General features: G+C 39.0%; 2 protein-coding genes and 1 long non-coding RNA gene across 8 annotated transcripts; 2 read left to right on the top strand and 1 right to left on the bottom strand.

Annotated features, from left to right (window-relative positions):
* The first annotated feature begins 13,101 nt into the window (after window positions 1-13,101).
* On the top strand, window positions 13,102-57,855 carry CMTM8 (CKLF like MARVEL transmembrane domain containing 8). Its single transcript, XM_026686578.2, has 4 exons — window positions 13,102-14,240; window positions 53,621-53,794; window positions 56,295-56,411; window positions 57,050-57,855. Exons 1-4 carry the CDS (start codon window positions 14,076-14,078, stop codon window positions 57,131-57,133), a joined length of 540 nt encoding a protein of 179 aa, XP_026542363.1. The 5' UTR covers window positions 13,102-14,075; the 3' UTR covers window positions 57,134-57,855.
* LOC148128860 (uncharacterized) lies at window positions 36,231-74,342 on the bottom strand. 2 transcript variants are annotated; one of them, XR_015745834.1, is made up of 5 exons: window positions 74,190-74,342; window positions 66,181-66,306; window positions 46,934-47,055; window positions 37,061-37,202; window positions 36,231-36,483 (listed from the first exon to the last, which is right to left on the bottom strand). It is a non-coding gene; the product is annotated as an uncharacterized LOC148128860 (long non-coding RNA). The 2 variants fall into 2 exon arrangements; XR_015745833.1 differs by lacking the exons at window positions 36,231-36,483; window positions 37,061-37,202; window positions 46,934-47,055 and adding an exon at window positions 59,644-59,956.
* Window positions 74,336-105,124, top strand: CMTM7 (CKLF like MARVEL transmembrane domain containing 7). 5 transcript variants are annotated; one of them, XR_015745832.1, is made up of 5 exons: window positions 74,336-74,799; window positions 82,283-82,456; window positions 86,470-86,651; window positions 95,295-95,393; window positions 104,303-105,124. XR_015745832.1 is itself a non-coding variant. In XM_087946556.1 (5 exons), the coding sequence occupies exons 1-5, from the start codon at window positions 74,656-74,658 to the stop codon at window positions 104,314-104,316; spliced, it is 513 nt and encodes a 170-aa protein (XP_087802682.1). In that variant the 5' UTR covers window positions 74,337-74,655; the 3' UTR covers window positions 104,317-105,124. The 5 variants fall into 5 exon arrangements, 4 of the variants coding, with proteins under 4 accessions (XP_087802681.1, XP_087802684.1, XP_087802682.1 ...); XM_087946556.1 differs by lacking the exon at window positions 86,470-86,651 and adding an exon at window positions 102,898-102,979 and having other exon boundaries at window positions 74,337-74,799; XM_087946555.1 differs by lacking the exon at window positions 86,470-86,651.
* Window positions 105,125-144,179: the final 39,055 nt, after the last annotated feature.

Raw genomic sequence — 144,179 nt, forward strand, 5'->3', positions numbered from 1 at the left:
ATATACCATTTCATATCTTATTTACCATTCTATATTTTCTATATGGCTTCTCCCCTTTTTTCACTCTCTTAATTCTATTTTGTTTATTTCATCTCAATTTAAATCATTATACTTGTATCTTTTGTCCGTTCTTTTTCAATTATCTATTTATCTTTTCTCTTTAACACAAAATTTCTCCTGTAATCACTGATTGAAGTGTGACGCCTTTCTATCTTTCCCCTAAATTTAACACTTAAAATAATATATAATTTCCATTCTGATTCTGCTTAGTACATTCTACGTACTACATTTTAAAACAAGAAAATGATTAGTTTATAATATAGTTAAACAATGATCCATAGCAAATTAAACTCTATCATTAAATCTTAAACATTTTACACATTCCCTTTAATATTTTATTAAATCATATAATATTCCAATTTTCTAACTCTATTTCAAATACAAGTACTACAATACAGTCTTATGTAGTTTTGCAGAATCTCTTTTTTAATTGTATTTTACCCTTTGTCTCTGAAAAAAACCTGTTTTTTTTACATCTTGTTTCAAGCCTTTATAACTTCTCTTCCCTTTTTCCCTTCCTTTCTTGTCGAATCTAGCCTTTTTACCCCCCCATCTCTTAATCTCCGCCCTCTTAGTCTCCCCTCTCTGTTGTATTCCTCTTTTCTGTTGCTTTCTGACATTGTATCGATATTTCACCTTATTTTTCCCTTTTTTGGTTGTTTTTTTAAAATCTTAAATTCTCCATTCTCTTTCCCCTCTTTCCCTTTTCTTCCTCAGCTAAAGTTGCTTGTTCATTAAAGATGGCTTCTTCTTCTTCATCCCAGCCTTCTTGTTGTTGTAATTCCTGATAGGTAGAAATCGCCATTTCTAAAAAGTGAAAAACAGATCCAGAAGAGCCCTTCCCTTCTTGTTCCTCTTCTTTTAACTTTTTGAATTCCATTTTCAATTCTTCAACAGATAATGCCATTGTGAGATTTTTTTAAAACAACCCAAATGTTTTTAGTCTTTCAAAAAATAGTTTCCAAAAGTCCCAAAGTCACCAAGCAATCCAAATCAACACAAGCTGTTTCATTTAGCACTTTCTTCTTTTTATACTTTCTCTTCCTGGGGTAGAATTCAATTGCAAAGTTCCAAAATGTATTTTTTAGAAGTCTTATTACAGTTTATCTCTGATCTTATAAGCTCTAAGCAGTCTCCTCCAGCAAAGTCTTAATATAAATTCTTTACCTCTCCCTTCCCACTTGTAGCAAAAAAAGAATTTTTTAAATTTTTAATTCCAATGTTCAGAAATCTTTAATGTTCCCTTGGCTTTAATTTTCAAATTTAATTACCTTCTGTTGCCAAAACGGGTCCTTCCGATTTCCATCTGCTATCTCCGTAGGGAAGGAGAGTGAGAAAAAACAAACTTTCCCTTTTCACTTTCATCCGCCGCTTTTTACAATCTTCTTAGGGAACAATGTATCTTTAAGAAAGTTGAATTTCCAGGGTATTTAGATGTTACTTGTCCCAGTTCAGCCAAAAACTTTCACTTTCTCAGCTTCCTCCTGCACATTCTTGTCTGGCTGAAAGCTTCTTTGTGGCGGCCATTGCTGACCCCGCTCCACCGCCTTTGGAAAAGGGAGTTAAGCCGGCTGAGGAGGGGGTTGCGATTCCCCCGGACCCCTGCCCAGATCTCCCCTATCTTCAGTTATCTCTACGGGATAACTATAGCCTCCAAATCCAACTGGATCGGGGGCACTCCAGCAGCAAGCGCAGCAGGAACCGCGCACGGTCGCGGATTCCTGCCGCCGCCGAAGCCTTGCAAACCGGAAGTCTCTACTTTCTTGCCACCTGTTTGATTAATACACATGGTATGGCACTCACTATCAAATGCTTGGTTTTGGTTGGCATCAAAGTTGATAATCTTACCTGCACAAACATCTATTTTGCATGCACTGGTATCCTTATTAGTTTTAGGTTGCTGGGGACAGAAATGTTCTGAATCCATTAATTCTCTGTCCCTGCTGTTCAGTTTAAATGTTTATCCAGGAAATCTGTGAATTTAATGTCAAGTAACTCAGTCCCTTTCTTTGATGGATGCAAACCATCTCTTTTGTACAGCTTCTCTTTTTGGCTCTTCTTGTGTGACTGGGGCGTAATACCTGATTCAAATTTTCTCCTTTCCACAGTAAGTTCTTCTTCTAGGACCATGATCCCTGGCTTACTTGAGTTATCATTATCACAACTACTTTGACCTGTCACTTCAGTGTGCCTATTAAGGTCAGCAAGGGCACTGTATCTGTTATGCTGGGACACAGCAAAAGTTTTGCATTTATGGTCCACAGCTCTCACCCTGCCAGATCCCACGATTGTCCATACTGCCCTTTTCCTGTAGGATCTTTGTGGCAGTGGGGGCTGGTAGCACATCAGCTCAATAGATGGCTGGATTGGGCACCTAATTTCTGCTTGGAGAGCACAGATTAGAGATTCTAGATAGGTAATCTGTCCATGTAGACTGGTAATTTTTTTACAAAGAAGACAGTATCCAAGTTTGAAAATAGTACTGAGAAAGACAGCTGTAAAACAAGTATTACAATGAACTAAGCCGGTCATTTTGAAATAAAATAAAATCACAATCTCAAGCGCACTTACCCTAAATATATTATTGGTATTCTTGGTTTATAGTTATATGATTTGTGCAGTTAGGCGCACGGGCCGCAATCTTTCTCCTTTCTACTCACCCTCTGCTTCCTTCACAAGCAGCCAGCAGCTCCTCCCACAACCTCTGGGAATTTGAAATGCAATGGAAGCTATTCCAACTGCCTCTCTTCTTTCTACTCACTTTCTGCTTCCTTCACAAGCAGACAGCAGATCCTCCCACAACCTCTGGGAATTTGAAATGCAATGGAAGCAATTCAAACTGCCTCTTATTTAAATAAAATAACATCAAATTTTATCTGGCAAATGAAAAAACCAAGAGTCAAACTGAAGTTGCTGCAAGATGCCACAGAAAGAGCAGGATTTGGCCTACCCGACTGGGAACTGTATTATAGAGCTGCAATTTTAATTTGGGTGAAGGATTGGATAAACTATAGAAATAAAAGAATATTAACATTAGAGGGTTACAATTTGCAGTTGGGATGGCATACCTTCCTTTGGCAGGATAAATCAAAAGGGCTATAGTTATGTTCAAAGACACAAAGTTAGACAGACTTTTAAATAGATGGAGAAAATTAAAAGAGAGATTTATGTAGAAACATCTATTTGGTTATCAATTTTAGAAGCATTGATGCATCCACATCTATTTAGACAAGGAAAAATTATCACCTATGAAGATAAATGATAAAGGTGTCAGATCCGTGTCATTTCTTCAGTGGAAGAAGAAAGGGGGGGGGGAGACTGATAAAGAAATCCTTTCTTGATGTAACCTGAATATATTTAATCTTATATTGAATTTGTATAACCCACACATGATACAATGGAGGGTAAGAAGCCAGATGGCCGGAACCTATCACCTCTGAGAGGCACAGCCAGGAGATGAGAAGATCATAAAAACTCCACAGTGAGATGTATCCTGGGAATCTCTGGAAAAGTTAGTTCTAAAAAGAGAGTGGGGGAAAATTAAGTATGCCCTGGGAAACTGTGAAAAAGATCGTTTCTACAGAAGGGGTGGAGGGGGAAATTAACTTACTGGCTTTTGTTTCATCAAATACACAGCGAGATAAGGGGAGGGGTTTCTAACCTCCCTTATTTATCCCTGTATGCCTGGGGGACCTCAGGCGCTGCTTTGAACTCCTACAGGAATTGTCTCATCTCAATAAACAATTCCTTTTGATACATTTGGTGTTCAGAAGTTTATTCCTGTTAATTGAATGGGAAAAAGTTCTGTAGCCTGACATAAAGCAGCGTCTACAATAGAGGTCAGCCTGGAGAGGAATTTAAAAAAAAACACCTTCACTCTACCGAGGGTATCCTGAAAGAAAGGAAAATGTCTGAGTACAGCAAGGACCAAGGGGAAGCTGAATGCTGGGGAGAAATGTCGACAGGTACCCAGCCAGATACTGACTTGGTGCACCCCATCGAAGATAGCGAAGCTGCTACGAAACCTCCACAAAGCCCCGGTGGTCTATAGGCATCGGAAAGAGAGACAGCTGGGACGGAAGAACCAGGGGAGTAACCCTCACCCAGGGCACTTGTAAACCCGGATGGAAATTGGAGCTGGAGGCCCTATCGGATCAGGAAGGATGGGACGAGGAGCCACCGGCCGATGACCGACTGAGACGGTACATAAATTGCCTCATGAAGGAAGCCCTTGAGAATCTCAAGGTGAGGGATGCACTAGGACGCCAATGCAGGAGAGCGAGGGAACCAGAAAATGAGAGAACCCGAGCCGCCACCCAGGATTCAGCTGAGAATGATCGGGCAGCAGGAAAAGATGAAGAACGAGCAGCTATACCAGGTACCTGACCCCTAAATGCCCCAGAACAGAGGATTAACCCTGGCCAACCCAGAGACATACAACTGCAGAGGAAGGTCCCACCCCTGGGAGTAAAATTTGATGGGGACCTCCAGAAACTGAGATTTTTCCTGTTGCAAGTCCTCACCTACATGCAAGAATATGGGCAGAATTTCCAAACCCAGGGATCCCGAGTACGAGTCGTCACCCTGGCCCTAGAAGGGGCAGCAGCCAGATGGATGGTGACGCTCCACAATGTCAATGCCCCAGAATTAAGGAACCTTGACCGCTTCATGATGGCTCTACGCCACTGCTTTGAAGACCCTCTCGCCGATAGAAAAGCCCAAGACCGCATCAGAGTTGTAAAGCAAGGCCGTCGCCCGGTAGCTGAACACACCGAGGAATTTCATGACCTGGCTGGCCGAGTCAACTGGCCAGAGGATATCCTAGTCTGTTGGTTCAAAGATGGATTAAATGGCAACCTATACGCTGCCTGCCTGGCCCGTGGGGCCCCAAACCTCCTGCATGAATGGTACATGATGGCAGAGGAGGCAGAGATAGACATGACGGTGTGGCAAGTTTTGGAAAAGATTCCCACCCCTGGGGAAATGGGGAATTTTGAAACCCAAACCACCATGACTCTAACAATGTCTGGTTGTTTTAAGTGTGGAAAGGAGGAACACCGCGCAGCAGAATGCCATTCGAAAACCCCTGCCAGAAAGCCAGACCACCCATCAGAGGGAAACCTGGAACATCCAGCCCTCAAGGAAAGGAGACTACCCTGAGAGGCCGAGTAGCTGTGGGATTCCAATCCCCCCAACCCAGAGGAAGAACCCCCAATGCTCCGAGGGGACCTGAGCTAGTCCCAAAGAGATCCAGAAGACGACCCGCTGGTAAGCAACCCAATTGAACCAATCACTCTACCCCTAAGACTATTTATCCCCAGCTGAGGGAAGGGGGAGGAAGTTACAGCATTGCTGGATTCGGGATCCACCCGATGCCTAATAAATCCCTCCCTTGCAGAGAAATTGGGGATCCAACTGAAAGAAATGGAAAATCCCATCGCTTTCTGCCAATTAAATGGAACTATAGTGGGGTGGGGGGGAGCCAGCTAGGTTTACCACAGAACCATTGAAAATAAGATTAGGGAACCATAGTGAGATTCATTGTAGCCCCAGGAATGGAAGAGCTGCTAGTCCTAGGTCTCACATGGCTGCGGAAATGGAATCCAAAAATAAATTGGAGGAGAGGAACCATACAATTCCAGAGAGACGTAGTATTTGCAAATAGCTCAGAGGAAAGGATAAAGAAATGGACAGAGAACAGAGAGTCAGCCATGACCGGACAGCTGGCTGAACCCATTAACATCCCCAATGAATACCAGGATCTGGCCCAAGTATTTCGCGAGGAAGCTTGTGATGAACTTCCACCCCATCGTGCCACAGACTGCGCTATCGAAATCCTACCAGGGGCTAAACTCCCAAAATCAAAAATGTACTGCTTGTCTCCCAGAGAACTAAAAGAACACAGAGCATTTTATCGACAAAAGTTTAAAAAGGGGGTTCATCGAACCTGTCCGACCAAAAATAGCTGCCCCAGTGTTATTCCGTGAAAAGAAAGATGGCTCCATGCGTCTGTGTGTGGATTACCAAACATTAAACATAGAGCATATGTATCCACTCCCCCTCATGAAGGACATGTTAGCCCACCTCTCAAAAGGAATTTTTTTTTCTAAGTTAGACCTATGAGAGGCATATTACTGCATAAGAATAAAGGAAGGACATGAGTGGAAGACAGCTTTTAGCACACCATTGGGATGCTACCAATTTAAAGTGCTCCCCTTTGGACTGCAAGGAGCGCTTGCCGTGTTTATGCCATTGATCAATGAAACCCTTCATGAATTTTTATATGAAGGGGTTCTAGTGTATCTTGATATTTTAATCTACATGGAAACAATGGAAGAACACATCAATCTACTCCGTGCAGTCTTCACAAAACTCTTAGATGCTAAACTATATGCAAAACTCTCTAAATGCGAATTCCACCAAGAAAAAATTAACTACTTGGGTACAGAATATCCCACAAGGGAATAGAGATGGATGCGCAGAAAGTAAAAGCTGTAATGGACTGGGACCCACCGCACACCCGCAAACAACTGCAAAGTTTCCTGGGGTTTGTGAACTTTTATCGCCAATTCATTCCAGCTTTTGCAAACATCGCCCTCCCTATCACAAACTTGCTAAAAACGAAGGGGGGGGGGGGGAGAAACCCAAACCAAGGCAACCCCTTATCTGGACAATGGAATGCCAAGCGGTATTCGAAAAACTCAAACATCTATTCTCAGCAGAACCGGTCCTTAAGAACCCAGATCCTGAACAACTCATCCAAGCAGATGCTAGTGATGTTGCAGTTAGAGCTATCCTACTCCAAAAGAATGGAAGTGGACAATTACAACCATGCGCCTTATACATCGAAGAAACTGATGGAAACCAAGCAAAGATGGACGATATGGGAGAAAGAGGCATATGCTGTGCGGTGGGCAATGCTTACATGGAGACATTTCCTGGAAGGAAACCAAATCCCTTTTGAAGTATGGACTGATCACAAAAATCTGGAAGCCCTGAGAAATCCACGGAAACTCTCTGAAAAACAAGCAAGGTGCGCTCAATACTTTTAAACGTTTTAATTTCACTCTCAAATATTTTCCTGGGGGAAAGAACTTCATGGCAGATGCCCTGTCCAGAAAACCCCAATACAACAGGAAAAAGATTGAGGTTATAAAACCAATGATCCAACAGACCCAACTAGCAGCCAGAGGAATCACCCGGGCACAAGAGAAAAAAAATCATCACTGACTGAGGATACAATGACGTCAATATTTAAGGAGGAACTACTTAAGGACAATTGGCTCCAGGCTAACAAAAATGCTTGTTTACTCAAAGATGGACTGGCTTGGGTAGAAAACAAATTTTATGTCCCTTCAAGCCAGAGAATCGACCTCATGAAACGTTGCCATAACCCCAAAATAGCAGGACACTTTGGGTTTGTAAAAACCCTGCACCTCATCAAAAGTCAATTTTGGTGGCCGTCCCTCAAACAGGACATTGAAAATTATGTTGCAAGCTGCCCCACCTGTGCTGCTGCAAAGAGAAGACAAGGAAAATATCCTGAACTTTTACAAACAGTAGCAGACCCTTCTGCACCCTGGAAAGAGATCTCTATGGACTTTATAGTGGAGCTTCCCAAAAGTGCTGGAAATACTGCCATTTGGGTTGTAACTGATCTATTTTCCAAACAGGTTCACTTTATTCCATGCCAAAAAATCCCAACTGCCAAAGATGTTTCTAATACACATCTATCACCTTCATGGAGCTCCCCAATGGATTATCTCAGATAGGGGTGTTCAGTTCACATCCAAATTTTGGCAGGAGGTTTTAAACCTATTAGGCTCCACCCAGGATTGTCATCATCAAGTCACCCTGAAACGGATGGCTCGACAGAGTTAACAGCGTATTAGAACAATATTTAAGATGCTTAAATAACTCAGTCCACAGTAGCACGGGGTTTGCCCCATTCCAGGTAGCCACGGGCCAAGAATTCAACCCCATGCCAGAACTACCCACCAAAGATCCTGAAATCCCCTCCCTTAAGGAGTGGATGGATAACTTACAAGCCATGTGGGCAGTGGTAAGATTATCTTTACAGGAAGCTAAAGCAGTTTTCAAAACTCAAGCAGACAAAAAACGTTGCGAACCTAAACCTTTCAAGTTTGGGGACCGTGTGTATTTGTCTATAAAATTCTTAAAATCATTACAACCCTCTATGAAATTAGCACCAAAATTCATTGGCCTATTCCCCATCTCCAGAATTATTAACCCTGTGACGGTAGAGCTTCGACTTCCAAAAACACTTAGGCAGATTCATCCAGTATTTCACTGTAGCTTGCTCAAACCGGAGACCACTTCAAACCTCAAACCCCCCCCCCACACCTCCAACCCCCATCATGGTACATGGGGAACAACATTTTGAAATTAAAGATATCCTTGATTCACGCACTTACTGTGGATCCATACAATATTTAGTAGCTTGGAAACATCTTCCTTCCTCAGAAAATGAGTGGGTAGCCAAACGACACATAATAGCACCCACATTACTATGAAAGTTTCACCTAAAATACCCTGATAAACCATCCTGAATTGCAAATGTAATGCATGATTTTTTGTTTTTTCCAGGTAGACCTATCTGTTTTTTAAGGAGGGCAGGATGTCAGATCCGTGTATCTGTCATTTCTTCAGTGGAAGAAGAAAAGCGGGGGGGAGACTGATAAAGAAATCCTTTCTTGATGTAACCTGAATATAATTAATCTTATATCGAATTTGTATAACCCACACGATACAATGGAGGGAGAAAACCCAGATGGCCGGAACCTATCACCTCTGAGAGGCATAGCCAGGAGATGAGAAGATCATAAAAAATCCACAGTGAGATGTGTCCTGGGAATCTCTGGAAAAGTACATTTTAAAAAGGGGTGGGGAAATTAGGTATGCCCTGGGAAACTGTGAAAAAGATCCTTTCTACAGAAGGGGGGAATTAACTTACTGGCTTTTGTTTCACCAAATACACATCAAGATAAGGGGAGGGGTTTCTAACTTCCCTTATTTATCCCTGTATGCCTGAGGGACCTCAGACGCTGCTTTGAACTCCTACATGAATTGTCTCATCTCAATAAAGGATTCCTTTTGATACATTTGGTGTTCAGAAGTTCATTCTTGTTAATTGAATGGGAAAAGTTCTGTAGCCTGACAAAAGGGGAATTACAATCTAGACAGGATTTGAAGGATCAAGGAATTGATGTGGAATGGTGGGCCTATTTGCAACTCCAATCAAAATATTTAAGGGATAAGAAAGATTGGAGAATTAGTAGAACTAAAACAAAAATAGATGAAGTAATATTAGGAACTGACAAGAAAATATTTTAAAAAATCTATAAAATCGTATTGGAATTTAAATTAGAAGAAGAAAAAGAAAGGAAATGATGGTGGTATGGATGAAAAAGTTTGGTTATAGCATCAATTTAGATGATTGGCAAATATTATGGAAAAGAAACAAAAAATGACATTAGCCATACCCTTAAAAGAAAATTTGTATAAATTATTTTACAGATGGCACATAACCCCATCAAGATTGGCAACAATGTATTCAAAACTCTCCCCCACTTGCTGGAAATGCAATAAAGAAAAAAGAACATATTGCCATCTATGGTGGAACTGCAAAGAGGCCCAAAAATATTGGCAAAAAATACAGAAATGGCTAGAAGAAATATGTAGGATGAAAATAGAATATAGACCGGAGTTCTTTTTGTTTTTGATTAATACGAGAAAATATGATAAAGACAATATATATTTAATAATTCATATAATTACCACAGAGAGATTGGCATACGCACAGCAATGGAAAAGTAAAGACACTCCAAATGAATTTGAAATAATTAGGAAAATCTGGATGTGCACAGAAATGGACAAATTGATAAAGGAATTAAAAATTAAGGATGAATCGGATTATTATAAAATATGGGGCAAGTTTTACAGTTGGTTAGAGAAGTGGAAGGATCAAGAGAATAAGGACTAAATGTATATAGAATAAAAATATGTATTATTATTATTATTGGAATTAGCAATGTAATGAACAAAGATGGATGTTAGAGGATTGTACCATGTTCAATATTTTTAATGTATCTTTTGTTTTTGTTTTTGTTTGTTTGTTTTGCTTAATAAAGAAAAAGAAAGAAAAAGAAAAACCTGCAGTCCGACAACAAGGGTTTGGGCCCTGTAGCAGAAGACTCCAGCTGTTTCTGAACGACCTTCAGAAAAAGCCTAGGAGATGGGACGAGCTCCTTTCTCACCGTAGGTTTGTCGAAGAGAACATCCAACTCCGTGGGAAGCTGAGCAGCGACCTCTTCCTCATCCACATCCTTCAGATTGGCCATGTTTTTGGCTTTGAATAGCAAGGGGGTAAATAATGTATGCTTGAAACAACCTGTGAACACTAGGATCTCAGGGGTAACACCCTCACACTCAGACATATCAGACTCTCTCTTGTCTGGTTCGCCAATCAAAGGAATGAGCAGCAGCCACAGATGGAGCAGAGGCTGATGCAGGAGACACACGTTTCTGAATCAAGAAACCCCTTTCTGACAGTAGAGCCTCTTGATCCCAGGAAAGTGTCACCGAAACCTCAGATGCCACTGAAGAATGCCGGGAAACCTATGGATACTTTCAGAGATACCTTTTCTGATAGCCCTATCAATCAGGAGCTGTAGATTAACCGGGACATCTGGTTCAGAAGGCCCAGCAGGTCTAAGACCAACAGCAGTGGGTGTAAAAGTGGCCTCCATTCCAGGCCTACTGCATTCTCGATCTTGCCAATGAACAGCTCTGAATCCCCCATGAGGATCACCATGACTTCCCTCAGCAGAGGGATGAGGAGAGGCCTCCCTTCCAGCTGCATCAGGGGACCAAGTTTGGGCTATGTTCCTGGAGGAAGGTCCAGGTTCCTGACCTGAAAGTCAACCTCACTGTGATGCAAAGCAAGAGATGTTTTCTTTTCTGGAGATCTTGTCCTAGAGGCCTTTTGCACCTTGGCCTTCTCTGTGGCCTTCTGACACCTGGAAGCATTCTTCTCCTTTGCCCTAGAGGCCTTCTTAGTTGGCTGCTTTCACTGTTTAGTACTTGAAGCAGATGGAGCTGCCCTGTGGGATTTTGCTGCTCTGAAGGTCCTGTTGCCTCTAGGGGTATCTACCATCTTGAAAGCAGGAGGCCTTCTTGGACTAACAGTCCTTTGCAAGGAGAACGCACAAAGGCTTTTTAAAAAAAAAACTAAGGGATATCTTTTTACTCATCCCTAACCTCCAAGAACCACTCTTCTTCAGCCCTATGCAACTTCAATAGGTTTTAACACCTCCTACTGGGACTCATACCCATTGGGGCCTAATAGGGCTATTAAATATGGACCAGGCATGGCCTGAAGCCTGGGGGCCCTGGTCTACCTTGGAGTTAGGGACAGGTCCCCCACCAGAATGAAATAAATTAAACAGCTTCTAACCTTCATTTTCAGCCCAGCAACGGCGAGAGGTTAAGGCCTAGTGCTGGCCAGGCGCTGGAGTGGACTGGAGGATCAGGCTGAGTCTCTTCAAAATGGCCACCTCAGGCCTAGAAGACTTCCAAAATGGCCACCGCCAGCCACAAGGTAATTCAAAATGGCCACCTGTGGCCACAAGGCTTCCTGCTTCACCGAGGAACCCCAATGGAGGTTCCCCGACCTTTGGCTGCTCCCTGGAAAGCAAGGGCAGCTGCTGGGCTGGCCGCTCAAATTGCGACTCTCCTCTTTATTGCGGAGGCTTGGAATTAGCCCCACAGCTCAGGATACTGTGGGCCGATGCTGCCCACACTTCAAAATTGCCGCTTGGTTCCTGCAGCTTCCTCTTTGCTGCAGAGGCCCAGCCGCTCCAGAGTGCCAGAGCAGCTCTCAGCTGTTGCACGGCACCAAGAAACAGCTGAGAGTCAGAGCCGTGTTGTTTTGAATTTTGAGGCTTTTTTCCTGATTTTTGTTGAATTTCTCAATAGAGACTGCCTTTGAAAGTTAAAGGCAGGAGAGGCAGTGTTTTGCGTCCATCCTGGCTGAGGACTGAGTCGAAAGCTGGGAAAAGCCACCTCAATCAGCCTTTTAGACAGACTCAGTCCAAGCAGCTAGGACAAGAGCAACCCACTCCTGACCTGTAGCAGCCTTACAAGGGAGGATGACAATAATTTGTCATTATACATATGGAGGGTATCAGGTTGGAAAAGGACATAACTCTAGAATACTTAATGTGGAATACTTTGTGCTCAGTTTGGTTGTTTGCAGACATTTCATTATCCAACTTTTGGATTAAATGATGTTTGGATTAAATGATGTAGATGTTTTGGATTAAGGCATCAGTCTAGAAAACAGGAGATTGTGAGTTCCAGTGAAAGCTGTCTGAGTGACTTTGGATCAGTCACACTCTCTCAATCCAACTCACCATACATGGTTGTTGTTGTAAGGAAAATAGGAGGAGTATTAGATATGCTATCTGCCCTCAGTTATTTATAAAAATAATAAAGGTTGAATTAAAAAAACCTTTATCCCCCCCACCCAATAATTCCTAATCAGCAGTGGGGAGGGCACCAGGCAGGAAACTGCAAATCCTTGAAGGATTATAACATGTGCTTTTAATTAGTCATGAGATAAGCAACTAGGAACTGCAATTGCTATGATGCAAACACTATAGGCTGGATTCAAGCCAAAATACAGTATGTTTGTTTGTCTAAACCAACAGTTATACGTTCAATAAACTGTTGGGCAAATTTAGTTTATTGTGGGAATTTCATATTTGATTGAAAACCATCCAGTGTGAAAATTGCTACATACTACAAATAATGTTTCTTTTTATTTAAAACCAACTCTTGGTGACTGCATGGGCAGGATCATGTAATTTCTGTGAGAAAAATTAAAGAGATAATTTGCTCTTTCAGGCGTTTATACTTTTTTAACTTCCAAATATAGCTTAATAGCCATGGAATTATAGATTGTTCAAAGAAGATAAGTATATATTTAACTTTGTTAAAGTCTACAATTCTATTGAATATCAGCCTGTTTTATTATCCATGTACTAGGAATGCCACATGATAAATTGGGAGTTGGCATTACATCAGGGGTAATGCATTAGTGTTCATTTTTTATGCGGAGTTTGAACGAGTTTTTGTATGGCTAGTTTGCCAAGCATACAGTACACGCCTGTGTTCAAAAAACAATTAACATACTTCATTCACTACTATTAAAATCTGCAACCTGCCTTAAAAACTATTTAAAACTCAAAATGGCTCACAAAATTTTTTCAAGTGTTATATTGAAAGTCCTGCTTAGGTGGGGCGGTTGTTCTATTAACAAAGCAAACCAAGCGTAGTAAAAATCAAGGAGAACATAAAGTTTTCCTTAACAAGGGAGCCTTTCTATATATCTGCAACTGATTTTGAATTTGTGATTCTCGTCGCTAACAATCATAATGAAGAACAGAAAAAGGTGGAGGAGATACTGATTATGCATTTTCTGATGTAATCCTTCAAGGTCTCTCTGATCGACCCAACCATATCTCTCTTTACCACTCGGAATTCGAACTGACTTCAGAAGCGCTTACCCAGATAAGTGTTCCCAATTAATAGTGAAGTCGGTCAAGATAACGTTTCTTGTTAGCTCGGTAAAATTCCAAACCAAGCCAATTTGGAGCAGACAGCACTACAGGTTAGAACTAGTAGAACTCTCATTTTTCCTTTCCCCCGACCCCTCCCCAAATTGTGCGGTCCCAGGTGACGGAGGCCTCTCCCCTTCCTGCCCGCATGCGTCCCCTTAGTTCTGACCCCAGGAGTCCCGCCGGCGGGGCTTTTCACAAATGACGCTTGCGGATGCTGTGCTAAAACCTGCACTTTCGAAGAACACTGCGCATAATTTGCTTCTCCGGACGCCAGCCTTCGGCCACAAGTCCAGACCTCTGAATTGAAGAGCCTGCCTTTGGCTGCGACAGCTGGTACTCAGACTCTCGACGGTGTCCCTGCTGCCGCTGAAGATGGAACAATTGCCCCGCGAGAGCCACCAGGAGCGCGCTTGTTCCCATATGGTGACCACAACCAGGAGCTCCTTTGCGGCTACTTTCACGTCCAGATCCAACACGCTCGCCTACGACAAAGAATTTCTGAAGACGATTCCTGGAGTCCTTATGGTGGTTGAGATAGTAAGTCTAGCACTCCCAAGGGGCGGTCGTAAGCAATGGAAATTGTTGGGTAGAAACAAGTTTCACAAACTTGGCTTCTGGAATATAAACAAAACGCCAAAAAAAAAAAAAGCCTGTATTCGCACGTTATCTGAAGCACAATTTTGCCTTAGGGGCTTTGCGTACGCAGCCCACGTGCTTAGCTTACTGGTCAGTATGGTTTGCAATTCGGAAACCTGGTTATTTCTTTTAACTTTGTTAACACAGCTACTAGGATTTGAGATGTCCATTTTATTCCCAGCACTCTTCCCTCAAAGCAGACCACAAATACCTTCCGCAGCAAATATAGCCAGCAAGAAAGAGCATTTGGCTAAAAGTCAGGAGGAATCTTTAAATTTAGGCAGCCTTCTCCCTCTTCTAAAACCATTCAAATTATGTCCTTTTGCTATTTTCATTTCTTTCCACATATCCTTTTTAAGTTTTACTACAGGTGAGGCCGTAAAATTCAGAAGGGTGTTTTAAATATCTAAGCAACATAAGTCAACATAATATGATACGTTTTCTGAAAACAGCCATATTTAAAAACTACGAAGGATATCATTTATTCACTTGTGTGATTTGGTCTAACAGTTAAGGTACAAGGACTGGGAGCACCTTAATTGCTAGGAAACCAGCTGGGTGACTTTGGAGCAACTTTGGCAATTAGCCCTAAGATGAAGACAATAGTCCACCCCTTCAAAATGTTGCCAAGAATATTGCAGGAAGTTGTTCATGTAGTCACCAAGACTGATTTGGAGGCAACCCCTCCCCCCAAACATATTCAATTCACATTGTGAATACCCTGAATATGTGCACAACTTTCAGGTTGTTTCAGATATTGAGGACTATTGATGAAACCATTTTATATTGCCAATCCTTGTGCAAATTATATAATCAAGCAACATGTATGATACAATGTTATAAGATACAATATTTTCCCTCAGAAAAATACGGTAGATCTATTTGTCAATTACATCAAAGACAACAAAGAATATAGCAAATTAAGGATTAATAAACTTATTCCCTGAAATTTTATAATAAATAGGTTTCCTATATATTTCTCCCCTGTCCTGCGGAAAAGAAAGATAAAATTATTGCTTTATGGGCCATTACTGAAAAGCTAGAAGAGTTTTCCAGTCTTTCCGTAAGATAAGATCTGTAGGCAGCTACTGTTAAATTGGCTCCTTTTCTGAAGTGTTACATCTCATTTCTTACTCTGCAGTTTAGTTCCATTCTATATATGTAGTTGACACTCTTAGTAGTTGGTTTTCTTCATTTGTTGAGAACTATTCAAATTCAAGACAGTTGAAAGATTGTACAAAGAATATATCAGCTGGCTGGAGCATGTATAAACAGTGCTGGAATGAAAAAATTGGAAAGTTCCTTGCCTTTCACTTCAGCATTTTTATTCAAGGGGGAATATAGGATGCTCAACTGATTGCTATGGATATTGGATTAATAAGGACTGTTTCTGAAACTGAGCATCAGGTGGATCCTGTTGTTCTTAGAGAAGAATGACACTATGCATGCAGGACAGGTTTTATTCCCATAAATACTTTAGTACACCTGGCCATATTTTATTCTGTTAACCTACTGACAGTGAAGAGGTAAAATGATGTTAAGGAGTACAGGCTTCAGCCTAGAAAACCACTCCGATAATGTGTGATGTAGGAGAACAGCTGGGAAGAGAAGGGAATGTGTAGATGTTTAGAGTAATTTATTATGAGAATTACTGTAGAAAGCTTGTACCTTAGCAAAGATGTATGTTATCTACTTACTGGTTTCGTATATATTAAAAATAATGATGGGCCTCCTTAGTCAGAGCTACACATTTTTTAAGGACTTGGGTCCTCACTGTCTGAGAACATGATGCCAAATGAGGCAGCTGCATCAACATGTAGATGGAGCCTGGATTTCATGGCATTTTGTGCTGGGCTGAGGGTTTTTTTTTATCCAGCCCCCCAGCTGTGAAAGTCAATTTAAGACTATAACGTTCACTGAGTTAAAATGAGAGGAAAGAATACCATTTTTTTTTGTCAGCAGTACTACTGAAATATAGTACATTCAGAGGTTAAAGGAAGACAAATGGGAAGTGCAAGGGGAGAAAGGGAATTATAAGATGAAACATGGGACTCACGTTATCCACCCCTGATTTAAATATGTTTTCCCAAAGGGCTTAGTATTTGCAACAGACAACTTAATGAGTAATGTAATTTAAAATAGTTATAATATTCAAGATCAGCAGATAAACATTGCACAGCAGTGTGCTATATTTGTGTTTATAATTAACATATATGTTTGACTTATTCTTTATTTAATTTTTTTATTTTAAAAATGCATTTACTAATATAAAAATGTTGTACAATATATATTGGCAGCAGTATAAAATTAGCAGTAGTAAAAATGATCTGTTAAGGCTCTCAAAATGGAATCTTACGCTTACCCGTGTTTTTGTCTGAAATTTAAATATTATTGTACACTTTCTTATTACTTTTCTGTATTACCTAACAGAAGATACCTTCTTCTCTAGATGGCTTCAAAACAGAATTCATGAATTTCATAAATATATATAATAATTATTCTTCCTGTCCTGTTCTGCACAAAGGCAGATAAACTCCACAGAGCATCAATACAAAGTGTTTTTATTGGTTCATCAGGCATCCTTATCAACTCACATTTATGATGAGGTTCTTCTTAATATCCAATCTTTTGCATATCTGTCTTTATGGGTAAAAAGATGGTTATCTCTTATCCTTTTCATCCCATATCATAGAGGCAGGGGTTAGAGCTGCTACCACGAGGCTGTGTGTTCAGGCAAGAGTGAAGAAACCTCCCCCGACCCACCAAGGGTCAATTCAGTGACCAATCAGGGTTACAGATGTGGCCACATGACATGTACTACATTTCCCAGGATAACTTAACTACATTTACCATAACACATTCCCTTAAGGGGACAGCTCTCAATTCCTAACTAACTATCCCAAATCCCATTAACTATAACTGTCTGGACAGCACAATAATAAATACAACATTCAACAATAGGAATTCAACAATAGGAATTCAACAATAGGAAGAAAAACTAGCAGTAAATGATACTAGAATGTATGGAGCAAAAATATATAAATTGTTAAAAAGAAGGCTGAAGCAAAGATAGTGAAAGTCATTCATACAGAGCCCTGAGAAATTGAGGTCAAGTTTTGTCAGTATAAATCGAGTGGGGGGAACTATGGCCCTTTTATCCCTTGTGGACTTCAATGTTGGCTCAGGAATTCTGGGTGTTGAAGTGCACAAGTCAAAGGGGCCATAATTCCCCACCTCTGGTATAAAAGGAAGTCAATGCACTTTCTCTGAAACCACTTCTACATTCATTCTCACTATCTGAATTTCTGATGGCCAAATGAAGTGAAATCTCCACAAGTGAGCTGACCGATGGGGAAAAATCATATGGAAGCAAGTGATATTTTAAAATAATCTCGAATCCAAGAGTTTTCCCCCTCCCTACATTCAGATGCTTTCCATTAAGAAATATACATAGGATAAAATTGAATTGGTGGACTTATATGCAAATACAAACAAGATACAAAAAAGATAGTGAGGAATTTGGAATAGACAATGGATTACAAAAACTAGATAAAATCTTGATTGGCCTAGATGAGAAATTATAATTAAAGTTAGATAAACATTTATTAGAATTTGAAAGAGCGGAAGAAATTGTGAAAGGAACAATGATTGCATGGGGTAGGAATATTGGACATACTATTGATCTGGAAGAATGGGAAAAGATTTAGAATATGAATTATAAAATAACAAAATCGGTAGCATACAAGAAAAATCAACATAAAATATTCTATCATTGGCATATGGCACCCTCAAAATTGGCTAAGATCTATCCAAATGTAAAACCAAATTGTTGGAAGTGTGGATAACAACAAGATACCTTATTTCATTCTTGGTGGACATGCTCCAAAGCGAAAAAATATTGGAAAGTGATTCAAATGTGGCTAGAAGAGTTAACTAAAAACAAAATTGATTTTGTCCTGGAATTATTCCTTTTAGAAATAAAAAAAAACTATAACAGAAAGATAAAATATCTTATATTACATGTATTAACGGCAGCAAGAATTTCCTATGCCCAGTACTGGAAGAAAAACACCATATCACCTGAAGGCTTAATAATCAAACAAATTTTAGAGTGCGTGGAAATGGACAAATTAACTATGGAACTAAAAGGGAAAGCAGACAGGAAATACAATGCAATATGGGAAACATGGTATATTTGGATTGACAATAGATATAAGAATAGGAAATGTAAATAATGTATATAATAGATATGAGGGTATGAAAGTATTGTGTACTGTAAGTTTAGATAGGATACATAAACGTATATATAATATCACAGCACTGTTTAATAAGTATTGGTATTATGTATAAATGGAAAAAAACTCAAAGCATTTTTTAAAAAAATTATACACAGAATGAATTCAGACATTAAACTTTTTCACATAGTCAGGTGGGATTCAAATTTTTTAACAACCTATTCTGTGGGTGTGGCTTGGTAATCATGTGACTGGGTGGGCATGGCCAACTTGACATCACTCACATCAAGAGGTGCCTGGCCTGGCCTCCTCCTGCCTCAGAGGCCTCAACGAGATACAATTTCCCTGTCTATTTATTTACTATTACTGAACATCCAATGTACACTATTTAATCCTATGCATATATGCCATATGTGTACAGACATATTACATAGTATAGAGAGTGTATAGGCACACAGAAAGATACATTATCTACTATGTTTACTGTATGTGTACACACACACACACACACACACAGAGAGAGAGAGAGAGAGAGAGAGAGAGAGAGAGAGCGCTGTTCTAAAACTATATACGTTCAACCTCACTTACTGCATTTGGAAAAACACCCAGTGTCCACTTTCTGCCACATAACTTCTGTACATTAGAACATTACACACAACTTCAGATTTACTTCCCCAGACTGCACATGACCATTAGACCCAGGAGATGTCATGGATTGAGTAAAATGTGGCAAAACTCACTTAACAATGCTCTTGCTTACCAACCAAAATTTTGGGCTCAATTGTGATCATAAGTGAAGGACTATCTCTGCCTTCCTCTGCATGGTAGCCTTGTAAACTCCTTCCCTTTTCTGGCACTTTCCCTCTCTGTTAGAAGCACCAAAATAATCCAGATGATATAAGGTTTCCTGCTGGAGCAGGGAGTTGGATTAGATGGCTTCCAAGGTCCCTTCAAACCCTGCTATTCTATGATTCTGTAAGGATCTCCTCCTGGAGCAGGGGTTTGGGCTAGAAGATGACCTTCGAGATCTCTTCCAGCCCTAGATTGCTGTGCTGTTTCAAAGAGTCTTCTCTAGGGTTTGTGGTCCTTCCTTCCTCTCCCTTTTCTCTGTCTCCCCCTTCCTCCATATATCTATACATCCATTCGTTCATCCAACTATATCTCATTCACTTTTTCCTCCCTCCCTCTCTTTCCCTTCCATCCCTCCATTTCTTTGTCTATCCCTTCTCTCTCTCTCTCTCCCTACACACACACACATCTTCCCTTCCTCCTTCAAGAATCAGCCTTCAAGAATCTTCCTTCTGCTTGTCTTTTCAGCTGCCTTAGTAATGGGGGGAGGGAGGATAAATTGGGCTTGGGGGCGGGAAGAGTGCTGGAGGCTTGAGTTGGTAAAATATAAAACTTGGGAAAACTTTCTTGTTTATGCTTACTGCGCAGCTGCAACATCTTACCTATCCAGGCCAAGGTCAACAGCCAGATGTCTGAATCACCACCTGAAGGTGCCCCACATGACATTATACATATCTCAGATTGGATAGCCAGTTTGAATTATTGTGGGTGGGAATGTTGCCATAACTTCGTATATATGATTTTCACGCCTAATGCATCAGATCTTGAATTCTTTTGATGCTACCACTTGATTTCCAGTAAAAATCCTTTTCTCCTTGTTCTCATAACAATGGAGTCTAATGGTTTCTTTCTTGGATTTTGAATGGAACTTCACCTGACATTATTTAAGATCTCAGTTTACCAGCCCACCTGGAGATTTAAATTTTTATTTTCTGAGGAAGTCTGAAAAACAATGTCTGACTCAGCCAGTGACCAAGAAGATTTGGGAACTGCTGGAAGGACAACCTCTCTGCTTTTGGATGCTGCAGGAGAGGCCGAGCTGCTAGCAGGGTTGCAAATAGAAGATAAGCCGGTAGTCCTAATAGTCCTTAGGAATCTGATGGAAAGAACCAGAGGAAAAACCCCCAGGGGTGACGACTACCAGACGCCATCAGGGAGAGGAGTCTTGGCAGGAGGAACAAAGAAGGAACCTTCGGCTAGCACAAGTTTTACATCTCTTAAATGAGGCTATGGAAGGAAGCAAACCTGATGAAAGGTATGAATTGCTGATTCGTGAAGAATCTGGGAGAGAGAAGGGGGAGGCAGGAGCACTAGGAACCCAGCCAGCCATAAATTAATCTGAGCCAGTTCAAATGGCGGCTGCCGCCCAAGGCCTCCTCGAGGGGGGAGAAATTGCACGGAGGCATCAAATTCCAAAGATTCCTCCGTTGGAAGTAAAATACTTCCAAAGAGTTAGGATTCTTCCTAGCCCAAGTTTGGAACCATATGGAAGAATATGGGGACGATCTTTCATCAGAAGCAGCTAAAGTGAGATGTGTCACCAGGGCTTTAGAAGGAACTGCTGCAAAGTGGATGGTGACATTGCATAATTATAATGCCCCTCAATTGATGAACTATGACCTGTTCATGGCAGCATTATGCACCCAATTTGAAGATCCACTGGCTGAACATAAGGCTAGGATTAGAATGAAAACAATAAACCAGGGGTGGAGATCTGTGGCTGAATACACCCAGGAATTTAGAAAGCTGGCGTGCCATATTCGAGGGTGGTCCCAAGGAGCCCTGATAGAAGCTTTCAAGGGTGGGCTGAATGAAGATGTTTATCAAAGCTGTATCTCCAGAAGAGAACCTAGGGATCTGCAACTCTGGTACATGTTAGCAGTCGAGGTGGAAATCGATTTGACCAGAAACAGACTCAGGGGTGGTCTTGGTTGGAACAAGCCCTCTCCCACTAACGTTTGAGAAGCCCCAATACCTCAGCAGGGAGGATTGGCTGTGAAACCCAAAACCACAGCATGCTTCCGATGTGGGAAGAAAGATGCTAAGTTGGAGCCAAAGGGGGTGCCGGCAGGAGGAATAAAATTGGAAAAAACCCAGCCAAGCCATGCAAGTGGAGGAGGTTGTAGAGTTCACCCTCTGAAAGGAAAGGAGCTGGGAACTCACATCTTCTGGTAGGAGTGAATCCGACTCCAACGATGATCCTTTGGTAAGTCCAAAAGGGGGCCCCATGACCATCCCAGTTAAATTAAGGGTACCTGCTTCTGGAACCCAAGGGAAAATGTTGGCCTTGCTAGACTCTGGCTGCACTAGATATGTAATCAGCTCAGAAGTCATGGAGAAGTTGGGGCTAAAGCTAAGAACTTTAAAAACTCCCATAGCTTTTTGCCAACTAGATGGATCAATAGCTGGGGTGGCCCTGCACATTTCATAATGGAACCAGTGGAAATGATGATGGGGAAGGCATCAAGCAACTTTATGTTTTACTGTTGCCCCTGGGATAGAGCGCTCCTTCCTACTAGGCTTGCCCTGGGTCCAGAAGTGGAATCCCCAAGTGGACTGGAGGAAGGGGTTACTGGACATACACACTGACCAACCACCAGAAGGGAGGGAGCTGTCTCAAACAAAATCCCAGAATCCCATGGAGTTGGTGTCCATGGGCAGTGAAAGCATTGTGGAGAAGGAAAAAAAATCCCTGAAGAGTATTGGGACTTAAAGGAGGGTTTTAGTGAAAAGGCGTTGGATGAGCTCCCCCCTCATCACCCAACAGATTGCAGTATTGAGATTCTGCCAGGGGTGAAGTTCCCTAAGCCTAAATTGTATTCAATGACACCATGGGATCTAGAAGAACTGTGGCTGTTTATCAATAAGAACATTGAACGAGATTTCATCCAACCTGCTAGGTTTCAAGTGGAGGCCCCAGTGTTGTTCTGAGAAAAGAAAGATGGCTGTCTTCAATTATGTGTTGATTACCAAAATCTGAATTGCATTTGCATAGAAAATGTGTACCCATTCCCCTTAATGAAGGACATGTTGGCTCACCTAGCCAAAGGGAAATTTTTCACTAAATTTGATTTGAGAGAAGTATACTACCAAGTTCAAATTAAGGAGGAAGATGAATGGAAAACTGCCCTCAATTGCCCTTTGGATGTTTCCAATTCAATGTTCTCCCATTTGGCCTGCAGGGGGCTTCTGCCATATTCATGTAGCTGATAAGTGAGATTCTGCATGAGCATTTATACAAGGGGGTGCTGTTTTATCTTGATGATATCCTTATCTATACAAAGACTTTTGAGGAGCATGTGAAACTGGTATCAGTTTTGAAAAAACTTCGAGCAGCTGAACTGTATGCAAAATTGTCCCAAGTGCAAATTTCACCAAGAAAAGATTGACTATTTGGGTTACCGCATATCACATGAAGACATAGAGATGGACCTGGAAAAGTTCCGGGCCATTTTGGAATGGGCTCCTCCTCGCACCAGAAAACAATTGCAGAGTTTTCTGGGATTTGCTAATTTTTACCGTCAGTTTATCCCAGTGTTTGCAAAGGTTGTGTTACCTATTACAAACCTCCTAAAGACTAAGGGAGAGTTGAAACCAAAACCCAGTGACAGTTGGAATGGTCCATGGAATGCCAGGCGGCTTTTGAAAAGCTAAAATGACTCTTTGCAGCTGAACCAGTGCTAAGGCATCCAGAGATGGACGCCCCTCCAAGCCAATGTGAGTGATGTAGCGGGATGGTGCTACTTCAAGCAAATGAGACTGGAACTTTGAAACCTTGTGCTTACACCTCCCGTAAACTAACTGAGACAGAGAGAAGATGGGCCATTTGGGAAAAAGAAACATTTGCTGTCTGATGGGCCTTATTAGCTTGGAGGCATTTTCTTGAAGGAGCAAAACACCCCTTTGAGGTGTGGACAGTTCATAAAAACTTAAGAGGCTCTAGAAATGCCTGAAATTGTCACCTAAGCAAGTCCGTTGGGCACAATACTTTAAGCCATTTAATTTTTTATTGAAGTACCTCCCGGGGAGAAGGAATTTTATGGTGGATGCTTTATCTAGATTATCCCAATATAATAGTGTCTGCCCAGAAATGATCCATCCTACTGTTCCTACAAGGGAACTGGCTGCCCCGACGGTTACCAGAGCCCAGAAAAAGGGAGATGTCAATCTTTCAAGTGACTTGATTGTACAATTAAAAGAAGCTTTAAAACTGGATGATTGGTTCTTGACCCACTCAAATGATTATACTATTAGAGATGGTTTTGCAGGGGTGAGGGCCAAGTTATATGTACCAACTAGCCTAAGGGGACCCATCTTAAAGCAAGCCTATGATTCAAAAGCTGCTGGACATTTTGGGTTCATGAAAACTTTATATTTGGTCAAGCAGCAATTCTCTTCCATGCTGCAGTGAGAGCCCAGGATGGGTAGACTCCTTCTTATGACGTCATTAAGCTGAGTCTGTACTTGTATATAAAAAGCCAGACCCTGGGAGAATCCCCAGCTTTGACTCAGCTTCTTTAAGTCACAAGCTGTGTCTCTGAAAGTGTTAGTGTTTTATTCAGTGGATTTTCTACAGAAGCTACCCTTGCTTCAATCAGCTCCCGGGGATCTGGGCAGCTGCAACTTCAGGAGAGCGGGGCTCCATTCTCCTGCAATGTTGGGATAAACATTTTCCCAAGTGCTGCTAGGCAAGCAGGGAAATGTCTGAGACCTTCTCCATAGCCGCAGTTTGTCTGATCGTAAAACTGATTGGCAAACTGATAACAGAGCCAGCCAGCTGATCACGTGGGAGGCAACTCTTCCTTTTCTGGCTGATCTGATCACTCGGGGCTTGCAATAGCCTAAGGAGTGAAATTAACTTCTCGGAGCCATCAATGAGCAGCGGCCATCTTTGAGTGCAGTCTCTTCAGACATGAGGTGAGCGAACATTTTAAGTGGCCTGGCAGCCATTTTCAGGGCTCCAAAGACCCAATTCTACCCTCTGCCATCCTTAAGCACTTTTGAGAGCCATTCTCTCAACGCTTGAGCCTTGCTTATTTAAAATGGATCAGGTCAGTGCTCATGCAGAGTCCCCCCCCCAGTGGAACAGACCCTCCAACCCACTAAAAGGAAAAGATGCAGACAACGTACTGCTCAGAGGGAAGTGGCTGCAAAAATCAGAGCTAAGGCTCTAGCCCCTAAGAAGACAACTCAGGCTGAGTTGAAGGCAGAGAAATGCAGGCATGCGGCTCTAGAGAGACAATTTAACAAGACTATTCAACAAATGAGAGGGCAACTGCAACAGGTTTTCCAGCCAGCCGAACATCAGGGTTTCCAGAGAAGCCCCCCCAGGGGAGGGGAAGTTGTTCATGGAGCCTTTGGACCCCCCCCATCTGGTCCCCTGAGGCATTTGAGGAACAACCTCAGGATTTCAGCAGGTCTGGGCCATATTTCCAGTAAACTTCTGGGCCCTATGCCCCTCTCTTCCCTCCAGAGTTCAGGCCTCCCAGATCAGGCCGGAAGCCACCTTCACGCCCACTGCAGCTGGCCTTTGGCCCTCCACTACCTTTGATAACAGGCCCAGGGAGATCCAAGATGTTGTTTCCTTAGCCATTAGGCAGGGATTGGCTGAAGGTTTTCAACAGATTCTTCGGCCCCTGGAAAGGGTTCAGGCCCTTCTCCCTTCTCAGTCTATGGCTTCCTTATCTCCACAATGAGATTTCCACAGACCCCAAGACCTCAGGGTCCATTCTTTACAGGCAGAATGGGAGGAGTATGAAGGGGAAGAGGGTGCCTCCCCATCTGAACACAGTTGCTCCTCTCGTTCAGAGCGCGAAGAGGGCGTAATCTGTGATCGCAATCTTTCAGAGGAAGAAGACTCTCATCGAGATCAGCCCTCCTCTGCATTAGTCTTTAAACCAGCCCTCTTTAAACCCCTACTTAGCATGGCCCTGATCACTGCCTAGCTGTAACTTAAGGAAGCAGCACCTGAACCACAAGGGGAACCCTCCGGGCAAGGAGACTCGCTCTTCTCCAAGCCAGTAGTACACACGGAGGTTTTGCCTTCTCCTCTTTTGTTTCTTGACATGGTCAAGGAGCAGTGCTCTTCCCCTTCGGCAGGTCCTCGTCCATCATCTTTGGACAAGTCGTTCTACAATGTTAGCACATCCGTAGCCAACGCCCTTGCAGTGCCCTCAGTAGACACTCTGGTTGTGGCATCATTCTCCTCTTCTGGCACTCCCACAGCCAGAGGATGTCCTTAAACCAGAGGACAACATTCCGAACAGACCCTCAAGCGCAACCACCAAGCGGCTGCGTGGGCTGTTCGGGCTTCAACTGCTGCATTGTTTTTCACGAGGGCATCTCTACGATGGCTGCACCAACTGCAGGATCGATTGCTTGCCTCTGACCTCAGGTCTCATCAGGACCTTAACAAAATTATAGCAGCAGTGGAATTCACTGTGGATGCCACCCTCAATTTTGCCAAATTTGCATCAAGGGCCATGTCATCTTCGGTGGCGGCAAGAAGGCTTCTGGGGCTCTGAAATTGGCAGGCGGAGTCACGCTGCAAATGGAAGCTGGCCTCTACCCCCTTCTCAGGAAACAAGCTTTTCGGCGAGGCTCTAGAGCCATATCATCAAGACCAGAGATAAACGTAAAATTATTTCCTCCTCAGGGAAAAAAGCTATCGCCCAGCTCCTTATCGGCCACCTGCCTTTCGGGCAGAGTCCCCCTCCCGCTTTCCTCGGCCACAGAGGGCGTATTCTTAGCACCAAGACCAACGTCAAGAACCACCTGGCAGACAACAACCATCTGCTGGTAAACAGCCCTTTCGGGGGGAGGGGGTCGTGCCTTCCGTCTAAGTAATACCTCGTTCTCCCCACCCATCAGAGAACATTTAGTCTACTTTGCCTACAAATGGGAGGAGTCAACAACGGATGCCTGGGTGCTGAACACTGTTAGGTCAGGTTTACAATTTGAATTTCTATCGTCACCCCCAGAAATTTTTTTGACTTGTCCTGTTTCACGGGACACTTCAAAGGGAGCCCTTATGAATTCGGCCATTCAACACCTACTCGACATAAGGGCTATTCAACCATTTCCCACCTTACAATGGGGACGTGGATTTTACTCTTGTCTTTTTGTTGATCCCAAAGCCTCGGGGGGGGGGGGTTGGCGAGCCATCCTTGATCTAAAATTTCTCAATCAATTTGTCAAATACAGGCAATTTAAAATGCAGACACTGCATTCTATCTTAGAGAGCATTCAGGAGGGTGACCTCCTCTCTTCCATTGATCTCACGGAGGCTTAGCTCCACATCCCCATCTGGCCTCATCATCATCAGTTTCTCTGTTTCTGTTACCAGAATGCCCACTTCCAGTATCGAGCCCTTCCCTTCAGCCTCTCATAGGCTACAAGGGTCTTCACAAAGATTCTAGCAGCATTGGTGGCTTCACTCCATTCGGTTCCAGTGAGAATCCAATGTTATGTGGATGACATGTTGATACTGTCCTCTTCCATCCACTCGGCCCATCGGGACTTACAAATTACCCTGTCTTGCCTCCAAAGCCACGGGTTTTCCATCAACACCAAGAGCCATCTCTCACCCATGACCAAACTGCTACACTGGGGAGCAGTCATCGACATGACTTTGTGCCAAGTTTTCCTGTCTCCAGATCGTGGAAAAGGCCTTGCAGAGATCATCAGCCAGATCCAAACTACTGGGGAAGATGGTCTCCTGTATTGGTATCATCCCATGGGCATGGCTTCACTCCCAATCGCTCCAATGGTTCCTGCTCCCCTTTCAACAAGCAGGAACCAGCCACTTGTCAATCAAGATCCTGCTCTCTCAAGAGGTCCAGCAGTCCCTCAACTGGTGGCTCTCCCTGTCCCTCTGGAAGGGGCTCCAATTCAAGGAACCAGACAGGCTAGTAATCACCACAGATGCCAGTCTTCTGAGTTGGGGTGCCCATATGGAGGGTCAGATAGCCCAAGGGGTTTGGTCCAGATCAGACAGCACCCATCCCATAAATTGGTTAGAGCTCAGAGCTATCTCTCTGGTTCTCAAGCATTTCAGAGCCTCGGTGACTGGCTCCCATGTTCTCGTGTTGATGGACAATATGGCCGCAAAGGCACACGTCAAGACGGGGGAATGAGATCCAAGGCACTTATGAGGGAGGCAGAATGTTTGGGGTTATGGGCAGAGAAACACCTGCTGTGGATCACATTTCCGGAGTCGACAATTCCCAAGCCGACTGGCTGAGCAGGAGTTTAGTCGACCAGGCAGAATGGTTAATTCCTCTGTCCCTATTCAGGGATCTTTCCCTCAGATTTGGAACTCCGGAGGTGGATCTCTTCTCCACTCCTCAAAATGCCCAAGTCAACAGATTCTTCACCAGGTTTCCTTGCCAGGGAGCGGAGTGGAGCAATGCCCTTCGTTGCAAATGGCCCGCGGGTCTCTTCTATGCCTTTCCCCCTCTTTCCATCATTCCGGCAGTCATACGGAAGCTGTTGGTGGAACGAGCAGAGCTAATTCTCCTGGCATATATTGGCCAAGAAGGCCCTGGTTTGCGGACCTGGTCAACCTGTCTGTGGCTTCCCTTTGGAAGATCCCGGCCCATCTCATCTCCCTGCACCAAGGGGCCCTGATCCATCCAGAGCCCCAGTGGCTCAAGCTGACCGTGTGGCGCTTGAGCGGTAGCAGCTAAGGGAAGCTAATCTCCCAGAGGGGGTTATCCTCACCATCCAGGCGTCTCGCAAACCTTCTACGAGGCACCTCTATGATGCCACCTGGAGGGTTTTCTCCCAATGGTGCCTCAACGAGGGTCTCTCTCCTTCCTCAGCCCAGTTGGCAGAGGTTCTTAGATTCCTTCAGGATGGCTTGGAGAAAGGTTTAGCCCCCAATACCTTACGTCGCCAGGTAGAGGCTCTCTTCTCCATTCTTTCATGGGGTTCGCTTCCTTCCTTGTCCCATCACCTTGGTCAGGAGATTTTTGAAAGGGGCTTCCAACCTACACCCTCCTATGGTGCACAGGTATCCTTCATGGGACCTTCACTTGGCTCTTAATGCCCTTACGAAGCCCCCCTTTGAACCCCTTAGAACAGTGTCTCTCTAATTCCTAACTCTAAAGGTAGTTTTCCTTGTTTCTATCACTTCGGCCAGAAGGATGTCAGAACTGGCCGCCCTTTCTATCAGGCAGGATCTTTACATCTTTCACAATGATAGGGTTGTTCTCTGTCTGGACCCCTCCTTTATCCCAAAGGTTAACACTTGGTTCCACCAGTCCCAAGACATTGTGTTACCTGACTTCTGTCCCCTTCCACACCATGACTTAGAGCACAAGTGGCATACTCTAGATGTCAGAAGGGCTCTTAGAATTTACATCAAGCGCACTTCCCCTTTTAGAAAGACAGAAGCCATGTTTGTCTCCTTTTCACCTTCTCACTTGGGGAGCAAGGCTTCTTCCCCTACTATTAGCAGGTGGGTCAGGATGTGCATCGCACAAGCCTACAAAGCGGTGGTTCTTCCGGTACCCCGTGGTCTAATGGTGCACTCTACCAGAAGTGCGGCCACTTCAGCCGCTTGGGCCACCCAGACATCCTTGGAAGAGATTTGCAGAGCGGCCACGTGGACATCTCCATCTCCCTTCATCAGACACTACCGTCTGGATTCCTTTGCCTTCGCGACGTTGGCCTTCGGCAGATGGGTTCTTCAGCGAGTGGTTCCACCGTCGGAGTGATTGGCCAAATGAGGACCTACCCATGGACATGCAAGCTTTGGTATGTCCCATCCTGGGCTCTCGCTGCAGCATGGAGGAGAATGGGCGTTGGTAAATTTACCTGTGAACGCCCTTTCTATCTATGTTGCGAGAGAGCCCAGCCCCTCCTTTGGTTCGTCCGGAGATGGTAAGGCATGTTAATGTATTGGATTGTTTGCTTTCAGAGACACTTCCTCAGTCTGTCAAGTATCTTCGCCAAAGCTGGGGATTCTCCCGGGGGGGCTGGCTTTTTATATACAAGTACAGACTCAGCTTAATGACATCATAAGAAGGAGTCTACCCATCCTGGGCTCTCTCGCAACATAAATAGAAAGGGCGTTCACAGATAAATTTACCAATGCCCATTCTGGTGTCCTACTTTAAAAAATGACATAGAAGCTTATATAGCTTGTTTTCCTATTTGTGCTTTGGCCAAACGGCCACCTGAAAAACCTGCTGGCTAACTACAACTTGTAGCTAGACTGACAGAAGGAGATTTCCATGGATTTTATAGTGGAATTGCCTGAAAGTGGGGGAGATAAAGTCATTTGGGTGGTTACTAACTTGTTTTCCAAGCAGGTTCATTTAATACCTTGTGTAAAAATCCTGTCTGCAAAAACTTTGGCTAAACTGTTTATTTTACATCTGTATAGGTTACATTGTGTACCTGAGTGGGTAATTTCTAATAGGGGGGTCCAATTTACATCAAACTTCTGGAAGGAATTATTGAAGCTATTGGGCTCCACCCAGGGCCTAAGCTCTGCCACCACCCACAAACCAATGGGGCTTGTGAGAGAACTGCTATTGGAACACTACCTTATAAGATGATTGGTCTGACCTATTGCCTTTTGCAGAGATGGCGTATTATAACTCGGTTCACAGTAGCACTGGCTTTATCCCATTTAAGGTAGCTTCAGGGCAGGATTTTGTGCCCATACCTGAACTTTCATAAAAGAAACCCAATGTTCCACCATTGACCAGGTGGATAATCCAAGTCCACCTTACCTGGCCATAAAGTAAATAAAATAAATAAAACCCATAAAGCCTTAGATGATGCTCATCAAGCTCATAAAAAGAAAGCTGATAAAAAGAGAGCTCCACAAAAACCATACCAAGTGGGGGACAAAGTCTTTTTGTTTACTAAGTATTTGCAAACCACGCAGAAATCTAAAAAATTGAGACCTAAATATGTGGGACCTTTCCCAATTGTACGAGTGGTGAATCCTGTAGCAGTACAATTGCAATTGCCAAAGACCCTTAGATGGATTCACCCTGTCTTTCATGTCAGTTTATTAAAACCTGAGTATACTTCCAAGCTGTGACCTGATCAGGCCCTCTCCTGTTCCTCTTTAGATCAAAAGTGAGCAACAGTTTGAGATTAAAGAAATTCTGGATTCAAGGAAACAAAGAGGTGATTCCAATATCTAGTTGTTTGGAAGCATTTCCCTCCTTCTCAGTCAGAATGGGTGAATGAGATGTTAGAGCCCCTAGGCTTATATAAGCATTTCGTTTGAAATATCCTGACAAACCTTAAATTTTGTTAAAAATATTTGATGTTATCTCTGGAATGTTTATTTTCCTATTGTCTTATTCTTTTTCTTTTACAGGGCTAAATGCCTCTTTTGTAGGAGGGCTGAATGTCAGCCTTCAAGAATTTTTCTTCTGCTTGTCTTTTTGGCTGCCATAGTAACGGGAGGAGGGAGAATAAATTGGGTTTATGGAGGGGAAGAGTGCTGTAGGCTTGAGTAGGTGAAATATAAAACTTGGGAAAACTTTGTTTATGCTTACTTGCTTACTACACAGCTGCAGCATCTTATCTATCCAGGCCAAGGTCAATGGCTAGATGTCTGAATCACCACCAATGGCTAGATGTCTGAAGATGCCCCACATGACATTATACACATCTCAGATTGGATGGCCAGTTTGAACTATTGTGGGTGGGAACATTGCCATAAACGACCTCTGTGATCATATTAAGAGCAATTGCGTTCTCTTCGCTGATGATGTAAAGCTGTTCAATACCACAGACAATACTGCTACCCTACAAAAAGATCTTGACTATGTATCAGAATGGTCAAACAAATGGCAACTTCAAATCTCAACAAATAAATGCTCTGTCTTACATATTGGCAAAAAAAAATCAGAAAATAAAATACAAGCTGAATAGTCAAGATCTTGTTGATGACCCAAGCTCTGTAAAGGACCTTGGAATACTCACCTCTAATGATCTAAGTGCTAGAGCCCACTGCAACTACATAGCCAAAAAGGCATTAAGAGTTGTTAACCTAATCCTACGTAGCTTTTTCTCTGGTAATATCACACTACTAACCAGAGCATACAAATCATTTGCTAGACCAATACTCGAATACAGTTCATCAGTCTGGAACCCTCATTACGTATCTGATATTAGCACAATTGAGAAAGTCCAGAAATATTTCACAAGAAGAGTTCTCCACTCCTCTACTCGTTGTAGAATACCTTATGCCACCAGACTTGAAATTCTAGAACTAGAAAACCTTGAATTACGCCGTCTTCGGTCTGACTTAAGCATGGTATATAAAATCATACATTGCAATGTCCTACCTGTCAATGAATACTTCAGCTTCAACCATAACAACACAAGAGCACACAATAGATACAAACTCAAAGTAAACCGCACCAAACTTGATTGCAGGAAACACGACTTCAGCAATAGAGTGGTCAATGTCTGGAATACTCTACCCGACTCTGTAGTCTCTTCCCCAAACCCCAAAAACTTTAACCTTAGACTGTCTACTATTGACCTCACCCCTTTCCTAAGAGGTCTGTAGGGGCGTGCATAAGCGCACCAACGTGCCTACCGTCCCTGTCCTATTGTTTCTCTTATTCTTTTATTTTTCTTATATGTACCCATTTCATGTATTCACAACTATGTATACACTTATACTTATTATCTTGTAAACAATTGGCAAATCAAATAAATAAATAAATAAATAAATAAAACTTAGTATATGTGATTTTCGAGCCTAATGCCTCAGATCTTGAATTATTTTGATGCTACCACTTGATTTCCAGTAACAATGGAGACTAATGGTTTCTCTATATAACAATGGAGACTAATGGTTTCTTTCTTGGATTTTGAATGGAGCTTCACCTGACAGATTGGTGCGCACTTGGATCAGTGCCTCTTCTGCACAAGCAAGCCTCTCTCCGGAGCAACCATGGGGAGGAGGTGGACTTGGAGGGAGTTGGAAGGGGTGGGGGGGGGTGACTTGTTTACACTGCCAAGCATTGGAATTCCCTGTGGCAGAGAGAAAAGTGACGAGGGTCCTTCCTGGCAGCCGCAGCTGATGCATCGGCCGAGACGTGGAGATCACCACTCGCTTACTCACCCCAATTGTCCTGGAGCGAGACACCTGGGTTCTCACCCTACCACCAGAGCAAGTTGTTTGGAGATGGCATTTGGGGTGAGTTTGCTCATTACTCCTCCACCCCCTTCCCCATTTCTTGGGTCTTTCTTTTGTTTCACACTCCTGCCTGCCCAGGAGGCTTCCGTGGTTGGAAAGAAAAGAAAAAGACAAACAGGAGGAGAGAGAAAGAAAGAAAAAGAGAGTGAGAGTGAGTAATCAGAAGCTTTTTAACATTTGTGCCCAGCCTGAGAGGAGGATATAGAGACCCCCTTACCTGTCTTCTCATCCCCAAGTTTTCTTTTCTCCCATTCATTCTCTTTCTCTCCACCCCAACCTCCTGAGAGTGAGGCAGTGCTGGTTTGAATGGAAGTTTTCTTGACCCTGGAAGGGACAGCAGGTTTGCATGGGTTTGGGCTCGGCTCCAACTTGTTTGGGAGAAGCATCGCTCTGAACTCTGCGCTGCTTTGGCGATGGTTGCGTCGCCCCGTCAGACCAAGCATGTGGGTGGGGTATCCGCTGAATCTCGGAGAGGTGTATTTAACTGGAGGTGCCTCCGGCTCATTGAGAATGTCCCCTTTATTCCCACTTGTGAAGCCTCTGCCCGCTGTCCCCCTGCTCCCATCTCTATTCCTTTTCAGCCTTGTCAAGAGAAGGGGGTTAGCCCCCACCCCTCCAACCTCAGCTAACCAGCTTCGAGGCTGGAAATCCTTTACTTTTGCCTTCTCCCATCCCTGGGGAAGGAGGAGGAGAAGGAAGAGGTGAGGAGAACCACCCTGAAGCAGCAGATACTCTTCCCCTCCAAGGGCTGGACTTGGTCCCACTGGAAATGCAGTAGTGGCAGGGCAGCAATTCAGCTGATGTGGCAGACTGTTTGAGCCGGCAATGGCAGGCCATTCGGAGCAGCAATGCAGTGGCAGTGGTAGGCTGTTTGGGGTGGCAATGCAGTGGTGGTGGTAGGACATTCGGGGTGGCAATGCGGTGGTGATGGTAGGCCATTCAGATTGGCAATGCAGCCAATGGGGCAGGCTGTTTGAGCTGGCAATGGCAGGCCATTTGGGGTGGGAATGCAGCCAATGCAGCAGGCTGTTTGAGTCAGTATTGGCAGGCCTTTCGGGGCAGCCACGTGGTAGTGGTAAGCCTTGCTGTATGTCCCTCCCACAGCCCCTTTGGCCGAGCATGGCAGGGCCCACCCATCCCTGCCATCGGCCTTAACCTTCTCAGATCAAGTGAAGAGTGGCCACATAGGAGGCAGTGGGTGAGTGAGTGAAGGAAGGCTCACCAGGCAGCACGAAAAGAGGTGAGGGGGAGGAGAGGGCCAGTCAGTAGTGTGATTTGCCAGTTATCCAAACTGCGCAAAATCATAACAAGGGATTCACCCGAACTGGCCCAAACCAGAATCCCACCCCTGCACATAGTTAACTATGTTACATTACACTACACGTTGGTTCACATAAAAATCAACTCCAGTCTTTGGGTTGGATTGTAATTCTGGTGGCTGTGTGGTTGTAGCCAAGGATGGCTTTTGCTTATTTAGTTAATGTGATAGTGGATTATCACTGCATTTTTCCAATATTTTTTTTGAATATAGTCTTAACATACTGCCCTGATGGTATCTGATACTGTCCATCCAAGTACTAATCAGGTTAATCCACTTTATTTTACAGGTCCAGACAAGGGGAATCATAGTATAATAATTTGATAAATCACAACTGGCTGGATTAGCACAGCATATTAAGCCATAAATAATAGTTTATGAATAGTTAGAATTCATAATATACTATATATGTCTGGATATGCATTCTAGGAGACAAAATATAGAGAACCTCCTTTATTTCTCACTTTTTTTTACTAAATGACTCGTGATAGTGAATGTATCTAACACTACAAGTAGTCCTTGACTTACATCCACAATTGAGCTCAACATTTCTGGTATTATATTTGCCCCTTTTTACAATCCTTCTTGCCACAGTTAAGTGAATCACTGCAGTTAAGTGATACATTTGTTAAGTAAACCTGCCTTCGCCATTGATTTTGCTGGTCAAAAGGTTCAAAAGGTGTCTCATGACTCTGGACACAGCAATGGTCATAAATATGAACCAGTTGCCAAGCATTTGAATTTTGATTACATGAGCATGGAGATAAAATGGTTGTAAGTGTGAAAAATGGTCATAAGTCACTTATTTCAGTGCTGTTGTAATTTTGTATCTTTTAGGAATCTTGTTAAGGTTTCACTGTAAATTCCTTTTAATTCTAGGCAGTCTCCTCCATTTTTCCAGATCCTGCCCTTTTATTCTTTCTCTCTCCTTTCCTGTTTTTAAAAGCTTTTAAGTATCCAGAAATCTTTATTATCCCTTTGACATTTTATTTTCAGCTTTAATGCCTATTGTTGTCAAAGTGGATTTTTTTTCAATTTCTTGCTTAAGTCTCTTAGCTGTCAGTATAAGAAAGGGAAGAAGAAAAAAACCAAATCCTTTCCCTTCTCTCTCTCCTTCGCTGCTTGAAATACTTCTTTGGGAACAATGTTATTTTGTATAGTTTAAATTCCAGGGTACCTTACATTGTTGCTTTTTCAGTTTTACCCGGTCAACCAAAACTTTCTCTTCTTATCTTCCTCCTGCACATTCTTTTCCAGTCGAGTTCTTCTTAGAGGTGGCCATTTCTGACCACCGCTGCAACCGCCTTTGGGAAAGGGAATAATGGCCAGCTGGGAAGGAGAGATGCCGCTCTCCTCGACCCTGCTGGCAGTCTCCCCCCTCTTCACCACCTCTACGGGGTGGCTTAGCCCCAAAACCAGCCGGCTTGGGGCGCTCCGGCAGCAAGCACGGATTGAAACCGTGCACGATTGCAGATTTCAGTCCATCGCCGAAGGAACTATTGTAATTTTGAATGTTCTCTAAACGAATTGTTGTAAGTCAAGAACTGCCTATACTTTTTGCTCCTATTTTCCTCACAACAACCTGTAGGTGAGGTAGACTAAGAGTGAGTGACAGGCCTCAAATCACCCAGCTGGCTTTCATGGCTAAGGTGGGACTAGAACTCACAGTCTCTGGCTTTCTCCTGATGCTTGAGCCACTAGATCACTGACTCTTTATTGTTCTGGAAATCTGAAACAAGAAGTTGAGGTGAAATCATATCATAAATACAATCCTATTTGGATTTACTAAAGACATACAGAATCAGGTCATATACTGCATCATAACCTAACCTTATTTGTTCATGTGTTAGCCATCATGTAGTTTGTTAACTGTAGTTTATAGATAACAGATAACCAGAGTTGGAAGGGACCTTGTAGGTCATCTAGTCCAACCCCCCACCCAAGCAGGAGACCCTACTCAATTTCTGACAAATGGCACTCCAATCTCTTCTTGAAAGTCTCAAGTGATGGCGCTTCCACAACTTCCAAGGGCTAGTTAATCCAGTATATCTATCCAATCAATTGGAGTATATTCAGCAAAATAACTAAACCAATCTTGAGTTAATGTTATGTGAACTTAGTCATTTGTTGATTGGGTTGTGTGAAGCAGTTTATAATTTCATCTCATATTAAGAAACTGAGCAATGGTGCCCTTTGGATAGCAAGACTGAAAATGAAACATTTGACTCAGCCTTAGTAGAACAAAGGCAGTTTTAAATTCCAACCTTGTATTTATTTATTTAGAATTAACAACTAAATTCGCATTAATTTTCAGTGAGTCCAAAGTGCTTAGATAATGAAAACTGTTCTTTTATGGGAGTTTAATTTGAGTAGTCACACAATCAAGTTGCAACTGTACTGTTCCTGCTTCAGCTGTCTCTGGTGAAGAGGTTCGAGATACAGCTCTGGTTTAAAGAATAGTCAGTGAGTGAGGTTGTTCTCTCCTTAGCTGCCACACCCTTAGTATAGTGTTCTGCTCATTAGCTGCCACACCCTTAGTATATTGTTCTACCAAAATTCCTGTAAGTGATTGGAAATTGAGAGATTATTGTTGTGCTGCTAATATTATCTTAGCATCTAGTATGCACAATGGAAACATTTTTTATTTTGCTTTTTTTAACCTTGCCTCCATTGTATTTTTATATATATAAAAACTCAAGGCAGCAAACAAACTCTTCCCTCTTATTTTCCTCACTACAACCACCCTGTGAGGTGGGTTCAGCTGAAAGTGACTACTCTAAAGGTAGCCAGCTAGCTTTTATGCCTAAAGCATAAAAAAAATATAGAATTTTTTTTATAAATCTATTAAAGCATAATAGAAATATAGCATGTGTAAAAAGTATGTAGAAAAAATAGGATTAAAACTAAATGACATTCACACAGTATTTGACCAATATTTGACCACATTGAAGTATTTTCTCTTGCCAGCATGAGTCTTCCTCCATACATGTTGAAGAACATTGTATGTACCATAGTATATGAGATGGATTGTTCTTTTCCACATTCACATAAATTATCTTCAATAGGGAAGCCCCATTTTCTTAGATTGTCTTTTGATCTTCCTATTCATGTATATCACTATAAGTGATTTATTTACCTTAGCACTGAGGAGCTTTCACTTCCACAGGGAGGGTGAGAAGCCAGCGTTCCCATCAATGGGGAGGATTGTTGCTTCTAACAGTGAAGAATTCTCATTTTCCTGATCCAAAATTTCAGTCGCACATTGACATTGTACTTAGCTGTATGTAAAATGAAGACAATAGCATGGAATTAAATGCTACTGAACCTGAAGTTCAAATGCTATCTGTAGTGATAGCTTTGTCTGAATGAAGATTTGCAGAACAAAGAACAACATAACTCAATGCTTTAAGGCAGGGATCCCCAACCTTTTCGACGCCGCGGCCCGGTTCCGGCGTCAGCTGGGCGCCGCGGCCCGGTTCCGGCGTCAGCTGGCGCCGCCATTTTTTAACGAAAAATCACTTCCGGTGATGTCACGGAGTGATTTTCGTCAAAAATAATGCGGCGTAGCGCTTTCGATGAGCTTTTCGGGTAGAAATGGCTTTCTACCCGGAAAAGCTCACCGAGCGCTAAGCGCCATCATCTTTTGACGAAAAATTGCTTTTTACCAAAAAAGATGGCGGCGCCAGCAACCAGCGGCCCGGTAAGGCTTGTTCCGCGGCCCGGTGACCGGTCCGCGGACCGGCGGTTGGGGACCCCTGCTTTAAATTCTCTGACTTTAAAAAAATTAAATATCTTTCTTTCACATAAAAGCATCATTTGAGCTCTGTAGGCTTGGAAAAGCTTATTAAGATTTTTTTTTATTCTGTTCCATTATGTATTTGTTTCTCTTGGTATGATTTTTGTTTTATACAGTGTTTCCTGCCATTTGGGAGTGATGTTTGCTTTGTATTCTATATTTATTTTTCCTGTACATTGCCTTTTGAAGAGTAATAATCCTGAATATTCCCCACCCAGAGTGCTTCCAAAGTTTTATATTAATACAAATACTTATTATAGATATTTCGATACTTCTAGTTCACTGGACTTTAAATTAGAGCAAAGTATAAACCCAGTTAATTGCATTTTATTCACTAAATTATTACTAATAAGATACAGCTTAGTGCATGAATCAGCAATTTTTGATGGTAGAGGAACATTTTGGTGAGGGGGAATAACCAGGGCCCCACTGAATAGACCAATTATGATATGTAAGTAGAGCTGAATCTCCTTGGTTTAGTGGAGAATTTTGGTTAAAGTCAGGGCTATTAATTTTTTTAAAAAAATGTCTTTAAATCTTGAGTGTTTAAAAGTGGCAAGAAATTATACAATGGGTAGTAGTGGGGTGGAATTGCTTGTATCCTGGGTCTCAAATTATTCATGTCTTATTAAATATGTGAATCAGGACATGCCCTTCCCTGCTAATTCTAATTCACCTTGCAGGTTATGTGAAAACTCTAACCGTGGTTTATTGTTGATAGTAGCACAACTCACTGGGAAGTGAATTCTATTAGTATTTGGTTTAACTTATTATTTTAAATGGTCAGTGACATGGACACTTCACATAGCAAGTTTAAGCACTGAAGAAGCAGTGATAGTTGGACACCTATGATACTATAGAAACAGAAAACAGAAGCAAATAAGCAATTGTTCATGGTACATTTTAAACCAGTAGTTAAATTTATTTCTGTGTTTCCTCTAAACAGTCTGTGGAGCAAAGAGTATCACATCATGAAGTAATTATCAATGATCCCAATAACCACAAAATTCACGGGGAAGTGAATTCTAGTAGTATTTGTTTTAACTTATTACTTTAATGGTCAGTGACATGGACACTTCACATAGCAAGTTTATGAGAGAAATGTCTATGTATCGTAAAGGCAATTTTAGTTTCAGTTGAATGGCATAGTAAACTTTACCCTGTAAAGGCTGCCATGTATATTTTATTGTTCTGTCACAACCAATTGTGTCACTTTTACAAAGTTTTGAAATTCATATAGATTACTGACAGTGATGCTTTTTTTCGTCTATCTCTCTGTATGAACCTGACATTTTAATTAAAGATCATATATAATGTTAAGCTACAGTGTGATTAATTCATCTTTAGATTAACATAAAATGTGAACAAATACCCTGTATTTTCCTTTCTGGATTAGATTGCATTACAGTAAGACAAAAATTCAAACAAACTACATTAAATATAGCCAATATGTTTAGAGATAATAGTACACTTGTAATTCATCTGCAGCCAAGAAATTGGCAAATATTAAGCAATGAAACAATTAAAGTTTCCTGCATCTGTTGCAATTTCTATATATAATTCATTCATATTCAAGAGAAATTTGGGATCTCCCTTAGGCAGCAAGGGTACGTATCTTATGATCCTGAAGCTTTAAAATCTATTGTTGGACTGCATATTTTTTATCCCTCAAAGTTGGCATTGCTAAGATTGATTGGAGTTATACATCATGATCAATGATATCAGACTATTGAGAGATTAGCAAGGATCAATTTGGATTCAATACCTACATCCCAGTTCCACCACATGTATTCAAAAACCAACCCTGTTTCTGTACTTTGCCAGCTCTGAAACAATGGAAAGGGATCCAAATAATCTGCTTCATCTAGGGCTCTCTAAAGCTTTCTCAATAATCTTCCTTGAAAAGAATACATTGGAGACAGATCAGAAATTATCCCACAATGGCTACTTAAGAAGGGTGTGTGTTACACTTTCCTTAAGAGCAAATGAGACCACCTTGTCTCTCTGGGAAGATTGCCACCATTTGAAGCTAACTACATGTTCCCAACTAGGCCTGGATCTAAAATGCAGGTATGTCCACTCACGGCTCCAAGTAGGCAGTTTACTTCTTCAGACCCAGCAACATCAAACTCTTTCCAGATAATCATCCTTTAAGTTAAGTATACAATCTGCACAATCAGAGTGCCTATTCAAACTGTTTAAATCAATGGATTCATTTTAAAAAATCCTCGCAGCTTGTAGGGGATCTTACAACCCAGTCCTCCCCAGTAAGGATCAAATCACCTTTAAAAGATGGCAGTCTGCTGATATCATAAAACTAGCAAAGTTTATATTCTTATTACTGCAGTTTGCTCCCTAACAAAGACTATCTATTCACTCTTCATTTTCTGGCAGTATAGCTCTAGGTGTCACACACATAAGTGTGGTTTAAAGAGTTTATTTTCCCTTCAAGTTTAGCAATTCCCTTCACCCAGCTTTAGAACTGTCCCAAATAAACCCAGCTACAAGCAGGCCAAGTTTAGTCCACAAGGCAATGGCCAATAGTCCATAAAAAATGGAAAGTTGCTCTAACAAATAAGTCCACCAAACAAACTTAATTCACCAGGTCAAACTGAAATATAACCACAAGAGCTCATTTGGCAAGAGAAGTTCAGAGTCTTCAAAGTCCAGCAGGAAACATGAGGAACAAAGATAGGCAGCCAAAAATCAAATATGTTCCCAGCAATGCCTCTCCCTGACTATTGTGAAAAATAGCTTTCTGGTGCAGCTCATCAAGAGGGGTGGGGCTTTCTCCTGAGTAATCTCAATTGCTTTTGTTTTTGCTCTACCCTGTGTGCTCTCGGATCTACCGTGGAAGACAGCTCCTCCAGCTTCTCTTCACTGATCATCTCCCCCTGCAACCTACCCCCAGCTGAAGCCCCTCTTTCGGCCAGATGTTCAGTCATTAATTAACCCAGTTTATGATGTGCCATGAGTGAGCTCATCCTTCCTTGAGCTGACCTCCAAGGAAGAATCTGAGGAGTTGTCCAAGGGAGACATCATGCTCTTCTGCCATTTTGTCTCCCAGATCTCTTCTAAAAACCTGGGATCCTCCACAATCCACAAAGACAAACTATGCAGGCACAATCAAGGCTGTCCCCATCCTTTTGTCTAAATCTCTGAAAGCTGGTAAAATGTCTGAGGTAATAACAGCCATTTCTCTTTGATCTCAGCTGTGCCATTCAAAGCCAAAGAGAGCATATTCCTGAAAGGCTCCTGAGTTCCCTTTCTGTGCCACCCAAAAGTTTCAATAATACAAATCCTCTAAATTTTACACTCTTGCATGAGAAGTGTAATATTACAAGTGGGAGTGGAATAGAATGACTAAGAGAAATCATTGTCCTTCTCTGCCTCTCACACAAGAAGTAATAAGACTCTTTCCTTTAACCCTCGATGCTCCATTTCCACCCATCTAGTTCCACAATGAAAAGTCCTTGACTTCCAAAATTCAGTTCTCTGGCAAGCACAGCAGTGACAAGCATCAGAGACTCAGAAAAATCCTGGTAGGTCAACTAAGGCACTGATATTTCATCATCCTGTGGTCTTAATTATCAGTGGAGAAAAGATGACAGCCACTTAAGATCATAGGCCCTGCAGAAGCCACGGGACTTTGACCAGCTCTCATATTAGTCACTGTATTGATCCCACTCCTAACCTCACCTAATAAAAGGAAATACTGATCTCTTCTATATACAAGTGCTGTTATCACTATGTTGTAGTTTCTTTGAATGTAGCAAAAAAAAATTGTACTGTATGCAAAATTACTCAGTCTTAACTGCTCACTGACAATCCACCACTAATCATAATATGTTATCTTGTTTGTTTTTAATTTTATTTTTATTTTATGCTTTTATTTTTAATGCTGGTGTATGACTAATAAAAATGGAATCTGATCCCACTCCTACTATTGCCTGCTCACATCATCCAGATATGTCCAGTGAATACGAAATATTTGGTGGTTGTCACCAATGTTCCCAAACAGCAGGCAAGAGGAACAAATCCCAAGGAATCACTTGTCACATCCACAGAGCAAGTTCACATTTTTGTTGCCCCAGTTGCTAGTTAGCAAGGCAGGTGTCTCCCTTCACATTCTTTTCAGCTGATCACTGGCATCCAGAAACAAATGCAGATATTCTTCAGTTGCTCTGTAGATCTTCAGGTTTTGAGACCAAATTCAAGCAACTTGTGTCCAGCATCTCTGTGGCTCTATGCTACTGTCTGCTCCTCTTCCAATGGTCTCAGCCAAGAAATAGCCAGTTGCACAATTACTGGCGTCAAAGTACCAGTCCCTATATCAATCCCTGTTGCTCTTGTTTGCCAAAATCAGAATCCTTAGCACTATGGAATCCTCCACTTGCACAAACTGAACACAACCTCCAAGACATCCATGGTTCAACAATACTATCATTTCCTAAGCAATGAAATTGCAACTTCGAAAGTTTCCGGTTTGTCGGCCGAGCGGTAGGGATTCATGGTTGCACGATCCTTCGCCGCGCTAGTCGTTTTGGGGCTCCGACCCGGACGGGTGCGGAGCAAGGCTGCCCTGCAGGGGTAGCTGAAGGTAAGGGGGATCCGGAGGAAGGGTTTGGGGGTGTTGCAGACCCCCTCCCTGGCCGGCAGAACCCCCTGTTACCAGGACGGTGCAGCGGCGGTCCGCAATGGCCGCCACAAAGAAGTTGACAGCCGGGCAAGTATGCGCAGGAGGAAGAAGAGAAAGTTATTGAAAGTGAAAGTTCTTCTTGGTCGACCCAGGGCTTTGAGATTTATCTAATTTAATTCCTGGAAAAGATGGTTTTCTGATGATTTCTTCCACAAGAGAAAAAAAAAGCGGCTATTTTGAGGTGCTGAAGGGAAAGTTTACTCTCCCTCCCGACGGAATTAAGCCGGAAGGGAGAGGATAAAAAAAAATATATAAATTTGGATCTTGTTGGAGGAGATGCCTTGAAGACTTGAGGACAGAAATATAATCTTAATAAGGCTTTAAAATATAGATTTGGATTCTTTTTTTTATTTGTTTGATACCACCCCTGGAAGAGGAAGGGGGAATTTTGGCTTGCTTGGATTTATTGAGGATTGTGGATTTTGGGATTGTTTTGCCTTTCTCTCGGAATATTTGGTTGGTGTAAGAAGAAAGAGGAATAAAGAAAAGAAAAGATTTATTTATAATGGCTTTCCTTTTTGAAGACCTGAGGGATGAATATGAGCAAACAAAAGCAGCCTGCAAAGATGGCATGGAAAAAGCTTTTCTATTTCTAGAAATGGCGCTGGTCAATTACCAACAGACAATGGAACAGATGGAAACGGAAGAAGAACAACAAGGAAGAGATGAAGACGCCATCTTCATTGAATCCCAAAACTTATCTAAGGAAGAAGGAAGGAAGAGAGCAAGGAAAATGAAGGACTTAAGATCTAAAAAAACATTTGAGAAAGAGAAAAATATGATGCAAAGTAAATATAATGATAACAAACAAGAGAAAAAGGGAACACAACAGAGAAGGGATCCCAGCAAGGCAGAGGTTAGAAGAAGAAGGGGGGGTAGGAAGATTTGGTGGGGGAAGAAAGAAAGGGGAAAGGCGGAGAAAAAGCCTCAAAGCTTTAAAATTGGATGGGAGAAGAGGGATTTTTTTAGAGACAAAGGATGAAATATAAATTTCTGTAAGAAAGATTCTGCTAAGGTACAGAAGATGGTATTGTAACATTTATATTTGAAATAGTAAATTAGAATGGTTTAAGATTTAATAAGAAATTAAAATGTTGAAGTTTTTAATAATGATTGATTTTTAAAATGTAATAAAATATCGAAGGAAAGGAGGATACAATGTATTTAAACATTTTTGGTGGATAGAATGTACCAAGCAGAACCAAATTGGGTATTTGTTATGCTGAATGTTAATTTTACTAACTTAGGGGGAGGATAGAAAGGCATCATACTCTGATTAGTGATTTCAGGAGAAATTCTTTTTATTACAAGAAGAGATAGAGGGATAATGAATGGGCAAAAGATACAAATTTAATGATTTAATTAAGATGGATTAAATAAGATAGAAATGTGAAGAGTGATATGTGCTATTATTTTAGCCCATGCAAAGAGAGGTAACTGGGGCCAAGGTACTTTACTAAAAGATTTTTTTTATGTTTGTTTGTGTTTGTTTGTGTTTTATGAGAATATTGGGGAAATTATTGTAGAAAGACAGGGAAAGATTTAATATGTAATGATTTGTTTGTTGTTGAAACTTTTAATAAAACTTGTTTTAAAAAAAAAAAGAAATTGCAACTTCGAGCTATTACAAAATATCTATGTGATACTTGTCAGGGCTATTGAGTTAGTGCAAAAGTCTGCTTTAAAGTACAATTTTAATGAGAGAAGAATAGATGTCCTTTTCCACTTTCATTTTATTTCATTTTGAGGATTTGCATATCACACAAGTCCTCTTATTTGAAATGATTTATTATGTGAATTTCTGTCTCAAATTTCAATATGGTATTTGGTCCATTTTCACTGTAGATAGAAGATAACATTGTCACAACACTGTTTTTGGAATAGGAATACATCTAACAAAATGGTTATAAGATAGAAAAATATTACCAAACAAAAATATAAGGAGTACAAAATAAATCTGATAAATGCACTTTTTGTTCTTGTTTGTTTTGATTTTGTTTAACCCAAGATCTATACTCTTTGTAATATATTATCATAAAATTAATGCTTCTTAAAAAGTTGTATCTTTCTGAAGTCATAACAAAAGAATAGCCAGTAATATCCCCAGGTTTATAAAGGAATTATTCTTTATCCAGATACAATATAAAGACAAAATATTATCATTATGATTTATGGTAATCCAAGATATATCTATATATTTTAGATTTCTTTCCTCAAAACAAAAATTTTACTGATAAAAAGTAATTGTTCTAATAGACTACTCAGTCTATTAAAAATTTATATGAAATAACAGATCCTTTAAATGGTTTCAGTAAAAGTCAGCTTTTAATCATATATTTAAAATGACAAATTATTTGATTATGTCAATAGTGTGAAAAGTTTATTTCACTTCTTTATTTTGAAATAAACATTTGATTAATTATTACAATTTGGAGATTCTTCTTTCCAGAGTCTAGTTATATTAAAAGTGTGCAGACACGTTGTGCTAAGGTAATTTCTTGTCCCTTTGTCCTGCAGAAGCAGGCTTTAGGGGAAAATATTTGCAGAGCAAGATGAATCTTTAGAAGGTCAAAACACTGCTTAGAAAGTGCCATTGTTAAGAGCAGTTTAAAAACTTTTCATAACACTCAATTGATGAATGAGGTTGAATTTTTTCAGTTAGTTACATTTTGTTATTTACATTTTCTTTACAAGACTGAATTTTAAATCCACACAATTGATTTTAACATGTATGACATTTTTTCCTGATATTTGCTAAAAGAGATGTTTCTAAAAGGGCTTTCACAATATATTGGAAAATTATAATTTTTACTTCGATTGTCAAATAGAGGTTTCCTATCCTTAGTGTGGGGCATAAAAGGAAGAATAAATGTATCAAAATAGTCAAAATCTACTTAACAAGATATAGCCTAATCTGTTTCCATATAAATATAAAACTCAATAGATGTTTAAAATACCAGGTTTATGCTTTAGATTTTCAGATGTTACAGAAATCAATTTCTGGAATTATCTTTTTTCCCCTCCCTGACAAAGATTTGGGTTTCTCACTTCCTTTTTAAAAAGTCAGTATATGCACTGTTCCTGGCATAGTTATTTAATAAATAACAGCACACATTACCAAAATTAACTTGGAAAACCTACCAATATAATTGCATTAGTTACAAGATGCAGTATTCTACATGCTCTGAGTTGGAAAATTCAGTAGTTTTTGTTTTATGTGGGTTTAAAAAACAGTGATTGGGTATGAGTAGTTTAGATTGAAATGACTTTGTTTTATTCAAAATATGGTTGAAGGATATTGCTATGTCATCCCATTGAAGTAAAATATATTGGTTATATTTTTGACTTAGTCTTCAAATTGACTGTACAACTCATAGATTCGTTTTAAATTATATTCCTCAGTCTACCCCAAATTAGATGTGGAGATAAAATTAGGGATACTCATATATAAATCTTAAATTAGAATAAAAGGGGTTGTGACTTCAGTCGTATGATTACACCTCCCATATTTAGTTTTTTGACATTCTCCTTCCTGTAGCATCCCTGACTCCTAGGAATAAAATGTCAGGCCCCAAGATCCAAGAGTAAGAGTTACTTCTGAGTAGTTTCCTTTATTGCCCTTCACCTATAAACATGAGATGAGGTGACTCAGTGGCTTAATGACCCCGGAGTTGGTCTTTGCTGCAGCAGTTTGAGTCCCAGCACTGCATGGCAGGTTGACATTTGTCACTTGCCTAGCAGTTTGAAAGCATGTTCTATGCAAATATATAAATAGGTACCAGTTTGGTTGGGAGACGAACTGGTGCTTCATGCAGGAATCAGATTCCTGCTGGTTCTGAAAAACTTCCTGGTCTGCAATTCCCATTTGCAAGGCAGCTTTGGTGGAAAGAGGGGGCCTAGATGCTGCTGTAGGAAGAGCCACTTGTCTTCTTTTCTGGTGCAAAGGTAGCTCTCCGTCCTGTGACACATCTTGGGAAGCGCATGAGCATGTACCACAAAAGAGCTAGTAAATTGGCAATCAAGCTGCTACTATGATTAACATTGTAGTCTCCTAGCTAATGTAACAAATGCTATACAATAATAATAATAATAATAACATAAACATATAAGAATCTTGCCAGACTATTTGCATAAGATGCCTCTTTGTCCTCTGAAAAGCAGTCCTTTCTCTTGGGAATCCAGACTACATTCACCACAACAGATAATTAACGTTATGCAAATTATTCAAGCATAATTGTCATTTCAGGTGTTCTAAATTTGCACCAAAGCCTGGGTTTCAAAAGTTTTATTTTGAGGCCAGAAGAGAGCCTGTTTAAGTGTTGTTTCAGTGGAATACAGATGATATGACAGTCCCATGTGGAAGCTGTTTTTCTCCAACTTAAAAAAAAAAAGCAGATTCCCATTTTGGAAGCAAAAAGCGAAAAAAAAGGAAAAAAAACCAGAGAAAAGTGAGGAAATCTATGAAATACTCCAGTGCAGGGCTGTCAAACTCTTGTGTCACATGCTGGCCACACCCACACCTGGTTTAGTGAAGGGGGAAAAAGTCCCAATACATCACATGACGCTGACGTGCCGACATGAGTTTGACATCCCTGCTCTAGTAATTCATTTTCTGATTTCTCCTGGATTTGAGAAACTATGAATGAAAAAAAAAAGGATATTTGTTAACTATAGGATTTCTTTTCTTTCTGTTCACCAGACCTCCTTAAGCTATAGTGTCCACTTTCTGAACATTTCTAGATGGGATGTGATTGAATGGAAATATTCTGGTTCAGCAACATTAGAAGAGCTGCAAGCTACCAAGCAGCACTTAAGAACCATAGCCTGGAATTGGCTAAAGTTGCATTGATGGACTATTGCCAATTAATAGAAATGAAGAACTACATTCAAACATGCATGATATAAAAATGTAGATGCTTTATTACTTCACTAGGAAAAATCCAAAATGCAAAAGTCAGATAAGGTAATCACTTAAAGAGCAATGGAAATGTCACAAAGTTCTGAGCAAGCTTCTGTTCACAAGAATTTCTCTTTAGAGTAAAGTTTAAACAAAATATGGAGAAAGAAATGGGTTTAACCTCTAAATATGTCATCTTACATAGAATGCAGGAGTAGTGCAGGTTCAATAGGATCAGTTGTTGCTAAGTGCTAATTTTAAATTGTGCTAGAAGTACAAAGTAATATAAGGTGTCATTCAGGTCTGTTTCCACCTCAATGACTGTGGCTGAACTAAAAGTCAGGAAAATTGTTACCAGGGGCTAATAATTTTAAAAAGCATTATTTTGGTCTTGAGAACTGCAGGTATGGTTAGTGATTTTATAATGTTGCCTGACTGATTTAGAAGGTTTTGTATAAGCATTAAGGTACCAATTTTTGTCACTAATATGTTGGGCCTATCAACTCTATGGTTATATTTGGGTGGGAGTGGGGATACAAAAGGATATTAGATGAATTTGTAGTTATTCTGCCTATTTTATACCATATTAAGACATACAGCTTGAAATTCATGGACAAACCCTCATCGCAAAGATCTACAGTTCTGATCTTTGTAAGGAGTTCCAGTGTAAGCATTTAAAGCTTCTGTCAATGTGAATTAATAATGCTTAAATTCTGTAATGAGAAAGGGGAGCTTAGGGATTTAGATAATGTACATTATGTTTAATAATACTGTATTTGACTATTTTTCTGGAATGTTTTTTTTAATGCTAGATGAGGTCTGGGAATCCAGTAGTCAATATAATTGACTAAATACCTTGTTTATACTGTGCTTATTTTTCTTTCCTATTGGATAAATTTCCTACATTGACAACTAGAGATGTTGTTTATGTATCAGTGTTAGTTCTCATTTTACAGAAATGATGCGACATTTTTAAAATTTTGTACTAAATTCTAATGCTAATTTATGATATATATTGATGTAAAATATTCTATTTTAATAGCACATTGGCTTTATTCTTGCTAACAAAATTTTGTATTAAATGTACCACTGAAATGTTTTCTTGTATGATCAGTGAAATAGTGCAGACGTAAGTATATGGACTTTGGAGATTGCCTTCTCCCAGCCAGCTGTATTCTAAAAGTAGACTGAAATTCTAGAATGCTCATTTTCATAAGCTCACAAAGTAGTTTGAGCATCTATTCTAGTACCATTTAAATCAGTTTTGATGTCAACTTATTGACATTAATAATTAGCTCAATATTGCATAAATAAAACATGATCATGATTATTAGATTTATAATAATTGGACTGATATAAGTAGGCCTGATCTGTCATTGCTGTTCTAATGAGATCTTTGTGGTCCAGTGGAAAACGTAAATGACTAAAGTCAACTGCCTTTTAACTGTTTAATGCATGTTAGCAAAGCTGACTAAAACAGGAAGCCCCCCCTTAGCTGATTATTTTCATGCCTGCTATCAATTGTATCATTGTTTACTATAGTTATTTCCTGTCTTTTCTCTTGAAAGCTTAAAGGGCAATACCTAGGATCTCCTCTAATTTTATGCCTACAATAACTACGAGGTGGGTGAATTTGGTTAAAAAAAGAATAATCTACCCAATGAATTATTACCCAATCTACCATAATGAATTATGTGAACTGAATATTGATTCTTCTCACATAACTCTATAAAGCAATGTTGTTTTACACAAGGAGTTGCTCAGTTTTTTCATGACCAGCTTTTCAACTTTCTTTTTATTTGGTATCTGCTAAAGATGGAAGTTATAATAATTGCAGTCTAACAGAACTTGATGTCACCAAGTTGGAGATGCCTTAGATAGTGGCACAAGTAGGCTAACAGGAAGGTATTGGACATTTTATGCATTTTCTCAACACCAACCTTGCCCAATGGTTCACATGTCAAGCTGTTTTCTTGTTTTAATTACAAGTTATAGAATAAGGACTGGATTGACCCATCATGCTAAATTATAAGTTGGTGTGAAACAAATCTGTTTGGAAATGCCTGAATATATGAGAAAAATGCAATTGGGATTTGTTTACAATGCACTGTTTAAATATATGTGGTTATCTTCAAAATACTCTTTTGACATTTAATAACTGGGCCCTTCCTGTGACTCAACAATTTTTTTCATTTCATGAATACATGAACTTGGAAATTTTTTCTATATTTTTTATTGTTTTGCTTATAGTATCTGAAAATTCTCTACAATAATTCATAAGCATTCATAAAAGGTCTGTTCCTCCAGTCAAAATCATGCTGTTGCAGAAAAGTAGGAACATAGGAAATAAAATTCAAAATTATTTTTAAATTGCTGCTTCCCATAAGAGAACTTGATGTGCCTTGTCCAATCTTGATCTTTCTTTGAGAAAGTAACATTTTATTATAATAGGAGCCATTGCAATTTTCATTTGTTATTTGAATTAGGAAGACTGTTTCCTATATTGAAAAAAAAGATTCACAGAACAATGTTGCTGCTATATATAAATAGAGGGAGTACAACCATAACAGGAAGATGGAGATTTTAAAGCAACAAAACCTGCCTTTATGAACAAAGAAGCTATATACAGCATTGTTCTTTTGAAGCAGTTAGAAATTCTCTAAACAGACTGGCTTATGTAAATAAGAGTTTTGGTCAAGAAGTCAGCCATTGTTTAGCATTCTTTAACAATGACAGCAACAATAAGGGTATTGTATGGATTATTCAGGCATTGCATTGACTAAGCAAATAACATTGCCATTAGAAATGCAGTTGGAGATACTGCAGTATTTACTCTTAACTTAAAATATTTTCACAAGCAGGGGTTAATTTTCCATCTGAAAATTGCATTGAACTTTTAATTTCAAGGGAAATATTTATGGGGTTGCTTTATGATAGAGGAGCTTTTTCCATCTGCCTTTTTAAGGCTTAAAATACAAAAGCTATCTCATAAGCTGTTATGTAAGGTTAGCCCAGATTTTAAAAATAAAACATTCAACTCTTCCCAAAACTTGGAAAAAGAAATGTATCTATGTGGAAGACCTGTCCATTGTGCATCGTAACCTGCCTACTGCAGCTCTCAGCTCTTCCAAATTTTCTACCTAGGTTTATCCAAAGCCCATATTTTAAATATTTGTCAATGACACTCAACTTAGAATAAAAAAGTCAAACTCAGATGCCCACAGTAAACTTCTTGATCCAGAACCTTTTCATCCATGCTGCTGCAATCTAAACCAGAGCAAAAGGGAGAGAATGATGAAGTGGTCTGAATGCTGAAGAAGTGCCAAGTTCCTTAGGAGTAATTGTTTGTCAGCAGTAAGTTAGTTAAACAACTGTTAAGCTAAGAGGGTGCTTGGCTATGTAGAGCTTAAGTAGGCACATGGCTCATTGAACAAACAGAATATGTGGTTTCCCACAATATGCTATGTTCTTATAAACTAACGGGAGCTAGCTAAAGTCTTAAATTTTTAGGAGTCTACTAACTGTGCTTTAATTTGGCAATGTAGTGCTGGCTTCAACAGGGCTAGACCTGACTTACATTTTTGCTTGTTTCTTGTGTGGTAGCCTAATTGCTGTTCTTTGAACTTGGGTCTGTCTGATTGCCCCTCAATACATGGTGGAGCTACCCAGCCTGAAAGATCTTCAACATGTGAGGGAGACTCCAAGTTTCATCAGACTCCATAATTCCATGTGGGACTGTTTGCAGTATATACCAGATCCACCTTGTCTGGGAGATCTTTATGTGTGTTATACTTTGGGCAAATAGTCTGGAATGGTTTTCATATTAGACATGTTTAGTGTCCACCAGCAGAAAGCCTGCATAGCACACCCAAAGACTGCAGGAGGGTCACTTCTGAAAAATTATCCAGGATTTTCTGCAGCATTTGCCAAAGCTACCCAGCTTGGAAGCATTTTATTGTCTGCCAATGATTCTTACGTTTTTTTAAATTTCTTTTACATAATTCAAAACCACATTAGTATGGTTTAAGGCTACTTCTTTGTGAATTCCAGGCAATAACCTCTGTACATGCATCCTTTTCTTTCTTACAATGAAAGACAAGATTACAATAAGAAACTGAACAGATTCCATAAACTATCAAAGCAACCATGTGCTTGCAACAGAAAGAACAACCAGGTTATTATGAGATACGCTTACATAATTGTGGTAGGTAGTTCTTCAACATACCTACCAAGTAGTGGCTAAGAATGAAAGGATTGTTCTATTGTTTGTCCTAGATACCTGTGATATTAGAGCCTAATATATTTCCTAAGTTGGCTGGGCCTGTGAATCTTAAATCAATTTGCAACAGACATTTAAACTCTGTGGAAATCTGTTCACGGTAATACCTACCTATTCACAGCTATGGATTGGACATAATTTATCCAAGATTATCCAACCTGATCTTTTAAATTCTAATTAAGAAATATGTAATATTATTTTGAAGTTTGTCAGGCTCAGTGAAATGTGGTCCTCCATTTTCCGAGCAAGCTGAAAATGACAACCCTCTCTTACTCCATTATATCACAACACTGTGACCAAAATAAATGAACAGTGTGTCAGACCTCACACCATGCCTAAAGTGATATTATCTGGGTGTTCTGCCACTGATGAGAATCAGACAGCAGAACTAAAACCTTAAGACTACTACTCAGTCCTTTATGCTATCCATTAGCATAGCAAAAACTACTGTGATATTTTAATACATTAATACACCCTTTATGATTGCAATTAGTTTCATTTAATGCATAGAGAATATCAACTAAGCTTTTAATAAAAGAAGTGATATAAATCTATCACAAAATTATGTTATTCTGACAATCTTAACTTTCTATAGCCTTTTTCTATAGATGAGAGTTTAAATAATTAGTATGTGTCGACCTGTGCTGTTAAAGTCTGGTTAAATAAAAAAAAAAAAAGTTTATTATTAGCAAGGTAGATCTGCTTTCCTGACTTTAATTTAGAAGTTCCAAATGATAATGTTGCAGAGAACCAGAATTACAAGCATGATTGGATTAATAAAGTTAGCATTTTAGAAGGTAAACATACTGATCTCAATCACTAAATTGACTGAACTCAGGGATATTAAATGGAGAGAAACAATTGTAGCCATATGTGTTTGGGACTATACTTCAAACTGTGCATTGTTATGGATTAAATAGAAAAATAGAAAAATTATTTTATGTCCAATATTATTTATAATTTTGGACAGAAAACCATGCAGTAATGCTTAAAAGATTAAATAACCTAATTGCTGTTATATACAGCACAGAAATTAAAACATTAACTCAATTTCATCAAAAGGTATTTTAGAAATTAGTGATACAAAACAAATCTCTTTGTGGATCAGTGGTGACCTCCAGTGGCTGCAATTGCTATTCTGTCTGAATTTGTAGTCAAGCTGTAATCTACTCAAGTCCAATTCTGTTTAGTACAGGGGTCGCCAACCTTTTGGACCTCAGGGACCAACACTCATAATTTTAAATCCCACAGACCAGAGACTCTGGGAAAATCCCCAAAAAAGTCTGCCAGGAAAATTCCCCACCCCGTTTTCCTACCAATTGATCATTCTTTATTTGGGATCGCAGGATACTGTCTCCAGCTCTGTTTTCAGGGGGAAAGAGAGAGAGAGACTTTTGGCTTCATGCAAGGAAAGCAGCAGAAGTCTTTCTCTCCCCCAAACTCCACCAGAAATGAGTCTTTGTGAGACTTGTTGTGCCGGCACAGCCTCTTGGAGCAGGATGCCTTGCAGAGTCCCAAAAACTCATTTCTGGCGGAATTTGGGGGAGAGAAAGAAAGACTTTTGCTGCTTTCCTTGTGTGCAGCCAAAAGCAGAAGAAAGAAGCAGCCTGGTGGCCAGGCATGTGGGGCAAGTTCCCCCCCTCCACCCTTTCCCCTCTTCCCTCACTACCATGTGTTGTTCTCAAATGCAAGTGATGCAAGCCTTGTGTTCCTGCGCAGCCTGGATTAATTGCTTTGAGGGGTGCTTTGGGGGTGACATTTTTCTGTGCATCACCAAAATTTTCTCACAGTCCACGAGTGGTCCCCGGCCCACTGGTTGGTGACCACTGGCTTAGTGTTTTCATGATCAGCTAAGATCACTCTATGCTGTATCTTATTTGATGAGTTTTTTTAAATGGAGCAAGGAGAAGAAAAAAGAAAAATTAAACCTGAAAATTCATATTCTGGAATCATTAAAGTTTTTAAAACAATTCTTAGATGTTTTACTTTGCATACCACAATAATATTCTTTTCATATATTTGTAGGTATTAGGCTTGCTAGTGTGGATGTTGATTATTGGAACTGACTATTTTCTGTACCCTGTCTTTGGATGGATAATGTTTGTGGCTATATTTTACTGGATTCTTACACTCTTTTTTTTGATCATCTATATGACAATGACCTATACGAGGATACCTCAAGTGCCATGGACCACAGTTGTGAGTATTTGTTCATTTTTTTACAAGCAACTCAAATATTGCAGAAAAGAGAGACCTATCTATAGCAGCCTTCCCAGAACAAGGGTAGTGGATGAGGCCATAATATTTGGCTTGGCTTTGTTAGATTAAGGAGATGGATGCAGAACCTTATGCAGTTCCCTTAAGAAAATGCATAACATATTCTAAGTGGAACTGTATTTCCCAATTTTGCAGGGAGAATTCCAAGCATCTTTTATTTGCTTGACCAACTTATGTCAAATGTTCTGCTAGCATAGCATCATTTTATGAAACACTCCATACCACCTGAGCCATTTTTTTTAAAAAAATGTACATATTAGTTTGACAAGGAAATATTAGTTAAATGGAGATTAATATTTTCCCATGTATTAACCACCAAAAGAATATCTGCAAGAAGCTTGTCTTTTCTGATAAATTAGTCTATAATTTCCCTGGCAGTAGTGGGTTGAAAGGCAGCATACTCGAATTTGATCCACTGTTTTGTATGCCACATTCAATTATTATTCACTCAAAATCACTGTCAAGAAGCGGGCTGAAGCAGGATATATACACAGAAAAATTGAGATCACTAGTCTGAACACATATACCTTCTGCCTCATTTAGGTTGACTTATCACAGCCATTGTGATCTTCAGCCCTGCCAGAAACCTATAATTGTTTTAGCCAGCTCTTGACTCAACTATGAGGGCTACTGTTTGACTGTTTTGTTGTAATCACCAGTGTCTTAGGCCATCCTGGTATCACATGAAGCTGTGTACACAACAATGGGAAGGGTACAGCTTGTAAGTCTTATTTAGGAGAAAGGTTTTCCTCTTCCTTTTTAATCAGTAGGTTGGAGACTTTTCTCACCAGCAAACTACTTTGAGAAATTATGTTCCCTAAGGCAGTGGTCCCCAACCTTTTTTGTGCCAGGGACCAGTTTCACGCAGAAACACTTTTTCAAGGACCGGAGGGGGGGGAGTCCGAGTTTGGTTGTTTGCTTGCAGACGTTTCATTATCTGACTAGGTAACATCTGATGTTGTTACCCAGTCGGGTAATAAAACATCTGCCAGCAAACCACCAAGTTCAGGGAGCGCCAATGCCTCCTCATTGCAACCCTGAGCGACAGATAGTCCCTGCAGGACGGCTGAGAAGCCCCGCCTCTCGGCCCTGCCTTCATCAGCCCCATCCCTCAGGTGTCTCCCTCCCTCCCTCAGCCTCATCCCTCAGGTGTCTGCCTCGTTCCTCTCTCAGTCGCTCTCTCGCTCCTCCACCAGCCCAGGAAGAAACTGCTTCAAAGAAGCCTGCAGGGTGGCTTTTCCTGTCGGCGCAGCTCTTCCGAAGCGCCCGTTCACCCCCACCCCACCGCCCACGGTTCAATCCAGTGCTCCGTTCTGCCTGCCTGCCTTCGTTTCTGGTGGTTTCGAGCGCAGCTCCTCCGAAGCGCCCGTTCACCCCCGCCCCACCCCCGCCGCCCGCGGTTCAATCAAGTGCTCCGTTCTGCCTGCCTGCCTTCATTTCTGGTGGTTTCGGAGCACAGCTCCTCCAAAGCGCCCGTTCACCCCCGCCCCCGCCCGCCGCCCGCGGTTCAATCCAGTGCTCCGTTCTGCCTGCCTGCCTTCATTTCTGGTGGTTTCGGAGCACAGCTCCTCCAAAGCGCCCGCTCACCCCCGCCCCGCCCGCCGCCCGCGGTTCAATCCAGTGCTCCGTTCTGCCTGCCTGCCTTCATTTCTGGTGGTTTCGAGCGCAGCTCCTCAAAGCGCCCGTTCACCCCCGCCCCGCCCGCCGCCGGCAGTTCAATCCAGTGCTCCGTTCTGCCTGCCTGCCTGCCTTCGTTTGTTTCGAGCAGCTTCGGCTGAGTAAAAGAGGCGAATAGTTATTATTCTCAGCCGAAGCTGCTCCGAAACAAATGAAGGCAGGCAGGCAGGCAGAACGGAGCACTGGATTGAACCTGGATTGATTGGCGGCGGGGTGGGGGTGAACGGGCACTTCGGGGGAGCTGCGCCGACAGGAAAAGCCACCCTGCCGGCTTTGAAGCAGTTTCTTCCTGGACTGGTGGAGGAGCGAGAGAGCAACTGAGAGAGGAACGAGGCGGGAGGAAACCGAAGCCGCTGAGCCAGAGAGCAGGACAGGCTTTGGTTGTTTCCTCCCTCCCCTCCTTTCATTTGTGTCCTTGATCCCTGATCCCAGCAGCATTCACCGAAGGCGAAGAAAGCCACCATTTTTATTTTATTTTTATTTTCTTTGCGGCCCAGTGCAAAGTGATCCACGGACCGGTACCGGTCCGCGGCCCGGTGGTTGGGGACCCCTGCCCTAAGGTATTAATTCAGACAATATTTAACTGCAGTGGCTTTCTCCCCAACTTGATGCTCTCTAAATATGAGGGAATAAATCACCTTCATGTCCAGCCAGACTGTCTTAAATTAGGAAATGATACAATTGTGCATAGAATGATGTTAGTAGGGAGGAGTTATGCTGATCTCCCCCCCCCTACATCCTGCAGGGTCTGTATTTTAATGGCAGTGCCCTTCTCTTGTACTTAATTGCTGCTATTTCCGAAGCATGTGCAGTCACCAAAGAACCTGACTACCACAATTACAATAGTTGGGCAATATCTTCGGTAAGATCACAATTAAACTTAATATAGCAGTGAGGGAAGAATGTTTTTGCTTTGGTTCATTTACCTCTAAAATCAGATATAAGAAGATTCAAGATAACCAATTATAATTAGACATTCTTAAATGTGTAAACTTTTGTTAAAAGTACTACTTAAGTCCTGCTTTTTTCACCTAGGATGTGCTAATGGCCAGATCAACAAGACCATTTAATACATGTTTATTTCCTTTTTCCTTGCAAATGAACATTTGCAGTGCTATTAATTTTGTGCACTTTTATAGAATAAAGCACCATGGAAGCAAACTTATTGAATACATATTAATACAGTAAAGAAGCATTATGTAACTACTTATTAATCTCTAGTCAACAGCAATCAAAAATCACTTGTTTTCACTAATGTCAATGTGGAATTGCTTCTTGCAAGGATCATCCTTACTATGAATAACATTAAAGCCCAATAATATTTCTTCCACAGAATTTAGTGTCCTGCTGGGTATGGAAACAATGTGATTTTAAATTTATTTTTTTGTATTATCCCTTCTATTATATTTGATTTGAATATAAATAAAAATCTGGCTGAAGATTTTTACTGTTTTCTAATAATTTTGTCTCTCTCGCCTCCTGTCCCCCTCCCCCATGCAGTTCTTTGCTTTCATTGTTGCTTCCTGCTATGGTGGAAATACCTACTTTACTTTTGTATCTTGGAGATCACGGACCTTGCAATAAATATTATCTTCTAATAAAAGAATTCTGCATGTAAATGTTATATAATTTTGATGAAACTATTTAAGTAATGTGGTTTCACTCAAAAATAAAAACAAATAATTCTTTTTGAAAATTATGGAAAGGATAGCTCACCTGACCGAAATTGTTCTACACAAGTTCTTATTAACTTCTTCATTTGAATTAATCATTGTGACAACGCTCAGTTACCACAAACAAGAAGCAGAAGGCAGAAATGATATAGGAGGGAAGAGAAGAAAGCATGGAAGTGGTTTAATGTTGTTTGCACTGGGGGCACTTCCATACAGTATTGTGCCCCTTTGAAAGCTGCTCCAGATCTCAGGATTCTTATCAATAGTGTTGGAGACCATTGTACAACCAGGGCTGCTATCTGATGGGACTGATTTAAAATCTGAAAACTTTTGTAACATGAAAAATATGTATCCTCAGATAAAATACTATAACTAAAATGTTACTCTTTGTATCAACTCATATAATTTCCTTAGTGTATAGTGTTGTAACAAATCAGTACAGTTGTTTCTTCATGAATGTTTTTGTTTAAGCATGCATTTATTAGAAAAATCTACTGTTTTATAGAACCTTCTATTTCTTGCAAATGTGTATAACCTTTCAAGACTGTAGATTTCGATATAAATGGGAATAGTTAATAATTCATTGGGGTACATACATTTAGGGAAGCAATTGAATAAAAAATGCATTACTATAATAATCTTGCACAAGTCTGTAGTGTGATTGCATTTAAAATACTGTGTTCCATTCTAGTAATTGGACCTCACTTTAGATCTGGAAAAGATGCAGAAAAAAAGAATTAAAATGACCAGGGACATGAATAATTAAATTTAAAATGTTATTTTTAATCATTTTTCTTAAACGATAAAAATGTGTTACGTGTTGCTGTATATTGAATAGTGAAAAAGCAGGTAACAATTTTTCTGTTTCTCACAATGCTAGAACGGAAGATTATTACATGACTCTGAATGATATAGGATTTGGAGCAGATAAATAGAGACTACCTTAAACCATTGTATAAGGAATTAAATACAAAAAGAATAGAGGTGCCCATTAGATCAATTGCTGCTGGCAGCATTTCTCTGAAAACTAGTTGCTGAGAAACATCAGTGAAAAAAAAATAAACCTCTATAATCTGTGGTTTCTTTAATCAGAACTCTATACTTTAGATTTAATGTTGGTTACATTAATGAAAAGATGGCTCCATTTTGAGATCCACCTGTGCAGTGATTTTAAAATGCCTGACTAGGGCCTGGAAGTTCAGGAATCAACCCCATCATCAGCCATAACCTGTTTTGGTTCATCACTTAGGGTTACTGTTATGGAAAAATGTGTAAATTGAACTTGTGTGGGAAAGTTTTGATATAAACAAAAATGAATAGTGTGGAAAGTTTTAAAGTGTCATCGTGTTTGCCCTCACTTCCTAAGGTTCTTCACCATGTTGTATAAAAATGATTTGCAGCTCAGCTATCAGTACATTCCCTTAAAAGCAGAAATCTTATTTAGACTTAGGGGTTGTTCTTGCAGCTTTTACATGCAGTTATCTTATGATAAACAAATATATTCATCCTCTGGGGATCTGAACAAACACAATTCTGCATCAGTGGCACAATTTGACCACTTAACACTGTCAAATGTCAGCATTAACATTCCAAAGTTACTGCAACAGAAGCTATGATTGGGGGAAGGGGGAACAAAAAAATTATAATCTTAGGGAAAGTTTTCTTGAGATTTAACACAAAAATATGACAGTTTGCTTTCAGAAATAGCACCAATTTTTAATGATGTACTCATCTATATTAAGCACAAAAAGGGGAATGCTTTTCTTACATATTTCTGGCATATTTAACACAGATGCTTATAATGATGAAGTGGTTAAGGAGCTTGGCTAGAAACCAGGAGACTTCAGTTCTAGTCCCAGTTTATGCATGAAAACCAGCTGTGTGACTTTGGACCAGTTAATCCCTCATTCCAACCCACCTCACAGGGTTATTTATGTGGGGTAATTGAGAAGAGGAAGGAGCATTATATATGTTACTCATGTTATTTTATAAAATAAAAATGAAATTAAAAAAAAATCTTAATAGGAAAATCTTGTCAATCTCTGATTGGTGAATAATAGCACAACACACACACGCACACACACATATGGGCGGTCAACCCATAATTGCAGACTACAAATAAAAATTCCTACAATGTGTTTGAATTGTGCAATGGATAGATTTTACTTGCTTCTGAAAATGCAAGAAAAATTATCTATGGGTTGGGGGAACATCATGGGGAAGGGCTACCCCATTGTTGATGCCCAATGTACCTCTCATGGGGGAATCTTCAACTAATCCTTTCTGGATGTTCGAACTGGATGGGCAGATTTCATTTTGGCAAACTTGCTATTGCTGTTGGTGCCAATTGTATCTAAGAGTTGTATAGATCTCTGTCAGCCCAGCGCAGCACATGGGCTGCCATTCAGAGGGGTGGCCTCGACCTCCCCAGCCCCAAACTACACGGACCGCCGCGTCTTTCCCAAGCTGCGTAGCGGTTACTGCTGGGGCTGCGGCGTCTTGGGGAGTGGCCATGTGCTGTCCAGCCAGGTATAGTTAGTTAGGAATTGGGAGCTGTCCCCTTAAGGGAATGCATCATTGTAGTTAAGGTATCCTGGGAAATGTAGTTCATGTCATGTGGCCACATCTGTAATCCTGATTGGTCACTGAATTGATCCTTGGTGGGTTGGGGGAGGTTTCTTCACTCTTGCTCGGACCCTAGCTTCGGGCTAGCTCTTCTCCTTTGGCTCTATTACTATGGGATGAAATAGGGGAAAAGATTACTATCATTTTACACTATGATATCAACTATGCAAAGAATTGGAAATTAGATGCATCTCAACATAACTGTGAGTTACCTTGAGGATACCTAATATAATCCAATAAAAGAAACTTTGTATGGAAGAATTTGTAGAGTTATCTGTCTTTATATTCAGCAAGTGAATCAAAGGACAGAATAGTAAAATCATATGTAGATCTGAATTCCTGCAATCCCTCAGTAAAAAGACAGTTAATTTGGACTCCTAAAAGTAAAGAATTGTTGTTATATCGGAATCCCTGTGAAGATTAATAGCAATTTGATTTCCTGTGATAAAGACAAAGATATATTGAAGCTAGGAGTAAATGTGGAATGCTAAGCTCTCTGTGCCTTGTTCTCCTTTGAAACAACAAACTTTCAAAGCCAGCGTGAATTGGCAGGGAGGGGCAAGAAATCCACCCCTTCTCCTTTTTCTCAAGAGACTTTCAAACTTCCTATTCTGTTGCTTAATTTGCATCTTCCCATTGTTGACCAAAGTAATGAGAGAATTTGAGTGGGGCATGGACTGTTTTCCTCGGACCAAAGTTTAAAAAATAGTTTGAATTTGCTGAATCAATGTCTGTTTGCAAAAGGAGAAGGAATTGAGGCAAGAAGCCAATATTTCCATTAACCACAAAGGAATGAGGAAAGTTCACAGGAAGAGGGCTATCAAAATTCCTCATCTCCATAGAAACGGACTGCTAGTGAAGTAGATAGCCATTGTGTTCAAGCTCTTACAAATGTAGATGTGAGAGGTCTCTAAGCCTACTTTGTCAAGAGGAAGTGGCTCATAAAAATACCTAGCAGCTAGCCATCTCCATAGAAATGGGCTGTAATCCCCCCCCTTTTTTTCTTTGAAGACAGAGTTTTAAAGAGAATTACAGTTTGCCATTCATCCTTCCAGGTACAGTCAAAAGGATTCGTTCTTTCTTCTGGATTTAAAAGGCTATCTATAAAATTAAAGGATATCAGTCTACATTACTTAGCTAACAGAAATTATCTAACCACAGCGTTCATGCAATGGATAAAAGTATTCCACATTTTTAATGACTTTTCTTTCCAGTCTAATGCCAGCCTATAGCACCATCTGGTGGTCAAGTAGAAATTTCACAGAGAATTTCAAAACAATTTTTTTTTTCGTGGCAAGTAATGAATTTACAGGAGGTTTCCTCATTTTAGCCAGTGTTAAACCAATGAATTTCATAGGAACATTCTATTTTATCTGGCAACCCCTGGTGACTTAATCCAGCACCATCTGCAGCCCAATCTGTGCTTAGCAACAGTGTCTCCCAGACTTTGCAATGCACCTTACAGCGGCCAAATTGTGTACTTTGTCAGCATATCCCAGATCTTGCAACACACATCTCTAGTGGTCAACCACTGAAATTTGCAGAACTTGCTCAATTCAGCCACAAATCTACAACACCACCTATGTGCTCAAGTACTGAATTTAGCAGAAGTTGTTACATTCAGTTACCTGCTTGCAGCGTACACTAGTGGAAAAAGGGAAGTGCACAGAAAACCACTAAATTTTCCAAATTCACCTTTCGCCAATTTGAAGCATGGAAACGTCTTCAGCCACGACAGATGTCTCTGATGTACCAGAGGACTCGAACCCTCCACCCACCTTGATGTAAACATGGAGCCTGGTTCCCTAAACCCAGAATCGGAAGTCCACAACTCGGGAGAAGCAGCTGGCTATGACATCAGAAAGAATAGGAAGCTTATAGAGAACCCATGGAGGCACACTTGAAAGAGGATTGGGAGAGGCAATATCACCACTATGCAGATTCATGGTTGGAGCTAGAGGAGATCTGCGAACCCCCCAAATGCAAGCTGTCCCCCGAGATAATCCGCACATTGCTAGATGATCTAGATGCCCTTCTCACAAGGTGGAGAACCAGTGAAGATAAATTCAAGTCCATCCAGTCAAGACCGGGTGACCCAAAACTCCAAGCACACGTCCAATGCTTCAAGGAGTTTCACAAGGAACGCGAAGACTGCATTCAAGAAGGAAAAAACTCCCTCCAGGCCGCATTCTACAATGCACTACAGAGAGAACAAGTATCAAGGGAGAGGGCCACATCCGACATAGGTTTTCAATCACAAGCAGCTTCTTCCTGCTATTCTAAGAAAGCCTCCTCCCTCCATCCCAAACCGGCTAGATTGCAAGCAGGTTCCAGTGTCTCGCGCCAATTCTCTGCTGCTGGGTCTCGCCATCCTTCCAGAGCACCCTCCCGTCACAGCATCGCATCTAAAGCCTCCAAAACTGCAAGTTACGCTGACTGAGCTATACAAGGTGAGATAGAAGTGGTGGTAGCAGAAGCAGATTTATGTATCACGATGGAGGTGACACGGCAGAAGGCAGAAATGGCCAAAGCTCTGGCCAAACAACAGGCAGAAATAGCCAAAGCTTAGCCCAAGTGGAATTGCTTGAATGACAAAGAGAGACAGCAGCAAAAACAGCGCAGGCCGTAGCATGGCGGAAGGTGGCTGACAACGCCTCCTTCAACTTCGACCTCGATGAGTTGGGCGAAGAGAGCCCAGATACACCGGTCAAGCCCAGGTGGATGAGCAGCAATCGCTACAAAACGAGCAGGTGGAACCACCTCAGTCACTTAGAAGTCTCCTACAACCTGGGAAGCACAAGAGTGAATCTCAACCACAGACCCTAAACGTCAGTCATGCAACTGACTTTGTAAGACCTAAAATATGAGATTCACTTCCCACCAACAGCAAACCTTCCCCAACTGATGTTGTACGACCTAAAGTCCGAGATTCTCTTCCCAGAATCAGCAAACCTACCCCAATGTCTCACAGCCTGCTGGGCAAGCAACTTAGCCCACCAATGATCACAAAGACTTCTCAACAACTAGACATGCAACCAACCACAATTGCCACCCTCAATCCACAGTCAAAAGAGTTCTTGCCACAACTGCAAGACAACTCTAATGCACAGCGTGGAACCTACACCCGACTTCAAGAGGTTCTACCTGCATACGTGGGGCCGAATAATGGCCTCCTCATAAAATACTCTGAGGAGAATCACATACCGTCCACAAAGCATACCCTCAAGCCACAACGCTATGCCTACGAGGGCGTCATACCAAGAGATGACCTGCCCTCATAAAGAAGTAACAGAGAACTGCCACTAAGATGGGGAAGGTTGGACTTAGCAGCTAGCAGTGTGTACAAATTCAACGACCAGCCAGGCAGAGAATACCTTCTGTGGAAGAACATTTTCACAAGTACCATTCAACCCGAACGGCTGCTTCCCGGAGAAGAACTTAAAATTTAGTTAGCATGGCTAGGACCACGGTCTAGTTACATGGTGAAGCACATTTATACAGGCATACTCAACGACCCAGGGACCACTCTAAAATGAGCGTGGGATGCTTTGGACCAAAAATATGGTGATGACACATTGATGGAATATTTGCTCCTAGAAAAACTTGACCGTTTCCCATGTATCCACGAAACCCAAAGAGTAGAGGAATTTTGCAACATCCTTACGGAACTGCGAACAGCCAAGGAATGTTCTAACTTACCAGGACTGGCTTGCCTTGATCTCTTCATAACGCAAGAAGGAATCATTGCCAAACTCCCAAAAAAATATTGGAACAAAGGATTGTTTTGTCTGATGCCTTTCTTGCCACAAACCGCAAAAGAGAACCACCTTTTGCCCTTTTCCAAGAATTTGTTGTCCGGCAAACAGAGTCCTGCAACAGCTTTAGAAACCTCTGCCTCAGACGCAGATTCCTTCCAACTAACAAAGAACACAACCGAAACTCTACACCTCGCAAGGTTATATTGCAAATTGCTAGAGATCACAACCTCGCTACAACAAATAAAACAGGAGTCGCGACCTCCATAAAGAATTCGGGAGAGGACTCATCAGAAGCAACCCAATTTAAGCCTCTGACTCCAGAGAGGCCAGTTTTGCCTGTTGCACAACTGTCGACACTCCCTGAACAGGTGCCAGGGGTTTGCAGTGAAATCCCTGACCCAAAGGAAAGATTTGATAAGGGAGTTCCAATTTTGCTACAAGTGTTGCGAATCGAAACACCCAGCCAAAGACTGCACAGCCAAGGTGCAATGTCATCTATGCAACAGCAATGAGCACTCAGCCGCTCTGCATCCAGACAAACACAGCAGACAAACACATAACCCTCCTCTGGCCAAGGAGCCAGTGGTGAGTGTCAATTGCACGGCAGTGTGCACAATAGCACACCAGCCCCTTGCTCGTGTCATCAGATCTGCTTAGCCAATGTCTACCTGAGGGACACCCAGAAGCAGTGAAGATGTACGTAATACTGGATCCTCAGAGCAACCACTCGCTAGCAAGATCTGCATTCTTCGGCCTCTTTGATGTTCTGAAGGAAGAGGTGCACTTCACTATATCAACGTGCACCACACCACGAAGCATGGTGGGGAGGAGAGCTACTGGACTGTGCATAGATGGGAGTTCCCTATTCCCACTGCCGCCTGTGTTAGATACCAGGGATACCAGACGACCACAGCAAGATTGCAATGCCAGAGGTAGCAAGCAACATACCTCACCTGAAACACATGGCTCATCACTTTCCCGCCTTAGATCCTGAAACCAAGATTTTGCTCTTGCTGGGAGTAGATGCCCGACACTTTAGCTTGCATTGAAGTAGTCAGAGGCCCGAGAGGCTCTCACTTTGCCTTCAAAATAGAACTGGGATGGGGAATCTCAGGAATAGTCTGTGTCCATCGGATACAGGCCCCAACCCAGGCAAGTACCTTAGCTTCCTCCGTTCTCCAGAATGAGAGACCTTCTCATTTGAAACTGTGCCAAGAATACTTCATGCTTTCAACAGTCAAACCCATCTTAGGTGAGGCACTGTTTCAGACTACCAAAGAAGAAAAACGACTTAGCCTTGTCTATTGAGGACAAGAGGTTCCTACAGATCATGTATAAGGAATTTCAACAAGATGAAACCGGTAGTTGGGTTGCTCCACTACACTTTCGCTCACCCAGACAATGCTTGCCAAACAACCAACAATATGCGCTCTCTCGCCTCTTTAGTTTGAGACGACTCATGAACCGAAAGCCAGAGATGAAATCTCATCTGGTGGAGTTCATGGACAAGATGATACAGAACAGACACGCTGAACCGGCCCCACCCCTGGAGACAGACGAAGAATGTTGGTACCTACCGTTCTTGGGAGCGTACCACCCACAGAAACCAGGCCAAATACGTATAGTCTTCGATGCCAGCACACAGTTTCAAGGTCACTCTCTGAACAAGGCCCTTCTTACAGGACCTGATCTCACGAACAGTCTCCTTGGGGTGCTCATCCGCTTCAGAAAAGAAGCCATAGCCATTATGGCCAACATACAGCAGATGTTCTATTCCTTCCTCGTACGGAAAGATTACCGCAACTACCTCCGTTTCCTCCGTTTCCTGTGGTTCAGCGATGAACAGCACAACCAACGGATTTTGGAATACAGAATGAGGGTGCATGTCTTTGGCAATGGCTCTTCCCCTGCAATCGCGAACTACGGTCTACAACATACAGCTCGAGAAGGGGGAGACAAATACAGAGCAACTAAATGCTTTGTAGAACACGACTTCTACGTGGACGGCTTGAAATCTGTTCCCATCCCAGCGGAGGCCATAGACTTCTTGAAGAATACACAGCAAATGCTAAGGACGGCCAACCTCAAGCTACATAAGATAGCTTCCAATAGTGAAGAAGTACTAAAGGCTTTTAATCCCGAAGACCATGCCAAGATATTGCAAGACCTTGATTTCGGCAGCGATGCCCCCTTTATCCAACTCAGTCACGGTTTGTGGTGGGACTTGAAGAAAGACTTCTTCACCTTCAAAACCCCAGCCCTAAAGATTGACTTCACGAGGAGAGGAGTGCTGTCAACGGTTAACAGCCTGTTCAATCCTCTAGGGTTTGCAACTCCTATCAGCATTCAAGGTAGAATACTACTGCACACGCTCGCCCAAAACACCAAAGATTGGGATGAACCGCTCCCACCAGAACAGAAGCAAGAGTGGGAGATATGGTGCAACTCTCTAGGCTGTCTCCAAGACATTCACCTACAGCGTACGTATGTTCCCATCTCACCGGTCACGGCACAAATAAAGGAGCTGCATGTCTTCTCCAATGCATCCACGAAGGCAGTTGCAGCCGTGGCTCACCTCAAGGTCTATGGCAGGGAGAGCGACGTGCATGTCGGATTTGTCATGGGAAAGGCAAAACTAGCACTGCAACTGGGTCACACCATTCCATGGCTGGAACTTGGCAGAGCTGTGCTGGCCGTAGACCTAGCAGATAAAATAACGAAGTTGATAGATCTTCAGTTAGAACTGTTTCAGGAAATTCCAAATTGGATAACTTAGTACGAGCCATGGCTTGTAATGTTCTATAAACGAGTTATGTTGTGGCCTGTAAGGTGCAGAACGTTTATGCTCAACACCAGCTAATTTTAACATAGTTTGGAATCTATTGTTAATAAACTCAGTCCCATTATCAGTAACTAAAGTAATTACTCTAAGTTTCATTTTTCCTTCTGCAAACCTTAGCCAATTAAAGAAATGTTGGAATGTTCTGTTTTGTTTTTCATTAGATAGCAGAAACCGTACCGTGAGTAATGGTCCATTATACTCACAGGCACCTCCCAAGCTGGGTTTTTTAGGACCAATTATGTCAGCAAACACAACCTCTAAAGGTTCTTTGCTTTTAAACCCATTCAGTCTGTTTGCTGGAGTAACCATGCTTTTCTCCTGACTACAGGCATTACAGTTTAAGTACTTACTACAGGGTTTTAATTTTACTCCCTCTGACAATTTAACAGTTTATTTAAGCATTTTGAAATTAATGTACCCCAGACGTTTATGCAGTAAATGTATACATTTGTCATGTGTCTTAACATTTTTATAAACTGAGTTAGCCATCTGCAACTGGTCATCATGTATAACATATAAATCATTTTCTAAAGTAGCAGTAACACTTTTACCCTCTTTCTCTATTATACATTTATCTCCCCTAAAGGTTACTACATAACCAATATTAACTAAAGCCCTTACTGATAACAAATTAAATTTCAGTTTAGGTACATATAACATAGATAAATACTCATTTACACATGAACAATATGCAGTACCTTCACCAGACGCTTTCATCTTCCATCCGTTTGCCAATGATACATGTTGCTTACTCGTGGACATTGTTACAAACCTCCCTCTATTTTTAGTAATACACTGCGATGCTCCACTATCAACTACCCACAAATCATGGTTTGTAGTTGAATTGCTAGATATAGCTAAACTAACATTCTTCTTAGCCTTCTGGTGATTACCAGTATTCTGTCATTTTCCCTTCTTACAGAATCTAGCTATATGTCCCTTAGCCCCACAAGAAAAACATTTCCTAACAGTATAGGCAGTTGAACACAAATCCTCTTCTTGTGGTTGTTTCTTTCTCAGTTGATCCCTATCCAGCCGTCTTCTTGCCTCTTCTAACAACCTTCCGGTTATGTCAGTTAATGTCAGTTTATCTCTGGGCAGGACTTCCAGTGAAGATATGTAATCATCATAACTTTCATCCAATGAGGAAAGAATGATATAAACTTGATGCAGCTCTGAAAATATCAGTTCCTTTTCATGTAGCTCTTGAAAAGTTATTTTCATGAAGTTCAAATGAGCTAACATATATCCACCTTTCAAAAGACGTGCTCTAAACAGTTTAGGTGTAAGATGTATGTATGTACCTACACTGTCACGAACATAAATCCTCTTCAAATTCTCCCAACACTTAGCAGCAGACTCTTCTCCATGAATATGGACTAGCTGCTGGTCACTCAGTGTTAGTCCAATGATACAAAGAGCTCGTTCATTGTTCTGTTTAAAGTCAGCTAACATCTTGGCATCGTCTTCATCATCTGGATCCCAAGCATTTACATCTGGTGGATTCTGAACTGCAGCCCATAACCCTTCCCTATGCAGAAGTAGGCTGCACTTCATAGACCAGTAAACATAGTTTGTTCCATCCAACTGGGTTATCAGTGATAGACTTGTTGAAGGGTCTTGTGCCATCTTTTCCAGGACAGTAAACCACAATTAAACAGTAAACAGCTGTCTGTATATGGTACTGTGTATTCACACTAACTCTCAGTTATCTGAGTCTGGTATGGCCTGGGCCCATAACCAGTGTTGAGGTAATTCCCCGTTAGGAGAATGGGTGCACACAGGGAAACGTAGTGAGAGTGATGTTGAATAACACACGACCAGTACACAGATACACTGAATAGGAAAATGTAGGTTTTACTTCCAGTAAATGGTTAAGCAAAGTCCAACAAGCAGTCCAAGTCATACATGGTTAAAGCAGTCGGTATTCAGTCCAGGGATAATCCAAAAAACAAAGTCCAGTATCATAAACAATTCAGTAAATAGTCTTACAGCAATCCAAGAATGACGATCAACAACAGTCAATAGGGAAAATGCCAGAACCAGGAACATCGACCATCAGAACATCTATCAACTATCAACTAACAACTAGGAAACCAGGTTTCTGGCTCCATCTTATGGCCGTTTGAGGAACCACACCCAATTACAATTTTAGCATTCCCTTAAAGAGACAGTATTAAATGTCTATCCTGGTTTATATATTTCCAACCCAACTGTTAGGTGACTATCAATTCCTAACAAGAACCCACCACTTTCTATACAGACAGCAAGGTGGTGCTGGGTTATATCCACAACAAGAGCAGATGCTTCTATGTCTATGTGAGCAACAGAGTAGAGCGGATCAGGAGATCTTCTAAACCCATGCAGTGGCGGTATGTACCATCAGACCAGAACCCTGCAGATCATGCGACAAGATCTATTCCTGCATCCCAGTTAGCAGCCTCTACCTGGCTCAAAGGCCCTGAGTTCTTGTGGTGTACAAACACCCTGAAGCCTGCGACACCCAAACTTTATGAGCTCCTACATCCAGATCAGGATGCCGACATTTGACTTCTAGTCAAGAATGAGCTCCTAGCCCCAGATCAAGATGCCAACATTCCATCTCTAGTCAAGAAGACAGAGGAACAGGTCATCTGCATGCAAACAACGGTCGAACACAAGAAGGCCCTTAAAACCTACTCACTTTGAACGCTTCTCCTGATGGAAACCTCTCATTCTGGGCGTGACTGTAATCATTTGCACAGTTGTCCATCTCCTTGTTCACCAGAAAGGCTTCCAGTCATGCTTCCCGGATCTCTATACCCTAGCAGAGAGATGAATCTTGAGAAATGCACAACAGGATGCATATCCATTGGAATACGGATGCCTGTCAGCAGGGAAGCCCATACCACAATCAAGTCCACTTCTGAGATTGACATATATATATATATATATATATATATATATATATATATATATATATATATATATATATATATATATATATATATATATATATATATATTCTGAGGTTCTCGCGGGTATTTGTATGTGGATCTTTGGTTATTCGGGTTTTCTCCCGCGTAAGATTGGAAGTATCTAGGCAACGTTTGATGAAGTCTCATTCATCATCTTCAGGCTTCTGTCTTCAGCTCTGTGCTTCTCAGAGTGATATGAGCTTGCAGCTGCTTCTTCCTTTTAACTGCTAGTGGGGGTGTGACTTGATTGGGTGGGGGCTTGGCTGTGTTCTGATTGGGTGGGGGGTGTTCTCATTGGTTGGGGGTTTGGCTGTGTTCTGATTGGTTGGGGGTTGGCCATGTTCTGATTGGCTGGAGGTGTGTTCTGTTCAGGTGGGGGCTTGGTTGTGCTCAGGTTGGTCTTAGTTACTGGGGGATTTGAGCTGGTGAGCTGTGATCTTGCTGTTTGGCTTCGAGTTCGTGGTCGTGCTGCATCTTCATGGTGGGGGTCAGTTCGCTTCATGTATGGCTCAGAGGGGTTTGAAGTGGGTAGTGATGCAGCTGCAGTGCGGCTTCTGGTCTGTGGTCGTGTCTCATCTTCTGTGTGGGTGTGAGTCTGCTTTTTACGTGGAAGTGTGGTGGTGGCATCTTGTGTGGCCCTCGTGGGTGTGGGTCTGGTGTCATTCATCATGTTAGGTACTCGTCTGTTCATGAGGGCGGGTTCCCAAATGGCTGGTAAGCGGGAGGTGTCATCTCTTTTATTCACAGCATGAATAAGCATACATGAAGTGAACTGACCCCCACCATGAAGATGCAGCACGACCACGAACTCGAAGCCAAACAGCAAGATCACAGCTCACCAGCTCAAATCCCCCAGTAACTAAGACCAACCTGAGCACAACCAAGCCCCCACCTGAACAGAACACACCTCCAGCCAATCAGAACATGGCCAACCCCCCAACCAATCAGAACACAGCCAAACCCCCAACCAATGAGAACACACCCCCACCCAATCAGAACACAGCCAAGCCCCCACCCAATCAAGTCACACCCCCACTAGCAGTTAAAAGGAAGAAGCAGCTGCAAGCTCACATCACTTTGAGAAGCACAGAGCTGAAGACAGAAGCCTGAAGATGATGAATGAGACTTCATCGAAACGTTGCCTAGATACTTCCAATCTTACGCGGGAGAAAACCCGAATAACCAAAGATATATATACCGTGTTTCTCATATAATAAGGCCGGGTCTTATTTTTTTTTGAGCCCCGAAAAAATGGCTAGGCCGTCTTTTTGGGGGTGACTTAATTTCCCCCCCCCCTTGCATCTTTGGGCGGGCGGCGACGGATTGGATGTTGACCTCGGCGTTGGTGGGGCACTTCGTATCGGGGTCAACACAGGCAGCACCATATCCGCGTGTGCAACAAAAGTACTTCCTAACAGCAAGCCCCCCCACCATTCCCCCCATTTCGCATGTTTTAATATAGGCCTTAATTTGGGGGGGAGGGGCTTAATTTCATTTCATGCCTATAAAACATGTTGGGACTTCCTATTGGGGGAGGCCATATTGTTGGAGAAACAGGGTATATATACATACATACATACATACATACATACATACATACATACATACATATTGACAACCAAAAAGTAGTTAGGGTAGGTGGACACCTATGCAAAGCTGACATGACCTCATATAGCAAGCACCGCATCATCCTTCCTGCTAGCCAATATGTAATGAGACTGGTAGTACAACACTACCATGAAGCAGTCCACCATCAAGGCCGCCACTTTACAGAAGGTGCCATCAGAGCGAATGGATTCTGGATCGTTGGCGCCAAACAATGCATCATGACTGTTCTTAATTCCTGTTAACATTGTCGCAAACAACAGGGCGTAACCCTACAACAAATGATGGCTGACCTACCACCTGAACGCCTGAGTCCCGAGCCACCTTTTACCAATGTAGGCCTAGATGTATTTGGCCCTTGGTCAGTGTCTGCCCGTGTCTGAAGGATCGACCCACGGTGCCTCTGCCAGAGAAAACAGAGTTCTAGAGGGCTGCATACCGTCACAGCCCTCTTGAGCTCCATTTTCACTTGCAGAAGTCTGCAAAAGGCCATTGCAGCCAAAAATGGCTGACGAGAGTCCTGAAGGAGGCTGTTGTAGCTGAAAACGGAGTCCAGGATGGCTGCACACACCTCTCCCAAGCCCTGTTTTCACTGGCAGAGTGGTAGCAAAACTAGTAGCAAAAGTGGCATTTGACCACAAGGCATCGAGAAACGTTTCCTCTTTTGCATTTGAGCATCCAAGAAGAGACAGGAAAGGAGAAAGGGAAAGAGGAAAGACAAAGAAAAAGGAAAGATGGGACGAGAGCAAGGAAGGAAAATGAAGGAAACAGGAAGGAAGAAGAAAGAATGAAGAGAGAGGAGAAAAAAGGAAGGAAAGAAGGAAGGAGATTATAATGAGCGGGATGGAGGGTCTGAGGGAATTTTGCCTTAGCACTTGGCCACCAGCAATCCTACTGCCCTTTCACCATCCCCTTGTCTCCTGAAGTTTCCTGGTAATCTCCCATTCTATCACTGAGGATGCTTTGGTTACAAAGCCAGGTCTCCTTGCATGGAAAATGAGTGGGCTTTCCTCTGACCCACTTACTCTTCTCTCCCATGCACTTCTTGACCAATGTGGCCAAGGAGACAGAGAACAGCAGCCTCAAGGAGGAGGTAAAGTGCAGCTAGGCACCCCCTCAGAGAAATGGGGCTGGGTTGGGCTAGGCCTATGATGGCGAATCTATGCCATGTGTGCCAGAAGTGGTATGCGGAGCCATCTCTCTGAGGATGCCGGCTATCGCCCATTCTTCTGGGTTCCAGCACGCGCATGCGTGCCAGCCAGCTGGTCTTCATGCATGCATGCATGCTAGAAACCAGAAGAGCAGTTCCCCCGGTGCACATGTGCACACAGGTCAGCTAGCCTTCGTGTGTGCAGGAGCACCGGAAACCAGAAGAGTAACTCCCCAGAGCACATACACACACCAACAGGTCTTCCTGCACGTATGCACATTAGAAAGCGCAAGACCAGGTGGCCAGCACACATGCACGTACTGGGAAGCTAAACTTCCAGTTTCCAGCACTCCCACACACGCGCATCAGGAAGCTGCTCTTCTGGCTTCTGGCGTACACTCTTCATGCCGAAAAGGTTAGCCAACACTAGGCTAGGCTGTGGGGTCCCAGTGCCCTGGGAGTTTGAGGGCCAGGATGCCCTCAAACACACTTCCCCTCCACTGCCTAGAGCACTGGACAGCCTGTGCCACTGTCCTGGGTCCTCTGCATGGCCTGAGAAGGACCATGAGGCGGCCTCTGGAGGACAAGGGTTTGGCGCTGTCCTTGGTCTTGTCTTCCTTCGCTGGAGAAAATGGATCTCCCAGCTACACTGGGCCATCATAGGTGCCCCTGACAGAGTGATGTCAAGCTGGCCACGCCCACACCTGCCACACTCACCCAGCCCACCAAAGTCAAACACAACCCTGATGCTGCTCTCAATGAAATCAGTTTGACACCCCTGAATTATATTATTTCTAAGCAATGTGAAGGAACAATTGAATTAAAATATATGTGAAATTAATTACATTAAACTGTCTATAAGTAGCAAAATTATTTAGGCTAAGGGAAGCCCATATATGTTATATAGTCAGCAAGTGGTGGTATCTAGCTAACCATGTCTGAATAGAGAAGCCAACCAGGGTATTTTTGATTATTAGATAGTTGAACATAAGATTATCAGGGAATGCTAAGACTTCTGGCTATGAGAACTTGAAAAATATCTTGGAAGGTGATTGGCAAAATGTTTACAGAATACACCGGTATATGCTATTTCTGACAAAGCTGCATTAGTGTGTCCATGAAGTCACCAGTAGTCAAGCTTGATTATAACTCTTTTTTTAATGTCATGCAGAATGCTCTCAAATCAGAGTTAATTAGCAATTTTTTAGTTTAATCCTTATAGTTGGGGTAAGACTCTATAACTTTGGCACACCTTGAGAAATTCATTTTCTGAATTCTCAGTTTTAGTTTTAGCTATGTTGGAGTCCTGAAGCTAATACAATGTAGTGAATTTCAATAAGACAGCATTGCCATTGGATATGGAGTTCCGTGACAGTAAGATGAGCGGGTGAATAAATTTAATACATAAATAAATCCCTGAAGCTGATTCATTGTCCTACCTTTCTGCAGACTAGCCACTTCCAAAAGTATGACTGCAATTCCCAGAATTTGCAGCCATTATGTTCTTTATAACTGGAAGATCCAGAGCTGGAGAAGATCTAATTCACAATCTACGGGATCAGGCCAAGGATCAGGCTTCAACATCAGGTCCCAGTTATATGATAAATCTATTCTTTTAACTTACACTGATTTTTCTTTTAAAATAAAGTGCACCACTTGAAGTGACCTCTAGATTTCTTGGTATTCAGAACAATTTCCTTTTGATTTCTGATTTGTACTTACATTAAGAACTACAAGGCATTTAGGAGATGCCTTTTAATATCTGCATTATATTTAATTTTTATATGAACTATTCTCGTTTATTTGTCCAAAGGCTTAAAGATACTCTAGGACAGTTTTAAACTTGCAGAATGCCTATAAAACTTTGCAACTCTTAACTAACTGTTTCATTTGCTTTTCCATCGTTCTTGGAAAAAGCGGGGAAGAAAGTTTTGCTTTCCATGATCATGACGAGTTCTAAAAATACCTTTTAATATCTTATTAGCCTAATTATGTAGTTTTATTTTTTCCCATTATAACCTAATAGTTACCCATCCTCTTTCGAAAGACTTTCGCAGCAGCAGCTCCGAAGCATTTCACTGCTTCTTCCCTCGCGACCAATTTAATAGACTTCCTGTTTATCGTATATGTGTGCGGAGAAAGGAGGGGGCCCTTTTCTTCCATCTGCCACCTCCTCCTTCCTGTTTTACCTTCTCTCCCCCTTCGCGCGTCCAGCACCGGGTCAAGCCTCCAAGAGCCCGCTCCCCGACATGATCCCTTCCCCAAAGCAGCATTTCCGCCTTCCTCCTTACTCCTGTGGCTTTAGTGGGGTGCTGGACCGAGCCTGTGCCGTTGTCCGGCTCTTAACTGTACAAGGGACATCCTAGCCAGAGAGTTACTGGGCCCCACCCCGCACTGTCCCGCCTCTAGAGTTAAGAAGTGTTGCAATCGTTCTTGGAAAAAGCGGGGAAGCAAATTGCACCCGTTCAATCAGGAAGGCGCTGGATATATCTCTGCATGCGGATCATCAGCACCGATGCCAGCAGTGGGGGCGCTCCGAGCTCTTCTGCTCCGCCGCCACTTTCCTACGGGCCGGACACCGGATTACTTGACAGAGGCTACGCGGGCTCTTGCTCTGCCATGCTAAAAGTGGCCCAAATGGTAAGGATCAGAGGCGACAGGGGTCCCAAGGACACATGGGGAGAAACTTTACTGTTTCGCTAAGCTGCGGGAGAAATTACACTTTCTGACCGTTCAGGTTTTCCAAGGATTTGTTCGCCTGTCGGGCGTTTCCCAGGAAAGACGGGAAGATTTTGCATCGCCCAGCCAACTACAGCTGATGTTGCTGCTGTGTTCCTCAGGGCGGGAAACACGCTGCACGTTTTACCTACCGCAGTTCTCGCCAGGCGACAAAGGGGGAAGCTGAGGCGAAGAGCGGTTCCCAGAGAGCGCCCCGAGTGGGCTATCTGAGAATGATTCCTTGCAGCGGGCGCGCCTCTCCCAACTCTTCAGAGAGGAGCAGTGCAGAGTCAACTTATATTGACAGTTCGACCTTGAGTCTCTCTCTAGGCTGCCCAGAACAGTGTACTGGGCTTAGTTTATACGCTTGAGAATAGAGCCGCGTAAGATTTTTAAAGCAAAGTAATGGAGACATTGAATAAATCATTAAAAAAAATCGCAGCACTGCGAGGCAGAATACTCCAGTTTATTAATACTCAGTCTTTTGAATAGCTAACCCCAGTTATTGTTTGTAGCCTGTATAGGTTTGTTTATTTGACCAATTCAACCACATTGAGCTTTAAAGACTGTCTTTCAGGAGCTGAAAATATAATATCTAGGCTTGAATTAGAAATGCAAACAATTTTGGACAGATAAGTAACCACACACATTGCAGAGTAGGGACTGTTTCAACAGGTATTCATGCTTGATTATTCTTATCTACTAATTTCTTTCATTTGGATTTGTCATAAATAGGGCATTTTAATATTCCATTAACACTTCATTTACTTGCTTGAAGAAAGTGGGGTGTTGAACACTTTCATGCTGCAGCAGAGACTGTTCCCACTTCTCTTTGGAAAAAGGCTGGACCTGCACACCCAAATATTTTCCCAGCATTAACCACTGGCCTAGCCTCTAACCAATTTCTCCAGCGTACTCTGGAACAGCGGTCGCCAACCGGTGGGTTGCGGCCCACTGGTGGGCAATTAATCTGGGCTGTGCAGTTCTTGCGCCTCCTGGCTCTATGAGGGACCCCGGAGTCAGGCCCCTGAGATGCACGCGCCAACCAGCTCCTACACTTGGCGATGGTGGCAACAGCAGTCCCCTCCCCCAGCGCCCACTGTCAGCTCTTCCCCATTAGTTCTCTAGCTTTGAATTGCTCCCGGCTCTCTCTCTTTCCTCCCCCGCCCACGTGTAGACAGGAAAGGAAAGGGAGATGGAGCCATGCACAGTTCTCCCCTTTTCCAGCCCTTGCTGCCTCTCCCAACATTGAAGCCTCGGAAACACAGGCAAAGCCACCACAGTGGTAGCATCCTGAGTTGCCTTTGCATGCTTGGTTAGTTAAGAATCGCCCTACCCAGAGAAGGAAGTGGTACTGGAGGAGGAGGAGGTAGTTGTGGACAAGCAAGCAACTCAGGGCACTACCGCTGTAGCGGCTTTGCCTGCATTTCCGAAGCTTCGATGTTGGGAGAGGCAGCAAGGGCTGGGAAAGGGGAGAGCTGTGCACGGCTCCATCTCCCTTTCCTTTCTGCCTGCACATGGGCGGGGGGAGGAAAGAGAGAGAGCTGGGAGCAATTCAAAGCTAGAAAACTAATAGGGAGAGCTGACAGCGGGGGTTGGGGAAGGGACTGTTGTTGCCGCCACCGTGTGTGGGAGCGTGCATCTCAGGGACCTGAGCCAGGAGGCACGGGAACTGCAAGTGGGAGCATTTGATGATTTCGAAGAACTCCTGGAACATGGTAAATTGGTGTTTTGTAGGTCTCAGTGAAAGAGTGAGCTTTGTTTCATCTCCTTTCCTTCCCTGGTAATGCGAGAGATGCTTTCTCTCCCCCGCCCCCAATTAATCACCAAGAGTGGCAGTCCTTCTGCAGGCAGATGCCTGCTGAGAAGCCCCTGGAGTGGCAGCCAAGGGGCGCTGCCCCCCAAGGAGAGCAAAGCCCCCTTTCTGCCTCTGCTTCTCCCAGCGGCAGTTGCCCCAAGACCCCTCAGCTCAGACACACACACACACACACAGCCGGCTCTTCTGTCTCTTTGGAAGGTGTCAGGTGGGGGGAGGCTTCCAGCCCAGAACATTTTATTTTGTTATCATTAAGTATTTACATTTTTGTTATAATTAAATAAGTGTGTTTGTGTGTGTGTGTGTGTGTGTATGTGTGTGTGTGTATGTATATATACATACGTATATGTGTGTGTGTGTGTATATATGTATGTGTGTGTGTATATATATATATATTATATATATATGTTTTCTTAAGTTTTCATGGTACTTACATGTATGGCATTCAGCTTTGTTCGAGTATTTTCACGTCATAGTAGTGGTGCTTTTAAAGTTGTAGCAACGTTTCAGCAGAATCTCATCTGCCATCATCAGGCTTTTGTATAGTGTCTGCCTGATAACACTATACAAAAGCCTGATGATGGCAGATGAGATTCTGCTGAAACGCTTGCTACAACTTTTAAAAGCACCACTACTATGACGTGGAAAATACCCAACAAAGCTGAATGCATATATATATATATATATATATATATATATATATATGTATGTATGTATGTATGTATGTATGTATGTATGTATGTATGTATATGTATATGTATATGTATATGTATATGTATATGTATATGTATATGTATATATAAGTTTGTTCGGATTTTTCAACGTCATTATAGTTGTGCTTTTAAAGTTGTAGCAACATTTCGGCAGAATCTTATCTGCCATCATCAGGCTTCTGTATTTACAGAAGCCTGATGATGGCAGATGAGATTCTGCCAAACGCTGCTACACCTTTAAAAGCACAACTATAATGACGTGGGAAAATACCCGAACAAAGCTGAATACCACACATACACACACACACACACACACACACATATGTATATATATATGTATAAATATGTATATATATACATATATAAAATTTATATTTAACATAAAAATATTAAATATATTAGCTTTTAAAACAATTCGTATTAGTGGTCCTCAGGATTTAAAAGTATGAGTTTGGTGGTCCCTGAGATCCAAAGGTTGGCGACCCCTGCTCTGGAATGTTTAACTATGTCTTGCCTAGCCAGTATGGTTAGATCTAAGTCATATCACTTTTTTCAGTGCTGTTTTAACGGGCTAATGCGAGGAAAATGGCAACATTTGTCAATTTATAGAATGCATATGATGCAGTGGATTTAGAAAATGCATTTTGCAGTGTAGAATATTCTCTGCAAATATGAAGTTGAATGTTGACTGCCAAATGTAATAAATACAACATAAAGAGGAACTAAAAAGCCTGTGTGAAAAAAGTAGAAATTGAACAGTAAATAAGGAGAATGTGTGATGTTCTATTGATTGATTAATGCTTGACTTGATGTGCTGGAGCTTGATGTCTTGCATAGATCCGTGTACAGTATATAAGTAAAGTTTTATTATATCATAAAATACAGTGAAAATGAAGATTTAAAAAGGTGGGTACAGAATGGGCAAGACTGAAGAAAAAAAGTGTTGACTTCTTACTATTTCCAATGCAGTAAAATACTGCTACAATTACAACTTCAACTTTTTACATTACTTACAATTATTACAAATCAGTTCTGTAACTACAATTATTAAATTTTCAAACTAAATTCTAATTTCATTTTTTTATTTCAAGACTAAAAACCAGAAGCCATAAACAAGACCAAATAAAATATATTTCTTTGAAACCGTTTGCCATCTTAACCAAATACAAACCAAAAGAAGCAATTTTATTTTTGTCGCAAACTAGTTCATTTTGAGCCTTAGGTTTTCTTTCTACTTTTAATACAAAAAAAGACATTTTTTGTCTTTCAGTTTATCAGAGAGTTCTTTATGCAGCTATGATGGTTTCTTTTGAGAGCTGTTATTTTTCTTCTTCTGCTTTTACAATCTCACTTTCAAAGTTTCCCAAGCTTTTGCCGGTTGTTTTCCCCTAAGAATTCTCATCAATGGAATGAGCTCTTTATTTTTATTTATTTATTTGATTTGCCAATTGTTTACAAGATAATAAGTATAAGTGTATACATAGTTGTGAATACATGAAATGGGTACATATAAGAAAAATAAAAGAAGAATAAGAGAAACAATAGGACAGGGACGGTAGGCACGTTGGTGCGCTTATGCACGCCCCCTACAGACCTCTTAGGAAAGGGGTGAGGTCAATAGTAGACAGTCTAAGGTTAAAGTTTTTGGGGTTTTCCCAAGTCTTCCCAAGCTCTTTATAGATTTATTGAAATCAGCTCTTCTGAAGTCTCTAGTCTGGCTTTGCTTGAGCTTGCATAAAGTTGAATTTCAATATTGCATGGTGACTCCTCTCCCCACAGTTCCTGTAACTTCATCACCTTCTATAATTTAATCTCTGTTAGTGAGAATAAATCTAGTATGGCTCACCCTTTATTTCCCTTCTCTATTTTTGTGAGACAAAGATGCCTGCTATGCTTGTCAGAAATTTGTTTGATCTTATTTACAACATTTGAAAACTTATAGTATTTGAAAGTTTCTGCATTAACAAATCATTATTATCCCCCAAAATAATTTGTCAGTAGAATAAAATTACTAGTAATTTTCTCTGATTGTTATCGTTCAACTTGTTGTTAAAACAAGAAGTTTATATATTTGTTTCCTGTTGCAAAGAAAACTAGAAAGTGACTAATTTTACAGTCAATCACTTCCTCTAAACTAAACAAAATTTTTTAAAAGCATTGCAAAATCTAAAGAAACACCATTCTTGGCATTTTAAAGAATTCAGTATCTTATGGTCACAGACCAGGCATTTGAAGATCTAGAAATTATATACTGCTGAAAATTGTAGTTATCGCATTATTATTTTCTATTGAAAATCCATATTGCTATGTGTCCTGAGTTAAATTCAGTCTCTTCAAGGTTTCTTCAGATTCCCACTTCTTTCAATTGTTTTTAATTCCTCTAATAAAATATGCACATCAAGTGGCAGCATCTAACTAACTTTACCTATCATGAAAAAGTTAAGCAGGATTTGCGATGATTGCTTTTGAATGAAAGCATCTGAAAAACTCATGAATTGGATGGAGAGATTTAAATAACAATCTTGGAAGAAGATAAAGTCACAATATATGAAAATATGTCCATCTAGTCACTTTGATCTCAGCCATTCTTCGATAGGCTCTTTAATATAATAGAATGCCCCACTTTTTCTGAAGACAATTTTGCATTACTATCATGTTAACTGAGAATTATGGAGCATGTGTGGTGTTCTAAGAGAACGAAAATTTCACTTTTCACTAAGTTGAATTTTGTTAAATTTGCAGGATCGATGAAACTTAAAATCTCATATAAAGCTCTTAGCAGTAAAGTTAGGATTTCCATGAATTTTATTATATATTTTATTATATAGTCCTCAATTTATGACCACAATTCAGCCAAACATTTCTATTGCTAGTTTTAGCCCTGTTTTATGAGCTCATAAAATGGGGAAAGCTACTTAACTTCTTGCTTAAGCAGTAAAAAAATTTAAAAATACATTGAATTTTCCATGTTTCATGTTATTCCCAACCAGACTTTCTAAACACTAGAGTTTGGAGCCAAAACTGCAAGAATACTCAAGCCAGAAATATTGGAATCCTCAAACTTATGGATGGCATTAGATTGGGGAAAGTTGGGTGCATGAATATATTTTCATATTTAAAACAATGCAGTTATTCTCGGGTTAAATCAGTCATTTCTTAACCAGTTTATTTTATCACATGTGTTGTGTGATTCATTAAAACATGCAATTGTTTCAGATTTCAGTGCTTGTGCTAATGATAATGGATTGAACAGTCACTCTTTTTCTATTTTAAGAGTGCTGTTGCTGCTGCTTTGTTCTGGTAGTCCTGCTCTCTATGCCTTAAATGATCTAACATATTTCACAGTTCACTCCATCTTTTCAAACTCAAAGACAAGTGAGATTCAGAAGGTAGAAAGATTCAATTGATTTTAAAAACTGCATATCAGTGCTACATGCAGATTCCCCCATTAATTCAGAAGCACTTTTTGTCTTCAGGTCCAAAGCTGAACTGTAAAGTTTAGTTACAGCACTATATAAATAAATTTTCTACTGGCCAACTTAGAAGTATATCTCACAGAGTTTAATGAGATTTTCTCCCAGGTAAAGAATAGTAAAATGTATTAATTTTTATTGATGTTTAAAAATAGAGCCTGCCTTTTTTAATGCAAATATTCTGGGCGGCTTACTACATGCATACATACATATTTACAGTCTATATATAGGTAGTCCTTGACTTAACAACCACAATAGAGCCCAAAATTTCTATTCCTAAGAAACAGAAATTTATTTCTATTAAGAAATTAATAGAAGTGAATTTTCCCGCATTTTATAACTTCCCTTGCCATAGTTATTCACTTAACGGTTGTTAAGTGAATCTTGCTTTCCCATTGACTTTGCTTTTCAGAAGGTTGCAAAAACGGATCACCTGACCGCAGGACACTACAACTGTCATAAACATGAGTCAATTGCCAAGCATCTGAATTTCGATTATGTGATGATCAGAATGCTGCAATGGTTGTAAGTGTGAAAACAGTCATTTCACTTTTCAGTGTTGCTGTAAGTTTGAACGGTCACTAAATGAACTGTTGTAAGTCAAGGATACCCGTATCATCTCTACTCTTAAGAAATTTATAAATGCCAATGAGTTTTTATCATCTTCAACAACCTCTCTCGCTTTACAACTTTACTATGTTGTGCTTTTTATTTTTTTATTATTCACAAAAATAAATATTCTCATTATTGCTTTCTAGGAAACTCAAAACATAGTTTAATACATTGAGGTACATTACTTAGTTCCTATTACTAATTATGTATTTCTTTATTTCTAACTTATTATTTCCACTACAGGTAGTCCTTGACTTACAACTCGTTGCTTGACTACATTTTGGTCACTCAACATCTGGCCATTTGCAGTGTCCATGATGACACAATTGCAATTTATGATGTTGTTCCCAGAGTTCTGAATTTATTTTCTGTTTCTGGTGAAAAATGTCCCATCGCAAATAATGTGTATGCTTAATGATCCTCACAGAAAATGTCATAAAATCAGGCACAGTCATGTGATGATCTACCTTATGACTATCATGATTTATAACTGAAAATGCAGGCTCAATTATGGTCATAAATCAACTAAGAATAACTTATAACTACTGTAGATTACTTTTTAGAGCACACTCTTTTAGTTCAGAATGAGCACTAGATAGAATGAATTCACTAAACGTTCAAATTTGGAAGTATTTGAATGGTTTCTCTTCTCTAGTTCTGAATATTTTTAGTCTTTTAGCTGGATTTTTTTTCCTTTTCAAAATTGTTAACTCTGAATTATTATTCTTGGAGTTGTAGTCTTTCATGCATTCTTTATACAAACTTCTTGTTTTGTTCTATTTCTCCTACAGTTATTGTTGCTGATTGGGTTCATTTGTGTAAGATCTTCACCATGGACAAATTACAATTCATACAGCTACGTTGAAATTGTCTGCATATATGACTTAATTATGATCTTCATTTTTTACATTGTCTACATCTTTAGAGCCTATCGAAAGTTAACTTGCATCAGCTGGCCACTTGCGGTAAGTTCCTCTCCATAACTAAAATCATCTTTGTCAACTTATAGAAAGATTACCATATATTAAATTGTTTTGTTACACTTGTAACTGAACAATAGCAATTCCTATGTAGCATTTTACTCCATTTACTTATTATTTACAATTGCAGCTTCTGATGATACATAGATTCCTGGATCTAAAGAAAATATTAGCACACAGATAGGAACCATTGAATGTCTTCTTTTCATTATAAAGTTATAATGGCCATTTTTTTTATCAATCTGTTTGGGAGGATATGGTTGAAGACTTCTGCAGCCTGCATTTTTAGCAAGGTATTGGGAATAGATGTACAATACATTCTTTGCTACTCATAACTTACTCTGATTTAGTTACCATCCTTGCAGATTGCTTAGATGTGTAATGGTCATACATAATTGCTTAGATGTGTAATGGTCCTTGTATTTCCTGATTTTAGTTCAATTTTTTTCACTGCTATCTTTTCTGTGTAACATTCATTAGGCAAACAAGCCCACCTACCAGTGATAATAAACATACTCGCCAAATAAAGGGGCATTGTATCTTACTGTACAGCAGATAGAATGTCCCATTCTTAGCCCCAGACATCTCTAGATTGGAAAACATGAAGGGATCTACCCATGACTATTTAAAAATGAGGTTGAGTTCTTAGCCATACACCCTCATGGAAAGCAAGATACTTCCAGAGTGTTTTATCCAAGATCTATTGAAAGAAGGTAGCAGAGAAATCTCAACACCTGGATTGTTTCACTTCTCCACCCCCCTCATTCTATTTATTTTCAAGGTTCCTAAGATATAAACTTAAATAGATGAAAGTGTCTTATTCATGGTTCCTGTGTGAATTGATGAGGAGGCTAGTCTCTTAACTGATACAGGAGGAATGTCCTACTTGTTTGAAACTGAATGTCTATCTCCTTATAAAAATACCATTATACTCCATCACTGGTCAATAGGCAAAATAAAGCCAGGTATACCAATTATAAGGCAACTTCATATTTTCAGAATGCTAAATGCAAAACTTTTAATTTATATACTACTAAAATTATCATATATGTAACCTTTAGGTGAAACATTCTGAACCAAAGTACCTCAAATGAGCTAACTACAGAATGCCTCCAAAATCTGGGACCCATGACTCCTGTGGAATTGAAATTTGGCAAATTTTGTAGAACATTTTTTTTTACAACATAACAGTATCATAAAACAGTTTATGACATAATACAAAATATCATAAAACATTTATTCTGGTCAGCTCCTGATGTTTGCTATATATTCAACATGGGCTATTTCCAAGATGGTTAGAGAGTGTCAATGAAGCAATGAACATGGGTTTGAGCAAACTCTGGGAGACAGGGAATGACAGAGAATCCTGGCATCTTCCCAAAGAAGAGGGGGTCAATCTATTTTCCAAAGCACCAGAATGGATGGAAACTAATCAAGGGGAGAAACAATATAGAATTAAGGAGAAATCTGACAGCAAGAAGAATTAGCCAATACATCTCTGAATATTTCCTTGAATCTTAAAAAAAACTTTTCAAGTACATTACAAGCCATGCCATTTGTGAAGGCATTGAGGAATCTGGTACGGAAATACCATATTTTTCACACTGTAAGACGCCCGGGCTATAAGTTGCACATTAGGAGGAGGAGGAGGAAAACAAGAAAAAAAATCTGCCTCTGCCTCCCAGCATCCATCTGGTATCTGGCTAGCGCCCTTGCAGCAAGCAGCCTGGTCAGTTTCAGCACATATCACAGCCCCAACACATAATTTGAACTACAAGGAGGTTCTGATGGACCTAAATCACCTCAGAGGGGTGATGAAGCAAGAGAGCACACTCCATTGATCTCAGGAAGTCCACAAACTCCCTGATCAATCTGGAGAAGGCTCTCAATCTGGCAGGAAAAAAAGACAGCCTGATTGAAGCTGTAACAGCCAGGGATGGGATCCGACTGGTATAACTACCAGTTCTGTTGCTCTGCATCACGTGCGCATGCGTGAGTCATGCAAGTTCAATTTACGACCTGCTGAGCTGCCTGGACAGCTGAGCAGCGCTGCATGCGGGTGTGCAGTGGTTGGAAAAGCCCTTTTTTCCTGCTTTTTCAACTGCAGCTGTGCCGCACAAAGCAGCTGCGGTTGAAAAAGTAGGAAATAAAGGACAGGTAAGGGCCCGGGAGGGCAGATGGGCCAAAACAGCAGCAGACATAGAACCGGTTCTGTGTCTGCTGCTCTTCAGAGCTACCAGTTCTGTAGAGCTGGACAGAACCGGTAGAATCCCACCCCTGGTGACAGCTGACCGATGAAGAAAGCATGAAAGTGTGGGGAACAGTGTGAACGATCTGGGTGAGAGAATTCTAACATCTAACTTCTATTGAGAAACGAACCCCCTGGAAATTAGCCTGGGTGAGAGTGGGACCCAAAAAAGAGGAAGTGGAATTGTTTTCCTTCCACCTCCCAAGAAAAGCGGCAAGCAAGCCTGAGAGCCATTTTTAAAGCTGGAAAGAAGATAAGAGAATTTTTTAAAAGAGTGAATGAACTTTAAAACTAGAAAGCTGGACTGGGGACCTCAAATATAACATTGTCTAACTTGGAAGCTTTTGGGAATTATAAAATTTGGACTTAGAGAATTTTTTTCTTTTGAAAAACCTGGATTGGTTAATGCAATATAAAATAAAAAGGAAGAGAAGGGAGAGAAGCAGTACAACAGTGACATCTGCTGGCAGAAGTTGAGGGCACAAGGGAGGAAATAAAAGAAAATATAACCTTGAGAGGCTGAAGAAGATAAAGGTTGGCTGTTAAAATTAATAACACTTGCACCAGTAAGCTGTTTATGCTAGATACCTGAGACAGAGTGAAATACTGAGACCTTTTAAAATAGTGCAGCTCTTGGGACTCAAGCAGAAGCTAAACAAATAAAGTGAACAGAAGGTGAAAACAGCAAAATATTCTCCTTTTCTTTTACTTTTTGCTCTGAATTCTCCCTTTGAAGATATAAGAAGTTGGTGATTGAATTCTGTGGCTTGGTGGGCCTATGTGGATTACAAATTTTACAAGAGAAGAAGAGAACGTTTTTTGAAGAATGAAGGGGCTAAGTAGTCTAATAATTCTTGGATTACAATTTATATTTTTACTTTTTTCTTGGATTACAAATAATAGTCTCATTTCTTTTTGTGGATTATAATTACATGCCTCTGGGATTACAAGTTTTAAAAAAGTGACATTTTATTTATTTTTTATTTATTTGGTTTGTCAATTGCTCACAAGATAATAGGTATAAGTAAAAACATAGTTATGAATACATGGATACATATAAAAAAATAAAAGAAACAATAGGACAGGGATGGTAGACACATTGGTGCGCTTATGCATGCCCCCTACAGACCTCTTAGGAAAGGGGCAAGGTCAATAGTAGAAAGTCTAAGGTTAAAGTTTTTGGGGTTTGGGGAAGAAACCACAGAGTCAGGTAGAATATTCCAGACATTGACCACTTTGTTGCTGAAGTCATATTTCCTGCAATCAAGTTTGGTGCAATTAACCTTGAGTTTGTATCATTGTTTGCTCTTGTATTGTTATGGTTGAAGCTGAAGTATTCATTGACAGGTAGGACACTGCAATGTATAATTTTATATACTATACTTAGATCGGACCGAAGGTGGTGTAGTTCTAGGTTTTCTAGGTCTAGAATTTCAAGTCTGGTGACATAAGGTATTCTGCAACGAGTAGAGGAGTGAAAAACTCTTCTTGTGAAATATTTCTGGACTTTCTCCACTGTGTTAATATCAGATACATAATGTGGGTTCTAGACTGATGAGCTGTATTCAACATTGTCTGGAGATTGAGAAGAAGAATAAGGAAGAAGGAGAAAGGGACTCTAACATTGAATACTCTGACTCTTGAATAGATTTGTAAAAGGGGAAATTGGATAGGGAAGTTGGTGGTCAATACTGGGGCTGTTGGGATATTGTAATTATTATTTTCAATAATTGGTTTAAATTTATTAAAGCATCCTAAAATGAAGAAAACTACATCTGTGCCATCTTTAGCATCAGCATCAGCAGCATCTAGTCCAGCAGATCATTGGTCACTATGTTGCAGCAAGAGAAAATGAATACGATGCAGTCAGAGATGAAATCTATGATTCAACCCATGCATGAAGACATCAAGAAAAAAATAGAAAAAGTAGAGGTAAAATGGCAAATCTTCAACAAATAATGGTTAAAAATGAACAACATATTCAGAAAGTGGAAGAGAAAGCTGAACAAACAGAAAAGAGTGGAAGAGGTTGACCACAGACTTACATTGGCAAATAAAAGTCAGGAGAGAACAATAATATTATTTGAGATGGATAAGGCTGATTATTACTTGTGGTTTCAAAATATTGAAGAAGAAAAAGGAGAAAATTTGGCAGAGATAATGGCAAATGCCTTAGAGACACCCAAAGAAAAGGTGTTCACCGAGATGGGTGAAATATTTAGAGTTTATAATAGATATGCAACAAGAAACAGATTCCCCAGAGAGGTACATGTGAGATTCACAAAAAGGCAATAAAAGCAGAGATACTACAAAGAGCAAGGGATCACCCCTTAAAGTACAAAGGAAAAAAATAGTAGTCCTAAAACAGATCCCCAGAAGAGTAAGAGAAATAAGAAGGGAATATCAATTTTTGACAAAACAGTTCATTAAGAATGGAGTAAACTTTAGATGGTTTACACCGGAGGGAATATTGGTGATCTGGATGGAGCAAAGACATAGATTGGATTTCATAGAAAAAGCAGAATAATTTTATCATCACTATTTTGTACCACAAGAGGAAATGAGAGTAAGAAAGGAAAAAGAGGATAGAGAAATCCATAGGAGAGACAACAACAAAAAAAGATGAAAGAAAGTCAGAGGAAATAGCAGAGAGAAGGAGCAAAGGCAAAAGAACATAAACAAGAATGACCAGAACAACAGTAAACTTCATAAGAAAATAATTGGAGTATGAAAATATATGTATAGTAGGAGACTTTAATGCAATTGTAGATGTGGAACTAGTTTATAAAACCAGGAAAGTAAATAAAAAAGTTAAGAAAACACTTCCAAAGGCTTTCTTTAAAATGGTGGAAGAATTAGGTATCCAAGATGTATGGTGAGAGATACATCCTAAGGAAAACCAATACTCATTCTATTCAAATAGGCATATGTCTTGCTCAAGAATAGATATGATATGGATGTCAGCTGAATTAAAATTTAATGTACAAGAACTAAGCATAGAAACAAGTAATTGGGTAGACCACAATCCAATAAAAGTCAAATGGAAAGGACAAAAAAAATTAAGATGGATGTTGAACCAATCAATATTAAAAGACAAGGAATTTATTCAATTCATGAAAAATAACTAGTCTTTTTAAAAGAAAATAGAAAAGAAGACACCTCATTACAAAATGTATGGGATACAGTTAAGGCATATACTACCACAAAAAAGTATCTAAAAAATCAAATGGAATTAATAAAACACAAGTTGAATATAATAGATAAAGAAGAATTAACAAAAAAAAAATTAAAATGCTATACAAAACTTTTTTGAAAATGCAAATAAACCAGGAAGGTGGCTGGCATACTAATTGAAAAAGGAGAAAGAAAAAAAACCTGATACATCAATTAATGGATGAGGAAGAAAACCTTTACCATCAAAATGATGATAAAAAGAAAGTGATCCAAAATTACTATGGAAAATTATGACCAAAAGACAGTTTCAGAAGATAAAATAAAACAATACTTAAAAAAAGTGGAGCTACCTAAAATATCTGAAATAGTGAAAGCTATGTTAGATAAATATATAACAATGATGGAATTAACAGAACCAATTAAAAGACAAAAGATTAGTAAAACACTGGGCTTGGATGGTTTACCAGCAGAACTTTACAAAGACTTACAAAATATTCTAACTAAGCCAATTTTGGAAGTGTTCAGTGAAGTATTGTTAGAAATGAAAGTACCAAATTCATGGACGGAAGCATACATCACACTCATACCAAAAGAAGATTCAGATTTACAACAGATAAAAAATTACAGATCAATATCCTTATTGAATGTGGATTATAAAGTATATGCTTCAATAATTGCAGAAAGACTAAAAAGGGTTTTTCAATCAATTTATATATCCAGACCAAAATGGTTTTTTGTTAAGAGACAAATCAAAGACAATATGAGAATAATTTTAAATACATTGGAATATTACGAAGCACATCCAGGAAAACAAATGGCATTGATCTTTCTAGATGCACAGAAAGCATTTGACAATATAAACTGGCAATTCATGCTTGCACAACTAAAAGATGGATTTTGAGGAGAGATTTATTAACATGATTAAGGCAATATATTATAAGCAAACAGCAAAGGTGATGGTGACTGGAGATATGGCAGAGAAGGTCAACATTAAAAAAGGTACAAGATAAGGATTCCCCTTGTCTCCCCTACTATTCATATTGACACTGGAAGTATTAAACAGAAATATTATATAGAGATAAAAAGTATGGAAATAAAAAAAAAGAAAAAATATAAACATCAGGCATTTGCAGATGATTTAGTTTTCATTCTGGAAGACCCACAAGAAACAGGGCCTAAACTAATACAAAAATAGAGGAATGTGGTGAAGTGGCAGGATTGAAAATAAATAAAGAGAAAACTAAAATATTAGTTAAAAATCTCACAGATATGCAGAAAAAAAGAGTTAGTGAAGAGAATAGATTACTAAAAAAGTAAATTACTGAAGGATCTATTTGACAGCAAGATGTGTAACTATTAAGGAAGATAATTATTATAAACTGATGCCAAAAATTAAAGCAAATTTGGAGAAATGGAAAAACCTGCAATTATCATTGATAGGAAGGATAGCTACAATAAAAATGAATATATTACCAAGATTATTATATCTATTTCAAAGAATTCCAATAAAATTGGAAAAGAATATTTTGAGGAACTCAATAAAGTAATGTTAATATATATTTGGCAAGGGAAAAAAGCAAGAATAAGCCTAAAATGCTGCAGGGTTCAAGAAACAGAGGAGGCTTTGGGCTACCGAATTGGGAATTGTATTATCAGACTGCGGTACTCACTTGGGTGAAATAATGAATTGTATTGAGGAACAAAAGACTTGATCCTGGAGGAACATGATTTGCAATTGGGCTGGCATGCCTTCCTGTGGTATGGAAAAAAATAAAATACATGGTTACTTTCAAAGACATATTAGGAATGCATTATTATTAGTGTGGGAGAAAGTCAGAGAACAACATTACTTGAGGATACTAGTTTGGCTTTCAACAATGGAAGCACTGGTTCACCCAATATGGAAAATATTGTTAGATACAAATATATTTTGAATGAAAAGGGGGAACTCAAAATTAAACAAGAATTGAGAGATCAAGAGATTGATATGACATGGTATTCACAAGTGCAGATACATTCTAGATATGAGAAAAATGTTAAACTATATGGTTTTTATAAAGAACTAACAGAACTAGACAAGATATTAACAGGGGCAGAAGAAAGATTGATAAAGAAAATGTACAGCTACCTATTAGACATTAAATTGGAAGGTGAACAAGTGAAGGAGACAATGATAGTATGGGCAAAAAAAATGGCAAAAACTGTGGAACAGGAACTATAACGAAGAAAATTTGTATAAGATGTTCTATAGATGGCATTTTGTGCCAGCGAGGTTGGCAAAGATGTTTAAAGATAAGTCGGCTAAATGCTGGAAGTGCCACCAGATATCTGGGTCATATTATCCTATGTGTGGACATGCCTAAAAGCAAAAAAAATACTGGACAAAAATGCATACATGGATGGAAAAAATGATAAAGCAGCATATTGTTTTAAAGCCAGAAATATTTTTGTAAGGAATTTTACCCGAAAAATATAGTAAGGGAAATGCATATTTAATTATTCATATATTAATTGCAGCTAGAATTGTATTTGCACAAAACTGGACAAGTGAAGAGATCCCCACAGATGAGAATGTGATCAGGAAAATATTAGAGTGTGCAGAAATGAATAGACTAATGCTTGCAATTAAGGAGAAAGAGCAAACTGAATATTATATTCCTAACAAGACAGGAAGCAGCAGATGAAGATAGGCAGAATCACATCAGATACCTGTACACTTAGCACAGCTCTTCCCCCAAGGCTGTGTGCTCTCTCCACTTCTCCCTATATATCAATGACTGCATCTCAAATGATCCATCTTTTAAACTTCTGAAGTTTGCAGATAATACAACAGTCATTGGTCTCATTTGGAATAAGTGTAATATAGGCTTCTGACCATGATTTAGATATCTTTTTCTTTAACATAACTTCATTCATAACTTCTAGCAATGGAAGATTCAACGATTCTTGTAATGTTTTGTAAAATTCTGCCGGAAGTCCATCTGGGCCTGATGCCTTTCCATTATTTTGCTTCTTGAGTGCTTCAGTTAACTCCATCATCGTTATATTGCTTTCTAACATTGTTTCAGTCTCTTTAGGTATCTGAGGTAAATTAGCATTCTGTAAATACTGTTTAACTCTTTCCTCATCAATATTCTCTTGCATATATAATTTCCCATAGAAGTCTCAAATGATTTCCTTCTCTTTACTACCATAGCAAACTTGGCCTTGGTCGTCTATTAATTGCAATATTTTCCTTGATTCTTTCTCCTTTCTCAATTTGTACGCTACCCATCTACCTGGTTTGTTTGCGTCTTCAAATACTTCTGTTTAGCACCTCTAATTTTCTGTGCTAATTCTTCTTTTTCTATTTGACCCATTTTATGTTTAATTATATCCATTTTTAGCTTGATGTCCTTTTTCTGTGGCATTTTCTGTAATTCTTTTTCAAGTCTTTTATACATCCTCTAAGGTCTTAGAGGCTAATCTTTTCATAGTATTTCTTTTCCTTGTATAGTCTATTATCAAGCCTCTAGTATTATTTAACGTCCATCTAGATCTTCCTTTTTGTCCTTTCCATTTAATTGTCATTGGATTGTGATCTGCCCAAGTACTTGTTTCAATATTTATTTCTTGAATATTAGCTATTAATTCTGTTGACATCCATATCATATCTATTCTGGACCATGATAGGTGTATATTTGAATAGAAGGTGTATTGTTTAGTTTTAGCATTTCTTTCTCTCCATGTATCTTTTAAGTTTATTTCATCTACCATTTTAAAAAAAGATTTAGGGAGAGTCTTTCTGTTTTGCTTTATTGTTTTCTGTGCTGTATGGTCCAATTTATTGTCTACAATTCCATTAAAATCTCCCATCATAACTATATTAGCATAGTCCAGTTCAATTATTTTCATATGTAATTTTTTGTAGAATTCTTCTTGCTTGTCATTCGGAGCATAGATTGCAATCAGGAGTGTTTTTGTATTATTGTCCATTATTTCCACCATTAGTATTCTTCCATCATCATCGGTATAGATCAATTTCGCTGGGATAATATCTTTAATGTATAAAACCACTCCTCTTTTCTTGCATTGTGTCAAAGAAGTAAATATTTCCCCTAGTTTTGGCTGTATCAACAATTGTTCATATTTTTTAATATGTACTTCTTGTAGACAAATTATATCAAATTTTAATTTCTCTAATTTATGAAAGGTTTTCCTTCTTTTAACAGCTGAGTTAAGTCCATTTATATTAATTGTAATCAATTTTTTCTCTTCCATGGTTATATTTTGTAGTTAGGTTTAGCAGCTCTTGTAGATCTTAGTTCACGTTGTTCTTTAGCTTCCACCTTTCCACCAACTGCACCTTCTTCTTTTTCAATCGCCATTTGGCAGTCCTCTTGGAATTCAATTAGTGAGATTTCTTTTTCTGCCTCTTTCTCTTTCCCTCCAAAAAATTCTGTATAAAATAATTCCGCTTTCTCAATTGAGTCAATTCTATGTCTCTGTTCTTACCATGTGAATATTAAACCTTCTGGAATCAGCCATCTATAATTCACCTCTGTTTTAAGTAGCATTTTAGTCAGGAATCGGTATTCTCATCTCTCTCACTCTTCTGGGTATTTGTTTCAAGACCACAATCTCCTTGTCTTTGTATTTCAGTGTTTTCTCTCTTGCCACTTGCAATATTTGCGTTTTAATGGCTTTCTTTGTAAATCTAATGTGAACTTCTCTTGGTAAGCTATTTCTCATCACATATCTTGTGAAAACTCGATAAACCTCATCTATTACATCCATCATCTTCTCTTGAGTTATTTCCAAAGCTTCAGCCAGTATTTCTATCATTATCTCAGCTAAGTTTTGTCCTTTTTCTTCCTCTACGTTTTGGAATCTGATAGAATTCTGATCTATCCATCTCCCATCTCAACATACCACTTTTATCTTGTTCAACCACCGTTAATCTATTATCAATATCTCCAATCTTCTTGTCTCTTTGTTTATCTTCTTCAATTTTTTGGAATCTCTCATCATACTTCAACATCATTTGTTGGATGTTCTCCACTTTTTCATTGGTTTTCCCTGTTCTTTGTTCAATGTTCTCTGTTCTTTGTTCAATGTTCTCTATTCTCTTTTCAATATTCTCTGATCTTGCTTGAATATTTTGAATTCCTTGCATAATCATCTGCAGAGTCACTTTTTCTTGTTCTTTTTCTTGCTTTAACATTGTCTGTATTGAACATTGTCCTCCAGATGGGGAGAGGAAGAAGTAGAAGTTGAAGAACCAGGAGCTGTAAATTTCCTACTCATTTTAAGCAATTTAAAATCTTCAGGTTCTTCTAAACCTTAATCCAATTGTGAAGTAACCAATTATAGTTCAAAATAAAAATAGTAGAAAAAAGAAGCCCAATAATAATGATAAAAAAAGAAAAGACAAAATTTCTTCAGGTTCTTGTATACCTTAATCCAATCAGTAGTTAGATGAAGAAAAAGGCTTGAAAAAAAAAAGGAAAAGGAAAAATTCTTCAGGTTCTTCAACACCTTAATCCAATTGAAAGGTCTCAAATAGAAAAGAGTGCATAAGAATAAACCAGAAAGGTAGATGAAAAAACAAAAATACCAGGAAAGGGGGGGGGGGGGAAAGGCTATTTCCTTTAAAAAAAACATTAATACTAAAGCTTTCCCTTTAAAATAATAAGCAAACGTAGAGATTGGACTTCCAAAGAAAAAAAGAAAAAGAAAGACAAGCTCCAACGAAGCCAAAAACCCAAATAGTTATTACAAAAAAAAAAAGATAAAATGAAATACAATAAAGCTGGTGAAGAGGGATAGCACAACTTCGAAAAAGTAAAAAGAGCACACTGCACTTTGTTTAATTATCCAAGGCTCTTATTATAGCTCTCTTCTCCAAAAACTTATCACCTTTTCCCCCCTAGATTTCAACACCAGACTCCAGCTGTTGATAGAAACCCAGAAGAGCACCTGCAATAATACTCTCCCATGCTCTTCCCTCTATCTTATCAAATAGCAATGTCCTTGAAAAAGAGTTTCAGTTCTTTCTTTCTCAGCTTTGTCTTGTCACAGGGAAATAGAATATTTTCAAACCTCTAGTTGGGCCTTTTTATGTACCCTGAAAGCATATGCACCAAGACAAATTCCTTGTGTGCCTAATCATACTTGGCCAATAAAGAATTCATTCATTCTTTCATCCATATGACCTGGGATTTATTTTATCAATGGTTAAATAACAAAAATGGAAGTTAGAAATAGCAAAACAAAAGATTAGTGAAATAAAGAAGATGTGTTGAGAGAGAGAAGTAAATATTATGATTAATATGTTGAATATTATTCTTTTAATATTGTAGAATTAATACTGATGTAATGAATATTGCCGTAAATTTTGATTACTATTTTACAAAGATATTTGTACCCGGATGACACACTGTTCAATTTAAGATGGAATTACTATATTCAAAAATTAAAAAAGGAAATGGTTGCACTATTTAAAAAAAAGGAAATGGTTGCACTACTCCCATCCCAACCCTGCCAGAGATTGTCCACCAGTGTGACCAAAACTGTCTCTGTACCAGAGCCAATCCTGACTGAAAGGAATCCAGGAAATTTGTTTTGTCCAGGACCCCCAGAGCTGTCAAGCAATCACGTTTTCTACCACCTTCCCCAAAAAAGAGAATATGGGAAACTATAAAAATTGTCCAAGCAGATTGGTTCAAGTGATTGGTTTTTTTAAAGAAAGGACAAGCCAGAACGTCCTTAAAATGTCCTGGGAATGTTTCTTCTTGCAATGAGAATTTTTACTGCATGAACCCATCTGCTGGTCACCGTCCTGCAGCCTTTCACCAGCCAGGAGGACAAGAGTCTAATTGACTGGTGGTTGCACTAACAGTACAGAGGATCATATGGAGAATGGTCGCAGGAATTGGGTATATCTAGTTTAATGAAAAGAAGCACTAAGAGTGACATAAACAGCAGTGTTCCAACACCTAAGGAGCTGCCACAAAGACGATGAGTCAATCTATTTTCCAAAGTCCCAGAAGGCAAGGCAAGAAATAATGGATGGAAACTAATCAAAGGGGAACCCAATCTATAACTAAGGAGAAAATTCCTGACAGTGAAAACAATCAATGTAATTAAGTTGTGGATGCTCCAAAATGGAAGTTTTTAAGAAGGGATTGGACAACCATTTATTTGAAATGGTATAGGGTCTCCTGCTTGAGCAAGGGGGGTTGAACTAGCAGACTTTCAAGGTCCCTTCCAACTCTCTTATTCTGTTATGCTGTTACATGAACTCATTAGCTATACCTGGGGCTTCAGTCACGCTGAAATGTTCCTTTGATAAGCTTCTGATGTAAAGTACAAGATCTTTGTAGCTTTTCTTCTAAACTACATTATCTTTGTTTCATTTAGGAGTTTCTTCATTACCTAATAGGTACTATTCTGCTTCTTATTGCATCCATTGTGGCAGTTGCAAAAAGCTCCAATTCAGCAGGCCTGGTAGCTGGAGCGGTGAGGCTATTTGCCATTTTTTTGTTATATATAAGCAACTTTATTTATCAGACCTTAAATATACATTTCAGGGTTTTTTCCCATAATAAGCACACTAAAAGAAAAGAGTGTCCGTATATTCAAGTGTACATATTGATTGAGGATTGGGTATGTGAGATCTTTAAAAATACTGGCAAGGATATTTAACATCGCTTTTTCCCACTACTGCTATAACCCTCCATTATCAAAATCTACACTACATAATTATTAGGCAAGTTGTATTTTGGAGGATTAATTTTATTATTGAATAATAATTGTGCTCTTAATCAATCCAAAATGTTAATAAACCTCAAACCTGATTATTTAAAAAAGTGAAAGTGAGTTTTGGCTTTCTTAGGAGAATATCTATGTGTGCACAATTATTGGGTAACTATTAGTGTGAAGAATTATTATGCAACTAAATGAAAAACAAAAATTTGCCCATCACACTTATTTATTGGCATCTGTGAGAATAATAAACAACTCAAAATGTACAAATAAACATTTCTGATATTTCAAAAAAAAAAATCAATGACCAATATAGTTATCCTCTGATAAACTGAAAGACAAAAAGGACAAGTATAAAAAATGGAAAGAAGGACATATATCTAAGGTAGAATATCAGCAAACAGTCAGAATCTGCGAAGGCTCAGAATGAACAAAGACTTGCAACAAAAATCAAAGATAATTTTTAAAAAGTTTCTTTCAATATATAAATAACAAGAAAAAAAATCAATGAGTCAATCCACTAAAGAGAGAACACAGCAAGGAAATAACAGGCAGCAGAGAGAAAGCAGAGCTGCTTAACTCATTCTTTCCATTGTTCTTCATGCAAAAAGAAACTACCGTATTTGCCGGCGTATAAGACGACTTTTTTGCCCTGAAAAACATGCCTCCAAGTGGGGGGGTCGTCTTATACGCCGGCAAATACGTTGTTGTCACTCGGTGAAAGAGCAACAGGGGCGGAGCTTCGCAACTTGCGAAGCCCCTTCAAGCCCAGCCGGAGTCTCTCTTTTGGCAAGTCTCGGGGTAGGAAGAGATAGCCGGAATTACCCTCCACCCACCCACCCACCCACACAGAGAGAGAGGGGGGGGAGAGTTGGCAGCTGTCCATCCCCCACCCTTGAGTCCCGATGGCGCGCACGCAGGGGCTGCTTAAGGGAGGAGGCCTTTCACTTTCCCCGGGGGAGGGGCAGGCGCGTCACTTTCACTTGCAGGCAGCAGCGCGCCTCTCCTTTCCCACCCACCCACTCCGCCGTGCGAGCGGACCGGCCAGGCTCCAGGCTTTGCCCCCATCCCTCACCTCCTTCCACCCCTCCACCCCCGTAGCAGAAACTTCGCCGCACGTGGGGACGAGTGGAGGGGTGGGAGAGCAGCGACGCCGCTCAAAGCTGAGAAAGCGCCATCCTTGCTTTTGCGCTCGGGAAGAGTTCGTGTTTTTTGTTTTTTTTGTTTTTCTCCCAGGAATGGGATGCTGCTCGTGCGATTTTCTTTGGGAAGTTTTCTCTTCCCGGTTTCAGCCTTTGCTCGATCCCTCCCCCCGCCACCCCCAGATTCACTTCTGGAAAGGATGCTTGTGTAACTCTTTTCCTAAGTGTTGCTGGGGTGGAGGGGGGGCAGTGTGCAGCGTGAGCGAGAGGCTCCTTTCCTTTCTCCCTGAGCGCAAAACCGTCTGCCTTCTTCTCTCTTGGACGGACCGAGCAAGGCTAATAAGATAATAATAAGATAAGATCCTAAGCGCGTTGTGGAAACAGATCTGGATCTCGTTGGAGAAAGGTAGCAAATGAATGAACTGGACTTTTGGCAAGTCTCGGGGTAGGAACTCGAGGCTTTCTGGAAAGTTAGTGAGCAGGAAAATAGACATCCTTTCCGCTTTCTCCCAGCGTGGGTATTTCATTATCCCTCCCTGTAAGAAGTAACAACCACAAAGCCAAGGGAAAAAACGATGCGCAGGAAAAAGCCACAGTAGGAAGTAAAGATTTCTCCCCCCCCCAACCCTCTCTCTCTGAAATAATTAATGTCGCAATCAGTGTGGTGCACCCTTGGAGACAAATTGGTTGGGGAGGTGGAAAGATATTAAGAAACAACTCGACTGGGCGTATAAGACGAGCCCCACAACTTTTTTGCCCTGAAAAACATGCCTCCAAGTGGGGGAGTCGTCTTATACGGCGAGTATATAACAAACTCTATATTTTGAGTGGAAATGTTGGGGGCTCGTCTTATACGCCCAGTCGTCTTATACGCCGGCAAATACGGTAGCCCAACTGATCAAAAACGTAACTGTAACTAGAAATAAAAATAAAAATTAGCAAAATAATGGTAAGAGAACACCTGTCTGATCTTGATGAATATAAATCACCAGGACCTGATGGATTGCATCCAAGAGTTTTAAAGAAGTTGGCAGATTTCATCTCACAACCACTGTAACATATCTTTCAAAGATCCTGGAGCACCAGGAAACTACTGTAGCAGAGGACTGGAAAAGAGCTGATGTGGTTCTGATCATCAAAAAAAAGGGGGGGGGGGAATGGACAGACCCAGGAAACCCCAGACCAATCAGCCTAACATCTATACCTGGGAAGATACTGGAAAAAGTAATAAAAAAACAGATCTGTGAACATCTAGAAATGAGTGAAGTAATAACTAGAAATTGGCACGGGTTTGTTAAAAGTAGATCATGCCAAACCAATCTTATTTCATTCTTCAACATAGTGATTAAATTAGTTAAGCAGCGAAATGCTATAGACATAATATACTTAAACTTCAGCAAGGCATTCAACAAGCTAGACCACAACCTACCTCTTGGTAAGCTAGAAAAAAGTGGGATAGATAGCATCACCATCAAATGGATTTGTAACTAGCTGGGAAACTACTCCATGAGCAGTCCTTAATGGTAGTACGTTTGTTTATTTATTTATTTATTTATTTTTTTATTTGATTTGATTTGATTTGATTTGATTTGTCAATTGCTTACAAGAAAATAGGTATAAGTATAAACATGAGTAAGAATACAGGAAATAGGTATGAATAAATGGGGACAATAGGACAGGGATGGTAGGCACGATTGTGCACTTACACACGCCCCTTACAGACCTCTTAGGAATGGGGTGAGGTCAATAGTGGATAATTTGAGGTTAAAGGAGTGGGGGTCATTAGAGGATGTAATATCAGAGTCAGGTAGTGCATTCCATGCATTGACCATTCTGTTTCTACTTTCTGCAATCAAGTTTGGAGTGGTTTACATTGAGTTTGTATCTGTTATGTCCTCTTGTATTGTTGCGGTTGAAGCTGAAGTAGTCATTGAGTGGTGGGACATTGTAGCAGATAATTTTGTGTACCATGCTTAAGTCCAACCGTAGGCAGCGTAGTTCAAGGTTGTCCAAGTCCAAAATTTCAAGCCTGGTGATATAGGGTATTGTGTTGCAAGCAGAGGAGTATAGTACTCTTCTTGTGAAATACTTCTGGACTTGCTCAATTTTATTAATGTCCGATATACAGTGCAGATTCCAGACTGATGAGCTGTATTCAAGTATTGGTCAAGCAAAAGTTTTGTATGCTCTAGTTAGCAATTCAATATTTCTGGAGGAGAAGCTTTGTAAGATTAGATTTACAACTGTTAATGCCTTTTTGGCAATGCTGTTACAGTGAGCTCTGATGCTGAGGTCATTTGACATGAATACTCCAAGGTCCTTGACAGAATAAGGATTGTCAACGAAGTCATATCTGCCTAGCTTGTATTTGTGTACTGATTTTTTTTACCAATGTGTAGGACAACATTTGTTGGTTGAGATTTGGAGTTGGCAGTTGTTTGACCATTCAGACACATAATCAATGTCATTTTGAAGGACAGTAGCATTGTCGGTGTTGAATAGTTTTATGTCATCTGTGAAGAGGACACAGTTGCTTATAAGATGATCGCAAAGGTCATTTATATAGAGTATAAAGAGTGTGGATCCTAGAATGTTGCCTTGGGGGACACCACTGTTAGCTGGAGCAGGGTTTGATATAGCGCTCCCTATATTTACTATTTGTTGTCTGTTTGACAGAAACGTAGTAATCCACTTATGAAGGGATCCGGAAATACCATAAGAGTTTAGTTTTAACAGTAGTTTGTCATGTATCACTGAATCAAAGGCTTTGCAGAAGTCTATGTAAATTGCATCTATTGTTTTACTCTGGTCAAGTAGAATAGTCTATATGTTTTTGCAGTGTGGGAATTGTAAATTGCAGGACAATTTTTTCCTGAAACCAAATTGTTTTTTGCAGAGTAGGTTGTTTAACTCTAAGTGGAGGGTGATGACTTGGTTAATGATTGATTCCATGACTTTGCACGTGACATAACACAGTGAGATTGGTCTGCAGTTTTCAACCAGGCTGGGGTCACGTTTTCTGAAGATAGGGATGACCATAACTAAGGGCCATAACCAATTAAATATGGTATGAGCCAACAGTGTGCAGTGGCAACCCAAAAAAGCTAATGCAATCCTAAATTGCATTAACAGGGATTTAATCAAGATATATGAAGTACTAAGACCATTCTCTAAAGCCTTAGTAAGACCACACCTAGAATACTGCATCCCGCTTTGGTTACCGCACTGTAAAAAAGATGTTGAGACTCTAGAAAAAGTGCAGAGAAGAGCAGCCAGGATGATTAGGGGATTTGAGACTAAAACATATGAAGAATGGTTACAGGAACTGGATATGTCTAGTCTAGTGAAGACAAGTATCAGGTAGACATGATATCAGTGTTCCAATATTTGAGGGGCTGCCATAGAGAGGAGGGGGTCAGCCTATTTTCCAAAGCACCTGAAAGCCAGACAAGGAATAATGGGTGGAAACTGATCAAGGAGATAGTCCAACTAGAAATAAAGAAAAAATTTCTGACAGTGAAAACAATCAACCAATGGAACAGCTTGCCTTCAGAAGTTGTGGGAGCTTCATCACCGGAAGCTTTCAAGTAGAGACTGGTCTGTCAGAAATGGTGTAGGTCTCCTGCTTGGGTGGGGGGTTGGACTAGATGACCTACCACATCCCTTCCAACTCTGTTATTCTGTTATTCTTTCTTTTCAGCAACAGTCATAAGCCTTCCATTTATGGAGTCTTGTCAGTTTCTTGATCTGTTAACTATCAACGTTTTGTGCTGCAGCAACCATCCACTCCCAGACACTGTTCAGAGAGGTGTACCATTTTCCTTCACCATAAATCTCCCATTTAAGAAGGTCCCACAAGTTCTCAATAGGATTTAGGTCAGATGAAGAAGGGGGCCATGTCATTATTATTTCATCTTTAAGGCTTTTTATTGGCTGGCCACTCAGTGGAGTACTTCAATGGATGCAATAGCATTGTCCTGCATAAAAATCATGGTCCTCTTGAAAGATGGAGACTTTTTCCAGTATCACTGCTTGAAGAAAATGTCTATATGGGCGTTGATTTTGAGTCCATCTTCAACTCGAAAAAAATCCAACTAGCTCATCTTTAATAATAGCAGTCTATACCAGTGCCCCATCTTCATCTTGCTGGCATCTAAGTCGAAATGAAGCTCTGTACCCATTACTGATCCAGCCTGGGGCTCATCCATCTGGTCTATCAAGAGTCAATTCTCATCTCATCAGTCCCTAATAGCAATAGCACTTATATACTACTTCACAGTTCTTTACACCCCTCTCTAAGCAATTTACAGAGTCAGCATATTTCCCCCAACAATCTGGGCCCTCATTTTACCAACCTCAGAAGGATGGAAGACTGGGTCAACCTTGAATGTGGTGAGATTCGAACTGCCAAATTTCAGGCAGCTGGCAGAAGTAGCCTGCATTTCTGCATTCTAACCACTGCCCTATAAAACCTTTGAAAAATCTGTCTTCAAATATTTCTTGGCCCAGTCTAGCCATTTCAACTTATGTATCTTGTTCAGTGGTGTTCAGGTTTCAGCCTTCCTTACCTTGTCTCTGAACTCCTTGTACTTCTGGGTACTCTATGTAGATTGCAGCTCTGGAATATGATAGCACTGTAGGATAATGGATTCCTGGTAGCTTCACATTTGTCTCAAATATTTGGCAGTTAATGTGTGTCTTTTTTCACAACACATTTCTTGTGACCCCATTGATTTTTTGCAACAAAAGGTTTGATGGGTCTGTGATCATGCTCCAATATCTTAGCAACTTCAAGAGTGGTGCATCCCTTTGAAAGACTTTACACTTTTTGACTTTTCAGAGTCAGTTAAATTTTGGCCCATTTTGCCTAAGGAAGAGAAGCTGCCTAATAATTATGCACACCTTGATATAGGATGTTGATCTAATTTGGCCACACCCTCCCTCATTACACAAATACACATCACTTGATATGCTTATATCCACTAAGCATTTGAGTTTATACAGCTTAGTAGTGGAAAATACGCATACAAATGATGATATGATCAAAATACTCACTTGCCTAATAATTGTGCAGTCAATGTATCTCTTTATTGTGTTACTTTTACAGAAATTATAATAACTAAGCAAGCAATTATTCTAGTTATATGCTGTAGGTTGAGGAAAGTTATATTAAGTTCAGTGGAATCTGCACAAGAATTCCAAATAGATTGTTTCACATTGCTGGCTTTATACTATAGTATACAGCACATTGGGCTATAATTTTGGCCCAAATTAAATAATGGCATTCTTTAAAACTCCATTCTGTTACCAGATTCTGCAATAATGTACATGTTTCTGAAGTCATGAATATTTCAAAATTCTGAGTCACAGCTATTTATGGCTTGGTCTTTTACCTAATATTGCAGAGTGCATGCAATACTCATAAAACAGCTAAGTTGAACTCTAAACTTAATGTTTAATGAATCAGCTTGCTGAATGCATGCTAAATAATTATTGATACTAGACACATTTTAAAAACAGACGTACAACTTTTTGCTTTAGTTGTTGAGCAGCCTATTACAGGGCTCTCATGCCCTCAATTTCAATCTCATTGTAGATAATGGAAACAGATTAATAGAAACAAATTTCTCTCTTGTCTTCTCAAATTAAATCAAATCAACTTTTATTATCAGAGTACAACATGTGTACAATGAGATTGGCTGAGTCTCCCATCCCTTTTGATCATTATCTTTTCATTACAATTCATTACAATTATACTAAAATGCATTCTCCCATGCTTTACATGGAAGAAGAAAGAAAATCTGTCTTGGAAAGGTGATAGTGGACAAAACTCACTTTCCAATTACTACTGTACTTAAAATCATTTGTTACAAATTGCAAACAGTGATTTGCAAGCAGATTTCTGCTGGTTGGAATACAGGGGAGTGGGAGGACAAAAAGGTATGCATTTGACAATACATTCAGTAAATGTATATTTGGGTATTTATTACTAATCTCCGATCACGATACATTCTTTGAAATGTCAAAGACTGTTTAATATTATTTAAAATCTATAGAAACTTAATGTAAGGTATTTTTATGTATGGCTCCTTTGCTGATGCTTTTTTTAAAAATAGGTCTTCGGATTCTTAGCTACATTTATGTGCTTCCTAAGTATATGGCTCTCTTACAAAGTTTCTTGTAACACTCAGTCAGCAGGTAAGATCTCGATCAATCAGTTTGACCAACCAGCTCTGTGTTGTCCATTTTCCTTGCATTATTTAGTCCACAGACAGATCCATTACATTATTTTTTCAGACTATAATCTATTTATGTTTATTATTTAATCTGAAGAACGATGGGAAATTGATAGTGATCTGTTCCACTTATTTACTTGTTAGATATATAGAGCAAATGAAAATGACCTGTTCTTTGCTCAGGCAGCTAAGAGTAGCATGCACAATATTTTCACTTTCAATTTTATCCCTAAAACAATCTAATGGGAAATATTGAGCTAAAAGAAAATGACATTCTCTTTTCTCACTACAATTCTAGGAAGAATCTTGTGTCCAACTGTGCGAGGAAGTCATATTCAGATTTGAATTTTGTTACATATTTAAATCCATCCACTTCCATGATGATTATGTGTGACATGAATCTGGGCTTCTTAAATTCTGCTTTGGATTCTAACTATTATTCCAGTTTTGCTCTTGAAATAATATTCAATGAAGAAAGAAATTATTTGGGAATTTTACAAATATCTTCATTGATGATTTGGCCTGTATAGAGAATAGCCAGAAATACGATTATACTAACTATACTCTGGCAGTGCTATTGCAAATTGTTCTGGTCCTAAGAAATTTGTTCTTATTTCCTTCTGCTCTGTGCAGAATTCTGCAACTTATTTGTACATACAAAATTTATGAAACAAGACCGAAATAGGCCCTCTATGTTTGATGGCGGTAGAATTCACTAATTAACCATATCGCCAAGCAATGTATACTTTATTTGTTGGTTGTTCAAAACATTTGCAGTTTCTTCACTGATCTCCTTTACGTTAAGATTTTTTTGACCGTCCAGGTCAAAACGTTAAGATTTTTTATGTTAAGATTTTTTTTTCCCATCTGGCATGGAGAGTTGGGAAATATTGTCCATATTTCAGTAAGTGTTTATTATTATAGTAAGTGTTTATTAAGCCCTTAGAAAAATAATGTAAAAGGGTCAATTAAAATATGTTTACATATCAGTTGCTTTGAGCCAGGACAAGTGCTCTTAAAAAAATTTATTTTAAAAAATGATTTAATCATTTCAGGTGCAGCGTATCACTTTTCTATCACATATTTATGGGCTCATCACTCACCAGATTTTAACCCAGGCAAAATTCATATTTGGCTGGTTATCTTGTCTCCATCCCGGATTTGATGGAAGGCATCTATGCTACTCTAAAGTTTTGCTATTTGAGATATTTTGGAAACCTTAAATGTAATGATTACCATTAAAAATACAGTAAATTGATTTTAGTCTTTCCTCTCCTATTTTTAGATGCTACCATGTGAGTATTTTTCTACTTCAAAATGTGCACACCTGCTGAGGGAAGAGCTTAGAAAAACATGCATGATGGAATGGTATACTGAGATCCAGTAATCTGACTTCAGTGACTGAAAAACATTCTTACTGGACATAGAGTGCCATCTTCTGGCAGTTTTCATCTATTCCTGAGGTGACTGTACAGCAGCCTGCTTCATCTGGTCAAATTTTTGGATTCTGGGAGACAAGAAGGGCTGCAGTAAAAGATCCTGTGGGAAGGAAAGGGTCTGTCTTTTAAACAAAGAGAAATGATCCTCTTTTAATTCCAGCTGCCAATATTTCATGCATTGTAGACCATTTCTTTATGGCCTAGACCACTAAGGAGAGTCCAAATTTAAAAAAATCAAGATGGAAAATATATCCTGCATCAATCCAGCTATGACTGACAAAAGTTGGAAACATTCACCATGAACCAACAACCGCTGGATCAGAAATCATTTTCTTACCTCTCTGCATCTCATCATCTTGAAATTGTTCTTAAAATTGGTGTCTCATTTAACCTGCTTTGAATATGAGTTTGCTTTAATAAGATGGTTTAAGATGGTTCCACCCCAATTTTTTTATTATGCTACCCATAATGAATTCCATTTTTAGGGCAAACTTTTAAATATTCTTGTTCAACCATACAGCTTAAATGTTATATTCTTTTGATTTCTTTTTGGGGGGGCTTTTATTTCTCTTGCCATGTATTTTTATTATATTTCTTATAACTATATGCCTATCAATAGAAGATCCATTAAGAATGAAGAATGTTTATTAAAAATCCACTGCATTCTACTATTTCTTTTACATATTGTGATACATTACAATAATTTACACTTATTACTAACGTACATGGAAAATACAATTCTTTGTAATGATCTACAGAAGCACTATCAAATTATCTACAATGGGTAAAAATAATAATTCAATACATATTAATGGGGAGAATGAAAAATAGCTATGTTGATTTATTTTTCAATACTACTATGCATTTATAAATGAATGCTAAGGGAAATTTCTACTATACCTATTCTAAAGAAAGTAACTCTTCTACAAAATACAATTTTACCAAGGATTTTTAAAAATAATAAGAGTTTTCCCTATGCAGTCATGTCCAGTTCTGGTGAATGGTGCTCATCTCTGTTTCTTAGCCAAGGAAGCTAGTATAGTTTGAAGATTCTTCCATGGTCATATGGCCGCCATGACTATATGCTGAGGCACACAGAATGCTGTTACCTTCCCACTGAAGTGGTACTTTTTTATCTATACATATTTGCAAGCTTTCAAACTGCTAGATGTGTAGGAGGTAGGGCAAGTAATGGGAGCTCAGCCCCTCAAATGGTGCTACTGGACTATTACATGAGCGCATAAATGAGTATCCCTGGCATTAGAATGCATAGATAAATTTATTTATTTTCTTTTTCTAATGATGAAATGCTTTAGCTTTAGAATAGAACAGTATATGTGAAAGACTGGGTAAATAGAAGTCTACAATATGCTGGGAACAATTTTTCAGTAGATATTAGCTGTACAAAATAAAGAGAGCAATACATGAAAAAGAGCCACACATAAAACAACAACTGCCTGTGAGAACAGAAACAACTTTCCACTCTTCCAGCTTAAAAGGGCTTGCCCAGCCTCAAGCCTTGGAGGAAGAATTATTTAGAGAATGGTTAAAGGCAGGCAAGGTGGGGTCCATTTGAATATCCATGGGATGATATTCCAAACTTGGGTGCAGCACAACAAGGTCCCTGGGGCAGTCTTGTCCAAACCCAAGGAATTGCATCCAAAGTAAACTTGAAAACTTTATAAAGAATTAGTTCTAAGATATCTCAGCTCAAAACTTATACAGAATTTGTTAATGATATTGTAGGAAGTTAGCACCCATCCCTCTCCTAGAAAAATGAAATATTCTAGGAAATATTAAAAAGGCAGAATATTTCCCCATGAAGGAGTAGAAACTCAGAAGCAGAAACTCACCAAAGAGGCAGAAACTCAGCCCCCCCACCTTTACTAATGGACCATTACTCTGGCCTGGGCCAGCCTATTTTATATAACAAAGATTTCCAGGTAGACCTATAGGAATTGCTCAAAGCCCTTTCATTACATCATCATCCAGCAAGGCTCAACCAAGCCTGGGACTCAAGACAGCCTACAGCAGGGGTCGCCAACCTTTCGGACATCAGGGACCACCAAACTCAATTTTAAATCCCAGGGACCACTAATGTGAATTTTGACTGATGGTAGCTTGCTGATGTTGGTGGGAGAGAGAGAGAGAGTTGATCTAATCTCTCCCCCCCCATCTCCCTCTATATCTCTCTCTCACACACACACACAAAGAGGCAGGGATGGGATTCAAATTTCTTAATCGGTTTTGTGGGTGTGGCCTAATTTGTGGGTGTGGCTTGGTGGGCATGGCTTGTATGTAAATTTTATAAATATTTATGTAAATATTGAAATTTTTATTAAAAAAACAACAACTTTTACCCAAAATCAGGCAAAGCAGGCAGGCAGATTGAGTTGCTCACAGAATCACAGATTCGTTCAAAGATCTGCCATCGGCTATCTGAGTCTGCACTGACAAATAGAAGCTTCAGTCCTAAGGAAGGTTCAGCTCTGCTTAAAAGCAGAGTCGAAGATCTAAAGATTAGATAGAAAGCAAGAAATCCAATGGTTTCCTGCTTTCTAGCTAATCTAAATCTCTCCACACAGCAGGACAGCTGATGTTTGGGGGAGGGGAAGGAAAAAATAGCAATTTAGCAGGCAAGTTTGCCAGGTAAGGAGTGAGTGGGCGGGGAGGGTTCCCGCAGGCCATGTGGGTGGCTCAGCTTCGTGTTCCTGCGCAGCTTGGATTAATTGCTTTGAGGGGTTCTCTGGGAATGATATTTGTCTGTGGGCCACCAAAATTTTCTTGCGGACTACCAGTAGGCCACGGCCCACCGGTTGGGGACAACTGGCCTACAGAGTTGCCCCTGTATGGCCCCATGGGAGTCTGACAACCAATCAGAATACAAGCTCAAATTCAAATCCCAACAGAGGGTATAAAACCCAGGCACTTACAGCATCTCAGCCCTTCTTTCTTCACTCAAGGCATGTGATCCTATCCACCATTAAACCATCTTTCCAAATAGTCACCATGTTTCCAGTGTCTTTCTTCTCCATTTGGAACTGAACCCAGAAAAATATTTCTTCCAACAATATGACAAACCAGGGATCAGGAATATAGATTATTAATGTTATATCCCAAGAAGAAATTCATGCAGTATTGAATACAAAGCAGTTACATCAAGCAGAATAGCAAAGTAATTATATTCAGGATAGATCTGGCCTATGCAAGCAGCAGATATAAGCAACATTTTAAAAAATGGTAGTGTTTCTTCTGCCTATGAAATGAATTGTCTTGAAGCAGATAAATGTTACATGTCAACATTTCTTTTCTTTGGGTTGGGTCAAATTCACAATTGAGGCTTATTGGCAATGACTGAGAAAATAAAAATGTTTAAATTGCTTAGAATCACTTGCCCCTAGTGCAGAGCCAGGGAAAGAATCTGCAGACTCCCCAGAAAGAAAAGCACAGTAAAGGACAGTAGATGGCAGCAAAACACTAGATGGTTCAGATCCTGGAGAACTGGGTCAAAAGGAGAGAGAATAGCAAACTCTGTAATCTGGGCAGGTAAAAATGAATCTATTTGGGGGAGAAGGGGAGAAACCAGCAGTTAAGAATGTTATAATATCCTAATTCAATTGGGTATTGTTTAAGATACCCCAAAGTGGATGGAAAATGGAATTCATATGTGTTCTGCCAAACAAATTGAGTATAGGGGTATGCAACCTTGTACTGGAGAGATTTGAATCTGATTTTTTACCAACTGAATAAATTTTCAGCAACCTCAATCAGCATGGCCTATGGTGGAATCCTGGAAATTGGTGCCTCAGCAATTTCTGCTAATTACAGCCAGGGACATTTCTATCTTATAGCTTATTTGACACCTGACGTTTCTGTTCACCATTAAAAGCAATGAAATAGAAAGACAAAGCAGCATTGAAGAGCTTGTGCAGAACAGTGTGTTAATTATGTTGGAAAAATACAAGATCTTAACAGGTAAATAGCCTGTAGTGTAATTGTCTACCTATGGCAGCAGCATACAGTATATTGTTTTACAAACAACTCTGAGTTATTTTTAAAAACTTATTAAAATAAAATAGTTTTTAATTAACTCTATAGATTCAAGTTCAAATTAATATCAGTATTGTGGCTGGTTGTTTTAAGACTAGTTTGGTTTAGTGGTTAAAGCTACAAACCAGGCAATTAGTTCTATTCCTCCCTTAAGGCATGGAAGCAGCTGGGTTGTTTTTGGGCCAGTCACCCTTAGCCCATGACAGCAGACTTGGGCAACTAGCCAATAGGTCAATTCCCATTACAATCAAGGATATGATTTTAAAAAATCCATGCTAAGAAGAAAAAAATGTGGCTAGTTGTTTATTCTCAATATTTTTAAAGCAATTCTTTCTGTAGGTTGGAATGATTGTAGGAACTTATGTAGAAAGAAGCATTTTAAGGAATCCAACATTTCTTGCTTTGGGGTTGCAGTTATCTAATACAAAAAAGGTGCAATCTGGAGCTAACTCACTAGTCAATATATTCACTATTAACTCTCTATTCAATAAACATTCTTTTTTATATATTCCACAAAATTACCATGGTTAAAATTGAACTGAGAATAGCTATTACTGGATACCATAAAATTACAATTGAAGAATTTTAATAAAGACCTGAGCTCCAGTGTCCCAGCAGCAAGGCCAGCAGGCAGGATGGGTGGAGACCAGGTTGTGTCGAGAACTTAGTTTGTTGCAGCCACAGGCAAGTAGATGGTGGGACTGAGGGCGGGGCTGGGGTAGCAATGCTCCCACTCCCATCGGCCCGCACATTAACTGCCTCCTGTAGGTGAAAAAAAAATAAGATTTTCCCTCCTGAAACTAAGCCCCAGTGCTTATTTTCAAGCCCAAAAGAAAATAAGACCGGGTCTTATTTTCAGGGAAACACGGATAGCATAGGATAGGAGTTGGAAGGGATCTTGGAGGTCTTCTAGTCCAACCCCTGCTCAGGCAGTGAACCCTACACCATTTCAGATAAATGGTTGTCCAATCTCTTCTTTAAAACTTTCAGTGTTGGAGCAATCACTACTTCTGGAGGCAAGTTGTTCCACTGATAAATTGTTCCAACTCTCAGGAAATTACTTCTTCTAATTCTAGGTTGTTTCTCTCCTTAATTAGTTTCCATCCATTGCTTCTTGTCTTGCCCTCAGGTGCTTTGGAGAATAGCTTGACTCCCTCTTCTTAATGGCAACCCTTGAGATATCAGAACATTGCTATCATGTCATCCCTAGTCCTTCTTTTCATTAAACTAGGCATACCGAGTTCCAGCAACCGTTCTTTATATGTTTTAGCCTCCAGCCCCTAATCAACTTTGTTACTCTTCTCTGCACTCTTTGTAGAGTGTCAATATCTTTTTATAACCTGGTGACCAAAACTGGATGCAGTATTCCAAGTGTGACCTTACTAAGACATTATAAAGTGGTATTAACATTTCACATGATCTTGATTCTGTCTGTGTGTTAATGCAGCCTAGAACTGTGTTGGCTTTTTTGGCAGCTGTAGCACACTGCTGACCCATATTTAAGTGATTGTTCACTAGGACTCCAAGATCTCTCTCACAGTTACTATTATTGAGCAAGGTACTGCCTATACTGAACCTGTGCATTTGATTTTTCTTGCCTTAATGTAGAACCTTACTTTTTTTCACAATTGAATTTCATTTTGTTAGATAGTGCCCACTGTTCAAGCCTGTCAAGATCCTTCTGAATCTTAAGCCTATCTTCTGGAGTATTGGCTATTCCTGACAGCTTGGTGTCGCCTGCAAATTTAATGAGTTCCCCATCTATTCCTTGATCCAAATCATTGATGAAGATGTTGAAGAGTGAATGCTTTTTTATAATATAAGGAAAGGAAAGCGCATGGGTATTTTAGGAGACATTATATTTGAGATACCTCGCTATCAGCTTGGGAAAAATAAGGAAACAACATTATTTGAAAATACCAGTCTGGTTATCAACAATAGAGGCATTTGCATGTCCAATTATTTTTAAAATGGAACACGTTAGATATAGTGAGATTTTAAATGAAAAGGGTGAACTCAAAACAAAGCAAGAATTAGATGATAAATATGAATTGGTATTCATATGTGCAAATACATTCTAGATATGATAAAGATAGTAAGATAGAAGAGTTTTATAAAGAATTTATTGAATTATATAAAATTTTAACAGGTACTGAAGAGAGGATGATTAAAAAACTATACGGCTATTTACTAGGAGTGAAAATGGAACAAGTTAAAGAAACAATGATTGCATGGGGGGAAAACTTTGGATATGGGATAGATTTAGAAAAATGGCAAAATTATGGTCTAGTAATTATAAATTAACAATGTCAACAGCATATAAAGAAAACTTGTAGAAGATATTTTACAGATGGCACTTCCCTCTGGCAAGATTAGCAAAGATGTTCAAGGACAAATCAGCGAAGTGTTGGAAATGTCATCAGATACCTGGATCATATTATCATATGTAGTGGGCATGTAAAGAAGCTAAAAAATATTGGACTAAAATACACACATGGTTGGAAAAAATGACAAAACAACATATAGACTTAAAACCAGAGATATTCTTGTTGGGAATCTTACCCAAAGGCTATAACAAAGAACTGACATATCTGATTATAGATGTTTTAACTGCAGCTAGAATTGTATTTGCCCAAAATTGGAAAAATGAGAAAATTCGGAGGGAGGATGTGATTAAGAAAACAATGGAATGTGCAGACATGAGTAAATTAACATTAGCAATTAGAGAGCAAGAAGAAAAAGAATACTATAAGATATGGGATTTATTTTGCCAATGGTTAGACAGAAAAGTAGGAAATTGAAGTATAATATAGTAGTAATGTTGTGTTGTAACTGATTATTTCCGAATGAGTTATAAATATGAACTAAAGTTATTAAGTGAGGTTTGCTCTAAAGGAAAACATGTATTTTGAAATTAAAAGTCTAATGATGGTGTAATAATATAATATGATATGGAAAGTTAATTAATGTAATATGAATGTAAAGCGAAGAGGAAAGGACCATAGATATTGTGCACAAGACATATGTATCAACCGACACACTGTATAAATGAAAGAAGGTTTTATTTGTTAGGTCTCAGCCAGTCTTTGAAAACTTGCAGATTTGCACACAAACCACAAACTACCATGCAGTGCAGAAAGCAGGATTCAAGAGTTGTAATGTCAAACAACAAATTTTACATCTGACAAGAACGGTATCCCAACCGGTCTAGGTTAGCACTGGAAGCTTCTGCCTTACAGTGTTATTTAAAGGTATAAACACACCCACCTAAATGCTTCTATCTCCTATCCACGCCCCTAATTATTCCCTCAATCACCCCTTATTCCCATCATCCGGTTTACCTAATAAGTCCACTATTTCCTTCCCTATCACTTATCCATCGCTCATGTTTCTTATCTCATCGCGAGTAAACTAAATAGTTAAACTTCCCCTCCCCATCTCCTGTTTCTTCAGCCCAGTTGATTCAACAGCTGCACCAGCTGTGATCTCTTTCAGTTTGGCTTTGGCAGAATCATCTAATTAACGTTCAACAATCCATCAAACACAGATAGGAATTTCCCTTCAAGTTACGGACGACTGAGGATCTCTTCACACGTCATAATTCTCCGACGCTGCAGCTGTCGCAATTCCCCAGAAACATCCATCATTGGCAGGGTACGACGGCTACTCCTGCAAATGTGCTGATGGGCTCAGATCATCTATCATCCCTAACGGAGCCCAACAGGCTGTCTCCTCTACCAGAGATCCACCTAGAAAAAGAGAACGAACAGATGAAACCCTATGCATTGTCTCCCCCGCTTCCTTGGTAGGATACTTTAGGTGGAACTGTCAGCATAGCCGAGGGGCGTGCACCTCTGAATAGACAACCCATGACGCCTCCGACAAGGGATACCCTTTCCAACAAACCAAGTATTGTAAGGTTCCCCTATTTCTATGTCAAGTATTTCACTAATCTCATATTGATCATCTTTTTTTAAATAAAAATTTTATTGGTTTTTAAAACAAACATAAACAAACAAAACATAAAAACATTAAATCATCTTCCATATATGTACATACAGTGTGCCGGTTGGTTTACAAATTGTTTTGTGCTTCCATTTCATAGTCTTCAATTATAATTACATTGTATATAATCTCGTATTTTCAATCAATATATTAAATACATTAATACCATTATTAATCATTCATTTGACTATACTTTTATTCATTCATGTTTTCCAAAATGATCATATTTTACTTAATTTGTTTTATGACAATTTGAATCATCATCCCAGATCTATCCTAGAATCATTTTGTAGATATAATTAGAAAAGAATACATCTTTATATATTTATTATTTTCTAAAAGTCTACATATTTCATTACTATATTTTATTGTCTAACCATTGATAGAATAGATCCCAAATTTTATAAAATTGTTTATCATCTTGTTCTCTAATTTCAAATGTCAATCTACTCATTTCAGCACATTCCAATATTTTCTTAATGATTTCCTCCTGTTGATGGTATTTTCTCATTTTTCCAGTTTTTAGCAAATACAATCCTAGCCGCTGTTAATACATTTACAATCAGGTATTTCAAGTCTTTACTATATATTTCAGGTAAAATTCCCAATTAAAATATTTCTGGTTTCAAATCTATATGCTTTTTTGTCATTTTTTCCAACCACGTGTGGATTTTAGTCCAGTATTTTTTAGCATCCGCACAAGTCCACCACATATGGTAATATGAGACAGGTATCTGTGACATTTCCAACATTTTTCGGATTTACATCTTGCTATTCTTGTCGGGGGAAAGTGCCACCTGTAAAACATCTTATACAAATTTTCTTTATATGCTGTTGACATTGTCATTTTATAATTTTGAGACCACAATTTTTGCCATTTCTCTAAATCAATCCCATATCCAAAATTCTTCCCCCAAGCAATCATAGTTTCTTTTAACTTGTTCTTCTTCTAGTTTAATTTCTAATAAATATCCATACAATTTTTTAATCACCTTTTCATCAGTACCTGTCAAAATCTTATCTAAGTCAGTCAGTTTATCATAGAAACCTTATGTTTTAGAATCTTTATCATACCTTGAATGTATTTGCGCGTATGAAAACCAATTCATCTTTATACCTTGTTCCTCTAGTTTTTGTATAGATTTAAGTTCACCCTTTTCATTCAATATTTCACCATATCTAACTGTTTGTTCCTTTTTGTATATTATAGGATAAGAAAATGCTTCAATAGTCGATAGCCAGACTGGAATTTTCAAATAACATTGTCTTTTAATCTTCTCCCAATTTAACCACAGAGACTCCCATATATAATGTCTTCTAAAGCAGTGGTCCCCAACCTTTTTTGTACCAGGGACCAGTTTCAAGCAGAAACACTTTTTCAAGGACGGGGGAGATTCTATTTTCCATTCCCAAAACTTTATGTTTACCCTACAACTAGCATTAAAGACACCTGACTGCAGTCTCTCTAGTTCTAGGTCTTGCCCAGCTGTGTAGCTACAAAATTTCATGCAGATGTTTCTCTTATCTCTGTTTGGTGAAAACAGGAATTGAATGAGGAGCATTTAGTCAGTGTGTTTTCCCTAGGAAGCTCCTGTAGTCCTTGTTTAGGGATCATTCAGAGCTACGATGGACCTCTAACATCCAGCCCAGGAAGAAACTGCTTCAAAGAAGCCGGGGGTGTGTGGCTTTTCCTGTCGCCGCACTTCCTCCGAAGCGCCCGTTCATCCCCACCCCGCCCGCCCGCGCGCATTTCAATCCAGTGCTCCGTTCTGCCTGCCTGCCTGCCTGCCTGCGTTTCTGGTTGTTTCGGAGCAGCTTCGCTGATAAAAAGAGGCGAATAGTTATTATTCTCAGCGAAGCTGCTCCGAATCAACCAGAAACGAAGGCAGGCAGGCAGAACGGAGCACTGGATTGAACGCGCGTGGGCGGGTGGGGTGGGGTGAACGGGCGCTCGGAAGAGCTGCGGCGACAGGAAAAGCCACCCCCCGGCTTCTTTGAAGCAGTTTCTTCCTGGGCTGGTGGAGGAGCGAGAGCGACTGAGAGAGGAACGAGGCGGGAGGAAACCGAAGCCGCTGAGCCGGAGAGCAGGACAGGCTTTGGTTGCTTCTTCCCTCCCCTTCTTTCATTTGTGTCCTTGATCCCTGATCCCAGCAGCATTCACCGAAGGCGAAGAAAGCCGCCATTTTTTTTCTTTGCGGCCCGGTACAGAGTGCTCCACGGACCGGGACCGGTCCGCGGCCCGGTGATTGGGGACCCCTGTTCTAAAGTACCCCTGTGTTTTAGTTCCTTTATAGCATAAAAAAGCATGCCACCCCAACAACAGATCATGTCCTTCTAATGTCAACAATCTAGTATTTCTTAATGTTATCCATTCCTTAACCCACATCAAATTTGTAGCTTGGTAATACAACTCCCAATTAGGCAAACCAAATCCTCCTCTTATTCTAGCATCTTGCAAAAGTTTTAACTTTATTCTCACTTTCTTACCTTGCCATATATATTTCAACACAATTTTATTTAAATCTTCAAAGTAGTCTTTTCTGAGCCTAATTGGAATTGTTTGAAACAAATATAAAATTCTGGATAATATATTCATCTTGATTGTTGATATTCTCCCTATTAATGACAGTTGTAAATTTTGCCATTTCGCCAAATCTAGCGCTATCTGCTGTTTAAGTTTGATATAATTATTCTCTTTTAGTGTACTGCATCTTGCTGTCAAGTACTTGATCTTATTTGTCATCTGAATTTTCAATAGGTCTGCCAATTCTTCCTTTTGTCTTGCTAGCATATTCTTTGTCAAGATCTTTGTCTTATCTTTATTTATTTTCAAACCAGCCACCTTTCCATATGTCTCTATCTTTTCTATCAATTTTGATGCTGTTTCTAGTGGGTCTTCTAAGATAAAAACCAGATCATCTGCAAATGCTTGCAACTTAAATTCTTCCTTTTTAATTTTCATCCCTTTTATATTCTTTTCATCTCTAATATTTCTATTTAGCACTTCCAAAGTTAACACAAACAACAGAGGTGATAGTGGGCACCCTTGTCTTGTTCCTTTTTTGTTATATGGATAGAGTCTGTCAGTTCTCCCTCTATCATTACCTTTGCCGTCTGCTTATGATATATAGCTTCTATTGCTTGAATAAATTTTCTAGCAAAGCCCATCTCTTCCAGCAGTAATAACATGAATTGCCAATTCACATTATCAAATGCCTTCTGTGCATCTAGAAATATCAGAGCCATTTGTTTTTCAGGATGTGCCTCATAGTATTCCAAAGTATCCAAGATTACTCTCATATTGTCCTTGATTTGTCTCTTTGGCAGAAATCCATTTTGGTCAGGATGGATAAAATTATTTAAATATTTTTTAAGTCTTTCTGCCAATATTGAAGAAAAGATTTTATAATCTGCGTTTAGTAGTGAGATAGGTCTATAGTTCTTGATTTGTAGTGGATCGGTCTCCTCTTTTGGAACATGTTAGATCGGGTAGATCGGTTCCATTGAGATGCGAGACCAAAGTGAACAGTCAGCTCTTTATTGAATATACAGTTCTGTACAAGACCTGCGAATCACGGCGGCTCTTCATATAGAGCTAGCGCGCAATTCGGCGGCCAATGACATCGCTTTGAATCTCCTGCGATCGGCTCGGCCAATCGCGGTAGATTCTTAGCACACCAATCACGGTCGCTTAGTCAGCCAATCAGGTTGTGGTCTGTGCGGACCAATCAGAATTCAGGTTTTGGAGAATGTTAATACAGAACAGAACAAGTGAGAATGTTAATATAGAACAGAACATGGTCATCATCTGACCATGATTTAGGTATCCTCTTCTTTAACATAACTTCATTCATAACTTCTAGCAATGGAAAATTTAATGATTCTTGTAATGTTTTGTAAAATTCTGCCGGAAGTCCATCTGGGCCTGGTGCCTTTCCATTATTTTGCTTCTTGAGTGCTTCAGTTAACTCCATCATCGTTAGATTGCTTTCTAACATTGTTTCAATCTCTTTAGGTATCTGGGGTAAATTAGCATTCTGTAAATACTGTTTAACTCTTTCCTCATCAATATCCTCTTGTGTGTATAGTTTCCCATAATAGTCTTGAATGATTTCCTTCTTCTCTTTACTACCATAGCAAACTTGGCCTTGGTCATCTATTAATTGCAATATTTTCCTTGATTCTTTCTCCTTTCTCAATTTATATGCTAACCATCTACCTGGTTTGTTTGCATCTTCAAAGTAGCTCTGTTTAGCACCTCTAATTTTTTGTGCTAATTCTTCTTTTTCTATTAGACCCATTTTATGTTTGGTTATATCCATTTTTAACTTAATGTCCTTTTTCTGTGGCATTTTCTGTAGCTCTTTTTCAAGTCCTTTATACTTATCCTCTAATGCCTTAGAGGCTAATCTTTTCATGGTATTTCTTTTCCTTGTATAGTCTATTATCAAGCCTCTGGCATATGCCTTCATTGTATCCCATACATTCTGGATTGATGTATCTTCTTTTTTTGTTTTCTCTAAAGAAAAAAACCAGTTCTTTCTCCATCCACTGTGTGTAGTCTTTTTCCTTTAAAATAGTATTATTTAACGTCCATCTAGATGTTCTTCTTTGTCCTTTCCATTTAATTGTCATTGGATTGTGATCTGCCCAAGTACTTGTTTCAATATTTATTTCTTGAATATTAGTTAACAATTCTGTTGACATCCATATCATATCTATTCTGGACCATGATAAGTGTCTATTTGAGTAGAAGGTGTATTGTTTAGTTTTAGCATTTCTTTCTCTCCATGTATCTTTTAAGTTTATTTCATCTACCATTTTAAAAAAAGATTTAGGGAGAGTCTTTCTATTTTGCTTTATTGTTTTCTGTGTTGTGTAGTTCAGTTTATTGTCTACAATTCTATTAAAATCTCCCATCATAACTATATTAGCATAGTCCAGTTCAACTATTTTCATATGTAATTTTTTATAGAATTCTTCTTGATTGTCATTCGGGGCATAGATTGCAATCAGGAGTGTTTTCGTATTATTGTCCATTATTTACACCATTAATATTCTTCCGTCATCATCAGTATAAATCAATTTCACTGAGATGGTCTCTTTAACATATAAAACCACTCCTCTTTTCTTACATTGTGTCAAGGAAGTAAATATTTTCCCTAATTTTGGCTGTATCAACAATTGTTCATATTGTTTTTTAATATGTACTTCTTGTAGGCAGATTATATCAAATTTTAATTTCTCTAATTTATGAAAGATTTTCCTTCTTTTAACGGCTGAGTTAAGTCCATTTATATTAATTGTAATCAATTTTTTGTCTTCCATGGTTATATTTTGTAATTAGGTTTGACGGCTCTCATGGATCTTGATTCACGTTGTTCTTTGGCTTCCTCCTTTCCACCAACTGCACCTTCTTCTTTTTCAGTCGTCATTTGGGAGTCCTCTTAGAATTCAATTAGTGAAATTTCTTTTTCTGCCTCTTCCTCCCCTCTGAAAAATTCTGTGTAAAATTATTCAGCTTTCTCAATTGAATCAATTCTATATCTCTGTTCTTGCCATGTGAACATTTAACCTTCTGGAATCAGCCATCTATAATTCACCTCTTTTTAAAGTAACAATTTGGTCAAGAATCGGTATTCTCTTCTCATCTCTCTCACTCTTCTGGGTACTTGTTTCAAGACCACAATCTCCTTATCTTTGTATTTCAATGTTTTCTCTCTTGCCACTTGCAATATTTGCATTTTAATGGCTTTCTTTGTAAATCTGATGTGAACTTCTCTTGGTAAGCTATTTCTCATCACATATCTTGTGAAGACTTGATAAACCTCATCTATTCCATCCATCATCTTCTCTTCAGTTATTTCCAAAGCTTCAGCCAATATTTCTATCATTATCTCAGCTAGATTTTGTCCTTTTTCTTCCTCTATGTTTTGGAATCTAAGATAAAATTCTGATCTGTCCATCTCCCATCTCATCATACCACTTTTATCTTGTTCAACTACAGTTAATCTGTTATCAAGTCTCCAATCTTCTTGTCTCTGTTTATCTTCTTCAATTTTTTGGAGTCTCTCATCATACTTCAACATCATTTGTTGGATGTTCTCCACTTTTTCATCAGTTTTCCCCATTCTTTGTTCAATATTCTCTGTTCTTTGTTCAATGTTCTCTATTCTCTTTTCAATATTCTCTGATCTTGTTTGAATATTTTTAATTCCTTGCATAATCATCTGCAGGGTCACTTTTTCTTGTTGTTTTTCTTGCCTTAATATTGTCTGTATTGAACGTTGTCCTCCAGATGGTGGAGAGGAAGAAGTGGAAGTTGAAGAACCAGGAGCTGTTAATTTCCTACTCATTTTGAGGAGTTCAAAATCTTCAGGTTCTTCTAAACCTTAATCCAGTTGTAAAATAACCAATTGCAGTTCCAAATAAAAATAGTAGGAAAAAAATAAAAAAATAGTAAGAAAAGAGAAGCCAAATAGTAATAATAATAGAAAAAGAAAACATTTCTTCAGGTTCTTGTATACCTTAATCCAATCGGTTGGTTAGATGACAATAAAAATTCAAAAATGAAGGAAAAGACCATAAACACACCATGGACACTCACAAAAAAGAAAAAGTTGTAAAATCCTAAAAAAGGCGAAAAAGTGAAGAAAAAGGCTTTAAAAAAAAGGAAAAATTCTTCAGGTTCTTCAACACCTTAATCCAATTAAGAAGTCTCAAATATAAAAGTATGCATTAAAAAAAAACAAAAAAAAAACAAACAAACCCCAATATGGAAGGTAGATGGAAAGACAAAAATACCAGGAAGGGAAAGAGAAGAAAAAGACTACTCCCATAAAAAGAAAAAGAAGGGAAGCATTAATACTAAAGCTCTTCCTTTAAAATAAAAAGCAGATGTAAAAATTTAACTTCCAAAGACAAGAAAATAAAAAAAAACAAAGACAAGTTCCAAAGAGCCAAAAATCCAAATAGCTATTGCAAAAAAAAGTAAACTGATGAGGGGGGTAGCACAGCTTAAAAAAAAATAAAAAGAGCACACTGCACTTTGTTTAATTATCCAAGGCTCTTGTTGTAACTCTCTTCTCCAGAGACTTATCACCTTTTCTTTTCCTAAGCTTCAACACCAGACTCCAGCTGTTGATAGAAACCCAGACGAGCCCCTGTAATAATACTCTCCCATGCTCTTCCCTCTATTTTATCAAGCAGGCAATGTCCTTGAAACAAAGTCTCAGTTCTTTCTCAGCTTTGTCTGGTCAAAAGAAAAATAGAATATTTCCAAGCCTCTGGTTGGCAGTGTTAAAAAGTTTCTTTAGCTTTCACTTTCCCCTCCTTTTCCAAGCAAAATATAATAAGAATTAATTTTAAAAAAAAGAAAAAGATATTTAAAAAATAACTAAAAGGGAGTCTCTGGCTTAGAATATTATAAAATCAAAAAGGAGAGAAGAATATATAAAAAGAAGAAAAAAAAACCAGTCCAGTTTCAAAATATAAGATCATGTGTAAAAAATCCAGCAATGAAAAAATATATATATTACTTTGACATTCTTGTTTAAAATCGCCGCTTAATCGCTTCTGTAAAAGCTTTTGCAGATTTCTTTCCCTTAGGGTGTCCTTTCAAGTCTTAAAATAAAGAAAAAGTTCTCACCAAATCGGCACTCTCTCTCTTTCCATTCTCTTTCATTTTGGAGCTGTCCAAACTTCAGCAGCTTTAATGGCTGCCTCTTTGCCACTGGCAAAAAGAGCTTCTCCTGGATCTACCAGGGACTTTGCGATATCCCTGGGATTGACAGGATGCACTCTTTACATTCACCATCTCTTTGGGATGGTTTAGATCCACTTGGACCGTCCAGGAGCAAAGATATCGGCTGCAATCTCAGACCTCCAAGATCGCATGCCGTATCGTTGCGATGCCAGCTCTGCCCCCACCCCATATTGATCATCTTGAACAGGGCCTGGAGGATCAGATTGGGTGTCAGGATTCGCCATGTCTGCTGGTTTAATGAGGCTAATATGGAAAACCGGGTGCACTCGTCTAAATCATGATGGTAATTTCAATTGTATTGTGACAGGATTGATTATCTTAATCACTGGGAATGAACCAATATGTTTAGGACCCAGTTTCTTAGATGGCAGCCCCAAATTTAGATATTTAGTGAAGGTCTCCTATTTTGAACATATTATGGTCCATTCATTTCTTATCAGCCTGTTTCTTATAAGCAACAAAAGCATCGCACAATGCTTGGTGCACCTTTGCCCATGTTTCCTTTATTCTTTCAGACCATATAGTTGTAGTAATTGGTTCCCATCCTCCTTGCTCCGGCTCAGGAATTGGTATGAAGTCCATGCCATTTACTATAAAGAATGGGGTTTGTCCAGTAGTCTGGACAGTATGTCAGGCTACAGAACTTTTCCCATTCAATCAACTAGAGTGAACTTCTGAAAACATATCAAAATGTATCAAAAGGAATCCTCATCTCCTTGAGATGAGACAATTCACATAGGGGTTAAAAGCAGCGTCTAAGGTCTCTCAGGCATGCAGAGATAGATAAGGGAGTTTAAAACCTCTCCCTTTATCTCGATGTGTATTTAATGAAACAAAGAGTCAACATGTTAATTCCCCCCATCCCTTTTTAGAACGATCTTTTCCAGAGTTTCCCAGGGCATACCTAATTCCCCCACCCCCTTTTTAGAACAATCTTTTCCAGAGAATTTTTATGGTCTCTTCATCTCCTGTCTGTCTGTCTCAGAGGTGATAGGTTCTGGCCATCTGGGTTTCATCCCTCCATTGTATCATGTGTAGGTTATACAAATTCGATATAAGATTAAATATATTCAGGTTACATCAAGAAGGATTTCTTTATCAGTCTCCCCCCTTTTCTTCTTCCATTGAAGAAATGACAGATACAGGGATCTGACAGTGTTGTTATATGCAAATGGTAACAATTCCGACCAATCTGTTTGCTGATAGGAGACATAGCAATGGAGGTATTTTTCTATGGCTGCATTAGCACGTTCTGCAGCACCACAGCTGCTCGGATGATAAGCCATGCTTAACCCCTGTGAAGGAACCTATTAAGCGTATGAACTCCCACCAAAACTGAGCAGTAAACTGAACTCCTCAATCCGAGATGATCCTTCTCAGTACCCCATGTAGTCTGTAGATATTTTTAATGAACATGGTAACTAATTTTCAAGCAGAGAGTAGACCAGCACATGGTATAAAGTGCACCTGCTTCGAAAATAAATTATGACTGTCCACATCACTGTATATCCATAGCTATTAGGTAAGTCCACTATAAAGTCCATTGCAATATCTTGCCATGGTTTGGTGGGATTTGATACTGTTTGTAATAATCCCATAGGCTTTCCAGGTCAGGACTTAGTGGTAGCACAAACCGTACATTTCTTTACATAATGTTCAATATCTGATCTCGTTGAAGGCCACCAAAATTGCCTTTTGGCAAGATGTAATGTTTTTAAGAATCCATAATGTCCAGCTTGCCTAACATCATGGCAACGGTGTAATACTTTGTTCCTCACCATTTCTGGTATATATAGTTTTGTTCCTCTCCATGCAATACCATTGCTGATATCACTTTGCATTTGGTTCTTTGCTAACCACGCATCTTCCTTTATAGCGTTTGGTAAATCTTGAGCCAATAATTTCACTCATAATGACTGTAGAGTCTCTCTACCTTGTCTAATCAGTTGCACTATTACCTCTCGTCTGCTGTTGTATTGTGGTAACCTTGACAGAGCATCAGCTAAAAAATTCTTTCCCGCTGGTACGTACTTTAGGACAAAGTTAAACTGAAAAAATATAGGGCCCACTGGACCTGCTTAGGTGATCATCTTTGAGGTGATTGGAGTACCTCCAGGTTCATAAGATCTGTCCATACCTCGAACGGATGTTGTGCTTCCTCAAGAAAATGACTCCATGTCAACAAAGCCCATCGTACCGTGATGGCCTTCTTCTCCCAAACAGCCCAATTCCTCTCAGCTGGACTTAATTTCCTTGATGTATAAGCACATGGTTGCAAACTACCATTTGAATTATTTTGTAAAAGAACAGCTCCCACTGCCACATCACTGGCGTCTGCCTGAATTAAAAATGGCAATTCCATATCTGGATGCTTCAATACAGGCTTTTGAGCAACCATCTGCTTAAGGGAATCAAACGCCCATTGACATGTATCTGACCAGGTAATGGATTGCCCTGGACAGAGTTTCATAGTCTGCCCTGATTTTGTTTTTAACAAATCAGTTAATGGCAGGTCAAGAGTAGCAAATGAGGGTATCAACTGTCTGTAAAAGTTAGCAAACCCCAGGAAGCTTTGTAGTTGTTTTCTCATATTAGGAGCTTGCCAGTCCAACACAGCTTGTACCTTTCTGGGGTCCATTTCAATTCCTTCACTTGATATACGATATCCAAGATAATCTAATTGAGTACGGTGAAATTACACTTTGATAGTTCAATGTACAGCTGTGCTGCCAGTAATTTCTTAAGCACTTGTCTCACCAGCTGTACCTGATATTCAAATGTATCCGTATATATCAATATAACATCAAGATATACCAATACACCTGTTATAGGTGAAAATTTGGTTATTACACCTGAGAATATAAAGAGCTGAACTGAAGCCATTTTGTGTTCGCAGTCTGAACTTTTAAAGTTCAGAACATTTATGCAATGTGTTTTCTGCTAGAAATTATACAAGATTGCAAAACTATGTACTTGGAATAAGTTAGAAATATGTGCTGGGGTGCTTTGACATTATAAGTCATATTAATGGTCTACTTGTAATTTTCGGGTATTTGAATAACAGGAAATCTGAAGATAAATCTGAATAAAGAATGTTGGGGAATTTCCAATGGCAAGTGGGGGAATTTATGTGGAAAGACCCACAACTTTCCTATGGGATTCTTTGTAATTTTGATTTGGAAAGCAAGATGTGTTGTGTAACTGTTTATGTAACCATTTATGGGTATAAATATGTATAAATACTGGAAAGGGGGTCCCCTTTTCCTCATACTGTGTACAGTGTGGGTTAAAGGTGATCATTACTGCAGTATCTAACTCAATAAAAGCCAGTTACCTGTGTTCAGAATATTAAGTCTGTTGTTTCATTTCTGCTCTCACTTATCACACACCTTTGTACAAATGTTCATGCAACACCTCATTTATAAGCTGCATGATGACAGCCGGAGCTCCCTGCAATCCGAAAGGCATGACCCGGAATTGAGAACTGCCCAATAGGCAGTTGAAAGTTGTCTTCCACTCATCACCAGGATGTATGCAAACTCTCTAATAGGCTTCACATAGGTCCAACTTTGTGAAGTATTTCCCTTTTGATACTGTAGCTAATAATTTTTTTATAAGTGGTAGCCGATATAGTGGCTCCTTACATACCACATTCAATCCTCTAAAGTCCACACATGGCCTAAGCCCACCATCCTTCTCCCTAACAAAACTGGAGCTGCGATATGCGCACATCCCAATTTAATAAAACCCCTTGCCAAATTTGTATCTATATATTTTCACATTTCCTCCATTTCTTGAGGGGTTATCAAATACATAGAAGGTTTAGATAACTTTACCCCTGGTAATAATTCTATCACACAATCAGTAGCCCTATGGGGTGGTAACTAGTCATTTCTAGATTCGCCAAAAACATCAGCTAAATCATTATCCATAGGAGGTTATGCAAGGCTGGCTTTATTATTTTGTCAGTCCTGCAGGACGTTGTTATTGCCTCATCTTTTGGGGGCTCAGGGCCTACTCCCAACCGCAATTTCCTAAACCCCCCTTCCCACCGGATAGTTGGACCCCATTTATCCAACCACACTAACCCAAGGATGATGGCCTCTGTCATGTGTTCAACCGCCACAAATGAAATCTTTTCCCAGACTTCTGGTGATGTTCATGTTGACAATGGATCAGAGACTGAGACTGTGCATGGCTTTGATCCATGGTTACCCTGTTGGAGGAATCCTTAAAAGACCGGATTCATCTGACCCACCTCATAGGGGTGGGGGAAGAGAGGGAGGCTGCCAGCTGGATCAAGGGGAGCCACATCTCCCCTCCCTGGCTAGAAGACAGGGAGAAGCAGCAGTCTTTAATGGCTGCCCTGAAGATGGGAAGCTTCCAGGACACAAGTTTGTGCTGGAGAGTGAAAGTGGTGAGCAGTGTGTAACTGGATAAAAGACTTTGAACATTCTTTTTGATAACCCTGAAAAGCAGGAAGAAAGAGCCCTTGTTTGGAAGAGTGGTAGCGGCGAACGAGAAATAAGAGGAAAATATAAGGTAAAGAAAAAAACGGAAATAAAGAATTATATGTAATTAGAAACTAAATCTGGAATAACATCCAGAATTGGACATTAATCAGGCATAAGATAAAATGCTGGACTTATTTGGAATTGATAAAATTTAATATTAATACTATGGAAAAGTGAATTAAAAATAAAACAATCATAAGAAGAACTGATATAGAGCACCACCTAAGGATTAAAGATTTCCTTCTTTTATGTTTCTATGGAAAATTACTGGTCGTATAAATATTTGAAAGAGAGAAGAAATGGAATAAAAGATTATTAATATAACAAGATCCCTGGAAGCTTTATTTAAAAAAGGAAGGGGGGATTACAGTAAAATATAAAAGAATGAAATACTTTGGGATTGTTGGAGGTTGATTGTGACAAGAAAACAGAAGAAAGTGAGATAAACGGAGACTTTGGACAAGGACTATAATAGAAAAACTTGACCTTTAATAAAATAAAGAGTAACTTAATAGACAAAGAAATGGAAGAAATAAGCAAAGAATTTAAGTCGGAGCTCCAAACTGTGAGAGAGATGTTTAAAGAAAGAATGAGACTGGTGGAGATAATGCTGAATAAAGTAATGGCATCACAGCTCGCAGAAGAACGAAGGAAACTCAGAGAGGACAAATTAAAAGAGGAAAATAACAGCCTTGATGAGTATGAAGAACAAGGACCATTGTCAAAGGACATAAAAGGACTTAAAACAGAGACATTGACAACAGAGACAACTAATAAAAGAAATAAGACAATCAAGACTAAGAAGAAGAAGGGAATATGTTAGAAGAAACCCCAAAAAAGGGAATTGAAAAGGGAGAAAATGGCTGACAGGCAGAGGGAAATAAAAATAAAACTAGAAGGAAAAAAGAAGAAAGACTGGGGAAACTTAGAAAAGGGAAACCTAGCCAAAATTAAAAGGAATGATAAAGTTACGAGATTTAGAGATAAGGGTTAGGGATTGTATAAGGGGGATACCACATGGGAATGTATATTGGTATTTAGTTTAAAACTTGCTGGAAATTATTCTAGGATTATATAACTATATATATATAACTATATATATATAACTATATATATATAACTATATATATATAACTATATATATATAACTATATATATATAACTATATATATATATATAACTATATATAACTATATATAACTATATATATATATATATATAACTGTATATGAATCATGCTGTTATGTTACATTGGAGGATTAAAACAGGGGAATGGAAATGTATTAAAATATATAGATAAATTTCGGATACATGATTAGAAAGAAAAAATATTATTAATGATTAAAAGAAAAGTGAAATGTATTAAAACATAAATTTTGGCTTAGTAGAAAAGGGAAAAATATGATTATTTATGATTAAAAGAAAAGTGAAGATAAAATGAGATATATTAAGAAGTCATTTTAGCGATTTCGGGGGGATACCTTAAAATATATATGATTTAAAATATACAGTTGATTATTTAATGTTAATATGTTTAAAAGTGGGGAAATGAATTATTAAATTAGATAGATTGAGGGGATATACCATGTGGATCCTAAATATATTGGTTTTATCTTATTTTTACTCTTTTTTGATTGTTTATTATATAATCGACCTAGGAAAAATTAAGGATAATAATGATATGTAATGTTAAATAAAATAGGTGGTAAGCTGAAAATGGAAATAATAGGGGATAAAGAACTGGGAATCTATATGTGGATGAAATGATGTTGATATTGAATTAATGAATTGAAATATGAAATGGAAACTTATTTAAAGATGAGTGAAACGGATGATATTATATAAGATTGGAGGAAATGAAAGTATGATTATGTACAAGTATTATAATCTGGAACCACATTGCCCATGTAAAGAGATGTGTAAAAATTAAAAAATAAAAACTTTTTGGGGAAAAAAAAGAAATCTTTTCCCAGTGTTCTCCCATATCCATGCATACTAATTCACTACGATGCGTAGCTAGCTTTCCCCCCAGGAATGAGCCATCCACCTGCTCAAATCGTATAGGAGTGGACAGAGATAATAACCTTAGCCCCAATTTCTGCACCACTGTGTGTGTTATCAGACACCGTGTACACCCTGAGTCAATTAAAGCACCAATGTTTACATGTTGTTGGGCTTGAATATTTGTGATAGTGATTGGAAGTATAAAAGGATGAATAGGCTTACTCACCATAGGATCATCTATATTACTACCATCATCTTCATATTGTATGGATGGTTTCTTGGCAGTAGATACCTCATCTGATGTTGGCTCAATTTCAGTACTAGTATCCAATTGGCCCACTCCTCGAGAACGTTCAGGAAGTTGCCGAGAACGTTCAGTAGCTCTTCCACAGCCTGTTGGTAATTGTTGCTGTTTGGGTACCTGCAAAGGAGGAATCGGGCACTCTGCTACCCTATGTCCAGGCTGGTTACATCTAAAACACCTGAACAACCCCCTTCCTTGCTGAGATTGAAGTATTATGGGCCTAGATGGGTTTGGTCTGGAAGGCCCTCTCCACATTTCTAATCCAATATCACCACGCATCTTCAAGCAACGTAAACCAGAATCCAACTCTATGGGCGCACAATACCAGTCCTGTAACCTTGTGGGCAAACCCCTGTACAAACAGGCTTGTCCTAAGGCCCGGTCGAGTCCCTCCTGAAATAAGTAGACCAGCATCTTCTCCAGACAAGTATGAAGTTGCCTGGCTAACCCTCCTAAATTCCTGGACACATTCCCTAACTGGATGCCCACGTTATCTCAACGCTAAGAGATCATCTTCAGCCTGCTGTACTTTTGACATATCTTCAAAACGATGCCTTAGGGCTTCTAAGAAAACACACACATCAGCCAATGCTGGTGAGCGTTCCCTGTGAAGATCAACTGCCCATTCCCCGGCTTCCCCCTCCAACACTCCTGTTATGGCCACGACCATGACCCAATGATAGGGATAAAACCTGCCATATAAATCTAAATGGTTGATAATTTGTCCTAAAAACACAGCCACCCAATCTGCATTCCCATCAAAAGTAGCCTGCAATGGAGGAGGACCCCATCTACCCTGGGACGGGCCCCACATTAAACCAGGCATTCCCTGGGAACTGCTCCATGACCTACTGGGGTCCTGGCACTCTTCTCCACTACTCCATTCTTGTGTATCTGATGTTCTCCTTCCAGGCAACCCATTTTGACCAGGGGGTGCCACTATGGTATCATAAAACCATCAGGATTGTAACTCATAATGTTCAAGGGGTTTGCTTACATCCACCCCTACAGTTCCCACTGGGCTGGAAATACTTACTCATTTACTTACAAACCCATAACTAGGTTTCCTAGTGGGACCCTCCTTTACATATGTGCCAGGAGAATCTTGTAACAACACTTCCCCAAACTGTGTCCATAATATATCCAGTGTAGTGCTACCAGGCATGGTCCAGCCACTGTCTTCCAACCCAGGCCATCTCCGCCCCTTCCATTCTTCAGCTGAACCAGGGAAGTGGGAACTGTGCTGCGATCACCATCTCCATCTCCACCTGTTCCATTGGTTCACTCAAACGAGCTGACTTTTGGGACTTTGATCTCCCAACTGGTGGTGGTACATTCACAGTCAATGCAGGTTTGTCAGGCTCAGGCTCTCCCTGACCTGCTTCTCCTTCACCAATTCTTCACCCTCAGCTGCTGGCAAAAGCTCAGGTTCTGTTCCTTCAGCCATGTCTTCCTTTAGCCAGCAATCAAATAAACAGCCACTATTTCAAAGTAATTTAGAAGTAGAAGGGAGTGCTAACCTTTTCTCAGCCAGTCTTTGAAAATTTGCAGATTTGCACACAAACCACAAGCCACCATGCAAAGCAGAAAGCAGATTTCAAGGGTTGTAATGTCAAACAACAAATTTTACATCTGACAAGAACGGTATCCCAACCAGTCTAGGTTAGCACTGGAAGCTTTTGCCTTACAGTGTTATTTAAAGGTATAAACACACCCACCTAAACGCTTCTATCTCCTATCCATGTCCCTAATTATTCCCTTAATCACCCCTTATTCCCATCATCCAGTTTACCTAATAAGTCCACTATTTCCTTCCCTATCACCTATCCATCGCTCATGCTTCTTATCTCATTTTGAGTAAACTAAATAGTTAAACTCCCCCCGCATCTCCCATTTCTTCAGCCCAGTTGATTCAACAGCTGCACCGGCTGTTATCTCTTTCAGTTTGGCTTTGGCAGAATCATCTAATTAATGTCCAACAATCCATCAAACACAGATAGGAATTTCCCTTCAAGTTACGAATGACTGAGGATCCATTTAGTGCAAAGCTGAAAGTGTTAACTCAGGATTAAGACCTAAGGATTTCTGCAGATCCAATGGATCTTAATGCTTTAGAACAAATATTATTCAGATTGTTGAAATCCAAATTCCTGGGTGTGCAACTTCTAGAATTCCCAGCCAGTAGTAACACTGGAATGTAAATGAAATTTAATATGTGGTTGAAAGTCTGCTAATTACACATCTGCACAAATATACCTTGTCGACATTGCAATAAACTCCTGCCAGATTCAATTGTTTTGAATTTCCAGAAGGCCACATTTTATACACAGATTTACAATTTTGTCAGATTGGTGGCACTATTTCTTTTTTTTTTAAGTTTGTTTTTTTTAGGCAAACATACACAAACAAAACATAAAACATAAAACCATCTTCCAATTGCGTACATACAGTGTGTCGGTTGGTTACAATTTTTTTGTGCATCCTCTCCATAGGCCTTGCTTACAATTGTTTGTATAGATTCTCATATTATCAATCTAATATATATGCATACATTATTATCATTGTTAATCATTTATTTGACTAAACTATTATTCCCTCATGTTATGTGAGATATTCAAAAATTTAAATTAATTTGTAATATAACAATTCATATTATCAATCTAAATCTATCCAATAATAATACATCTTTATATTATATTCTGTATAATTCTATTCTCCTTATATTGTAAAATTCTACATATTTTGTTACCATATTTTTTTTAACCATTGATAAAATAAATCCCATATCTTATATAATTGTTTATCTTCTTGTTCTCTAATTTCAAATGTCAATCTACTCATTTCAGCACATTCCATTATTTTCTTAATAACTTCCTCCCGCGTTGGTATTTTCTCATTTTTCCAGTTTTTAGCAAACACAATCCTAGCCGCTGTTAATACATTTACAATCAAATATTTCAATTCTCTACTGTCAGAAATGGTGTAGGGTCTCCTGCTTGGGCAGGGGGTTGGACTAGATGACCTACAAGGTCCCTTCCAACTCTGATTATCTGTAAATCAATTTTTTGGAATCTGTCCTCATATTTCATCATTATTTGATCAATATTCTCAACCTTTTCATCTGTTTTTCCTGTTCTTTGTTCAATATTCTCTGTTCTTTGTTCTATGTTCTTTGTTCTCTTTTCAATATTCTCTGTTCTTGCTTGTATTTTTTGAATTCCTTGCATAATTATCTGCAACGTCACCTTTTCCTGTTCTTTTTCTTGTTGCATCATTGTCTGTATTGATCGTTGTTCTCCAGATGGTGAAGAGGAAGAAGTTGGTATTGAAGAGCCAGCCGCCATTATTTTTCTGCTCATTTCACAATAATTGTAAGATTTCAAACAATACAAAATCTTCAGGTTCTTCTACACCAGTTCAGTTTTAAAGTTAAAAAGCATACATAAGAAATCCAGCAATAAAATAATAAAAAAACAATGTTTGACTTCCTGTTTAAAACCGCCTAGCCTCTTCTGTCCTCAATTTTTACAATTTCTTTCTTTTTCTTAGGGTGTTCTTTCAAATAATAAAGTTTTAAAAAATCATCTCATCAAATGGACACACTTTCTCTTTTATTCTCTTCCATCTGGAGCTTCAATGGCTGCCTCTTTGCTGCTGGAAAAAAGAGCTTCTCCTGGATCTACCAGGGACTTTGTGGTGTCCCCGGGATCAACAGGATGTGCTGTCACTGTCTCTTCGGGTCGGTTTAGGTCAAAAAGGACCATCCAGCAGCAAAGATATTAACAGCGATCTTGGAGCTTCAAGATCGCACATCATACCGCCATGACACCAGCCCCGCCTCTGATGGAACTATTTCTAATCTTGATAGTTTCCATAAATTTTTCCATTAAATATTTTAATCCTAGGATACATATTGTATTTCCTGTTTTGCTATGTGATTATGGACTCCAGAGCAATATGTTTAGAATAACAAAACTACTATATTCTCTCCTTTTCTGGATGCTGGACCATTATATCAAGACAGGAAACGTTCCAATTTGACAAGTTTTCTCCCTCAATGTGAGCAATCTTCTTAGCATAATATCAAATTTGAGTCTTCTTCCATGCCTTTTGCTTTGTCTTTCCTTCCATAGAGATAACCTTTTACTAGATAAGTCTGTTCATTTGGAAGATTATCAGTCTTTTGAGTAGTAGCTGTTGGGGAAAATAGGAAGCCCCTATTCTATGAATGCATCTATTTTTAATAAGATATAATAAAATAGATTATTTTAAAATAAAGAAAAATTAAATAAATGAAATGCCCTTTTTGGAATGTTAGAAAGTGAGTATACTTCAGAACAAAATCTCATAACTAACAAGTGAATATTATGTATTACTGGTATAATTTCTTGTTATGCAAGCATAGTGCAAAATGTATTTACATTAAATCTATCGCAAGGTGTTTATGTTTATCTATTAGCTGGATACTTCACTATGAAACTATGTGATCAGATTTAGTTTTGGAGGAGGAAAATAAGGAGAAAAAAAATTCTGCCTCTGCCTACCAACATCCATCAGTATTCATCTGGCTAGCATCCTGTCAGTATGTGAGAGAGTTGAGGACTATTTGGAAAGTGAAGCAGTATTTGCTGTGTGAGCAAGAAGGAGACAGCAAGGAGCCTGGGCGTGGCTTAGCTCAATTGTTCTGGACTAAAGCTGCTTGCTGCTGTGAAATTGAAACCGAAACTCCTCTTCTCTGGTTGTGTTTTGCAGGTGGGGAGCGGGAATAGAACTCCTTAGCATTGGAGCATGTTAATAATAATAATATAGGAAATACTAATGCTCTGATAGTCATTTCGAAAAATCTTTTCTTAGTGTGTACCTAGAAGTCAAGAGGAATATATGTGCCAAATTTCAAGTTTGTAGGTTTTACAGTTCTGGAGATTTTGTGATGATGTGTGAGTGGTATTTCACTTTTATATATATATAGATATATGAAGTGATCAAACACTTGATGAAGCAGTGGTTACAGGCAAACTCTGTCCACAACCTGGCATTTGATCCTGATGGGGCTCAAAGTTGACTGAATCTTCCATTCTTCTGCGGTCAGAAATATGAGGGCCAAGATTGTTGGGTGCAATTATTCTGACTCTGTAAGCTGCCCAGAGAATGCTGTAAAACATTATGAAGCATTGCTATTGCTTTTGATATTTAATAACATACACTAAGAAAATCTATCTATATTAACAGGATTTTTAACCAAACTTTTTTCTCCCCCCTTTATGTTAATTTGGATATCCATCTTTTTTCTTTATAAAGTTTCAGTTTGCTTGCGAATCATGCTTACATAACACTTGCTTGGCAGGTGTAAAGCTTAAATACATTGTAAGTCTCTGGCCACTCAAATCATTAACAAACTATGTATAATTTTTGAGCTTAGGTAACTTCATAGCTTAATGTAAGTTATTAAATCTTGCGGTTGTCATTTCTTTATTTTCTTTATTATATTCTTTTTTTCTTCCTTTTCCATTTTCCTTTTCTGTTCTATTTCTTTTCTTTTTGCTCCTTTTTTCATCATCTGTAGTTTTTATTTTTTCACTTATAATATCTAATAAAATTAGTATGAAAAAGTGTTTAAAGATATTTGAAATAATATTTATTCTTGAAATACTCTTGGACTCCAATTTGATCTCCATAATTATAGAATTTAGCTTCTGGAAGGCATACCTTTCCCAGAGATAGGCATATTGATTTTCCTTTTATATCTGTACATTTTTTTTAGTATATATAAATAAAACCTTTAGTCCCATTATCAGTTTTCTGGAATCCTAATCAGCCATCCAGTTCTATAATATAATCTGAGTTTAATCTGTTAAACTAACTTAGTTTAACTTAAGCCATCAGGTAGGACCTATGCCCCGATTGCGCACCTATGGCACACATGCGGCATTCAGAGCCCTCTCTGTGAGCATGCGAGCCATCGCCCCAGCTCAGCTCTGCCGCACATGCATGCACGCTTCCCACCGACATCTGGTCTTCGGGACTCTGCCACGCATGCGCAGGGGGGTGCATGTACAGGAGGCCAAGGCGCATGCATGGGGATGCATACACATGTGTGGGGTGCATGCACAAGGATGAGTGCACATGCATGGGAATTGGGCACATGTGTGGGAGATGTGGAGTGCATGCACGGGGGACATTTGTGCATTGAATTTTGGGGATGCACACACATGCACTTTGGGCACTTGGTGCCAAAAAGGTTAGCCATCATTGTATGCTGTCTGCTTTGAACAGCATTTGGCTTACTGACAGTACGTAACAGCACTTGGCCAGTTAACTATTAATCAATAAAATTGATTAATTTTATAAGCAGCATAAAATTGAATAAACACATGTTTACACATTTTGCATTGTGTGTTACTTATGCAGCTACAAAAGAAAAAGATCTTACATTAAGTTAAGGCACCTGGTGCTTAGATTTTTTGATCTGCAGAAATTTTTTGACCTGCATAAAAATATTAACTAGGATTTTTGCCATTCAAATCAAAATACTAAGTATATTGAGGAGATAAGGCAATGAGTTGGCTGTGCTGGTGGAGGTTATCATTTTTTTAAAGCCTGACTCTTTTTCCCAAGCCTTGAGGCTGGGCAGGCCCTTTTAAGATGAAAGGAAGAGTGGAAAGATGTTTCTGTTCTCTCAGACAGGAGTTGTTGTTTTTTAAAAGAAAACTTTATTAAAGATTAAAAAAGAAAAACACTATTTACAATACATCAAATACAACTTTACATTGCAGACAAAATCTATATATACAAATACAAATAGATAAACATATAAAACATATGCTTCTGATCAACTAAGATGGTGAGATTTTTTTCTTGGTAATAATTTTACTACTATTCGTTTCTTATTTGATAAACATTCTTAATTTAACCACTCCATTCATCAAAACCGTATCTTTTAATTTCCTGATTTTTTCTCTTTAATCCACTTATATCATTTATCCCAAGCTGTAATATATCTTGAGTCTTCCTTATTCCTGAGTTTTTATGTGGGTTGGTCCATTTCAGTGCAGTCAAGTATTTTCTGAGTAATCAAATTATTTGTTTAAATATTTCATTTCATTTGCATAGTCCCCTTTTAACATTCCCAACAAAAATATTTCAGGTTTAAATTCTAATTGAATACTTGTAATTTTTTTTATCCACAGTCTAATTTTTTTCCAATATTTTTTACTTTTTGGGCAGAGCCACCAAGTGTGGAAGAAGGTGCCCCTCGTTTGCTTACATTTCCAACACATTGGACTCATGTTTGGGTAAATGTTAACGAACCTTGAGGGTGACAGATACCACCGGTAACACATTTTATATTGATTTTCTTTATAGATCGCCAATGTTGTTATTTTATAATTTTGATTCCAAATTTTTCCCAATCTTCCAAGTTAATATTATGGCCTACATTCCTTGCCCATGCGATCATTGGGCCTTTAACTATTTCTTCCGCCATTTCATATTCTAACAGGTAGGTACACATTTTTGAGATTAATTTTTCATCTGTTCCCTCCAATATTTTATTTAATTGATTCGGTTTTATCTCAATTCCAAACTCTTCCATGTCTTTTTTATATCTTGCCTTGAATTGTAAATATGGCCACCACTCTATTTTCATCCCTTGCTCTCTAATTTCTTGATTCGTCATTAATCTTCCTTGGGAATTTAATACATCATAATACCTAATTTTTCTTCCAGTTTCTAATGCATTGGGGTGGATCAATGCCTCCATGACAGAAACCCATCGTGGGATCTTCATATAATGTTTGTGTTTAATCTCTTTCCACACCTTTAATAATGAACATCTAATTATATGCCTATTAAAGTGTGTGTAACTTTTATTTCCCGGGTTCCACATGAAGGCATGCCACCCTGCTTCCAAATCATGCCCTTCTAGGATTAAAACTCTTTTGTTTCTCAAATTGGCCCAATCCTTAATCCATGTTAAAATTGCCGCTTTATAACATAGTTCCCAGGCAGGGAGCCCAAATCCACCTCTGCATCTATTATCTTGTAAGGGGCTTAATTTTATTCTAGTTTTTTCCCCTGACCAAATAAATTTCGTAGAAATTTTATTTAATTTGTAAAAAAAAATGTTTATCTAATTTAATTGGAATATTTTGAAAGAGAAATAGTATTCTTGGCAAGATGTTCATCTTAATAGTTGCTATTCTTCCTAACATTGATAATTGCAATTTCCCCCATTTTTCTAAATCTTTTTTTATTTCTCGTACCAATTTTATGTAATCATTTTCTTTTATTGTTGAATATCTTGCTGTGAGCCAAATTCCTAAATACTTAATTCTTTTTACAATTTGTAAGCCCATTACCTCTTCTAATTTCTTTTTTTTGTTTCTCTGTTAGATTTTTTTGTTATCATTTTAGTTTTATCCTGATTGATTGTTAACCCTGCCACCTCTCCATATCTCTCTATCTCTTTAATTAATTTTAGTCCTGATTTTACTGGTTCTTCTATGAAGGATTACAAGGTCATCTACAAATGCTTGGGCCTTGTATTCTTCATTTTTAATTCTTAATCCTTTTATCTCTCTATTCTGTCTAATTTTTCTCAATAAAGTTTCTAAAATCGTGATAAAGAGCAGAGGTGAAAGTGGGCATCCCTGCCTGACTCCCTTTTCTATTTCAAACGAATTAGTCATTTCTCCATTGAATATTACCCAGGCTTCTTGGCTTGAATATATTGATTCTAACATTTCTTCAAATTTATCCCCAAATTTCATTTCCTTTACTTGTTGCTTCATAAATTCTCAATTTACCTTGTCAAAGGCTTTTTGAGCATCCAGAAAAACTAGTGTAGCCTGTTTTTCTGAATGTGCCTCATAGTATTCCAGGATATCTAGTACTGTTCTTGTATTGTTTTTAAGTTGTCTTGTTGGAAGAAAACCGTTTTGATCAGTATGTATATATCTACTTTTTTTTTTTTTAGCCTCTTAGCCATTAAATTCATAAATATTTTGTAGTCAACGTTCAACAAGGAAATTGGCTTATAGTTGTTTATGTGGGTGATAGCTGCACCCTCCTTCAGTATTAGTATGATGTACGCTTCTCTCCATGACCTTGGTAGCTCTGCCCCTTTAAGTATTTCATTATAGATTTCTAAAAGAATTGGATTAAGAATTTCGCCTAAATTTTTATATAATTCTGCAGGTAAACCATCTGTTCTGGGAGTTTTTTTGTTTTTTTTGTTTACTAATTGCTTCTTTTAATTCCTCTATAGTAATCTCTTCATTTAATCTTTCCCTTTCTTCTTCTTTTAGTATTGGAATATTTTCTTCCTCTAAATACTGTTTAATTCTCTCTTTACTCATATTTTCTTGTTTATAGAGTTCACGAAAATATTCCAATACTATTTCTTTTTTCTTTTCCATATTATTTTGTATCTTTCCCTCCTTATCTTGCAATTGCTGTATCCATCTCTTCTCTTTTTCCTTTCTTAACCTATATGCAAGCCATCTTCCCAGCTTATTTGCATTTTCGAAATAATTTTGCTTTACTAATTTCAATGCTCTTAAATTTCTTTCCTGTTCTAATATATTCAATTTATGTTTAGCTAATTTACATTTATTTATAATTTGTTCATTTTCTGGTGCTAATTGTGCTTGTCTTTCCAATTTTCTAATATCATTCTGTAACTCGTCACTTTCTTTTTCTCTCTTTTTTTCTTTCTAGCATTATATGCAATTGTTATTCCTCTTAGATAGGCTTTTGTTGTATCCCACAGATTCTGTAAAGAGGTGTGTTCTTTTTTATTTACATCAAAAACATTTCTAATTCTTTTTTTAATTTTGCTATATATTCTTTATCTCTCAGTTTGTGGGTTCAACGTCCACCTTTCCCTTTGTTTTGATTGACCTTTCCATGTTACTATTATGGGGTTGTGATCTGCCCACATATTTGGTGCTATTTCTATTCATACTATGTCTTTCATTAGGGTTTTACTTATCCATGTCATGTCAATTCTTGACCATGATTTGTAGGGATTAGAATAAAAAGTGAACTCCTTTTCTTTTGGATTGTATATTCTCCATATATCAGTTAGGTTCTGTTCTTCTATCATGTTAAAAATGTTTTTGGGAGTGTGTTTTTCTTTTTCTGTTTTTTACTGGTATTTTGATAATCTTTTTTAATATCCGAGACTGCATTGAAATCCCCTATTATGCAAATTTCTTCTTTGTCTAGTTCAAGATTTTTTTCATTTTTTGTAGTACGTTTCTTGTTGTTTGTTGGGAGCGTATATTACAGCTAATAGAATTTTCTTCTGTTCCCATACTACTTCTAATATTAATGTTCTCCCTACTGAATCTGTGTACAATACTTCTACTGCTTCTCTAACATATACTGCTACTCCTCTTTTTTTTCCTCTGCTAATGCTGCACATAAGTTTCCTAATTTTTTATATTGCAAAAATCTCTTATCTTGGGCTCTAACCTGTACTTCCTGGAGACATACTATATCATACTATATCCATTTTTTTGCCAATTTTTTCAAAGTTTCATTCCATTTTGCTAGGGAGTTAAGTCCATTTATATTTACTGATAATATCTTCAAATTATTATCCATTTTCTCTCTTTGCCTTTTACCAATTAGTTCCTGTTATTCCTTGCTTCTGTTTTTACTCTTGCTCTTATTCTGTTTTCTTCTTTTTTTTTCTTGTGGTCTTTCTTCATTCTTCCTTTCCTCCTCTTCCTGCTCTGTTCCATTCTTTTCCAGTTGTTGATCAACTTGACTAGCCAATTCCAGTTTTTCTCGGCTACTACCAAGTTCCTCTGTGCATAATAGTTGTGTGGTAGAATTCTTTTGCTTTCTCCAATGTGTCAATCTTGACTTTCTTCCCTTGCCACAACACCAACATTCCCTCTGGTGTAATCCACCTAAACAATATATTATTTTTGTTGAGTCAGGCGACCAGAAAGCGGTAATCTTTCCTTTGTTCTTGAACTCTTTTTGGGATCTGTTTTAATGTTATGATCTCTTTACCTTTATATGTCATAGGTTCCTCTCTAGTAATCTTGTAAATTATGTCCCTTACCTTTTTCTGAGCAAAACGGATATGAACCTCTTTTGGTATTCTGAATCTTCTGGCGTAATTTTTATAGACTCGGTAGACTTTGTCTAATCCATTGATTATCTCACTATTCTCTCTACAATAGTCTCTGCCATTTTGTCTGTCAGATCTTCCTCCTTCGTCTCTACCACATTCTGGAAACATAAGTAGAATGAGGCCCTCTCCATCTCCAACTGGATCAGTGAGTTCTCCTTTGTCTCTTTCTTGCATTCTTTGATCTACCAACTCTAATTTTCTTTCTGTTTTTTTTTCTGTTCTTTTTTCAATCATTTGGAGTCTGTTCATTTTTTTGTAGAACTTCTTGAATCTGGCCAACTTTCTCATCCAACTTCTGAATATCCTTTCTCACTTCTCTCTTCACCTCCTCCATCTCTATTTTCATTTCTCCATGGTTCTTAGTCATGTTTTCCTGTAATTTCATCATCGCCTCCTGAATTGTTAACAGGGTAGCTTGCATGGCCTGTGTATTCATTGTAGTTGTTGTTTTCTCCATTGTGAGCATTCCTTCAATGGATCTTTGTGTAGATGGTGATGAAATCACTGTAGCTGTTTCTTCCCAGTCTTCACTACTGTTGTTGTAATGATTGTCATTTTGTGAATTAATTTGGTTTGTTGTCCTAATATTCTTTCTATCTTATTCCACAACACCATTCAATGCTCAATATTTCTCTAGATTCTATCACAGTCCTTATTCTTCCCTGTAATCTACCCCTCAATGACTTATATTAACTCTTAAATGAATTAAGAACTTTCACAAATTAATTAATTTATACAGTTATAGAAATCAATCCCAAAATCCAAAGTTATTTATATTAATTCCTTACCACTATATTACTTCTTAATAGTCTTATATATTTCGATTTATTTTTACCTTAAAACTTTATATTAGTTAATGCATTTAATATTAAACTGTTTAAACAATTAATTACTTAACAATTAAATTTATCTAAATAGATTCTTATCACTAATAGTCAATTTAAATATATAAATTTACTATACTTATTTTACAGTACATTTGATAGTAATAAGGATTTACTAATATCAGCAGACAATACAATTCCCAGGATAGTTCAGTCAATAAGTTTCTTAGAAAATCTCTATCTTAAGTTCTTTAACTTATATTATAGTATATAGCACTTAAACAGTCGCTTTTCTCTCTATATAAATATTCTTCTTTACATTCTATTTGCCATATAAATCACTCAGTATATATTCAAATATTTAAATATTTTAACTTCTAATATAATCACTAAGGAAAAAGAGAAAAAATATGGAGAGAAAAGAGGAGAAGCAAATTAAAATGTATTTTAGTCACAGTACTTTTAAATATACAGACAATATTTTTTATAATCACAACTTTCCTTTCATTCTCCGCAAAGGTTATTCTATGTGTTCCAACCAGTTCGCTTAAGTCTTACTGTAATGTTAGATGCAGTGTATTTAAAGAGTTAACTTTCACCCTCTTCTTCAAAATGTTCGACTTTCAATTTTCTGCACTGTCAGAGACACTCCCCCCCCCCCCAGATCTTTTAACTGCTACCATGTTTCTTCTTCTGCTACAATAATGTTGTTCTTTTAGGAACACAAAAGTTTCAATCATCCCGTTTCAAACAATCCACTTTCACTTCCCCTCTTCACTTAGTTCGTATATAGTCTATCACCTAATCTTCTTTTTTATTCAATCTTTCACTATTGCTAGCACCCTTTCATCCTCTCCCTTATTCACTCTCCTCACTGTATTCACTGTTCAGGTGCCACTTTGAGCCTTTCCTCTCACTGTCTCTTTCTGGGCTCGTTTTGACAGTTCCACTCTCTTTCGGTTCACTGCTCACACCACTTCTTCACACCGTGCTCTCTCTTTGCTTTCTTTCCCTATCTCGTGGGTCATCTGGTCTCTGGGTCAGCCACCAAAGTCCAACTCTTCAGCACAGGTTTCGAGGGCTCCTCCGATCGCACTGTTGGGAATTGCACCTTTCCTCTTCAGCTCTGAAGGTTCCCTTCTCTGTCACTGATCCTCTCAGGAACGATTTTGCCTCTGTTGGCTCTAAAAATGCTGAAGATCAGCAACGAAGAACAGAGCACTGTTCCTTCATGCCGCTCGACCACACGCCGCCACCAGAACAGACAGGAGTTGTTTTACGTATGGTTTCTTTTTTCCTGTATTGCTCTCTTAATTTTGTGGAGCTAATGCCTATTGAAAAATTGCTCCCAGCATATTGAAAACTGTAATTTTCCTAGTCTTCCTAGTCTTTCACCATCCTAGTATTGTGCTGTTTTATTCTAAATTAAAGCATGTAATCATTAGGATTCAATATAATATGGTAAATGTGTATTTTGCAGAAGAGTTACTTTCTTTAGAATAGATATATTACAAATTTTCCTAAGCATTATGTGTACATTTATAAATGCATAGTAGAATAAATAAATCAATATAGCTGTTTTTCATTATCTCCATTAATATATATTAAATTCTTATTTCACCCATTGTAGATAATTTTATACTGCTTCTTTGGACTATTACAGAGAATTGTATTTTCCATGTACATTAGTAATAAGTGTAAATTGATCATTAGTGTATCACAACATGAAAAAGGAATAGTAGAATGCAGTGGATTTTTAGTAAATATTCTTCATTCTTAATAGATCTTATATTGATAGGCATACAGTTACTGACTTTGAAGCAAATATCCAGGGGTGTGAGAGAACAGAGGAGAGACTATGCCTTCCTATCAGCACAACTAATAAAACATAGTATTCCGTTTAGATGGCTTATATCAGAAGGTATGCTGATAACCTGGCAGGAGGAGAAAATAAGAATAGATAACCTAGGAAAAGCACAGAACTTGGTAGCAAAGAATCAGAGAGTAGAAGCCTAGAAGAACAGCAACCTCAAGAAAAAGAATCCAATCAAGAAGAAAGAAGCAAAGAGGAAATAGAACAGGGGGAAAGAGAGGGAATCAGAACAAGAGCATAGAGAGAAAATCGGATAAACAGAAGACAGAAGCAACAATAAAGACAATAAAATGGATGAAGAGATAAAACTAATATCTATGAACATAAATGGATTAAATTCTCCAATAAAAAGAAAACAATTTTTTACAAATTTATATAAACAAAAAGCTGATATAATTTGCCTTCAAGAAACACATATTACAAAACAACATAAAAAATATTTGGAACAAACAAAATTAGAGAAACTATTCGTATCACTGGCATATCAGGAAAAAAGGAGTAGCTGTATACATTAAAGAAAAGATAAAAGCAAAACTGAGCTATTCAGATAACAATGGGAGAATACTAATGATAGAGATCAAAATTCAACAAAAAGAAACGTTATTATATATGCCCCAAGTGATAATCAAAAGAAATTCTATAGTAAGGTACATGAAAAAATAATAGAAAAAGGACAAGAAAACACCTGTATATTAGGAGATTTCAATGCAGTAACAGACATTAATAAAGACTACAAAAGCAACAAAAAAACAAGAAGAGGAAAATATTACCAAAATCCTTTTTTGAAATGGCCCATGAACTAAATTTAAGAGATAATTGGAGAGAATTGAACATAGATGAAAACAAATATACATTTTACTCAAACCCCCATAAATCATGGTCCAGGTGTGATATGATCTGGATGAATAAAGAGATGGAAAATAAACTAATCCATAGAAATAATGACAAACTCCTGGGCAGATCATAATTCCCTAAAAATAATTTGGAAAGGTAAAAGAAAAAAATAGAAGGTAGATATTAGATGTATAGATTCTGAAAGAAAAAATATATACAATTGATAAAAAAAATGGAACTCTTTCTTAAAGAAAATAAAAACTAATATACGACATTGCAAAACTTATGGGATACTGCTAAGGCGTACTTACGGGCCATAATCATAGCATATATAGCTAGAAGGAATAAGGAAAAATGGAAAAAACAAAACATGTTACAGGAAGAATAGGTAGCAAATAGCAGAAAAACAGGTAGCAGAAAATGCATTACAAGAAGAACCACAAAATGACAAAATTAAAAGGGAAAGAGAATTAATTAAACATAAATTAAATTTAGCAAGACAGGAAGATTATACAAAAAAAAAATGTGTCAGGCTACAGAACTTTTCCCATTCACTCAACGAGAATGAACTTCTGAAAACGTATGCAAACATATCACAAAGGAATTCTTTTTTTTTTTTTATAAAAGTTTTATTGATTTTAACAACAAATAAAAACACATAAAACATAAAACATAACATATGTTTTCACAGGTGTCTCTTTGGGATTTCTACAATCAACTGAATGTTTGAAGCTTGGCTTTGAAACTTGTGGAGAAGCCATAATAAGAGCCTTGGATGTTTAAATAAAATGCAGTGTGCTTTTTGCTTTACTTGTTATTAGCTTTTATCCCTCCTCCTCAACCCTATAGTATTTTGTAATATTTGTACACTTTTGCTTATTACTATTATTATTATTTTTCATTTTTTTTTCTCTAAAGGAAAGCCTCAGAATATTGTTTCTTTTTCCTTTTTCTTTTGTTTTTTGGGGGGACTTTTGCTTTTTTTACCTTTGTATGTATATACTCTTTTTTTGTGGCCATGTTTTTTTTTTCTTGAGATTTCGCAATTGGATTAAGGTGTGAAGAACCTGAAGAATTTTTTCTTTTTTTTTCCTTTTATTATTATTGTTATTTTTTTAATATTATTGGGTTTTATTCTCCTTTTGACTATTGCAACTGAGGATTAAGGTCTAGAAGAACCTGAAGAAAGAAATTTTTCTTTTTCCTTGAAACTTTTTTCCTTTTTTAAATTTTGGGTTTTTGTTTTTTTACTGATTTTTCTTTTTTACGCTTTTCCTTTCCCTAATTGGATTATAATTGTTACACTGCCAACTGGATTAAAAGAGTGGGAAGATTCTGAGCTATTCAAATGAGTAAGAAAGTTCTACCTTCTGGCGCATCAACTTCTGCTCCTGCTTCCCCATCAACTGGAGGACGACTTTCAACAATGGCGAAGCAAGATAAAGGACAAACGGATTTAACGACGGTTATGCAAGGAATTCAAGAACTTAAAATGAGTATTGAACAAAGGATGGGGAGTATTGAACAAAAAATTGAAAACATCCAACAGATGATGGCGAAGTATGATGAGAGACTGCAAAAATGGAAGAGAAAGACAATCAAAGAGATGAGAAATTGCAAAAGTTGGAAGAGAAAGACAATCAAAGAGATGAGAAAATTGGAAATATTGATGACAGAGTGACAACGCTTGAACAAAACAAGAATGAGATGGTGAAGTGGGAGATGGATAGATCAGAATATTACCTCAGATTTCAAAATATAGAGGAAGAAAAAGGACAAGATCTTGCTGCAGTAATGATAGAAATCCTGGCTGGAGCTTTGGAAATAACAGAGGAAAAAATGATGGATGGAATAGATGAGATATACCGAGTTTTTACAAGATATGCATCGAGGAATAAGCTACCAAGAGAAGTTCATGTTAGATTTACTAAAAAAATCTATCAGAACACAGATATTACAAGCGGCAAGAGAGAAGACATTGAAATATGGAGATAAAGAGATTGGGGTTTTAAAACAAATACCCAGAAAAATTAGAGAGATGAGGAGAGAATATCGTTTCCTGACTAAAGTATTATTGGAAAAGGAGGTGAATTATAGATGGTTGATTCCAGAAGGATTAATGGTTACATGGAAAAGAACAGAGATACAGAATTGGCTCAATTGATGAAGCAGAATCGTTTTATAAGGAATTTTTAAAAGAAGAGAAACAGAGATAGAAGAAGAGACTACCTTAACTGAATTTCAAGAGGACCAAATAGAGATGGGAAAAGAAGAAGGTGCAGTAGGTGGACAAGTGGAGACTAAAGAACAACGTGAAGTAAGATCAACGAGAGCCGTTAGACCTAAATATAAATCATAACTATGGAGGAAAAAAAAATTGATTTCTTTGAATATAAATGGA

The sequence above is a fragment of the Notechis scutatus genome, chromosome Z (genome assembly GCF_049901735.1).
Source record: "Notechis scutatus isolate UNSWTSFEM ecotype Mainland chromosome Z, rNotScu1.2, whole genome shotgun sequence".
NCBI lineage: Eukaryota > Metazoa > Chordata > Lepidosauria > Squamata > Elapidae > Notechis > Notechis scutatus.

Coding starts and splice junctions, on each gene's coding strand:
- CMTM8 (XM_026686578.2), top strand. CDS start 14,076: ATGGAACAATTGCCCCGCGAGAGCCACCAGGAGCGCGCTTGTTCCCAT. Junction 14,241..53,620: donor TCCTTATGGTGGTTGAGATA/GTAAGTCTAGCA, acceptor ATATATTTGTAG/GTATTAGGCTTGCTAGTGTG. Junction 56,412..57,049: donor ATAGTTGGGCAATATCTTCG/GTAAGATCACAA, acceptor TCCCCCATGCAG/TTCTTTGCTTTCATTGTTGC.
- CMTM7 (XM_087946555.1), top strand. CDS start 74,656: ATGCGGATCATCAGCACCGATGCCAGCAGTGGGGGCGCTCCGAGCTCT. Junction 74,800..82,282: donor TGCTAAAAGTGGCCCAAATG/GTAAGGATCAGA, acceptor TTTCTCCTACAG/TTATTGTTGCTGATTGGGTT. Junction 95,394..104,302: donor CAGGCCTGGTAGCTGGAGCG/GTGAGGCTATTT, acceptor TCCTATTTTTAG/ATGCTACCATGTGAGTATTT.